Source organism: Bos indicus x Bos taurus, chromosome 19 (genome assembly GCF_003369695.1).
Source record: "Bos indicus x Bos taurus breed Angus x Brahman F1 hybrid chromosome 19, Bos_hybrid_MaternalHap_v2.0, whole genome shotgun sequence".
Lineage (NCBI taxonomy): Eukaryota > Metazoa > Chordata > Mammalia > Artiodactyla > Bovidae > Bos > Bos indicus x Bos taurus.
The window spans coordinates 16,513,522-16,656,121 of NC_040094.1; the positions used below are offsets into that span (position 1 = coordinate 16,513,522).

Below are 142,600 nucleotides of genomic sequence, written 5' to 3' on the forward strand. Positions count from 1 at the left end.
CCTGCCTCGTTCCCTCCAAGCTTCCTGCCTCTTGATTCCTATGTGGGTCAGGACTCGCCATTTCCAGCAATTGCTTCTCTGGGTCCTTGCCTTAGAACAGGGAGGTGAAGGATGAAGAGAAAGGAACCCAAATGACAAGCCAGGGTGGCAGGCAGGGCTCGGGCTCTGCTGCTAGGGTGGCTGTGTGACTGTTGGCCGAGTGCTCCCTGTCTCTGGGTCCCCGTTTCCCTGTTTGTGCAAGCATGGATTCTGATAAACACCATGACATCGCTCCTGCGGTCGTCCCTGGAGCAGCCGGAACTCTGAGGCTCCTTTGGGAAGGAGATCTCGGTGTCAGTAGCATCTCATGGCTCATCCCTGCATCCTCACGTGGGGTGATGCAGCTGGCAAATTCTGCAGTGAATGCCACGGTGTCCACTGGCTCTCTGCTGCCCCTGCCTTTCTGCTGTAGCCTCCTCCTAAATGGTCCCCTTGCCCCTCCAACCCTTCCTTCCTTCACCCAGTGAGAGGGAAATGACCTGAACCTCAAGCCTAAGCCTGATTCCCCAGTCCATTTTGAACCTGTTGGCCTCCGCTCCTTGGCATATATGTTTTGTGTGTTTCTCCATCACCAGAGACCCATGGTCCAGGCACAGGGAAAGCACGTACAGAGACAAGGCAGCAAAAAAAAAAAAAAAAAAACAATGCCCCTGGGGTGTCGAATATGCAGCCTCTGGGCCCCCACACCCACGGTTCTCCCTTCCAGGAATGCCCTTGGCCTTGTTCTCAACAAACTAAGTTTGAGTATGTCTGCCCCTCCCTTCTTTGCATCCCGCCAACCCAGGGCAAAGCTCTATCATCAATCATCCCAGGCGACTGTGGTCAGATGACATGTTCATCGCCCCTGTAGGGCTGAGGCTCCTTGGGGACAAGCCCACGTTTTTGCCTCCTCTCTCCCTGGCAGGGCCCAGCACACAGTAGGAGCTTGATGTGTTAAATAAACGAATTGGACCCTCATTCCAGATTCCACACCAGTACCTCCCATGCAGACACACCCCAGCTGAGATGTTCCTCCTTCCTTGACACACACCTATGTCCTTCTTGTTTCTCCCTGAAACTGTGCGTGGATAAGTGGTGAAGTGGCAGAGTGGATGGGGATTAATGGAAATAAAAATGGGAAGCCATTGAAATGGAAAGCCATTCATAGCTTGCATCTGGACTTTAGTTACCAAATATTTGTTGAGCACTTGCCAATCCTGGGCACCATGGGTGAAAGAAACTGACAGAGAGCCCCCTCCCTGCTCCTCTAGGACCCTCTAGGAGGCCACCGTCAAGGCATATTGGAACAGCAGGTACCTGGTGTCCTGGACATTCCAGGAGCGCCCTCATGCCAAGCCCACCTATGGCTCTGCCCTACATGGCTTTCTGGCAGCTCCCGGCTTCCCTGCCGCTGAGCCACACCTGTTCTTTGTTGCCAGCACATCTGGGGCAGAGCTAGCCTTCTTTCAGGCTCATATATTACCTGAACACGAAGACCTGAATGTTGCAATCTCCGTTTACTGAACATCTCTGCTTGCCAGGATCTGTGCCCGCAGCTTTGTCTGCTGCTGGGCACCGTGCACAGCACTTTACAGACATGATCTCATCCAATCCTCATCCCAACCCCAAGGCTGCCCCTGTCGGTTGAGCAGAGGATCCTGGCTGGCAGTCTTCCTTTGGTCGTGGGCAACAGCCGTTTGGGGCAGTTGCAAACACAGCGCTCGTCCTGCCCCTGATCCCTTCTGGGACAGATGCAACCAGCTGGAGCCACCTGTTCAGGGTGCTGAAGGCTGGCCAGGGCGCCTTGGCTGGGCTCTTGCTCCCCCCAGGCTTCTGGTGGTCCCCAGGGCTGCGGCCTGCACTGGAGAGAGGTCTCACAGGGCCAAGGGAGGCCGTGAGTAGCTGCGGAGGGGCTCACCCAACAGCTGTGGAGGGGCTCACCCAACAGACATTGCTCTCTCCCATGTGGTTTTCTGACCCAGAGACCCCCAGATTGTCCCCATCAATCCCTGGAGAAGAGAGGCTTCCCTGGGAGAAGTTGATGGTGACAAGGTTGGTCACCCTCTGAAAGGTGGACTGAAGGCAGAGGAGGAAGCTGGTGTGAGCTCTGCTGTGCACACAGCCCTCTCACCTCTCTCCTTATTTTTCTGTCCCCCCTACCCCTCTCCTAGAGGAGGCATCTCTTTATAAGGGCACACTTCTGGGTCTAAGAGTCCTCCATCCCCGTGTGGACATCCCTCCAGCATCAGAGGATTTAAAGGGACCCGGATGTTGGAGAAGGAGGCGCAGAACCCCAGGCGGCTCAACCTGTTTCCATCTCACGTCATTTAGTGTGATCTCCGTGTGTGTGTGTGTACACGTGCGCGTGTGCACGCACCTGCACGGCAAGGAAGGGACACAGAGCCAGCCACCGCGTGCTGTCTGTTCTCCGGGAGCTGTTGCCCCACCCCCAGTCTTGTTGCCTCCGTTTATTTAAGAAAAATCTGACACAGTGGTGGGTAGAACCCGAGAGAAGGGCGGCCATGGGATGGGGTCAGGGAGCCGCGGTTCCCTTTGCCTTGCTCATCCCACAGTCCTTCCCAGCAGATGCCTGGTGCCCTCGCCCCCTCTCACGGGACGCTGCCCGGTGGGGGAGGCGGTGGCCACCCCTACAGAGAGGAAGGAGGGGGTGGGCGGAGCGGGAGTGGGGGCTAAGGCGTGGTGTTGATCTTGCTGAGGGGTGGGCGGGAGGCACCCAGGGCTCCTGGGCGCCCAGACCACAGTGCTCTGGGGTGGACCCAGGACTCCTCCCCCTGAGGGCCTGCCCACAGCCCTTGGGGGCAGAGGATGGAGTCCTGAGATCTCAGAGAGGGGTCTGGCTTGACCCCAGACTTCTCTATAGAGTCAGCTCCCAGATCCTAGGAAGGGACTTGATGGGGAGTGGGGGCACCCGGAAGCCAGCAGATGCTACAAACATTCCCTGCCTCCCACCCTCCCCCCCCCAAATGTTTTGTCCACAGCAAGATCCTCGGCAGGGCAGGCAGCCGCTGCCTCCCAACCCTGCAGGACAGAAATCCCTGAATAGTGGTTTGAGAAAAGTCTTTGTGCAGCTTGTAACACAAGGCTCCCCCCAGAACCCCTCCCCCTGAATGGGGGAAGCAGGAGACATGGGGGGAGGCGGGGCCCTCTCGGCCCAAACTTGACTTCCGTGCCCCAACTTGGGGCAGGGGGGTTGTCTAAGATGGGAGGAGGGTTGGAAAGGGGAGAAGGAGGGCTGGGATCGCTTTCCTCTTAGCCAGCTCCAGGAGGAAGGCGCCTCCACCTTTGGGGGCAGAGGAGGGGTAGGGGGAAGCGGGGAAGAAGAACCACCGTGAGGCGGGGGCGGTCTTCCCCACCCCGGAGGAGCAAAGCTGCAGGGGCCGGACTATAAAATCCACTCGCTCGCTCCGGCCCACATCACATGTGAGCAGGGTCCCGGCTGTGAATCACAGAGCCCACCCTGCCCTAGTCGGGCTGGGGGAATCGGGGCGGCACCTCTACGCAATCTCTTTGATTCTGCGCATGTAATTGTGCAGGTCAGGGGGCGGGGCGGGCCGCGTGGTGCCGGTCACATCCGGGCAGCCCCATCCCAGGTCCTCTTCGTCTTCCTCGTCCTCTTCGCCGGCGGGCACCGAGTCATAGGCCAGCTCCTCCGAGGGCAGCGTGGTGAAGGTGGTGAACTTGACCCGCTTGCGCTTGGAGGTGGGCGAGCTGGCGGGGTCCTCGGCCTGGTCCCGGGCCGAGCCGCCGGAGGAGCCGTCGCCCCGCCCGTGCACCTGACTTTGGACGCTGGTCTGCGAGCTGCCGCTGCTGTGGTGGTCACCGTGGCAGCAGGCGGGCACGGTCTCCATCGGGTTGCTGGCGGGCGGCGACAGCTCCCCCTGCACCCGCAGCGGCTGCCCGTTGCCCAGAAACACCCAGTGGTGAGAGTGGTCCATGCTGGTCTGGCCCTCGGGCGGGATGCGCTTGTGCCGGTAGCGCAGCACGAAGACAATGCAGTTGATGAGGAAGACAAGGATGGCCAGGCAGAAGACGCCCAGCAGCGCGTACATGCCGATCTCCAGGTCCGTCAGCCCCCGGGGCATCTGCAGGAAGCCGGTGGGCAGCGGCAGGAAGTCTTCCGTGGGTGGCACAGCCGGGCTGGCAGTGCCAGGGCCCGCGGCCTCGGGTCGGGGTCCCGCCGTGCCCGGCGGGCCAGCTCCCCGGGCCTCGTCCTCGCCCCCGCCGGGCCCTGGCTGGCTGGGGCCCGGGTAGTCGTAGGTGGGGTCCTCCTCGTCCCGCCCAAAGTGCACCCGCAGGCCCACGCGGGTCGTGGCCAGCACACTCTTGCGCTTGGTCTTCTGGCAGCTCTCGGCGATGGTGAGCTCTGCGCGGAGCAGCTCCCCGGCTCCCTCGGCTTCGGCCACCACCAGCGGAAAGGCCCGGTCCTGGGTCACCGTGGCCACGCGCTCGTCCAGACTGCTCACCAGCAGCCCGTAGTCCCGGGGGCTGTAGAGGGAGAGTGGGGCCGTGGTGCCATCGCTGTAGGAGAGCCAGAGGCTCAGGAGGGCTTCCTGGAGGTGGAGGAGCAGGAGAGGACAGGAGTAAGAGAACTCTTAGGGCTGGCTTCCCTGCTGAATCTTGAGCTCCCTGCTATTCCCAATGCTGGAACAGAGCCTGGTGGGTGACCAGTGCTGGGAACCATTATTTGCATGGGAGTTCTCCTTTGGAGGTGGTGGAGAGGGCACACAGAATTGACTCGTACCTCCCCGAGAGTATCCTCGCCCATTTCACCCTTCTCCCCTGGATGAGTTGGTGGTAAATCCCACCTTGGGTCTAACTCGAATCCTCCTTCCTGCTCTAGGAGCCACACCCCACCCCCTGCCTGACTTTGGGATCACCCCCAGCAGACACATGGACATCGAGAACACGACATACTCAGCCTCAGCCTTGTCTTCTGTGTGTGACACCTCCTGAGAACTGACCTCCTGACCTCCTTGTGGATGGAGACGCAGGGCCCAGAGATAAGCCACTGGCCTGGGGTCACAAAGCAAGTTGAAGCCGAGAACTCCTGAGTCCTGACTTCTGGCTTGGTGCTCAATACCCACCTTTGCCCTCCCTGTGTCCCCACATGTAACTTTTCACCTTAGACCATGGCCAGTGTCCTGATATATCTGTGGGGAGGGGCAGCTGTAGTTGATTGGTGGGGGGCCATCCAGAGATGGGTGAGGGTAATTCCTGGGGGTGGAGGAAAAGTTAACGGGCCTTCTGAGAATCCAGGAGGGAACCCTCTGCTGGAATGCCTTGTGGTGGCAGATGCAGGAAGCGAGACCTTGGCCAGACTCCTATGCAGCTGGCAGGGTGATGGGGTGGGACAGGCTTGCTGGGCATGAAGAGTAAACGGATCTTCCATTATCAGAGCCCCAATCTGGGGGGACCTGCAGCCAGAGCCTGCAGGTTCTCCTTCCACACTCCAAGCCCCCAGGCTGGCCAGTTGGGCATCTGGTTACCTGCTTGAGGAAGCTGAGGGTCTGCTGGGCGGCAGCGGTGGCCAGGATGGTGTGGCTGCTCCCAGGGCTGGGTCTCAGGGAGAGGGCGAGGCTGGCCACCACCTGGGCCTGCAGCTGTGTGATGCTGACCTTCTCCTCCGTCACTGTCAGCAGCGTCTCCCCGAGCACGGACTCCGTCAGGGGGGACACCACCTGCAGCAGAGTGGGGTGAGAGTGGGTGAGAGCCAAGAAAGCAGGACGGCCCCCCCAGATCCCCAACCAGGGAGGAATCCACAACCAGGAGGGCCCAGAGGCAAAGTGAGGGTCAAGGGCTCACAGGAGCACAGATGAGAGGGGTAGGTTGAGTTTTAAAGAAAACAACAGTCCTCCCCCCAACCCCCACATTGGTAAATAGCAATTGGTGGTCAGCCTCGATGTCAGGGAGACAAAAGGGAGTGGTGGGGACTGGGGCAAAAGGGAGAATTCCTGCACATGTCAAAAAGGCATCAGTACTGACTCTGGCTGATGAATGCCAGGTCAGAATGCAGACCCAGTGTGGCCAGATTCATACTTTCTAAAATCAGAAATTTACATTAAAAAAAAAAAAAAGGGAAACCTCCCAATTTTTAAATGGTGGATCCATTGGTTTTTAAACCAAATATGTCTACAAGCATATTTCAGCTCATGAGTCACTATTTATAATCCTTTAGGTGGATGATATCTGCCCAGGCACCCAGTTATCAAGGAGGAAGGTCAAAGTTGAGTTCCTAGATCTCCACAATTCCCTTTCCTGGCCTCTGGGTTGGCTGAGCCCTCCCCCCGCCCCCACCCCCTCCTCACCCCCATCTACTCTCAGGGACCACACCGAGCCATGCGAGGTTGATGAGCCTGGGAGAGAGAACCTTTGCCAAGGTGAAGTTGACCTTGACCTTCGATGATGGAATTTCCAGCAAAAGGGCAGGTGGGGAAGCAAGTGTGTTTCGGCGGCTGTCTGGAGTTACTCCCTGAAGCTGAAGCCCCAGAAATCCTGTCTTGGGGATGTCGGTATCATGGTGTACTCCCTACCACATGCATACCTTGAAGGGAGTGGTGCCCGGCTCCAGCCCAGCCAGCGTGCTGCTGTCTACCATGCGTGCCACTCGGGGGTCACCCACCCGCATGAAGTCGCTGACCAGGTCGGTGACCTCCACCAGCCAGTCCGGGCCCAGCATGGTGACCACCTGGTCGGTGCCCTCCGATGACGTCGTGTGGAACTGGGTGAAGACCTGCAGGGTGGCATGCTGGTACTGCAAGGTGCAGCCGCGACTCGCGCTCTGCGGCCGCTCCTCCTCCTCGTCCTCATCCTCGCTCTCCCGGGCTGACCTGGGTGGGAGAAGCCGGAGATCAGGGCTCCCCACCTTGGCTTGGACCTGCACAGGTCCCACTCTCTCCGTTGCCCTGCCGGCCCCTCCCCGGCTCCCGTGGGTAGAAGCCTGGGCTCATCCCTTCTGTCTCTGCCAAGCTTGAAGCCCAGAGTCTCAGGCTTTGCTCTCCCAGATGGGTAGCTTCTTGACCCTCCCCATCCACCCCAGGTCCCTCTCCACCCCTGCTTGGCTGAATCCACACCTGTGACTAGCTGGCATCAAATATCAGCAAATGCTGCCTCTTTCTCAGCACTAAGCACGTGCTGGGGCCTGGGCTCAGCTCTAAATTGGAGCAAAGGCGATCCTTGCTCGAGTGCCAGCGGGCTTAGCTGCCTCCTGTCCTACAGCTGTGTGGCAGGCAGAATTTGGATGTTTAGTTGATGAGATTTCCAAGTGGTGTGTGGGAGGTGTGTCCTGGCTTCCTGTGACTGCTCACAGCGAAATGCAAGAGGAGAGGGATAAATGGAGGGAGGAACTGGCAAGCAAAAGGGAACCCGGACTTGACAATTGGGGAAATTCTCAAACTCTCCAGATTGCCAAAAAATGTGAAAATCAGGAGGTTCACCCAGGAAAGCAGGCTTTGGAGAGAGAGGAGGGTGTGGCTAGTTCTTCACAAGGATCAAACCACTGGAAAATTCGTTCACATAGAGGGTTCTTTATGTTAACTAATTTAATCCTCACAGCAGTCCTCTGAGTTAAGTGTTAATGTGCCCATTTCAGAGATGAGGAAACTGAGGCACAGTAGCCTCAGGTTGCCCAGTTAGCAAATGGCAGAGTCAGGATTTCAATCCAGGCCATCTGGCTTCAGAATTCTGGTTAATTCTGACAACAAATGAGAGTCTGGCATGCTAACTACTTATGAGACCCAGGTGGCCAGTGTTCAAACTTTGTAGGGTTAGGGTCCTCACTACTCAAAGCAGCTTCAGCATCACCCAGGAGCTGGCCTGAAATGCAGGCTTACAAGCCCTGTCCCAGGTTCACAGAATCAGAATCTGCATTTTAACAGCATCCTCAGGTAATTCATGTGCAAGTTTGAGAGGCTCTGGTCTACACCGCCTTGCTTTTCCAAATCTCTGCAGAATTGAGCTGAGCCCAACTCTCACTGTGCCACCTGCTTCTCTCCCCAGCCCCACCCCTCACGCTCAGCTGCCTGCCATTCTGCCTCTCTTCTCTTCTCTGCTGGCTTGTCTCTCCAGCAGCAATGAGTGGGTGAGTGAGCATGCTGAGTACCCATGAGCCTGCCCCACAGATGGGCACACGTCCAGGTGTGTGAGCCTGGATCCCAGTGAGGGGGCCTAGTGTAAGTCACTGTGTACCTGGCTGACATACTCACAAGTGTGTCCCTATTGTGCCCAGGCTGGGGCACGCATGTACAGTTGTGGGTATGCCTGTGGTGGTGTTTCTACTCCATTCTGTCTTCTCCTTGACTGCTACTGGGCCAACTCCTTTTTCACTTATCCTTTAAAACATAGCTCCAGAGTCACCTCTTCCAGGAAGCCTGCTTTGATTTCTCCTGGAGGAAGAGGTGGCTTTCTCCTTTGTGCCATTTGATTCTCTGCACTCGGGGCTTCCCCCATCCACTGCTCAGCAGCATATATATGACGGCTTCCCTGATGGACCCAGAGCTTGGCTGGGTCAGGCTCTGGCCACACTGACCCCATCCCCGCCTCAGAGCCTGGTACACAGTAGCTGCTCCATAAAAGTTTGTTGATTGCATAACCGACCTGCAGACTGTGTACACCTAGGATCATAACACACACATGCAGATGAGTCTCCCCAACATCCGTGGTGTGTGGTGGGGCTGTACCTTCGGTCGGGAAGGATAGGAACCCTCCAGCCCTTAACTTGGCTGAGGCGGGCATCCGAGAGCTCGATGTGCAGGGGCAGCTTGGGCACCCAGACGGTCATTTCCAGGGGGGCGTTGAGGACGTCGTAGCGAAAGGTGACCCTGGCGTTCATGGATCCGCGGGATTCCTTTCCGCTAACAAACACATAGTCACAGCTACTGGATACCTGGGGGGTGGGGGGTGGGGAGAGAGCTTGGTTGGCCTATTTTGCCCTACAGGTCATCCTAGGGGCAGAGCAGGGGAAGGACTTCAGTCTAACCAGGAAAGTCAGCCAGAAGCCCATTGGATAGAGAAAGTGCCAGTCACAAGAGGCTGAAGGGGCGGGACCGGGAGGGAAAAGGCTCCTAATTTAGCTCCTCTGGGAAGAAGTGAAGTGAAGTCGATCAGTCTTGTCCAACTCTTTGCGACCCCATGGACTGTAGCCCACCAGGCTCCTCCATCCATGGAATTTTCCAGGCAAGAGTACTGGAGTGGGTTGCCATTTCCTTCTCCTCTGGGAGGAGGTGTCAGCTTTCCTTGTCTCCAGAGATCATCTCTTAGTGGCTCCTGTGGGAGGTTTTTTGCTCCCTGGCAAGAAGTCAATGTGCCATTCCTTTGAAAGGGGCTGCTTCTGATGTGCCAGGCCACACCGAGGGCAAGTCTGCAGGCTGAGGGTCCCCTGCACTGGCTCCCCTCCCCAGCATGACTGCCTGGGCTCTGGAGTAGGTGTCTGATGGCAGAGGAGTGGCCTGTCCTGAGCAGGACACTGGGGTGTGACTGGGTGGGGAGGAGGTCATGGAGGAGAGGGTGGCGGAGGGGCAGGCCAACGGCTCCTCCAAGGTGCCTCTGGCCCCAAGGCTCCGGGCAGATGGGCCAGCTGGTTAATTTCAGGAGGGGGCTGTTCCAGCCAGAGGTGGAGGTGAGGGAAAGAGAGAGGGAATTTCAGGACCAGAGAACCCTAAGCACAGACAGGTGGATGACTGCCACCAATGGGAGGAGCTTTTTTGCAAATGCATGCCCACCGGGACACCACCTTGCATTCTTAGAGGTTCCCCGGTGAGCATATGCTCACTGAACACATCTTGGCGGAGAGCTGTGCCCACTCACCGAGGTGTCCGTGCTAGTACTTCAGGGTAGATGCAATTGGTGTATGTGGAAGTGCCCATGTATACACCTGGCACGCCTGGAGAGAATCCTGCGTGCAATGCAATTAGGTGCTTCAACCTGTGCACACCCAGGGGTGTCCATCCCTGCATTTGGAGGAGGGTGTATTAGGCAGCCTGTAGGCTGATGACACCCCGAAGGCTCCGGTGGGGGGTGGTGAGGAGGGGGCTGGGATGGCGGCTCATCTGTAGAGAAGAGCCCCTGACGGTCCCAAGCTCCTCCAGGCCCTCTTAGTCATCTGGCAATGGGTGGTGGGTGAAGGGGCGTGGGATGGCGACCCCGCCAGAAATGCTCATTTCCCACTTTGGAAGGCAGAGAATCCCAGCTGAAGGCTGGCAGATCCCATTTAGAATATTGGCAAACTCCAGAAAGAACCTGAGCATATTTCGCTGAGAATGGAAACTAATTCCATTTAGAATCTTTGCTAATTCCCTTTGGTGTCTAAGCCACGGTGACTCTTCTGGTCCACTCTGAGGTGGGGCTGGGGGAGTCTGGGTGGCAAAGGAAGGTGCTGGGTGAGGGCTCTTGGGGGCAGGCCCACTTCTCCCCATCCTAGCCTTCCAGCAGTGGAGAGCCCCACGGGCCTGGGCAAGGCTTCTGGTCCTCAGGAGGCTGTGGGCGTGTGGTACCAAGCCATCTGCTCTGGCTCACTCTGGGGACATTATTCCTGAATGTGGGGGAAGGAGGAGGTGAGTCTCGGGCACCCCCATTCCTGGAGGGATCTAGTGTAGAGCGTGGAGAGAGACAGCACACATTCCCAGGGAGGGAGAAGGAAACTCATATCCCCGGTGCCCCTGCTGAAGGATTTGCAGGAACAGAGACAGATCCTGCTGTCTGATCATTCGATTTTGACACCAGCTGGCAGCTGCATAGCAAGCAGCTCGCCCACTTCCAGGTACCAGAGCTGGATGCCTCTCGCATCACTGCCTGCTCCGCTGCCTTCTCCCCACATCTCACCTCTGGCCACTGTCTAAAGCCAGGGGAAATCTGAAGGCCTTCCGGGGGGAGATGGCAAACTGGGTGGGATGGCCTTCACTGACCATCCATGGCCACCATCCATGGAGGATGTTCGGCCCAGATGGGGTCCCTGGGGAGGAGCTCAGGGAGAGCTCTTCGGGAGTTGGAGGGATTGCAGTGGGTGTTCCCAGAGTGGGTCCTTTCATAACAACCTTCACTCCTGGCCTAACTAATGAGCTGCTGCTTCTTCATTTTAAAAATATTTGTAATATTTATTTTTTAAATAATTTTTAATAATATTAAATATAGTATTTAATATTTACATTTAAATAATATTAAATTTTATTTATTTTTAAGTTTATTTTTATTTATTTTTTTTAATTTTATTTTATTTTTAAACTTTACATAATTGTATTAGTTTTGCCAAATATCAAAATGAATCCACCACAGGTATACATGTGTTCCCCATCCTGAACCCTCCGCCCTCCTCCCTCCCCATACCATCCCTCTGGGTCGTCCCAGTGCACCAGCCCCAAGCATCCAGTATCGTGCATCGAACCTGGACTGGCATCTCGTTTCATACATGATATTTTACATGTTTAAATGCCATTCTCCCAAATCTTCCCACCCTCTCCCTCTCCCACAGAATCCATAAGACTGTTCTATACATCAGTGTCTCTTTTGCTGTCTTGTACACAGGGTTATTGTTACCATCTTTCTAAATTCCATATATATGCGTTACTATACTGTATTGGTGTTTTTCCTTCTGGCTTACTTCACTCTGTATAATAGGCTCCAGTTTCATCCACCTCATTAGAACTGATTCAAATGTATTCTTTTTAATGGCTGAGAAATACTCCATTGTGTATATGTACCACAGCTTTCTTATCCATTAAATAAAATATTTTAAATAAATATTTAACAACATTATTAAATGTTTTAATATTTATTTGTCCGCATCGAGTCTTAGCTGCTGTGTGCAGGCTTCTCTAGTTGCTATTCGTGGGCATAGCTGCCCCACAGCATATGGGATCCTAGTTCCCCACCCAGGGATCAAACCCACGTCCCCTGCGTTGCAAAGCAGATTCTTAACCAATGGACTACCAGGGAAGTCTCCTAACTCATGTTCTTCTGGAGGCTTCCACCCTGGGCTGGATCTCCATCTGTTCACCAGCCCCCAGGTTTAGGGCCTGTCTCTGAGTACCCCCAGGACCCCCTCCCCTATTGCCTTACCCAATGTTTGCCAGACAGCAGGGGTCCATAGCGACTTGGGGATTGAATTCAAGTTGTCAACGCTGCCGTTTCCCATCAGCCTGCCAGAAGGGCTCTTCTAGGGCCTCCCCTTGCTCAGGCTGGACGTGGGATGCTCTTCCTCCCCCATCTTCTACCACTTCCCTCCTCTTGTCTACCAAGGGAGCCTGTCTCAGATGTGAATTGCCCTCTAGATTGGTGTCCTACTCCCCCTGAAGGTCTGAGGCCCTTCTCCCAGGGCCCCCACCTCCAGGAAGCCCACCTTGATGATGTCCTCATTGTCAGATTCGCATTCCACCAGGGCGGAGACGTCTAGGACAAGGCCGGTCACCTCGATGGCGATGACCTTGACGGGGATGGCCACTGTCCGGCCCGTCAGGATGGCGGTGTTGATGATCTCTGTGTCCTGCAGGGAGGAGAGGGTGGGCTCTGTGAGTTGCCTGAGGCCCCCTGCTCTCCCAGGACCACCAGCCAAGGCCCCCAGCTCCTGGCTGCCCCAACCCCACAGATGGATGTCCTTCTTGGAAGGACACCGGTACACATGCACAGACAGATGCATCTACCCAGCCTCATGTGTCTTCTCTGATGCTCTGCTCACGTGGACTCCCATGGGTGCCTTCAGGGTCTACCCCATTCTGCTTCCAGAAAACAACGCTTCCCTAATCCCGCACCATCTTTTCAACATCTTTGATGCTCGTCCAGGCTCAGAAGAACATCCAGCACATTTGCCTGGCTCTTCCACGTTCCCCTAGGCTGGCTCCACTTCCTCCTGGCCATTCCAGATGCCTCTGGGCTGGTCCCAGACAATCATTCCAGTGCACTCTCCCTAAAACCCATTGCTTCTTTGAATAAACTATTCCCTTTCCCATCACTGCACATTTGTGCACAAGATCCCCTGCCTAGAGCACCCTCATAATCTTCGCTGTGTGAGTTCTTCCTCCATGAGTCCTTCAAGGCTCCATTGTATGCTCACCTCCTCCAAGAAGCCCCCCATGGTGACATCTCTCACCTCCGTGCCCCTCAGCAGTCACTGTCCCATTCCAGCACCAGGCACAGAGTTTGCCTGCCTTCTGCGAGGGAAACTCACCATGGCCAGGGGCAGGATGGCCTGCACATCCCGCTGGATGACCGTCAGCTCAGTCACGGCCCTCTCCAGGTCCGGCAGGGCTCCATGGCCCCGGTAGTCAATGTGCCACATGATCCTGCGCTTGACTGACTGGCTGGTGAAATTCTCCATCTCAAAGTCCAGCTGCAGAATCTCCAGGGGCCCCTGGCCCTCCCTGCATGGTGGGGGAAGGGATGAGAGCCCAGGAAGAAGGGCTGGGAGCAGCTCAGGGGCTCCTAAACCTTTGCTGGGGACTCTATCCCTCCTCAACGGCCCGCCCCGGGGCTCTTTGAGCCCTCCCCAGCCTGGGGAGTCCCTAGAAACTAAGCCCCAGCCCTTCTGCCGGCTTGGCCTCCTCCATCAAGACTTCCCCTCACACTCCCCCGTGGTGTCCTGCAAAAAGGTGGACAGAGGAGCCACCCTGGCTCACCAGGGGGGCAGCGGTGTGCCCTGGGCCCAGGACACATCCACGGTGGCTGTTGAATGCTTGGCCCCGGTCAGCAGCTCCGAGGTCACGCGCCATTGGCCACTCCGTGACTTGGTTCCTAGAAGGGTCACACCCTTCTTGGCCTTCACCCTGGGACAAAGCAGGAAGAAGAGGGAGAGGGTCAGCCTGGGGTCCCAAGGCTGCCCACCTGGCTACCATGCTTAGGCTGCAGCTGGGAGAAGGGGGAGCGGCTGAGTAAGTTACCCCAAGTTCTAGACTCAAAGCTTGAAACTAATCTGGGGACTCTGGTATCACATAGCTGCAACCTCTGGCCTCAGTGGAAGCTGTAGTCCCTTCTATTATATCTCTACCAGGTCTTGCCATACGTCCATTTGCATACCTTAGTGACAGGGGACTCACTACTTCGGCACACATCACATTGCATTTTCAGAAAGTCCCTGAAAGGAGAAGCCTCTTCCCTATAATTAGCTGAAATAGAACAGTCATGGGCTCTGTCGGGGCAAGAGAGAGCAATTCTCCACCCGAATAGACACCTGGGGAGGTGAGCAGGTATTCTCCGAATCTTCTTTTCTTCAGGCCTAAAAGCTTCAGGGCCTCCAACTGTCAATTTTGGCCATAGTTTCAAGTCGCCCATAGCCTAGTCACCCTCCTCTGGACACTCGGAGATATATCTAAAGTGTAGTGTCTTCAGCGGTGCTCTAATTAACACTAACTAAAGCAAAACGATTATCACCTCCCTAATTCTACACCAGAGAAGGCAATGGCACCCCACTCCAGTACTCTTGCCTGGAAAATCCCATGGATGGAGGAGCCTGGTAGGCTGCAGTCCACGGGGTCGCGAAGAGTTGGACACGACTGAGCGACTTCACTCTCACTTTTCACTTTCATGCATTGGAGAAGGAAATGGCAACCCACTCCAGTGTTCTTGCCTGGAGAATCCCAGGGACGGTGGAGCCTGGTGGGCTTCCGTCTGTGGGGTCGCACAGAGTCGGGCATGACTGAAGCGACTTAGTAGTAATTCTACACTCTCTACTCCCGTTAATGTAGCCTGAGATCTCTGAGGACTGATTTAACTCACATTCACATTCAGGTATTAATCACTGAATTAGGTATCACCCTGGGCATGGCAACCCACTCCAGTACTCCTGCCTAGAGAATCCCATGGACAGAGGAGCCTGGCTGGCTGCAGTCCATAGGATCGCACAGTGTCGGATGCGACTAAAGTAGCTAAGCAGCAGCTCTCCAGGAATATCTGTACTTCAGGGTAGGACATTCAGGAGAGAAGGCAATACTTGAAGAAGCTGGAGGTTAATGGTGCTGTTTCAGGCCCCATGTATAGTGTGCTTGGGTTGGTGGGCAGCATTTTGGTGGGGCTTTTCTTATATCCTCAGAATCACTCAGTAAGGCTCAAACCATGGATTCTGCTTGTGAGACATCATTATATTTTGTGGGGATGTGATATGATTGAAGGCAATTCTGAATCTGTGAACTGTATCATTCTCAGGGTGTAGAAAAAGCTGGGACTCCCCCCAACTTTTCTCCTAACCCCAGGATTAACCAAATGTCCTGACACATGGACACTCTCCTGTTCCTATTTTGGCTTGCAGTCAAGGGGCTGCTCTCAGATGTCCATGTCTCCTCTTTGGCCTCAGTCTCATTATTTGTAAAATGGGGGAGCTGCACCCATTAACGTCTAAGGGCCCTTCCAGCCCCAGTTCTATCATTTTGGATGTCCTTGCTTGTGAAAATAGATATTTCCTCTCTACCATGACACTAAAGAAAGCTGAGCGCTGAAGAATTGATGCTTTTGAACCATGGTGTTGGGGAAGACTCTTGAGAGTCCCTTGGACTGCAAGGAGATCAAACCAGTCAATCATTCTAAAGGAAATCAGTCCTGAATATTCATTGAAAGGGCTGATGCTAAAGCTGAAGCTCCAATACTTTGGCCACCTGATGTGAAGAACTGACTCATTGGAAAAGATCTTGATGCTGGGGAAGATTGAAGGCAGGAGGAGAAGGGGACGACAGAGGATGAGATGGCTGGATGGCATCACCGACTCAATGGACATGAGTTTGAGCAAGCTCCAGGAGTTGGTGATGGACAGGGAGGCCTGGTGTGCTGAAGTCCATGGGGTCACAAAGAGTCAGACACGACTGAGTGACAGAACTGACCAACCATGACCCTATGTCTGTGAGATAGGGAGGTCAGAGCTGCTATTTTGTGGCCATGAGGCAGAAGAGAACACTGAGGCTCATCAGTGAGTTGTCTTTCTGAAGTTGCTAAGTGATAACAGGAAGAACTGAGACTAGGATATTGGAGGAGCAGGTCTGGGCGCGCCCCCTACAAGGTTTTCAGGTGTACATCAGATCTTGGGAGGAAGCCAGCCAGCTCCCGCCCAACCCTCCCCCCTCTACCACGCCCCACACCCCACCTCCCAGCCATAGCCCCCTACCTGAGAGTGAAGTGCTCCAGGCTGGGGCTGGAGGGAGAGGAGGAGTTGGGGGCCAGGTAGAGCACGATGCTGAGCACCTCCCCCGGCTTGAGGGGCCGGTCTGGCAGGCGGATCATCAGGTTGCTGTCCAGCCTGTGCTCCTGCAGGGTCCTCCTGGGGGGCGGGCGGAACAGGCTGATGCTTCCGATGCGTAGCAGCGGGTGCTGGGTGGGGCTCTCGGCCCGGGCCCCGACTCCGGGTCCGGCGCCCCGTCGGGTCCCCCCACACCCACCCGACGCATCGGGGGCATGAAGTGTGTAGTAGAGCTCGGCTTGCTGACTCTCCCCGGTCGCCTCGGGTTCCAGCCCATCCGGAGACTTGCGGCGGGCGCTGGGCGGCGCGGCCGGAGCCGGGGGCCCGAACCAGGCCAGGGGCAGCTCGGCCCGCACGAGACAAGTGGCCAGACCCCCGCTGAGGCGGCAGGAGCTCTTGACCTCCCGGGCGTCGCGGAAGGCGTGCAGGCGGACGCAGGGCAGTCGCTCCGTGACGCCGAAGTCATCCCAGTCGCGGCCGGCCACGTAGAACAGCACCTGGGCCACGGGCTGCGAGGCGGGCACGCGGGAGTGGACGATGAAGGCGCGCACCTTCCAGCTGACCGTCAGGCGCTCGGGGATGTCCAGAGTGCTGGACGGCTGCAGCAGCTCCCGGGCTACTACCTGGCTGGTGCTGAAGGGCCCCAGGGAGACGTTGAGGACGGGCAGCTCCTTGGTCTGGAACACCACGAAGGGCTCGGAGCGCTGCAGGGAGCCATTGGCCACCGTGGGCGGTGGGGGCCGCGCCTCGCGCAGGAAGAAGGCCAGTCGCGTGTGCGACAGGCGGTAGCTGATCGGCAGCACCGGGCTGGCCTGCGGCCCTGGCGGACTGGGGCTGGCCGGGTGGGAGCGGCCAGAGGCTGGGGACAGACAGAAGAAAGACCCCAGAGTGGTCAGGAGAGGGGGCTCTCGGACCCCAGGGCACCCCAGCCTCTCACCTTGACAGAGGGCTGGCCACTCCCTGCCAGACCATGCTCTCCATCCTTGTGGCTCCAAGCCTGGCCCCACCTTAACTGGTGTGTTAATTGCCCTCTTTGCTGATTCCTTCATCCCGGAGGTAAGGGTAAAGCTAATCCCTGTACAAAGCACTGGGAAGCTTCAAAGAGGCTTTTTCCTCCCGCATCCTCATTTGTAAAATGACTATAAAAATTGTTTCTGCCTCCAAGTGCTCTTGTGAGGACTTACCAAAGTCATGTGTGTAGAGTGCCCAGAGCAGAGTGTGGTGCTGAGGCAGTAAGTTTTCTCTTACTGTTATTAATGGTACAGTGCAATACATATTACCGGCTTTCCCAGTGGCTCAGCGGTAAAGAATCTGCCTGCAGTGCAGGAGCCTAAGGAAATGTGGGTTCGATTCCTGGGTCAGGAAGATCCCCTGGAGGAGGGCATGGCAACCCAATCCAGTATTCTTGCCTGGAGAATCCCATGGACAGAGGAGCCAGGTGGGCCACAGTCCACAGGGTCGAAAAAAGTCAGACATGACTGAAGTCACTTAGCACGCACACGCAGTACATATTTAATGGTTTAAAATTGTTTATTAAAATCAAATGATTATTTGTGTATTATTATGACAGGCAGTGACTTATTTGATCCTCCAATTAAGCCTTTGAACCAAGTATTATTATGATCTCCATTGATTCAACCAGTTTTCTATCAGCAAGTTCTCTTTGTTGAGGGCCTATACTTATCCAATACTTATCTCTTAAAAATGAAGGGGCTGGAAGCTTAAATAACTTACCCAAGTCCACATGAGTGAAAGGGGCCAGCAGTAGGATTCGAACCCGGGGCTACCTGGCTTTCAGACCCAAGCCTTTATGGCTCCAGCTGCCTCAGGTGGTGCAGGGTCTCCAGCGATTCCATATGCTCCCCCCCAACTCCCTTTATGCTTACATGAATGCTCAGTTGCTAAGTCGTGTCTGACTCTTTTGTGACCCCATGTACTATAGTCCACCAGGCTCCTCTGTCCATGGGATTTTTCTAGGCAAGAATCCATGAGTGGATTACCGTTTCTTTCTCCAGGGGATCTTCCCAACCCAGGGATCGAATCCACATCTCCTGCATTGCAGGTGGATTCTTCACCACTGAACCACCTGGGAAGCCCTACCAGCCCACAGATACACACAGGGAAGTGGATCGCCACTCCCCAAACCCACACGTGGGCCTTGGGGTTTTGGGCTTGACTTCCCCCTCCTCTTGGCCCCTCTCCCCATCCTCACAGGATTGCGCCAGGTTCTAGCAACTCCACCCCTTGGTGCTCCGTTTCTGGGTTTGAAAGCCAGGTGGGCACAGGTTCAAATCCTACTGCTGGCCCCCTCCCCAGGTTCCTGCTCCAGCTGTGGCTTCACTCTTGTTGTTATGACAACATAACAGAATCTAACTGGGTCTGTCCTCTCTCCAGCTCTTCTCTCATCCCCTCCCTGCATTGCAGCCAGAGGGATTTGTTTCCCCCAGACACCAATGCTTGGCTCCTCATTCCCAGCTCAGCACCTGTTTGACACTGTCAGGGGGCAAGAAGGACCAATGTGGGGAGGTCTGAGGTTTGAGAATCGGTTCTGGATCTTCCGACGGACCTCTGAGCTGTGTTCTTCACTTTTGATGTTGTGTTGTCATTTGTTTTTGAGAATCAAGAAATTCCCCTATAATTCATGCAACACAATGCAAACGTGTATACTGTTAAAGACTCTCTTCTTTCTTCTAACAGAATAAAATTCAAGCTCACCTTGCGCCTGAGCATGGCATTCAGGGTCCTCTAACAGGGGGCTCTAGGCTTCCCATTCCCCAGCATTCCTCTTCCTAAGCCCCTGCTGCTAGCATAACGAAACAACTTCTGGTTAGTGCTTGCTGATGCTGCCTTCCCTGGAGAAAGGCATGGCAACCCACGCCAGTAGTCTTGCCTGGAGCATCCCTTGGACAGGGGAGTCTGGCAGGCTACAGTCCATAGGGTTGCACAGAGCTGGACACGACTGAAGCGACTTGGCATGATGCTGCCTTATCGCACCTCCTATGCTCATGCTGTGCTCTCTGCATTGGATTCTCTCCTATCTGCCCACATCCAAATCCAAACCTTCCTCCAAGGCCCTGCTCGAATGGCGCCTCCTCCACGAAGCCCTCCAAGAAATGACTTCTACTCCTGGGAATTTCTTCAGAGTTCTGCCCTTCTCTGTGGGGACCTCTCATCCTGCCTGGCGGGACAGTTATCTATGAGGCCTTGCACTCAGCAAGCCTTTGACAAATCACGATTGATTGACACTGAGTGATTCACAGAGACCTCGAGCCCAAGGAGGAGACTCCCAATTGATTACACGGCGGTTACTGCCACATATGCATATTATTATTTTACTACCATCAATGAAACCTTGACAGTTCCACAGACATTCACACCCAATTCCTCATAAACCCAACGAACTAAAAATTCTCTGCTCTTGAAGTTCTGATGTCCGTGTCTGATTTTTTATTTAAACCTGTGGTTTAATTTTCTAATTTAACAAATGAGGCAATGAGCTAGGGGCATGACAAAGACCCTGGGTCAAATGTCCTAAGAGGAGTGGAACCTGGTGTCTGTGACCCTTTAGGGCCCCTCCCAAGCAGCCCTTCCCATTACCTGGGGAAACCTCTGGTCCCTGGTCCTCTGGACAGCCTGTACTTTAATCATCAGACTGCTCCCTCCGTTTCCAAGAGAACTCTGTTCTCAGGCCACCCTTCCCTACTAGACACTCTGCAGTGCTGCAAAGTAAGCCAGTTTTCAGTGATGGGGTGGAGGTGGGGGCCGGGTCCCAGATGAGGATGGGAAGGTGTCTGGAGAGACGACAGAGACTTCCTGGCTGGTGCCTGGAATCCCTGCCCCATGGTTACCACTGGAGTCTCTGAGAAGGTGTGTGTGTGGAGGGGCTGGTCCCAGGCACACAGGTGGGATCTAGGATGGTGACCTGGGTCAGGGCACACAGCCAACCAACTGCTTTGGAAGTAGCAGGAAGCAGGCAAACAGAAGCTTCGAGACTCAAATTCAAGGCTTATCCTTGCCACACTCAAACAGCAACTTGCTTCCCATTTTGAGCCTCAGTTTCCATCTCTAAAATCGAGGTGGTAACATCAGGCCCCTCATGGAGATGTTGAGGGGAGCTGAAAGACCAAAGGTGGGGGCACTGCTACACGTGATGGGATGTCCAGGGCCTGTGGGTACTGAGCCGAGATGGGGAGAGGCCACCGTGCCCGTCCTGCGGGGGTGGAGCAGGGCAGCGGCTGTCAGGACTGTGCTCAGGCTGGGTGGACAGGGCGGGGACATGGATGTCAGAACCACCGGCCCCACCTCGCTTATCATCCCCAGGAGACCCCAAAGGCTGCTAAGTGGCACTTAATCCCCTTTGAGCCGCTCACCGTCCCAACCTGAGGGCTGGCCATCTGGACCCCCCCAGAGGCACAGTTGGGGCGGGACCGTCAGACGGGCAGCAGACGCGGAGGGGCGTGGAGGAAGGGGTTGGAAAAACATGCCTGCCTGCCCTCCTCCACCCTCAACAGATTTTAGCTGGACGAATGCAGTTCTCTGAATGAACCTCTCAGCACCAACTGGGAAAGCACAGGCTAATGAGAGCACCCTCAATGGGGCTTCCAGGGGAGACCTGATGGCCAGTGGGCAGAGGGTTGCTGGCCCTAGGCTTGGGACTCCTGACCCTTCCCAGCAACCTTGCAGATAAGGAGACTGCTTCTGAAACGGGAAGCAACTTATCTTAAGAAACCAACTAGCATTTAGAAAAGGGAGCCAGGAAAGAAGATAGTGTGCGGGTACCACAGTTTTTGTACTGATGGCATCACGACACACAAACACTGCCCCCCCCATCACTACCATGAATCATTCTATCTTCTGGGGCCCTGAGGACCTTCTGTGGGCTGAGCGGGGATGGAGGTGTCCCCGAGACCCCCGCGCTAATCTCTGTTCTCCGGCTCACTAACTCTGGAGCCTAAAGGAAGTGGCTTGATCTCTCTGGGCCTCAGTTTCCCCAGGGAGGTGGAGAAGGCCCTGGAAGCAGTCTGGTGGGGCTGCGGGGAGGAAGGGGAGACTGGTGGAGCTGCCAACAGATCAAGGTTTCAGGGACACGGTGTGTGAATGTGTGTGCACGTGTGCATGTGCAGACGTGCACGCTGGCCTCCACCTCGAGCTAGGTCCTGAGGTGGGGAAGGGGTCCTGCAGGGGTGGATGTGCTGGCCTGGATTCACCCTGCCTTGGAAACAACTCAACTCCCTCCAGTCTAGTGGGAAGCATACACACACACACACACACACACACACATACACACACACACACTCGTGCTCACATAGAGCCGGGCACACACCTGTCTGTCAAGCCCCACAGCAGGCACCCCTTGACAGGTGGTTCTGAGCCCCTGCTGCCCCAGCTCTCATCGGCTCTGCTTGACTTGCCAAACCCCAAACTCCACCTGCTGACTTCTGATTCAGCTCGGCTTGCCCTGTGGACCAGACAGCATTGTCTTCCTGTAAGTGGCCTCCCCTCCCCGAGGAGCATCACTTGGATTGTCCCCTGCCCACCCCACCATCCACATACCCTTGGGCCTGCGGAATCATATGGGTCTGTTCCCGACCCCGTTGCTGTTTCCCTAGGAAGGCGGTTCTCCCTGTCTCATCATATCTCATGATCGGCATTATGGGCTGAGTTGTGCCCCCTCCAAGTCCCAACCCCCGGCACCTCGAAATGTGACGGTGTTTGGAGATGGTGATCTTTGAAAGAGGTGATTAAATTAAAATGAGGTCATACGGATGGGCCCTAATCCAGTAGAACCGGTGCCCTTAAAGGAGGAGATTAAGACACAGACACACATGAGATGAAGACCCACGGAGAAGGCGGACATCTACGGGCCACAGCGCGAGGCCTCAGAAGGAACCCACCCTGCCATCACCTTGATCCCAGACTTCCAGCCTCCCAAACTGCAAGGACATAAGTTCCTGATGCTTTGCCACCCTGTTCTGGCAGCCCAAGCAGGTTAATGATAGGAGGGATGGGCTATTTCCGCCCCTCACATTCTCAGTTTCCCCAGTGAGATGTGGACACACTGTAAGGGGGTGGAGGAGGAAGACAGGCTGGAACCATGCAACTTTTTTTCTTGGCCGCTCGGCGTGTGTTCCCCAACCAGGGATCAAACCTGCAGCCCTTGTGTTGGAACTGTGGAGTCTTAACCACCGGACCACCAGGGAAGTCCCTGGAATCATGCAGCTTTTGTCTTCGGTGATAATGAAGGTACATTCCCAGCCCCCTCCCCTGACTGTGCCTGGCCTGGGACTCTTCCCAGCTAAGCTGAAATCACTCCTTCCTCCCGCAGCCCTGGGAGGGTGCATCCAGGTCTTTACCATTTGGGGACTATGGATGGGGCTTCCCTGGTGGCTCAGACAGTAACTAGGATGGGGTGTCTGTGAATGTAAGAGGTCTGAACTCCCATCCCCAACCTCCATCAATCTCCCACCCCGTCCCCTGGGCTCTGAACCTGCTCAGGCTTGGGGATCCTTGGGAGCACCATCCTTGAGGCCGCTTCCGGACGATGCCCAGCTGGGAGGCAGCAGGCTTCATCCTTCCCCTCTTGTTCCAGAAAGAGACTAAGGCACCACTGGAGTGAGAAAGACACTGGACCCGCCAGCACTGAAGAGAAGATTTGCACAGGGTGTGGGGGGTGGGGTAGTGAGGACCCCCATTCTGCCATGCCTGGCCCAGGCATCACCTCCTCCCTGAAGCCTTCCTGTATATCTCCGCTGGCATCACCTGGGTGGTAAATTGTTCTGTGCAGCTCCAACTCTGGCTAATCTGGAGCTTAGCCCTGGTATGAGCGTGAGATGCAAAATCGATGTTGTGTCTCATTGGTCACCTCTGTGAATGTTCCCTGCGGGGTGGGGTGGGCAGGATGCTGGTCCACGTGCCTCTTCGTCTCTCAAGTCATCTCCAGGACCAGAGGGCAGATACTTATTTATTCTTTCGCCTTTCCAGCTGGCTTGGGATCTGGGCAGACACTGGACTTAACCACTTTCACATAGTGTGCAGAGTGGTACGCACGTAGGTGTGTGTATGTGCTTAACGAATGTCAATTCTATCCTCTTCTAAGGCTTGGGGCACATGCTTAGGGCCACTGGCTGGGACATAGGCCCTTCGTTTTCGCCTCAGCCTGGCCCCAGGTGTCTAGGAGGGCAGCAGGGGCCTTTGCTACCCCCAGATATGAGTCATACCTTCTCCCCAGACACAAAGGCCATCCTTCCAAATCTATAAATGAATCTGCGTGGAGGCTAGGGCCAGGGGAGGGGGCACCTCTGGCCATCTCCCTGCCTCTAATCAAGATCAGATGCCTCCTGCTTCTATCTCTAATTGTCCCCAAATTAAAACTAATCACTTGCAAATCAGAAAGAAAAAAAAAGATTGTTATTAGCTTTATGAATTTGAGGCTGTGGGGTCACAGCAGGGCATGTCAGCAAGGCCAGAGGGTGCAGGTTTGTGCTGGGAGAGCGCCTGCTCACATGTGTGTGTGTGTGTGTGTGTGTGTGTGTAAACACCACACCCAATGTCTGGTGCTTAGGGATCCTTCAGCACTTACTCTTGAACTTGCCTGAATGTAAGACACAGCCACAGAAAATAAAACAGCCACAGCAAACAGATTCTAGAAAGGCTGGACTCAGGCTGACACAGTCACAGTGTTCAGGGAGAGACCTGGCCCCTTGTATGCTTATTAAGCCTCCCAGGTGTTGCCATTATCATCGGAGTTTGGACCACACAGCACTAAGCAGGCGGGATTGGGAGATGCTGAAGGGCTGTGGCCTGCATGCCATCAGGTGGCCATGCTGACGGTGCAGGATGAAGCGTCCGGAGCCTAGAACAGTGCCAGGCACACACTGGTGCCAACTCTAGAAACAGATGGGTGACACAAGAGAGGAAGCAAGAGGCGGGGTTGACGCAGGTGGTGAGGATGCTAGTGAAGCTGAGCAGGACCCTGCAGCACCTTCTGGGTACTAAAGCCTTTCCCTGCCCCCTCGTTTCTTGTCTGTAGGAAAAAGGCTTCAGTCTCCTAGTTGGAACTTGGGGAAATCTTCCCTGGGTTCTAAAGAGCAGGCACAAGCAGTTAACGATTCGGAGAATAGAGTCACAGAGCTCCTGGGTCCTCCTGCAAGGATGAAAACAACAGTCTGATGCATGTCTTTGAGTTGTTCTGCAGAAACTAAGACTCCCCTCCTGACCCAGGTGGAGGATGGTGACTATATGCTGACCACAAGCACGCAAACCCCAGAGTGGCTGGGACTAGAAGGTTGAGATTCCCAAAACATCACCCTATGACCTCACCACCAGCCAATCAGAAGAAGGTCCATGAGCTGATCACCCATCCTCCAAACCTCCCTCTTAACATCATCTTTAAAGACCCTCACCTGAAAGCCATTCAGGAATGTGGGTCTGTTGAGCACAAGCCACCCATTCTCCTTGCTTGGCCCTTGCAGTAAAACTTTCTCTGCTCCAAATGCCAACCTTTTAGTTTGTTTGGCCTCACTGGGTATTGGGCACATGTACTAGGGTTTGACAGCACTGGAGGCCATGTGGTCCAGAATCAAGAGCCCATGGATGGGCTATATCCAGTGACCCCTCCTAACCCTGACCTCCAGGCCCACAGGAGGGGTATGACTTACAGAATACACTCCCCTGGCCCAGGAGTTGGCAGTGGAGGAAACTCTCCACTGAGGCCCTGAACTAGAAGAGAGAGGAGGGATGTCTGGCTGATGGGTGGATCTGATCCAGTGCAAGCGCATCATTTCTGCATTCTGAGGCCCTACTTCCCCATCAGCAAAATGATGATTTAGCAACCAATGTACTAGTTACTGGGCTTGCCTGGTGGCTCAGACAGTAAAGAATCTGCCTGCAATGCAGGAGACGCAGGTTCGATCCCTGGGTCAGGAAGATCCCCTGGTGAAGGGAGAGGCTACCCACCCCAGTGTTCTTGCCTGGAGAATTCCATGGACAGAGGAGCCTGGTGGGCTACAGTCCATGGGGCTGCCAAGAGTTGGACATGACTGAGCGACTAACACACACACACACACACAAGTTACTCCAAAGTGAGTGTTGGAGTAGGAAAAACCTACATCTTGAGAAAGACCTTGTTTTTTAAATTAGTGATATGTGGTGTCAGTAAGGGTTTTAAGATATAAGATGTTCACATGACCTACTATTGGGGGCTGAACTGGGCAAACTTTCTAGAATGCAATTTCAAAATATGTTTTAAAGGCTTTGAAATCATTCATGCTCCTTGCCCCAGTAACTCTGCCTTTGGGAATCTATTAAGCAGAAACTGGTTCAAAGATTTTTGCTGAAAGATATTCACCGCAATGCTATGCCTATTAGTAAAAAATTAGAGACAACCTAAATGTCCAAAAGCAGGGTATTGTTCAATAAAAGCAAATGCCTAAGCATGGATGTTTTCAAAAAATATTTACTCAGGTGGGAAAATGCTCCCCAAATAGTTTGAACTGAACAAAGGAGGATGCAAAACTGGCAATATGGCAGCATATCAATTTTTTATAAAAATATGTAGACACTGGGAGGAAATGCATCAAAATGCTAATGGTGGTTATCTCTGGGGGTGAGGATTATGCATGATTGTTATTTTTTACTTTATGCTTTTATGTATTTCTAGTTGTCTGCAAAGAACATGTATTGCTTGTAAAATTAGAAAGAAAACAATAAATGTCATTAAAAATGAAGGAAAGTGTTTGAAGCTGTTTCAAGAATTAAAAAAAAAATAAATAAGGACATTAAAAAATAAAAGGAAGAAGAATCTATGTGGTTTGGGAGCCACACAAATTCACATACAAATCCCAGATCTGACACTTCTTAGCTGTGTGAACTTGAGTCAGTTATATAACCTCTCTGAGCCTCTATTGCCACATTTGTAAAATGAGGACGTGTTGTGTTGTGCTTAGTCATGTCCGACTCTTTTCGACCCCATGGAATATAGCCCTCCAGGCTTCTCTGTCCATGGGAATTGTCCAGGCAAGAATACTGGAGTGGGTTAATTACCACGCCCTCCTCCAGGGGATCTTCCCAACCCAGGGATTGAACCCAGGTTTCCTGCATTACAGGTGAATTCTCTACAGTCTGAGCCACCAGGGAAGCCCCAGAATACTGGAGCGGGTCGCCATTCCCTTTTCCAGGGGATCTTCCCGACCCAGGAATCAAACCGGGGTCTCCTGCATTGCAGGTGGATACTTTACCAGCTGAGCTATCAGGGAAGCCCAAAATGAGTGTAACAGAATCTATTTCATAGAGTTGTCATGACTAAATAAGCAAATTACTTGGCATAGTTTCTGAAACAGAGTCAGTGATCAGTGCTCATTCATTCATTCATTCATCACTTATTGGTTCTTTGGTTCTGAGAGGAGGGAAGTGCTGACCTGCTTTTCCCCAGAACTTGGTGCATTGTTTAGCTCCTGGCAGGTTCCCTGTCAACATCTGTTAAGTTAAACAGGACAAGTGCTGAGGTGACAGGCACATGGAGCAGAATGTCCCGAGGACCTGAAAAGTGGCATTGAGGCTGGAATGAGGGCTCGCTGTTGGGGTCCCTGGAACCCAGCCCAGGAACCTGACCTCTGCAGTTTCCTCCTCCCTCTGGGCATCAGTGTCCTCACCTGGGAGAAGAGGCTAGTCCCTGCCCTGCCTGCCACATGGGTGACCTTGGGCTGGGCAGGGGCCATGTGTGCAGGGAATCCTGGTGGGTTCTCATCCAGGCAGGGATGGCCGGATAAAGGGGAGGTGACAGCTGGGCCCAGCAGGCCCCAAACACCCCCCGCCCCCACCCCTCCGCTAGGGTAGGGCTTCTATGTACTCTAGAGCAGTCTGGGTCTTATACATAGATGCTGAAACCCAGCCCCACCTCTGCTCATCAAACCCAGCCCCACCTCTGCTCATCAAACCCAGCCCCACCTCTGCTCATCAAACCCAGCCCCACCTCTGCTCATCAAACCCAGCGCCTAGTGCGAGGCTGTTTCTGTCTCTTTTCAAACTGACAAAGATGCTTTATAGGCTGGTCCATACAGGCAAGACCGTACCCGAGGTGGGACGGTGATAATCCACCCCTTGGAGAAGGAGTCCAGCAGAGGAGACGGATGCTCCCTGAGGTCTGGGGCCTGAGACAGATGTCCACCTCCGCTCCGAGCACTCCTGCACCTCCCTCCTCCACTTAGCTCTACCCCTTCCCAAAGCAGCGCCCTTGGGGCAGGGCTGTGTGTCCCCCCACCAACCTGGAGGCTCCCTGTCCTCTAGCCCCTGTGTCCCCAGCACTGAGGGCCCCTGTGTGCCAGCAGCCTGGGCTGGGCTGGGAGCAGCAGGAGCTGGTGGGGAGGACTTCCATTCAGTGAGTATGTTAATAACTCACTGCAGGGACGGGGGCAGGGTCAGGGTGGCCCCTGAAGTCTCCAGTGGCCCCTGTAGCCCCCAGGGGCTCCTGCTGCCTCCTTGGAGGCTGCAAATCCTGGGGCAGCAGCTTCCCAGTACTGTCCCATCCCCAGTGGGGCTGGAGCACAACACCAGAATAGTGAGCTGGGGGAGGGGCAAGTAGGAGGGGCCCCCTTCCCCCACGTTGCCCTAAATTCCGTTGGCCTGCTTAGTCCCAGTAGCACTGGGTGATTGGCCAGGTCATTTCCGGCCATCTGCCTGGGAACTCCCGGAGTCTTAACTGAAGGATGGCAGGGCCCCTTCCCCCATATTTTACAGATAAAGCAACTGAGGGTCAGACAGGCTCTGTCATTTATAAGTTGTGTGACCTTAGGCAAGAGGCCTAACATCCTTCTATTGGATTTCCTGGCTTCCCTGGTGGCTCAGCTAGTAAAGAATCCGCCTGCAATGCAGGAGACCTGGGTTTGATCCCTGGGTTGCGAAGATCCCCTGGAGAAGAGAAGGGAAAGGCTACCCACTCCAGGATTCTGGCCTGGAGAAGTCCATGAACTATACAGTTCATGGGTTTGCAAAGAGGTGGACACGACTGAGCGACTTCTACTTTCATTTTCACTTTCACATTGAAAAACTGCAAAACGAGGTGATAGCAGTCTCCTTTTTAACTATTAAAAATATTTATTAATTTTAGCTGTGCCGGGTCTTTGTTGCTACCCACGGGCTTCCTCAATTTGCGGAGAGCGGGGCTACTCTCTAGCTGCGGTCCTTGGGCTTCTTGTTGAGCTGGTTTCTCTTGTCACAGAGTTTGGGCTCTAGGGTGCATGGGCTTTGTAGTTGTAACCCATGGGCCTAGTTACCCCGTGGCATGTGTAATCTTCCCCGACCAGGGATTGAACCTGGGTCCCCTGCATAGGCAGGTGGATTCTTAACCCCTGGACTACGAGGAAAGTCAGAGATGCCTCTCTGAGAGGCTTACTTTGATAATTAAATGCTACTGTTATAAGAAGCAAAGCATTTCAACGGTGCCTGACACCCAGCTATTGTTTAGTTGCTAAATCGTGTCTGACTCTTTCGCAACTCCGTGGACTGTAGCCTGCCAGCTCCGCTATCCATGGGATTTCCCAGGCAAGAAATACTGGAGTGGGTTGCCATTTCCTTCTCCAGGGGATCTTCCCAACCCAGGGATCGAACCCACATCTTCTGCATTGCAGGAGGTCTCTTTACCACTGCACCACTTGGGAAGCCTAACACCAGTTAGCCCTCCTGAAATGTTAGCTATTGTTTGGGTGTTACTACCTTCGTCATTAAATGGATCCCCACACAGCCTCCTGAGTCCAGGCCCGGAGATCCTTGGAAACCCAGTGACGGGCTCCCCTTCCCCATACGTGAACCCTACCCTAATCGTCTCGTGCTTTGACAGGTGGCTGACTTGGTGCCACTGAGGGTGGGTGCCTGTTGCTTTCTTTCTCCCTGGCACCCTGCACAGAGCCATGAATGAATGAAACAACGGCTGGGGTGGCCGTATCCCAGGCCATCTCTCCTGACCTGGCCATCTCTCCTCTCCTGACCTTCTGCTTTCACGGCCTAAAATCCATCCTTCCGCTGGACCAGATACTGCAGGAAATCAGAAAGACACAGGTGAAAAAGAGCGGAGGGAAGGAATAGATGCTGGTGGATGAAAGAAGGAACCAAACTCAGCTAAGGTGGGAGGTAGGGATGCTTCTTGAGGGTCAAAAGAGGACTAGGACACCAGAAGATCAGGCAGCCATGGGCCCCCAAGGAGGTGCTCCTGGGACAGCCCCTGTGTGCTAGGACCATCTAGTCCTGCTTCTGGGCCCAAGGGAGGGCGCCTGAGGCTCCAGGATGGAAGGAAGACCTGCTGGGTACACAGAAAAGTAGGCCACAGGCCCAAGGGAACAGGGTTCTTATTGCCCTGCTTCTCCCAGGAGCATCTTCTTACCGGCCCCAGAGCCTCGATGCTAGACAGAAGCAATCCCAACGGGAGACTGAGGAAATGTCTCCTGGTCCCAAGAGACTGGTTGGGCTGAGATCACTCCTTCCCCTCCAGCTTCTGCTCTCAAGGAATCCTGTGAGCTGCTTCCCTGATAGCTCAGTTGGTAAAGAATCTGCCTGCAGTGCAGGAGACCCCGGTTTGATCGATCCCTGGGTCGGGAGGATCCCCTGGAGAAGGGAATGGTTACCCACTCCAGTGTTCTGGAGAATTTCATGGACTGCATAGTCCATGGGGTCACAAAGAGTCTGACACGACTGAGTGACTTTTTCACTTTCATACATGACACCAAGGTGCAGAGCCTTGGGACCCACGACATAGAGGGAGGGTGAGAAAGGGTAGCCCGGGAGGTGAGGATGTGGACCTGCTGGGGGGCGAGGACCTTGAGAAATGGACCACTCAGACGGTGAACCTGGGCTGCAGGTGGCCACCTCCCTAGGGCCTGCTCCGTGAGCCTGCCCTTGTGAGCTGTGAGCAGGTGTCTGTCTCTTTGTCTGCATCTGTGACCTCACGATCAGAACCAGAGGCTCAAAACAGGCTCCTGAAGACAAGGAGGCCTGTATTTTCAGGCAAGCATCGCTCACCGCCCCCCTCCCCACCCGGAACAGCTCTTTCATTTACTTCTGAAAATCTGGAGGGGCCCCATCCTCACCGCTGGCCCCGGTGACCACCGGCAAGGCCAGGGCACGACCTCAGCCCCAGACCTCAGTCTGCCCCGCCTAGTGGGCCGGATGTGACGTCTTTTCAGTGACGCAAAGGCTGTGTGGGGACCCAGCCCTCGGGGAGCCCCCGCCTTCACCCCAAACACACTCGCCTCTCCTGCAGCCCGGCTTCCCCCGCTTCAGGAAGCCCCTCCCTGAGTGAGTGAGGGACGGAGCCTCACTGATGTGGGAAGAGCCTTTTCAAGACAAAGGGCTGCCTTTGCCAGTCCAGTCCTTGAGCAAGCATCAGGAGCCTTGGGCAGGGAAGAAGGGCGGACAGCCGCGGGGCGGGGATGGGGTACACTCAAAAGGAGCAAGCCTGAAGGAGGTCACACCACCCAGGAGGACCGACCCCACCCCAAGGGCATGGAAACCCGGCCTTGACCCGCTCACTGACCGACCTAACCAGACCACTGGTCAGGCTGCCAAGGAGGGCTCGGGGAGGGAGAAAGAAAGAGCAGAAATAAGGCAAGGATGGCAGGAGGTGGGGGGGAAGAGCGGTGCGGGGAGAGTGGTGGGGGACAGAGAGGAGGTAACTCCATCTGAGTGGGCGGCCAGTGGGTGGAGGAGGTGAGCAGAGGGCAGGGGATGAGGCGTGGGCATAGGACGGAGGCTGGGGGCTGGGGGCCCAGGCCCAAGACCAGCCCCCCAACCCCGCCTGACCCAGGAACCTGGGCAAACCTGTACAGCCCAGTCCGGGGCTGCAGCAGGAGCGGTGGGGGAGGGGAGCCCAGGGGAGGGGGCTGCTCTCCGAGTTACACTAAATGACTAATGTGCATTATCCTAATTATAGCGGAGCAAGCTGAGCCTTCCCACTGGCGCAGTCGCCTGCATCTCCTAATAAACAATTAGCCGCAAACAACAGAAAAAGAAAGTGTGTGTGTGTGTGTGTGTGTGTGTGAGAGAGAGAGAGAGAGCGTGTTCCTGAGTGTGCCTGCGGTGAGTGGGGGTGGGTTTGGAGCTGGGCCTCCCTCGCCACACACACACACACACACACTCTCCTCCCCGTGCTGCTCCCGCGGGGAAGGCTCTGGGGGAAGCTGGAGAACCACATCACTGTTCTAGCTCATTCCATCAGGTCGGGGGTCAGGGCTGCAGCCAACAGCAGCCCCTGCCCCTCCGGAGGTGGAGGGTGGGCCCGAGGCTCACATTTAGAGGCTGCTTATGGAGAGCAGGCACTTGGACTGGGTCCCAGATTCCTCACTGATAACCCTGGGGACTAGCATCCTTGTTTTTGCCTATGAAAGAACCCAAAGCTCCCAGAGGCTAAGGGGCTTGCCCAGGGACACACAGCTGGGGTGAGGCCCCACCTGCCCCTCTGAGTTCCCTGAGCTCATTGAGAAGGAGCATTGGAGCCTGGAAGTTGGAGACCAGGCGATCAAATAAACTGTGTTCCCAGACTGGCACTGCAGGTGGGCATGACTTTTGCTCAGTTGCTAAGTCGTGTCTGACTCTTTGTGACCTCATGAACCACCGCATGCCAGGCTTCCCTGTCCTTCACTCTCTCCCAGTTTGCTCAAACCCATGTCAACTGAGTCAGTGATGCCATCCAACCATCTCATCCTCTGTCACCCCCTTCTCCTCCTGCCCTCAATCTTTCCCAGCATCAGGGTCTTTTCTAATGAGTTGGCTCTTCTCATCAGGTGGCCAAAGTATTGGAGCTTCAGGCATGATTATGAAGGTAAGATTTTGTTGCTGGGCCACAGAACCATCCCTAATGTCTTGACAGCAGTCCTGAGATGGGAGCCTTTTTCCTCGCACTTACGCGGTTGGGAAGGAGGAAAGTGTGTGTGTGTGTTGGAGATGGAAGAAACTCAAGGACCAGGGAACCGCCACCTGCAAGGAGAGATCTGGGCTCCCACTCACCTTCTGCAGAATGCAGGGGGTACCAGTCCGTCTTGGTTTGCTCAAGACTGTCATGGTATAATGGGCTTCCCTGATGGCTCAGTGGTAAAGAATCCGCCTGCCTACATCGTGCTGCACCTTCCTTCCCCTCTGTACTGTTCGTTTACAGATTTTGCTTTCTCTTATTTTTTCCTAAATAATTTATTTAGGCTGCACTGGGTCTCGGTTGCTGTGTGTGGGCTTTCCCTAGTTGCAGTGAGCAGGGGCTACTCTCGAGTTGCGGTGCATAGGATTCTCACTGAGGTGGTTTCTCTTGTTGAGCAGCATGGGCTCTAGGCACGTGGGCTTCAGTAGCTGTGGCGCGGGGCTCAGTTGCTCCGCAGTGCTAACTCCTGGACCACCAGGCAAGTCCTCTGCTTTCTCTTAGACTGAAGCCTTGCTGAGGGCAGGGAGCGGGACCTTCACTCTGCAGCCTGTCTGCCTAGTACCGTATCATAACCAACACTCAATATAGTCAACAAATAAATATTTATTCAGCCCTTTCTCCGCTCACAACCCTGCTGGGAACTGCCTAGGGAGACAGAGATAAAGAAGCTGGTTTCTGCCCTTAAGGAATTTGCTGGCTACCAGCGAGACCAGACAAGTACATAAATAACCATGCTACAAGGTAGGAAGTACTGTAAGGCTTCCCAGAAGAGCAGAGCTCCCTGGGCATGGGAAGAAGGGTCAGATGTCTACACAAGCAACGCGGGAAGAAGGAGGAGGAGGAGAAGGGATGAGAGCATAGTGTCTTGAAGAATAAGTGGGAATTCAACAGCTGCCTGGATGTGTTGGGGACCTTTCAGGTGGAGAGAAGAGTGTGGCAAAAGGGCCGGGGGTGTTAAAGGCCGCTTTGGATTGAGTGCCATGTCCCAGGGAGAGCTGAGACTGGGTGGGCATCAGGGAGCAGAGGGTTTCGAATGCCAGGCAGAGGCATCTGAGGATTTCATCCTAGGGATTTTCAAACTGAGTTCTGTGGAGCTCTGAGGCTCCGTGGAAGCATCCAGGCCCAGCGCAGGGAGGATTCACAGCCATCGCCATCAGCTTTGGTAGTCATGAATTTCCGCCTAGGAAATAATGGCTCCTGCACCTTTGAACGTCTGCCCACCATGCCATGGGCGAGGGGGAGCCGCCAGGGTTCTTGAGCAGTGGGGAGTGACACCAGGAGGTGGTGCCTGGCCCTGTCTCCCTGTCCCCTCCCCCCCATATACCCCCAAGACAGCGGGGTAAAAGCAGGGGAGATGGATAAAGCTGCTGCTGCGAGGGGCTGATACACAGCGTGAGAAGCGAGCACTATGATTAATTTCCTGAGCTTCTAAACAACCTGGCAGGTTGGCCTGGGCTCCCTGCCCCGGGCTCAGCTCCTGACATCCTTAGGTGAAGGGGCAGAGACTCCCGGCAGGCACCTTCCCCAGCTCACCCTCTTCTCACCTGATGATCATTTCTGCTCACAGTCGCTTTCCCCTTCTTCCTTCTCCCATCCCCATTTCACCCTGCTTTAATCCATCCCCTCCTCTGTCCTTGCCCAGCACCTGTTATGAGAGTGCTGAGACAGCAGAGTAGCCGAGAGGCTTGTCCTCCAGCCCATGTGCAGAACCGAGCACAGGACGCTCCCTAGACATCCCCCCAAACTCCACACCTAGATCACGCTTTCCCCACTTCCGCTCACTGTGATTCACCCACCATTTTAAAAGATGCTGAAATCCCACCTCTTCCAGGAAGCCTGTCTGGGCTGCTATAATGGAATCTGAGCTGAGAGTGGTTCAGAATCTGAGCCCTCACTCAGGGAAAAAGAGCGATAATCAATGAATGATGTCTGCTCTGAGTGCCGGATGGGAACAGCGGTTTCAATGTCACATCTTCACGGTCTTCACCCTCCTGACTCCTGGCATCAGATGGTTGTACCCAACTAGACATTTTTGACGTCCCTACAGCCCTGAGATTCCAGAAGAGGCTGTACAAGGACAGAGGATATCCTCTTCAATGCTGAGTCCATTTGTTCCTTTGTTGTCCCCCTCTCCTCCTGCCCTCAGTTTTTCCTGAGAGGCAGAACCAAACCAGAACCCTGGGTACCCAGCTCTGCCTAGCGTCTGCTGTGTGACATGGGCACATCCCCTGCCCTCCCCGGGCCTCAGCTTCTGTACCTGTGACCTCTCGGGCCCTTTCCACTTCGGACTCTGGACCACTCTCTCCCTGCATGGTAGACAGAATTATTGTCTCTATTCTTCTGGGCTGTGCAATAATATGACACAGCCGTGTCCCTGCCCCAGCCTGTGGGGAGTGGATCTACTTCCCCAAGTCCTGATTCGGGGCTTTGCCATGGGATTTGTCTAAGCCAATGAGATTTTAGCAAATGACACACACAAAGAGGCTTGAAATGTGCTTGCACAATCGGGCCTTTTCATCAGAATAATAAGCCTCAAGTCGCACATGGTCCAAAGACGCAAGAAACATGGACAAAAGGAGTAACCATCAGCTTGGAGTCCTGCCAGCCAATCCCAGTCCAGAACACCCAAACCCCAGACAGCAGAAGTCTTGCAAGAAATAAATGTGTAGTATTTTATGCCACTGAATTTGGGGGGCAGTCTGTTACGTGGCGTTACCATGGTCATAGCTGACTAATACATCTTTCCTAGGTGCATGGAATCCTGGTGCTGAGGAGGGGCTTTGAGGGGCTGGCTCAGCCCTTCTGCCTGTAGACAAGGCCACAGCCTGTTGGTGGCACAGGCGGTTCCATGCAGCCCAAGAGGGGCAGCAGGACAGGGCCAGGCTTCTCTCGGGATGGAGTGTCTCTGGGGAGCCTGGCCCAACGGAGCCTGTTCTGGATAATGCAGAAGGAGCCGCTAACCCCACCACTGAGGCCCCTCTCATTCCAAAAGGAGGCATCTTTGCTGAGCTGAGCTTTGAAGAGCCACGTGGTTCTGGAGCCGTGTGGTCTCATCACACCATGCTCCGAGGGCCTCAATTGCCCGTGTGACAGTCAGGGACGAGGGACCTGAGTCTGCTCACTTAGGGCTTCGCGGCTGATTACATAAGGAAATGCAAGCAGCTCTTTAGACAGCCGGGGACAGGCACAGCTCTCTCAGTGCTGCCTAAGCATTTGCCGGCCCTCCGCCTTGGTATTCTGGGCAGTGGAGTTGCAGGCAGTAGAAGTCTGCAGCTTAGCTGCCAGACTCAGATAAACCTGGCTTTGAATACCAGTCCTGCTTCTTTGCAGCTGTGTGACCCTGAGCAGACAGCTCACCCTCGCTAAGCCTCTGCCATCTCTCCTCTTAGGGCTCATGACAGTAGCAGACACTCCATGGGGTGGCCTTGAGGACGAATGCAGGTCCTGTGCGTGAAGCCGGGCACAGAAGTGCTCGGTGACACATGTGAGCAAGGACTATTAATAATAAGCCAGGAACTTCCCTGGTGGTCCAGTGGTTAAGAATCCGCCTTGCAACGCAGGGGTCACAGGTTCGATCCCTTGTTGAGTAACTAAGATCCCATGTGCCATGGAGCAACTAAGCTCATACCGCAATTATACAGTCCAAGTGCCACAATGAAAGAACTTGAATCACGCAATGACAATCCCCTGTGCTGCAATAAAGTCCTGATGCTGCCAAATAAATAAATAAACATTAAAAGTAGTAAATCATCATTATTAAATAATTTTATAATAATTCAGTTCAGTTCAGTCACTGAGTTGTGTCCAACTCTTTGTGACTCCATGGACTGCAACACGCCAGGCTACCCTGTCCATCACCAACTCCTGAGGCTTGCTCAAACTCGTGTCCATCAAGTCAGTGATGTCATCCAACCATCCCATCCTCTGTCGTCCCCTTCTCCTCCTGCCTTCAATCTTTCCCAGCATCAGGGTCTTTTCAATGAGTCAGTTCTTTGCATCAGGTGGCCAAAGTATTGGAGTTTCAGCTTCAGCATCTATCCTTCCAGTGAATATTCAGGGCTGATTTCCTTTAGGATGGACTGGTTGGATCTCCTTGCAGTCTTATTTATAATAATTAAAAAATAATAAGTCATTGTCATTAGACTCGGGAATTTATCTTCCCCAAGAAGCAGTCATTCCTTTACTTGGTCCTTTAAAGGCTTCCCATGGGCCGGATGGGACACAGAGAGGTCACGGTTAGTCTCTGAGGGGGACGGATCCACAGGCAGCTAAGACGCTGAAGGTGTGCAGAGCAAGGAATGATGGAGTTGGCCTGGAGAGTCAGCAGAGCCCTTAGCTGGGAAGGTGAGCAGGACTCTGCCAGGAGGAGCAGGGGATGAGCGGGGCGGGGTGACAGCTCAGAACTTGGTAAGTTCAGGCACTAGTGTGGGGGTGCACTTTGAGTGTGTGTGTCTGGAGGGGAGAAGGCAGGGATGGGTGACGACACAGGAGAATAGGCAAGGCCAGATCACGGGGCGTCGGGTATCACTATGGCGAGCTCGGAGGAGCCATCCTACACACGCAACGGGAGATGGGAGCTATTAAAGGTGGAAGGGAAGTGGTGACCTAGTCAGCTTTTCAATTTGAAAAGAAGCGCTCTTGAGTTCCCTGATGGCCTAGTGGTTAACATTCTCAGCTTTCACTGCCACATCCTGGATTTCAGTCCCTAAGATCCTGCAAGCTGCATGGCAAGGCAAAAAGAAGAAAAAAAAAAAAAAAAAAGACATTCTCCTGGAGGGTGATCCCAGGAGAGAGCTTGGGACCAGGCAGAGCACTATGGATGTGACTGCAGTGGTCCAGGGGAGAGATGCGGGGGCCTTAGTGGCATGGTGACAGTGAGGAAGGAGAGGACCCTTCCCGTAAAGCCATTCATTCTGAAGACTCCAGGGCCTGTCTGCCTGAGCCGGGTCTTGGCTCCACACTTTACTGCTACTGTGTGACCTTTGGCAGGTTACCATCCTCTCTGGGCCTGCTTCCTTGCCTGCCAAGTGGAGACAGCACTGGGACCCACCTTGGAGGGTTGCTGTGAGGATTAAATGAGCTAATGTGCAAAGCCCTTAAAAAGATGCTTGGAAGTAGGTAAGCACATGAAAGTGACGACTACTTTTACTGTTACTTTAAAACAGCACAGGGCTTTCCTCATAGCTCAGTTGGTAAAGAATCCACCTGCAATGCAGGAGACCTGGTTTGATTCCTGGGTCGGGAAGATCTGCTGGAGAATGGATAGGCTACTCGCTCCAGTATTCTTGGGCTTCCCTTGTGGCTCAGCTGGTAAAGAATCCGCCTGCAATGTGGGAGACCTGGATTTGATCCCTGGGTTGGGAAGGTCCCCTGGAGAAGGGAAAGGCTACCCCACTCTAATATTCTGGCCTGGAGAATTCCATGGACTGTATAGTCCATGGGGTTGCAAAGAGTTGGACATGACTGAGCGACTTTCACTTTCACTAAAGCAGCACAATTGACCAGACCCAAGGCCAGGCGCGGGGAGGGAGGGAGAGGGAGAGGGAGAGAGCGGGGGTGACAGGCGAGTGTCCCACTTTGACCTCTGGATGGAAGGAGGGCAGCTCCACTGGGTGAGACGGGGGAACAGCAGGGGGACCAGGCCTGGGGAAGCCATGGGGACCCAAAGGAGATGGTGGATGGGGCCAGGCCTGGCACTCGGGGCTCTGAGCATGGCTGAGATGCCACAGGGCAGGGCTGCCCACAGAGGCCCATGGCTGAGAGTGGTGGGCATTGAAGAGGAGCCGCACTGGGGCTGAGAAGGCAGGGTCAGAGGGCACCGAGACACTCAGAGGGAAGAGCTGGCCAGAGGAGGAGCATGCTACAGACCACACCAGGGAAGGACTGGCCCCTGAGGGCTCCCTCCAGGGTCCTGGCCAAGGTCCGCTCAGCATCACCACCTGTGTCGTCCACTGCGTGTCCTGTCCACTCTATACCCACGCAGGGGCAGGCGGGGCTGGACGCATCCCCATTTCCCATGGTACCCGGCATGACATGGTTGTTCAGTTGCTCAGTCGTGTCTGACTCTGCGACCCCGTGGACTGCAGCACACCAGGCTTCCCTGTCCTTCATCATCTCCCAGAGCTTGCTCAAATTCATGTCTTGAGTTGGTGATGCCATCCAACCATCTCATCCTCTGTTGTCCCCTTCTCTTCCTGGAGGAAGGAAAACAGCCTCAGGGTGTTTTCTAATGAGTCAGCTCTTCGCATCGGGTGGCCAAAGTATTGGAGCTTCAGCTTCAGCATCAGTCCTTCCAGTGAATATTCAGGACTGATTTCCTTTAGGATTGACTGGTTTGATCTTCTTGCAGTCCAAGGGACTCTCGAGAGTCTTCTCTAACACCACAGTTCAAAAGCATCAGTTCTTCAGCACTCAGCTTTCTTTATAGTCCAACTCTCACATCCAGACATGACTACTGGAAAAACCATAGCCTTGACTAGATGGACCTTTGTTGACAAAGTAATGTTTCTGTTTTTTAATCTGCTGTCTATGTTGGTCATAGCTTTTCTTCCAAGGAGCAAGTGTTTTTTAACTTCATGATTACAGTCACCATATGCAGTGATTTTGGAGCCCCCCAAAATAAAGTCTGTCACTGTTTTCATTGTTTCTCCATCTATTTGCCATGAAGTGATGGGACCAGATGCCATGATCTTAGTTTTCTGAATGTTGAGTTTTAAGCCAGCTTTTTCACTCTCCTCTTTCACTTTTATTAAGAGGCTCTTTAGTTCCTCTTCACTTTCTGCCATAAGGGTGGGGTCATCTGCATGTCTGAGATTATCGATATTTCTCCCGACAATCTGGATTCCAGTTTGTGTTTCATCCAGCCCAACGTTTCACATGATGTACTTACTCTGCATTTAAGTTAAATAAGCAGGGTGACAATATACAGCCTTGACATACTCCTTTCTCAATTTGAAACCAGTCCATTGTGGCATGGCGTGGAGGCTTATGAAATATGATCAAGAGAGCAACACTTGGCTGAGCCTTGGGGTCATCAGCTGGCCTCCAGGGAGCACCTCTGTATGGTGTGACCTCAGACAGGCTGTGTACCACTGGGCCTCAGTCTCCCCACCAGTAATAATAGGAGGGGGTTCCCTGAAAACCCATCCAGCCCTGATGACCTCTGCCCTCAGGCTCTGAGTGGTCTGTCACCCTGCAGCCTCTTTCCGTGGTGGCCCCTGTACCCATCGGCTGGGGACTCTGAGTTCACACACGTTTGAGATGCAGCACTGGCTTATCCTCAAAGGGAATAAACCAGGAGACAATAAACAGGAGGGAACGGTCTCCTCCATTCGTCACCATCCTGCACCCTGACCCTCCCCCATCCCACTATCAGCCAAGATGCAGCCACAGAGATGAACTAATCTAAGAAATTAACCCTCGGAAACTATTTCTGGGCCCTGCACAGACCATCCGGTCCATCTCCATCACATGCAAGCCAGGCCTCGGCCAGGGGGACATATCTTGCAGAAGGACCCCCCTCCCTGGGAGACAGTTCTCCCACTCTGCCTCCTGTAGCTGCTGCTGGTGTTTTGCACCAGCATTTCCAGGAACATCTCCTGAGAGGTGGTTCTTTTCTCTCTGCGGACAGTCGGATTACTTCCATCCTGCTTAGACCTGCTTCCCCACCTTCTGCCCTTGATGTACATGATTCTGGTCGCAAGATGGGTTAAAGGCAGCCAACTGGCAGGGTCTGAAAGGGCAGCTTAGCTAATTCCATAGTGGACGCTGGCCCTGCTGGTGCATGGTTCCCAGACTCTCTTCCCCAGATGACCTCCTCAGGAACCACTTCCTGGGTCACGCTGTCCCTCTGCAATGAGAGTTAGGTTCTAACTGGTTCCATGGGGCTGAAACTTGAACTCAGCCTCCTGAAGAGGACACTGGAAAGCTCTGGATCTTCTTCATCCCTGCCGGTCTCCCGAGGTGACACGTGTCCCCCCTGCTCACACCTGTTGGGAATGGACATAGAGAGGGAACACTTCACTTCCCAGCCAGTGGTTCCCAAACTGCGTTCCTGGGAACCCCTCTGGGGGCCCACAGACAGAGCACCTGGAGGTGATCACGGGGCCCAAATGACGCAGGGAGAGGAGGACTGGCCCAGGGCACAGAGTGCTGGGTTCAGATCCTTTCTCGTCCCCTAACCTAGAGACACTTCCTCCCCGGAGGACCCTCAATTGCTCATCTGCCTGAGGAGGATTAACCCTGCCTGACCTGCCTTATAGGGCGGTTGCAGGGAGGAGAGCTGTGGAGTCTCCTGGGCAGTGTCATGGGAGGGGTCACAGGTTCAGAAATGTCCCTGAACCTAGGGCTTTGGGACAGGAAGGGGGAGAGAGGCAGCCCTGTAGCCAGGGCACTGCCCCCTCGTTCCCTCCTTTCCTCCTCGGAGGCCCCAGAGGGGACAGAGCCATTACAGAGGAGGGACTTCAAGTCGACAAAGACAAATTGGCTTAATTGACCCAAATTAGCAGCAGGGACGCCCCCGATGGCCCAGCTGCCGGTACATTTAATCACTGTCACCCTGTGTGGTCAGGGCCGGCCCCCTCCCCCAAGGCCATTAGGGTCATCTCCCCTAATGAAAGCCGCCTCTCTGGAGTGTCCTCTGTCAGCAGGAAGTAGGGCTGCGACTTTGAGGACAAAGACAGCCTTAGTGGCCAGGGGTCGGCGCGCCCTGCAGTGCGGAGCCTGGCTTCAGGAGAGACAGCCTGATCTGAGACGGGGCAGCCCCGGGAGCTGGGGCTTCTTCCGAAGCCCCTCATTCTGAGCTCCACGGCCACCCCTTGGAGCAACAGGGCTCCACTGGGGCTGGCTGACCAGCACGCCTTCTCTGAGATGCTGCCCAATGCATGCTCCCTACGGAGGCTCACTGACAGGCAGGTGGCCCAGGCCTCTTGACCGGCTTTGCTTCTCTCTTTCCACTTTCCACCATGACGGCTGGGGTGATGCTGGGGCGATGATCAAACCGGAGTCTCCTGCAAACCCTTAGAAGGTTTCTAGCTGGAGCCCTCCTTGGCCTCTGGTGACACTGTCACCAGAATCACTTTTGGCTGTTACTGCCGAAGTCCCACACCAAGACAAGGCTGGCAGGACACTCTTCCCCCCTCCCCCAACCCTCTCCTGGTGTCTACCTGCTGCTTGGTGGGGACTGTCCCTCCTCCCTTCCCTTCCCTTCCCGCAGCACCCACTGGGAACTGGGCCTGGGCTCAGCTGGTCCTGTGACCGGGTCACTGGTCTTGAGACCTCAGGGCCTCCAGCTCATAGCCGCCCCTCTCCAGCTGCACCTGTCTTTCTCTTGCTGGGAATCTCTGATCTGCCAGGACTGTCCTTGCATCGCTGACAGAGGCTGTGTGGCAAGTACCCCGACACTCTGTGCACTCCACAGATCCTTCCTGGGCCCCTACTCTAGCCCCTGCCCCTCCCTTCCACAGGTCTGCCTTCCCTTAAGGACCAACCCTTCCCTGGCTCTTCCCTCATGCTTCTCTCCCCAGCCATCATTCAGGCCCACCTCCCTCCGACCATATTCCTCTCTTCATCTCCATAAACACTGTTGGGTTCCATCTGGGTGCCGGTATTACAAAGCACAGACCCCCAAGGGTGGAGTCCATGCTTGGCTCAATGAGGCCAGAACATTCTCTTTCTCCCCCTCTCTCCAACTTGTCCATGGGCCACTTGAAAATTGGCTGTTAGAACTTGGAAACACAATTCCACCCTTTTCTCTATAGAGATAATATTATCAATAGCAGCTACCTCCCAGGGCAGCCCACCAAAAAGCTGTTACTTATCATCCATCCCATAAATATTTATGGAGCATCTACTATGGGTTATCATGAGACTGAACAGTGGTTCTACGTTGGGACAGAGGACTAAGTGAGGGAGAGAAAGAGAAGGAGAGAGAAAGAAGCTTCCCTGCAAATCATTTAAAAATAGGACAAGTCCAATCATCAACACCTTTTCCACATGCCTCCTCCTTCCCAGGGCCCCTCTCCTCTGGGGCTTCCTAGTCTCCCCTCCCCAATGGAACCCCCAGCACTGGGATGGCCCCTCTAGGATCATCCCAGTTTCAGGGAGCTTTATGAAATGCAGGTTCCCAAGCTCCTCCCCAGCCAAATTAATCCAGAATTTCTGGTGGGTCCTGAGAGGGGACTCCTACTATTTCCACCCCTCTACCACATTTAGAGAGTCTTGCTCTCGTTGTTGCTGTTGTTCAGTCACCAAGTCATGCCTGGCAATTTGCGACCCCATGAACTGCAGCATGCCAGGCTTCCCTGTTCTTTACCAGCTCCCGGAGTTTGCCCAAGTTCATGTCCTTTGGAACAGTTCTCAAAGTCTCATATTTAGGGAGAAAAAAAACCCTGAATAACTTGCTAATACAGAGCTTTTTTTTGAAACAGACTTTAGGATTTTTTTAAAATTAATTAATTAGGCTATGCTGGGTCTTAGTTTTGGCACTCAGGTTCTTTGATCTTCGTTGCGGCATGGGATCTTTAGTTGAGACATGTGGGATCTAGTTCCCTGACTAGGGAACAAACCCGGGCCCCCTGCATTGGGAGTGCAGAGTCTTAGCCACTGGACCACCTGGGAAGTCCCTAGGCTTTAGTTTTTAGACCAGTTTTAAGTTCACAGCAAAACCAAGTGGAAGGGAAGTCCGTATACCCTCTGCCCCTACACTTGTTCAGCTCTAGTAGTGAGCCTCAATCATGGCTTCCCTTTAGAATCACCTGGGAGACCAGACTGCACCCCAGACTAGTGAATCCAGAATCTCTGGGGCTGGGATCCAAGGCACATGCATTTATTAGAAAGAGAAAACCAAATATTGTATATTGACACATGTGTGTGGAATCTAGAACAGCAGTATACGGAGGAACCTAGTTCCAGGGCAGGACCAGAGTGTGGACACGTTGGGGGAAGGAGAGTGGGGGATAAACTGGGAGATTAGGCTTGACATATATACGCTACCGTGTGTAAAATGGATAGCTAGTGGGAAGCCACTGTGGAGCACAGGGAGCTCAGCTCAGTGCTCTGTGATGACACAGAGTGGGGACGGGGGTGTGTGAGGGAGGCCCAGAGGGAGGGGAATGTGTATACACGTAGCTGATTCACTTTGTTGTACAGCGGAAACTAACACAACTTTATAAAGCAACTATGAAAAAGTGAAAGTGTTAGTTGCTTAGTTGTGTCTGACTCTTTGCGACGCTTTTTGACTGTAGCCCGCCAGGCTCCTTGGCTCCTCCGTCCATGGAATTCTCCAAGCAAGAATATTGGAGTGGGTTGCCATTCCCTTCTCCAGGAGGTCTTCCTGACCCAGGGATCAAATCCGGTCTCCTGCATTGCAGGAGGATTCTTTGCCCTCTGAGCCACCAGAGTAAGCCCAAAGCAACTATACTCCAGTAAAAAGCAACACCTGACTGTGTAGGCAACCCTGAGAATCACTGCTTGGGTTGTTCTATTTTTCACAGAAGCTTTCCCTTCCCTACCCCTGCATCCACAGATGACCAAAACTCATCCCTGCCCTCTCTCCCTACTCCCCTCCACCTCTCTGTTTCTCCTTGGGACTCAGGTCCGTGCCTCCACGATGACACTATTTCCATCTGCTGGGACCTGGGATGGCAGGTCCACACTTCGGTCAATGCCGTGTGTTTCAGTGTGGTTACCAGAGGCTGGGGGCCCAAGGCTGTGCTCCAGCAGCAGGGGCTGGACTGGATTGCTCTGAAGCTCTTCCACAGGGTGGGGTGGTCAGGAGTTCTGTAGGTCACCCCGTGGAAACCCTCAATTGCTGGGCCAGGGCCGGGTCCCAGCCTGGGTCCCACAGGCTCACGCTGAGCATGGGCTTCCATCCTCAGGTGGCTGGAAGGTGATTTCACATTTGTAACAATTACTCACTTAATTGGGTTCCAATTAAATCAGAGAGGGAGTGGAGGGCTGTGTCTGTTCCCCCACCTTCCTCCTTCTGCACATCAAAGAGAGTGCAGGGAGGATGACAATGGGGCTTCGTGAATCTGGAACAGTCCTGCCTTCTTTTGGGGTGGGCAGGGCTGTCCTGGGCTGGGGCCCCCTGCCCCTTGCTGAGCGACTCTCACGCCTGCATTTCTAACTGGTTGCTGGACTCATTCAATGGTCCTAGTGGGTGCTGGGTGCCCAGGCAAGAGCGGATTCTTCTTACAGGCTCCCTGCCCCTCAAACTGAGTAGGGTCCTAAAGAATCGGCGGCCAAAGTGAAGGGACCTCCCCCCATCAAGCAGCACCATCCAGATTTCTTCAATGGCAGAGCATCAGGGCCCCAGGGACAGGTTACAGATAGGCTCACCGCGGGTCTCCAGGGCTGCCACCGGGTGACAGCGTGGGACAGATAACAGGGAGACACTGCTGCTCTCCATCCAACCAGCGGCTCTGCTCTGATCTACATTATATACCACCTGTACTCTACATAATAGGTGCATGCTGTGCTAAGTCGCTTCAGTCGTGTCCAACGACCCTTTGTGATCCTGTGGACTGCAGCCCTCCAGGCTTCTCTGTCCATGGGATTTTCCAGGCAAGAATACTGAAGTGGGTTGCTATGCCCTCCTCCAGGGGATCTTCCCGATCCAGGGATCGAACCTGAGTCTCCTGCGTTGCAGGTGGATTCTTTACTGCTGAGCCACCTGGGAAGCCCAATATGTTGTATAGTATAATGTATTATATGTTGTATGTACTATGCATTTTTCTGGTTAAAAAAAAAAGAAAATCAATGATTGAGTGCCATCCTATCACATCTCAGAAAAGGAAACAGACCCAGAAAGTGGAAAGGACTTGCTCATGTCCACACACCACCACCATTTTAGAGGTTAGGCTGCTTGGATCAAGGCCTGCTGGCCCTGATCTCACTCTCTAGTGGCCAGGAGATGGTGGCACTCCAGGGGCAGGAAGTGAGATGGGGATCGGATGGAAGGGTGAGCCAGGCTGGGGTCTTGTAGGAAGCACCTACCTCCCACCTCTGGCCTCTGCCCTCTGCCCTCTGCCCTCCAAGAGGGACCCCTCTCTGGTCCACCCTGGAAAGAGGCCAGGAGGTCATGGGTGGTGACCAGGGGCTGAGGCTGGACTCATGTCCACGGGGCCCTTTGGCTGGATGCCCTACTCCATGGAGAACCAGGTCATGTCTGGGGGCTTTGGTCACAGGAGCACCTCAAAGGGGCCACATCTACAGAAGGACATATGTCTGATCAGCATTTGGAACACAGCAAGTATTAAAGAAAGCTTTGTAGAATGAAGGAAGGAAGGAAGGAATAAACAAAGCAGATCTCAGTCTAGGAAGCAAGACCTAGATTTCTAATCCAGAATGAAAGAAATGAGGCCCTGTTAGGGAGCAGGTTGCAGAACCAGGAAAGTTAGACTCAGAGGAGCTGCTGAATGCCCCCCGCAGCCCTGTCCAGAGAGAATCCCCTGGCACGCACAGTCTCTCCTGGGGAAGCCCCTAGTCTGATGAGAGAGGCACAGCATTCTCTGGAGGTGCCCCAGAGTGATGATGGAACCCAGCTGTCTCCTGGGAGAGTCTGCAGTCTGGTGGGGGTGAGGGAAAGGAAGAGAAAGATGCTGCTGCCTGGGGGGAGCTCCCCGTCTAATGAGAGACACACGTGGGCAGCCTCCTGCCTGAGGGAGGAGGCGAGGCTGGGGCTCAGAGGCCATGCACCCCTTCCTGGGTTTGGAGCGGAGGAGCATGCATCTGGGTGCCTGGCAGCAAGGTGCTGGGAGCTGCGGCCAGGCAGGAGGGGAGCCATCAACATTCCGGTCAGGCAGCCAGTGGCTGAGTTATTATTATTTCTTTTTTTTTTTTTTGAGCTACTTAGAGCAATTTACAGAAATCATTTAGGGGCCGTTTAGGGAGAAGAGAAAAGATGAAGACTTTTAAAGGCAGGGCCTGGGGATGGCTTTATGCAGATGGGCTTTGCAGGGATATGGAGAAGGAAGGAGAGTCTGGATTCTTAAAGGTGTGGGAAGGAGGGGAGGACTCCGGTCTGATAAATTTGGCTGGGAGCACCCCCCTGCCCCCGCCCCAGGCAGCAGCCAGGGACTGAGAAAAAGGGATGGGTGGGGAGGGTGCCCTGAGCAGAAATGGCTGAAATGCAGGAGGAGGTGGGAAGGAGGGTCATGGGTGGGTGAGCCAGCCGCTCTGCCTCAGCTTCCTCTTCTGTAATCAGGACACCCGCAGGTGTGAACGAACCACACGGGGACCAAGCTGAATGGGTGTGTCACTTCTAGGATATTGGGGCCCAGAGGAGGGGCCCTGGGACCTAGAGCTGCAGACTCAGGAGATTAGGGCCCTGGGGGAGTGGGAGTCACAGTCTCTCCACCTCCTCTCTTCTGAGACCCGAGCCCATCACTTCACCTCTCGAAGCCTCAGTTTCCTCATCCATCCACATGACTGGCATGTCAACCTCACAGGTGAGGCTTACCTGTGATAAGGTCGTAAAGTGTAGCCATTTTTTCAACTGCCAGTGGCTCCAGGAGCCTTGGTCATGGTGGAAAACAGGGGGAAACTTCAGAGTTGAGGACCTGACTTTCAAATACCCGCTCCTTGAGCCCACTCCCAAGATGGAGAACTCACACTTCTAGGGCTAGACTAGGACAAAATTGGCCTTTCCCGAGCCGGGATCAGAGGCCTGATGGGGATGCCTGGGGAATTCAGGGGTGTGGGTACGTGTGTGTGTCCACACGCACGTGATGTGGAAGACGAGTGGGGATCCTAGGGAGGGAAACAGAGGGAAAATGAGAAAACCGGCCATACATTTATCAAAGTCTTCCCCGCAGTTTATATTCAGGCTGTTTGTGACGTGATCATTGGAGACGGAATCTGGTTACGCCATGTAAACAGCATGCCGGCTGGCTCATCCCTTGGAAATGCTCCTGGGGAAGCTGAAGGTAGGGGGAGTGGTGGGGCGCTCTGATCTGTGACCAATCAGTTTCCTCTAACTGTGGCTGGCCGTGCTGACTCCCCCTCAACCTCAAACACCCTCATGTAAAACCTCTGAAGACACAACAGCAAGCCCACTGGCCTGGGAAAAGAGACCTGGGCCTCAGGTCTGGCTCTGCCACTCCTGACTGCTGTGTGTGCTGGGCTAAGATCGGTCCCCTCTCTGGACCTTAGTCTCCCCACCTTCCAAATAGGAGTGTTTCCAGGACAAGAGATGCCGGGAGCGCCCATCTATCTCCCCTGACTTTTAGTATCTCCCCCTCACTGAGCGGCCCCTCTGTGCCACAGTCTAGAGAGGATTTCAGGGTGCAAACCAGCTTCCAGTGCATACAACAGGCGCTGATGAAGGGCCAGCTGCACTCAGGCACTGCCCACGGAGTTTCACACGCTCTCTTCCCTTTGGCCAGTACTTCAGCAGGGAGGGGACTGATAGCAACTCCTGTCTATCCAGCCTCTAGGCAGTGCTGGGCACTCTACACACATCGGCTCACTGAATCCCCATGATCTGAGATGCAGGTGGTATTTGCTATTCTCCCACTTTACAGATAAGAAACCTGAGGCTTAGGGAACAGAAGTAACTCCCTCCGGGTTGGTGGCAGAGTAGGGGTTCCTGGCTGCCATGCTGCGGACTTTTCACTGCTGTAGCAGGTGGGCAAAGGTCACCCCATGTGGCTGCTGGAACTCATCACACCAGATCACAGAGATTTTGGCACTGGTTGCATTCTCTGAAGTCCAGGTTAGCCAGTCTCTGGTTGCCTTCACCTCTGCCCCCCCGCACTGAAGTTATGTGCATCCTCTACCCACATCAGCCGGTAACCATATCTTCCTGCCACATGACTGGTATTTGTCACAGTGTTTGGCCTGGAGCAGATATTCAAAAACCCACACTGAAGCAACCTGTACCTACTTTTTATTGAGCATGTACTACAAGCCAGGCTCCGCTCCAAGCACACTCCATGAATTAATTATTTGTTCATTACTACAACCCTATGAGGAAGGAACTCTTATTATCCCACTTTATAGGTGTGGAAACTAAGCCACGGCATTGTGAAGTCATTTTCCCAAGACCTCAAAGCCAGGACATGGCAGCTGAATGTTTGAATGAAGGCAGGCAGGTTGGGGGGCTTCCCAGGTGGCGCTAGTGATAAAGAATTTGTCTGCAATGCAGGAGACACAAGAGATGTGGGTTTGATCCCTGGGTCCGGAAGATATCCTGTAGTAGGGAATGGCAACCCACTCCAGTATTCTTGCCTGGAAAATTTCATGGATAGAGAGGAGCCTGGCGGGCTTCAGTCCGTGGGATCCCAAAGCGTTGGACATGACTGAGTGACTGAGCACAAGAAGGCGGGAAGAAATAAACATCACCCCTCTGGTCCCTGTCATCCACTCGGTACCCAGATGTTTCTTCCTGGTGGTGCCCTGGGAAGAAACACTGAGAGGAGGGGAAGGAGCAACCTTTCTGTTCATTCATTCCACACAATAGATGCTGAGTATCTCCTCTGGGTGAGGCACCAGTCCAGGTGTTGGGAGTACAGCTGTGAACAGATGTTGCCCTGTTCTTGGGGGCTTCCATTCCAAGGGGAGTGGGTGTCAGTTATGAACAAACAGAGACATAACTGTATAGTTTGTCAGAAGGAGGAAGATAGAGCAGGGTCAGGGCAGAGGAAGGGGTGGGCAGGGCTGTTTTAAGTAGAGGGTGGCCGGGGAGAGCCATTCTGGTAAGATGCACTCGAGCACACACGTGAAAGAGGGAGGGGGTGGTGAGTCATGCTTCTGTGGGGCAAAAGGTCAGGCGGAGGGGTAGCAAGGACCTGAGGCTTGGTGCCTGGCATGGGTATGGACTGCAGAAGGGACAGTGCAGCTGGAGCTGAGTGGGGGAGAGGAAGATACGGTCAGAGAGGCATTGTTGGGAAAAGGGACAATCAAGTGGCCTTGTCCGCCCCGAAAGACTCAAGCTCTCACTCTCAGTGAGCTCAAGGGTTCTGAGCAGGAGGTGACTTGATCAGACCTATACAGGTCTACAGAGTCTCCCAGTAGAAGGGGAAGGAGCTGAGAGCTGCTGCCTGCCTGAATCGGAGCCCCCAAGGCCAGCAGGCACCATGCCAGGGCTGGGGAGGAGCTGAGTGAGCTCCAGGCTGGACAGGGAATCTCTGAGAAGGACCGCAGAGAGTCCCCAGGGCTCACAGGTCCCCAGAGCACTGAATCCTCGCCCCAGAAATTACTTCTCAAGGGAGAGAAGGTGGTAGGGCCCTTGGGGATCACCCAGGCCTGCACCTTCCAGGATGGCGGCCACTTGCCATGTGTGGCTACTGAGCAGCTGAAACAGGGCCAGTTTGGAATTGCGATGAGCTGCTGATAGTGTAAAAGGCATGGGGCATTTCAAAGATGTAACACAAAGGGAAAAAAAAAATGAATGTAAAAATCTTTGCATATTGAAATGATCGCCTTTTGAATATTTTGGTTGGAATATACTGTTAAAATTCATTTCACCTGTTTCTTTTTACTTTTTTATGTGATAACTAGAAAAACTGAAATTATATATGAGGCTCATGGTACATTTCTGTTGAACAGCACCGGCCCAGCATGGCAACCCTGGTCTCATGGGTAGGGAAGCTGAACTGTGAAAGGAGGAAAGGATTTGTCCAAAGGTAAGTAACTGGCTGAGAGAACACCCGAGGAAAGGGAGAACCTGGCAGGGCGCTGGGGAGACGAGGGCCCGCTGGGTGGATTGGGACATTTGAGGACTCCTAAGGGTTCCAAACAGGAAAAGGAGTACATCAAGGCTGTATATTGTCACCCTACTTATTTAACTTCTATGCAGAGTACATCATGAGAAACGCTGGGCTGGAAGAAACACAAGCTGGAATCAAGATTGCTGGGAGAAATATCAATAACCTCAGATATGCAGATGACACCACCCTTATGGCAGGAAGAGTAGAGGAACTAAAAAGCCTCTTGATGAAAGAGAAAGAGGAAAGTGAAAAAGTTGGCTTAAAGCTCAACATTCAGAAAACGAAGATCATGGCATCTGGTCCCATCACTTCATGGGAAACAGATGGGGAAACAGTGGAAACAGTGTCAGACTTTTTTTTTTTGGGCTCCAAAATCACTGCAGATAATGACTGCAGCCATGAAATTAAAAGACACTTACTCCTTGGAAGAAAAGTTATGACCAGCCTAGATAGCATATTGAAAAGCAGAGACATTACTTTGCCAACAAAGGTCCGTCTAGTCAAGGCTATGGTTTTTCCAGTGGTCATGTACGGATGTGAAAGTTGGACTGTGAAGAAAGCTGAGCGCCAAAGAATTGATGCTTTTGAACTGTGGTGCTGGAGAAGACCCTCAAGAGTCCCTTGGACTGCAAGGAGATCCAACCAGTCCATTCTAAAGGAGATCAGCCCTGGGATTTCTTTGGAAGGAATGATGCTAAAGCTGAAACTCCAGTACTTTGGCCACCTCATGCTAAGAGTTGACTCATTGGAAAAGACTCTGATGCTGGGAGGGACTGGGGGCAAGAGAAAAAGAGGACGACAGAGGATGAGATGGCTGGATGGCATCACCGACTTGATGCATGTGAGTTTGAGTGAACTCCAGGAGTTGGTGATGGACAGGGAGGCCTGGCGTGCTGCGATTCATGGGGTCGCAGAGAGTTGGACACAACTGAGTGACTGAACTGAACTTAACTGAAGGGTTCATGATGAATTATAAATGGTTATAGAGACTGAGTTCTGACTATTTTCCATTGTTATTGAATAATCAAGTTGTGTCCAACTCTTTGCAACCCCATGGACTGCAGCTTGCCAGGCTTCTCTGTCCTTCACTGTCTCCCAGAATTCTCTCAAATCCATGTCCATTGAGTCAGTGTTGCTATCTAACTGTCTCAGCCTTGGTCACTCGCTTCTCCTTTCGCCTTCAATCTTCCCCAGCATCAGGGTCTTTTCCAATGAGCTGGCTCTTCGCATCAGCTGTCCAAAGTACTGGAGCTTCAGGTTCAGCATTAATCCTTCTAATGAATATTCAGAGTTGATTTCCTTTAAGATTGACTGGTTGGCTCTCCTTGCAGTCCAAGGGACTCTCAAGAATCTGCTCTAGCACCACAATTTGAACGCATCAATTCTTTGGTGCTCAGCTTTCTTTATGTTCCTACACTCACATCTGTACATGACTACTGGAAAACCATAGCTTTGACTATACGGAGCTTTGTCGGCAAGGTGACGTCTCTGCTTCCAGGCCCCAACAACCATACAGGATGCTTTTGCTTTTCTTCCCGTTTGCAGATGAGGAATCCGAGACTGAAAAGCAGGAGGAGTCAGCTCTGGGATCGGGGTCTCCACAAGCTTTCAGGCTGCAGGAGGCACCAGAGGAAGAAGTTCAGGGGCCCCTGGGCTCTGTCAGAAACTTCTTACACCCCTAGATCTTATTTCTGGCAATGGCACCGGCTGCCTGCTGTGATGGTATACAGGCAGCTTTTACGCCCAGCTTGGGGCTGCTGTGGAGGAGATGCAAATATTGAGATGCCATAGCCTTGATGGCCAGGTACCACCTTGGCATTGCATGGGCTGGGGCTAGCTGCGTTCCCAGGAAGGCCTCCTCCACTCAGGGAGGCAGAGGTCCCGAGAAGGCGGGGCGAGGCTTGAGACTGCTTTCCTAGGAAGGGAAGCCCTTCTGCTCTCTGGACTTCAGCTGCTAAAATAATAATAATAAACAAAAAAGCTCCAACTACTAAGCCACATGCTATGGACTCCCCATTTGCCATCTAATGTTGTGCTAAGTCACTTCAGTTGTGTCTGACTCTTTGTGATCCCATGGATTGTAGCCTACCAGGCTCTTCTGTCCGTGGGATTCTCCAGGCAAGGATACTGGAGTGGGTTGCCGTTTCCTTCTCCAGGGGATTGTCCCAATCCAGAGATCAGTATCTCTTACTTTTCCTGCATTGGCAGGTGGATTCTTTACCACTCACAGTACCTGGGAAGCCCGCCATCTGGTCTTACAGAGGCAGAAACCAAGGAGTAGAAAAGAGAGGTCAAAGCTAAGAGGTAGAGCCAGCTCTCAGATCCACCTCCCTGCTTCTCAGAGTGGGCCTTCTGCCATGCGGTGGCACCTCTGATGACTTCCAGTGGTCATCCCCCATCCCAAGAGCCCTTACTCTCAGCCCCCGAGATCGGCTCCTCGAATACCTTTCTTAGCATTGCTACCATCTGCAAACTGCCCCCAGTCAAGTCACTGTTGTTTGATTTCTGCTTTGATCAAGCCACTCCCTCGCTCCACAGTGCTCCACAGCTCCCTCGTGCTCCATGGAACACAGGGTCAAAGTTCTGAGAAATCTTAAGAGATCATCCAGGTTACCCTACACTTAGCCCCCTGGCCTGCTATTCCCTCACAGGCAGCTGTGGCTCTTTCCATGCTGGGCTCAGAGCTGGTAAGCCGGGGACCACTTTTGTCCTGTGTTTCTGTCTCCCTCAGGGTCTTGAACACACAATGGATGCTGATCGATTAGTCTTGAGAGGCAGGATTCCTGAACTTGTTAAAGCCATCTGCAGTGGCATCTCCTCCCCGAAGCCTCCTCCGATTTCTCCAGCAGATTCACGATTTCTCCCTTCACGGACTCTGTATCCCTTCCAGCACATCCGAGGCAGAATTTCATCCCAGTCTGTGCAGAAGCGGCTCATCTCCTCGGGACACCACCTTAGAAGTTCCTCGTGGGACAGGACTTGTATTGTCTTCATTTTCACATTTTTAACACGGTGTCTGGCAGGCGCTGATAATATCAGTAACAATAATACTGAGAACTATCATTTTCGGACACTCTGTGCCAGGCGCTATTCTAAATATTTGACTTGGAATAATGACTCAGTCATCACAACAGCCCTCTAAGCTGGATGTTTTTATAATCATTTTCAGATGAGGAAACAGGCATAGTGGTTAAGCAACTGGCCCAGAAATCACAAGGGGATGGACAAAGCCAGGCAGTTTGGTGTTAGAGCTCAGTACAGGGAGAGGGTGGGGGTGGAAAAAGAGAATTTTGAGCTTCAGGAGAAACTGGACAGCCAACTGCTGGCTCCAAGGGTGTCCAGCACAGGCCATGACACATATCAGGTGCTCTGTTAGTAGTAAGTGACTGTGAAGGTAACTAGATAGTCCAATTGCTGCTCAGACCCATGTGCATGGTCAGCGGGGCTGGGTGGGGAAGGGCTTCCCAGACAGGAAGGCTGCAGCGAAGTGGTGAGCCCAGTCCTTTGTGCCAAGCCAGCCTGGCCCCCACCCCTGCTTCTCATCTGACCACCCCCTCCAGTTCCAGCCCCCTTTGCCCAGCATCAGGCTTCATGGAAGGGCCTGGTGGCTGGCAGTTTTTCTCCCGCAGAGAATAGCCACAGAAAATTTGAGATCATTTCTCTGCTGTGTTGGCAGCTGAGAAAATGGCAAAATTTCCTATTCCCTATCCAAGAGTTCCTTCCTATTGGACAAAGGCCCCACATGTCTCTCTGTTCCCAGGGGAGGCAGGGCAGGGGAGAGTGTGGGTCAGCCTGGGGGCAGTTCACCGTGTTGGCTAAGAGGCGTGGGCTCCTGCAATCTCGTGACAGCAGGGGGCTGGACGTGGGAGGAGGAGGTGACCAACCGAACCCCGGCAGACATGCTATGGACAAGCAGAGGGGGTCAAAGCAACAGGTGATCTGGAGTTGCCCCTGGGACTTCTCAGAGATCTGGACAGACTGGGTTTGGTTGCAGCCGCATTTTATAGACAGGAGGCCTGAGCCCACAGAATAGGCCTATGGCCGTTGCCAATTTGGCCGGATGTGTCTGGAAGCCAGCCTTGCCAATCGTTGGGTGGTCTCTGCAGCAGCCTGCCCCCTGCACACCGTGGTCCTGCCTCTGACAGGATGGCCGCAGGATGGCAGGAAAGACAGTCACAGCCAGGATGGTGAGGGGCAATGGGTTATAAAGAGAGCAGAGGAAGGTCCCTCTCTGTGGCGCCGGGGGTGGGTTCTCCACCCCACAGGTCTGGAGCTCTGCAAGCTTGCAGCTCCCAGCAGCTCAGGTCACTCCCACTCCAAAGCCTGCTACGGCTCCCCATTTCACTCACCAGTTCATTTTCTCCCAAGGGCCTCCCTACTCCCCTAACCTCCCTGCACCCTCCCCAGCCCACAATACCTCCCCCGTGCTCAGCCCCTCTGGCTCCTTGCTGTCTGGAATGGTACTCAGCCCTGCCCTAGGACTGGTCCAAGTGTGATATTCATGCATTCGCTTAGTTTGTTCTCTTGACTCATTCATGTCTGCTTAATGACACTTAATCAAGTAACCATTCATTTATAAATACTGCACAACCCCTTCCCACAGACTCACACACACTGGAAGCCCCAATTCCCAGGCCCTACCTTTTTCTTATTTTCCTTGGTTCTTGTTGCCTTCTAATACATCATATAATTTATTTATCATATGTATTTATTACTTGGGTTTCCCTTGTGGCTCAGCTGGTAAAGAATCGGCCTGCAATGCGGGAGACCTGGGTTCAACTCCTGGGTTGGGAAGATCCCCTGGAGAAGGGAAAGGCTACCCACTACTCCAGTATCTTGGCCTGGAGAGTGCCATGGACTGTACAGTCCATGGGGTCACAAGGAGTTGGACACGACTGAGCGACTTGCACTTTCACATTTATTTCTTACTATCTGCCTCCCTTCCACCTGCACAGGAATAAGGCTCCAGGAGTATAGGACTTTTTGCTACATTGCTATATTCATGGATTAAGACCAAGTAACTAGAACAGTAGCCACTAGCTGAATACTTGCTGAGAGACAAGGAAGAGGTCTCTGCCACATGTATTTGAGTGACTGTATGTCCATTGACTCATCTGACAAACCATTAAATGCCTACTTTATTCCTAACATCTTGATAGGCCCCAGGGGATACAGCAGCAGGCAAGTGATCCATACCTTCAAGGTCCATCCAAGTTTACAGCCAGCAGGGAGGCCGGGCAGTGCAGTTTACAAAAAAGGCAAAATGAAAGGGTGGCAGGGGATGGTGGGTCTGTGTTCAACTCAGAATCTGGTGGGCTTCCGGGAGGAAGTGTGGATACACTCGGGCCTGGAGGCTGAGTAGGAGATGGGGTGGGAGAGTGTTCTGGTCAGAGGGAACAGGATGTACAGAGGCTCTGACATAAAAAAGAATGTGACTCATTTAAAGGACTGGCAAGCTGAGTGGGGTGGGATAGGTGGGCCTCACTCAGGTACGTGGGCATGTGGCTGTCGGTGCCTGTCTGGGCTGATTCCCTATATGCATGAAACAGAGGGGTAGGGCAAGAAGACCTCCATATTCAGGGTCAGAAAACCTGACGGCAAGAGCTGGTGTGGCCAGGACTCCGTTGGGCCTCAGCTTTGCCCTCTGTAAAATGGGATCATAGTTGCTGCCTTTACCTGGCGGCTGCTGGGAGAATCAAATATCGCGAAGCTAAACTCCAAAGAACTGTTGGGAGCCTCAAGCATCCAGGTGAGTGGCCGTGACCGTGTGGGCGTGCATTTGAGCGCACTGCACTGCCAGCTCCCACCGACACCGTTCTCCTGCCGTGACAAGTCTGCAGCATCATCTGTCCCAAGATGCCAAAAATACACTTGCTTCTGGCCCCGAGCCAGGCTCCTCAACAGCCTTGGAGGCTGGGGGGAAGGAGAAGGGAGGCCTGAAAAGTGGGGTCCTACAACTGCTGGGCCAACAAGGTCATCTTGTTTCTCACCATCGGACCCTCAATGTGCAGGAGGACAAAGGCCACCCTTGAGGCCTGGGGCAGTGCCCCTCCCATCAGATGGGGGCCTCTCTTGTCAGACTGGGGCCTCCCTCATCAGACTGGGGTCTCTCTGAAGATGAGAGTGTCTCCCTTGCCATAGGAGGCACTCCCTGTGGGCAGGAATCATTTCCCCTCTTCCCCCAGAATAGCAGTGAGGCTGTCACTCAATGTGACTCTGGCTGATTCTGTTTAAGGGCTGACCACCTCCAGGGTGGTGTCCCTGGGAAGGGGGTCAGGCTTAAGGGTGCCCTGGCTGCCTGTTCCCTCCCAGAGTGAGGGGCCCGTCCTATAGGGTCTGATGATGTTCAGACCTGGATCCTTGGATGAGATGCCTCTGAGAACCTGGACCATTTTGAGCATCATCCTCTATCCAGGTGACTCTCCTAGCCCCAAGGATCCTAAATGGTGGGCTCAGGAAACAGACACAAACTGAGAAATTCCTCCAGCAAGCACACAGCCTGCCCACTGCCCTACAGCTTGAACGGACCAGGAAATCACACAAGAGAAGACAGTAACCAGTTGTCCACCCTCATGGGCCAAAAAAAGTGTGGGCGAGAATGAAGCAGAAAGGACTCAAGTTTGAGTAAAAGCAGAACTTTGCAAAAGCAGATAATTATCTAGATAATTTGGACAAAAAATTTTTTCTTCAATTACCTTTTTTTTTTTTGCACTGAATTATTCATTCTTACATTCATTCATTTGTGTAACAAGCATTGAATAATCCAGGTAATTGCTTCCATTTTCCACTTCATCCTGCTGGGTTGTCTGCCAGCCAGCAGGGCCTGGGGTGGAGGTGTGGGAAGGCGGAGCTGGGGAGGTGGTGGTGGATCAGAAAAGGGTGAACACAGCAGAGGAAAGGAGATAATGACTTCTGGACACTCGGCCTGTCTCCCACGAGGCCACGCCTATCTTAGGGCATCCTTTCCCACCCTGGCAGCCCTGTGATCCTCCGGAGATGGATGCGGTAGCTGACAGAGCGTTGGTGCTCCCTGATACACTGCCCCATCCTTGGGGACTGCTGGAGTATGGCATCGCCAGGTGAATTGATGATAAGGAGGCCCACTTTTCATTTAAAAAGACAGAGCAGGAAAATAGAAAAAAAAAATTTTCCAAAAAACAAAAACACAACAAACCCACAACTGGTTCATTAATCTCTTATTAAAATTCTGTGCTGAGCACTGGCAAAGAAGAAGTAAAGACCTGGGGAAGGGCCAGAGAGGAAGAATCGTATCCAGTCCTTAGCATCCGTGGCTGGTCTCCAAGAATGGGAAGACCAGGGAGGTGACCAGAGGCTTCTCCGTGGTACAGCCAGTAAACTGGAAGGGGGGCAGGCTGGGCATCACCCGCTCTCACTCGGCAGAGGAGAAAAACAAGACTTGGAGGGAGAATGACTGTCCTGTGGCTACACAGCAGGTGAGGACCAAGTCCGGATTTGAAGCCCTATCTGTTGGATGCTGGGGACTCTGATTCCAGACTGCCTCGAATGTCAGAATCAGAGTCTTTTTTCTCCTCTCCCCAACTGGACTTCAAGCTCATGAAAAGGAGTTGACGACTAGGTTTTGAGCCCATTCACGTGCCCTCTGGAGTACTTGGCAAGGTTTGTTAACACTACTGGTGATTGATTATCTTGACTGTGTGGGACCTGAGGCTAGCTTGAGGCCAGAAGTGTATCTTTGCATGAAGCCGAAGCCGCAGACAGAGGGTATGACAGAGGAGGTGGAACCTCTGCCACGGGGCCAGGAGCAGACTGCCAGTCTCGAAAGCTGGACTCCGGCACTAGTTCTGCTTCCAGAATGAACTGGCAGGATGACCTTGGCTGGTCCTTGCCCGAGTGTCCATTTCCACCTCTACACGAGGGCTGGATTGAAGCTTCTGCAATCTCTTTTAGTTTCAGGGTTGTGAATGGACATCATTGTGGGCAGGGCAACAAATAGAGACCCCCTCCACCGGCCACTCCATCCCTCTGCCCTGGTGCCTCTCTGGGTCTCAGTCTGCAGCATCACAAGTACTTACGGCTGATCTCAGGCTTGAGGGGTCTATCGGTTTCAGACAGGCCCCCACTGAGGACCTAGGAGATACCCAGGTCCCGCCCTGGTACTCCAAAGTGGCCTTACCTCCCGCAGCCAAGCATTGAGCTATCTTCAGAATGGATTCCAATAAAGCTCATTTTCTGCCACCAAGTTTATAACACATCCCCACCTACTGGTCTTAAATGTTAACAAGGCTGTGTTGTGTAGGGCTCCATGTGGCCTGGAAGATGGGTGTGTGTGTTGGGGGGTGCAGGGGAGCATCATTTCTCACTTCCAGCAGCGAGGGGGCCTCCCAAGACCAGCAGTGACCCTGTCCTCCTGCCATGTCCTTCCTGCATCTCCAAAGGAGCCCAGAGCCTGGGTGATCAGTGTGGTGGCGAGAGCACAGATACAGCCTGGAAGAGAAGCCAGGCTGGTGACCACAAAGGTGAGGACAGAGGCACTTGGGATCACATACTCGGAGCATCACGAGACATTACCTTCACATCTGTGTTATATAACATGTCATCCCAGACATGTGTATCCTGTATATGCCACTTAAGGGGTGTGGTACAGCCCTGCCCCACCCCCTTGCTCTCTTCCTGGTGTCTCTGTTTCTTCCCTCTGCCCTCTTATGCTCCACACCCCAGAGCTCCCTTTGCATACTGTGAGAACCCCACAATAGAGTTGTCTTCCCACATCATTCATCTCTTCTGAGTGCCTACTATGTGTCAAGAACTGGAGAGTTGGGCAAAAACAAGACATGGCTCCTGCCCTAAATGCAAGTATGTGGGGATCAGGAGGGGTACACATATAAATATTACCACAAATATGCCCACACATACCCTTCACACACACACACACACTGCTGTTCCTGAGGAGTGCTGGGAAGGCAGCATGAGGGGCCAAAGCAGCACCAGAAAGAGACCAATTATTTCTGTTGGGGGTTTGATGCTGCTGATGAGAAGCCAAGGAGTAATCTAGGCAAACTCCCTGGAGGAGGTGACATTTCAGTTGGGCTTTGAAGGCAAGGTAAGGATTTCTGGAAGCAAGGTATTCCAGATAGAGAGGGGCTGGTGGGTGCAAAAGCAGAAAGGCAGAAAGGTGAGAAGAATGATATCTCAAAAGAGGCACAGAGGATGAAGAGAGGACAGTACCAGAGAAGTGACGATGTAAATTGAGACATGAACAGAAAAGGCTTTGTATGTTAAGAAGGCAAAGGGTATATCCTTGATTGTACAGGCAGTGGGGAACCAGTGAGGGGTACTGAGTGGGAAGCTGACATAATCAGTCCTTGAATAGGTTAAACCACCACCATGCCTCACTAAACTCCTATCCAAACTAAAAATGGAGCAGAAGGCCTCCCCAGAGAAGTGGCCTTCTCAGACGCCTTCTGGCAGAAGCCTTGACGGTGACAGCAGCGTAGGGACTGCCACCCCCGGGGCTGAGCTGGGCCCTGAAAGGTAGCAGGACGCTGTTCCCAGACGCCATTGGCCCGGAGTCTTGACAGACAGTGAGGATGGGAGGGATGGGCCAGAGGCCACACTGCTTGGGAAAGATGGGGAACATGAGGGAGGCAGCCCAAGGTCACCCCACTCGATGGCGCCAGAGTCAGAAACCCAGGCTATTTGGCTCCCAGTCTGGCTGTGTGGTCAGAGCCCTGCGGCCTCAGGAGCCTGCCAGGCATGAAAAACTGCAATTACACCCCCACCTCCACCCCAGCATCTTCGAAGAGCCCAGAACCCAACCAGCTTGAAATGAGACTAAATCCATGTATCCTTTTCCTGATAGAGGCATGCTTCCGGTGGGCGGGTTTTAGGTATTCCTGAAGGAGGAAGGCCCAGGGGAGATGATATTTTGGGGGGAGGAACTTCTTTGGCCTTATCCATCTGGGGGTGGTTCCCAAGCTTTGAGCATCTGCTGGTACCCTCCCCTAAGGAAGCGGAGACTGAGGCATGGGATGGGGATTCAGGGAAGAAACTTGGAAAGGGAGACAGAAAACCAGGAGGGGGAACTGCCTGCTCCGTGGGGGGGACCCTGCTCCATCTCCTCAAATTGCTTCCTTCTGACCACCTGTCTAGGGTTTCCCTGTGGCAGTGGGAAAGAACCCGCCTGCCAAGGCAGGATGCTAGGGTTTGATCCTCGGGTTGGGAAGATGCCCTGGAGAAGGAAGTGGCAACCCACTGCAGTATTCTTTTCTTTTTTCAGCAAAATGTGTCCACGTTACATTTTTCTCTTTTTTAAAATCTATTTTTAATTGAAGGATAATTATAATATTGTGATAGTTTCTGCCATACATCAACATGGATCAGCCACAGGTATACATATATCCCCTGCCTCTTGAGCCTCGTGCCCCATCTCCCACTCCCTCCCACCCCTCTAGGTTGTCACGGAGCCCCAGTTTGAGTTCCCTGAGTCGCACAGCAAGTTTCCCCTGGCTATCTATTTTACATATGTTAGTGTGCATGTTTCCACTCCAGTATTCTTGCCTGGAGAATCCCAAGGGCAGAGGAGCCTGGCAGGCTACAGTCCATGGGGTTGCGAAGAGTCGGACATAACTTAGCGACTGGACAACAACAAATCACCTGTCCACCCAGGGCCCTGAGTGTCCTGGGCACTGTGCTAAGCCCTGGCGGTGTGGGGGACAGAGCAGAAAAAGCCCACCGCCTGCCTGCACTACTCCAGAACTAACTGAGCACAGAGAAGACACCGATATCTAAGGAGAAGGCAAGGTAGATAGATTTACTCCAAGAGAAGCAAAGCCAGGACACGGAGGCCCTACTGGAGCTGGGGTTTAGTAAGCAGGTGAGATTCTAGCAGGTGAGGGAGGCCAAAGGATCCTTAATAGGAGGCTCAGGGGTGAGGAGGGTGCACCGTGGGAACTATTGAGAGTGTCTGAGCTGCCTGGAGGTGGGACCCTCACTGGGCTTTTGGAAGGGAATTCTGGTAGCAAGACACAGGGGGTGGGGGCAGAACCGTGCCTAGACCCAGCCTTGAGCTGTGTTTCCTTCCTACTGCACCCCCAAATGCCCTGGGAACAGGCCACAAGCACAGCCCCTGCGGTTCCAGTGCTCAGACATCCAGAGGCCCCCCTCCCCATCTGCGCCCCCCCCCCGCAGTCTTGCACGCAGAGCCCCAGATTTCTTGTTCCCAGCTGCGTTCCCCCAGCCCATTCTTCTGATAAAGCACTGAGATTGGCTGTTCTTGGTGAAATGAACGCAAAACAGCCCCCCTACCCTGAGCCACCCCCTTCCCCTGAAGCCGGGGAGAATCAATCTACTAGTAGAGGGAAGTCAGACCGTTCCCCACCCACTCTTAGCCTCAGGACCCTAGATTCCCAGAGCCTGTTCCTGTTATTCTTTCAGGGTAAGAGAGGCCGCTGGTTAGAGACCTTGGCCGCGCTCACGGCCCGCTTGGTCATGTTCCTAGGAACCGGGTCGACGTGGGCAAAAGCTGAGCGCGGCACATGGATGGTCCTCCGCCCATGCGGAGAGCCCTCCGCCCCCTCTATCCTAGCCCCTCTCCAGGCTGGCCAGGCTCACCCCTCGGCGTGGGGCAACCAGGTCCCCCACCCCCTTGCGGGTTGGCTAAGGGTGTCCCAGCTCCGCTCGTCTCCCGTTGGGAGGGGTCGGAGCATCTCTTTCTTCATTCTTCCTCCCCACCTCCAGCTCTCTCCCTCCCTGCTTGGTCAGCGCCCCTGACCTCCTGGAGCGCCTCCAGCTTGCGTAAGGCCCGCTGCAGCCTCCTTCCGTCGGATCTGAGTTCCCACTCCGGGGTGGGGGGGTGGGTGCTGTTCCGCGACCCTCGGGCCCCCATCCGTATCCCTGCCGTCCCACTGCCAAAGCGCGCCAACCCCGGCTCCTCCCTCTCCCACCCCCTTTACCGCGGAGCCCGAGGCGAGCCTGGGGAGCAGACGCAACAGATTGCAGAACCCGAGCGAGAGAGAGAGCACGGAGCCCGCTCCCTCCGCCCGCCGCCCCGGCCTGCACCCGCGGCCCAGACCCCCGCCCTCCGGCTGGGCTCAGCCGGCCATTTAGATGCAGCTCACAGGACGGCGGGCGGGCGAGTCGCGCGGCTCCCCGGGCCCCTGTCAGTCCACTCCCCTTCTCCAACACCGCCGCAGGGAGCGAGGCAGTGGGCGGCGCGGCCCCGCACCCGGCTGCGCGCCAGTGGCGGGGTAGACACAATCCCCGCGGACCCGAGCAGCTCCCCGGGGCCCCGCCGGTTGCCAGGTTGGGAGCGACCGGAGGGGTGGCCCGGACGCGATCCGCCGGATCCCTCGGGTCCCTTTAGATTTCCGTGGGTGGACACGCCCCCAAGACTCCCGGGTTTGGACCTTTCTTTCTAATCCGGAGAGGGTTGAAGGGATACCCCTGCACCCTCCCGTCCTTTTCCAGGGCCGGATTCGGCCCCCAGGGCGGGGCTCGCAGCCTCCGCTCCCGCCAAAGGGTTTGCGGGGGCTAGAGGTAACTCGATCTGCAGCCCGAGATGCTAAGCTGGGAGCGGCGGCTGCGAGTCCAGGGGGTGGGGGTTCGTCTTCTCCGGGCTCCTGTCTGCCGGCTCCAGCGGTACCCGCCGCATCTTCACTCCCGAGTCCGCGCCGCGACACTTACCGTGGGCGAGCAGCGCCGAGAGGCAGAGCAGGGCGGCGCCGCCGCGGCCCGGCATCCCTGGGGCCATGGCCGGCCGAGGAAGGGGCGGCAGGGGGCAGCGGTCGACGACGACTTGGTCCTAGGCTGGGCTTGGTCACATCCAACTTCAGGTGGCCGTGGGCGCCCGGCTGTCTCTGCTGAGGCTCCGGGGGCCAGGGAGTGCAATTGGGGGTACTTTGAGGGGAGGGGGCGTCCCAGGCGCCGCCGGCTACACCCTCAGAACTGGTGGGGGCGCCGCTCGGGGCGGGAGGAGCCTCTAACTCCCCCCGTCTGGTGCCCCCTGCAGGATCAGTGCGGCTAGTAGCGGGGGAGTCGCACGTGCGGGCCCCGGGCCGGGTGGCCACTAGCGTCTCGCAGCCTTGCCTAAAGCCCAGTGTCCGTTTCCCCAGCCCCGCGGCCCAGCTCGAATCCGAACTCGCTGGAGGGTGCAGATTTCCAAAGCAAGCCCCAGTTTCTTCGGCTTCGGTAGTAACCCCACATGGATAGCGCGGCTTTCTTCCTCCCCAACAGCCTGCAACAGCAGCAGCAGCTCCAGCATAAAAATCCCAGGTTAGGCGCAAATGAATAATTTCTTTCGCAAATGAAAGGGAAAATCCAAGCAACTTTAATCCATCTAGAGAAGGAAAAGTTTCCGTGCAGTGCTGAGACCGGCGGCGCGGGTCGCCACGACCCTAGACAACGCCCGCACTGAGGGCCCCGGGGTGGGCGGCCAGCGGCTGGTCCCTTCGCCGAGCTCCCTTGCTTGGCTCTCTCTCCAGTCTCGACCAGGGCCCGGGCTCCACACGGGCAGGCTCAGCGCCGCCTGCCCGGGCAGCGGCACCGCGGCTGGGGCGAGGGTGGGGCGGCCGGAACGAGCTGCCCCATGAAGATGGGGTTTGGAGAAGCTACGGAGCGGGAAGGCGGGCTACATCGCCCGAGCCCAGCCTTTCCTGCCCCGAGCGCCGACTCCAGCCTCCTGGCCGCGAGCGTAGTGGGATGGAGAGGGGTTCGGCCAGCTCGCGGCAACCCCTGGTCGCCTCCCTGTCCTCCCGGGTCTCGCTGTCTCAGCCGAGGGGCGCGCTGCTCCGCCGCGCTCCTCGCCTTCCCCGGGGGAACCTGCACAAACCTTGAACTTTTCCGGGGTTCAGAGTCTCCGACGCCTCCTTCTCCCCGCCGCCCCCGCCCTGCCCCCGGACGCCCGAGGTCTCGGTGCAGCCGGGCATCCGCTTGTGCTCTCTCTTCCTCTCGCGGAGTCAGTTTGGGTGAGCGGAGCGCCGCGCCAGCCTGGGCTGCGGGCGGCGAGACCCGGGCGCCACGCCAGGGGCCGGGGCACCGGGCGCCGGCGCAGCCCGCGGCCGGGGAGGCGGCAGCTGGTGCCTACCGGGCCAAGCGGAGAGGAGGTGCCGGCAGGAGGGCCGGCTCCCCATGGACGAATGTGGGGAAGGGGGTGGGGGGAGAGAAGAAAAATCAAGGAGCAAAAAGGAAGAGGAGGTGGGGGGGGGGGCACAGTTGCACGAAGCAGCCGCCGCCGCCGCCGCCGCCGCCTCCTCGGCGATCGCGCCGGCTGCTCCGCCGTAAATGACTCGAGAGACACACACACACTAGCGCTCGCCCGCCCTCCTCCCCCGTCCGGGATCGAGCGCCCACCCCGGCGGCGGCAGCGGGCGCCGAGCCGGGCGCGCTAGCTCCTCTGCCCTCCCCTCTCAGATTCCCCGTGGTCACGTGGCCTCGGAGCGCGCGGCCCACGACTCGCGCGCCACGGAGACCCCCCCACCCCCGCTCGAACTCCCCCTCCCCGGTCCACGTGTCCATTCCGCATTCCCAGCCTGGGGGCGCGCGCGGTTCCTTAATGAGACTTGGGCGAGGGCCGACCTCGCGATTCCGCGGTTTTATTTTTTTCCTCCCCAGTGTAGGCTAGCGCTGGGGCCCGAGTGGGGCCCGCCGGCCGGCTGCGGCGGTCGCGTTTCGCCCCGGGTAGACGCCAACCGCAGCCTCCCGCTGTCCCTTTTCAAAGGATGCTCGCTCTTCGCTGGCCGTCAGAGCCGTTTTGCAGCCTCTCGGCCAGATGCGCGGGGCGAGGGTACCCTATCCACACCCCCAGAGTCTGGGCGTGGGGTCTCTCCAGAGCTCCGGGTAGCAATCAGCCTGGGCGCCGCGCCCAGCTTCGTTTGGGGATGGGGTCCGGGGCGCCGGTCCCCGGAAAACCTCTGCGTTGCTGGGGATGGAGGGGGCGCGGAGAGGAGGAAACGTGCCTTCCCACAAGTTGTTTTGCAAATCTTTAAAGGGACGTGGCGTGGGGGTGGGGAGCTGCCCTCCTGCACACTCACCCAGGCACCTGCTAATGGGGGGTGGGGAGCGGGGCTGGGGTGGCGTTCTCTCCCACCGTCAGGCCCGTTCCATTAGAGCGCAACCCAGATCAGACCAGACAAGTCAACCGTCAGCTGTCAGCCAGGCATCAGATCAATAGAAATGATTTTACAGCCTCGTTGGGTATCAAGCCCCAACACTCCAAGGGCTGGGTCTCAATCCCACTCTACTTTGGAGGAAGTGGGTCTTCAGTCCTATGGACATAGCTCTTTTGGGGGTGGGGGCGGTGGTGTATGGACCTTTAGGGTCACCCTCCCACCAAAGTTCTTCACCCATCCTGACTGAGAATGTGGGTAGAGGCAGGTCAGAGCAAGGCCCCCTGGGGCGCTTCCTCTCTGTCTCTCAATCTGCTTGACTGGTCCTAGATCTCCGACACAGTGAGTTTCCTTTTCATCTAGAAAAGTGACATCTCCTGTTTGGAAAATGGGCTTGGACGGGTCTCAGAAGCCTTCCTCCTCCCGGCCTGCTGGCTGTGGCTCCTCAGCTTGGTACTGGGGCCTGTGGAGAGCGGCTCCCCAACCCCACATCTGTGTGGAGCTCTGAGGTGCAGCCTGGGGCCAGCTGGCCTGGCCCTCGGAGGCCCTGGGGATGGAAGGTGCTGGAGTCGTCAAGGCAGGCGATTCTCATTAGGCCCCTAATGCCTGCTGGCAATTAATGTCACCCAAGGGCTTATTAACCATCCCACTGAGAGGCGAGCCAGCAATCAGGCTCTGTACGGGAGAAAGGGGGAAACAAACTGCCTCCTGAGACCCTGCTGGGGTAGAGGGATGGGGGCGGTGCAGGGAGGTCTCCCACTTCTGCCCACCTCCCCCCAAGGAAGGGGCCCAGTCCAGAGGACAGACATGTTTGCTTTTCTGAGCCGAGGACCCACTTTCCCCAGGATGTGGATCAGCAATCTCAGCCCACTCTCCTGGCCTCCTCTGGAGACTGGGCACTGAGCTCGGTATTCTGGTTCTTCTCTCCACTCCCTGCCACCTACAGCCCTTAGGTAACAAGAAGCTAGTCTCTCTTGGCCCACTCAGTTTCCCCTGCTCCCTCCTTCCCTCCCTCTGTCCCTACAAGAGATGGTGCATATTTCTGATGTCAAGCCCCTGCTCAAAACAGTGAGCAAGACAGACCTAGCCTGTCCTTATGGAACTTCCATTCTGGGGGTGGGGGGAAGGCAGACACTAAGCATGGAATTGATTACAACTGTGATAAGATATGCTGCATAAAAACATATGCATTTTTTGCTCATCTTACAGAGAAGACTGAGGCCCAGAGTCAGGGAGGGTTGTGGGGAGGCAACTCGCTGTCATCAGAGAATGTAACTTCAGCCTCAGATTCTTCCAGTTACCTTCTATGTGGGTCCACCTTCATGGGCCCTGGAATAGTCCTAGCCTCCTGCCAGGCAGCTGGGCTGAGGTTGGGCCCAGTGCCCTGCATGAATGCCCACCAGGGACCCACACAGAATCTGGCCCCCACTTCCTCTTCTGCCTGACTTGCCACCATGGTGGACCTAGTGACATCTGCCCCTGTTTTTCAGGACCCCTGCTCATAGAAGAGGACTTCTCAGGTGGCACTAGTGGTAAAGAACCCGGCTACCAATGCAGGTAGACGTAACAGACGTGGGTCCCATCCCTGGGTTGGCATGATCCCCTGGAGGAGGGCACAACAACCCACTCCAGTATTCTTGCCTGGAGAATCCCATGGACAGAGGAGCCAGGCGGGCTAAGGTCCATAGGGTCACAAAGAGTCAGAAGCGACTTAGCATGCATGCATGCCCATAGAGGAAGATAGGACAGGCCAATGTGGGCCTGAGGGAGCTCACCATTTGCGCGGGGCTCCTGGGATCCTCCTGGAATCCTAGTCTGGCTCAGCTGGGGAGGACCTCAGGGATTTTCTAAGCTAGCTCTCTCATTTTACAGCTGCAAATACCTTCATTTTCTTAAATACCTTGACTTTTTTTTTTTATTGAGCTCTAAATTGTGTGTGCAGCATTGTGCTAGGTAGCAGAATACATAAGTTGAATAGACAGACAAGACCCCCGTGGGGAAGTTCAAGGGCTTAGTTCCACAAACCCATATTGAGCGCTGAGTCCTATTAATAGCTAACATTTACTGAGTGCTTTTTACGTGTCTGGTGGCTCAGATAGTAAAGAATCTGCTTGCAATGCAGGAGACCTGGGTTCAGTCCCTGGGTTGGGAAGATCCCCTGGAGAAGGAAATGGCAACCCACTCCAGTATTCTTGCCTGAAGAATTCTATGGACAGAGGAGCTTGGTGGGCTACAGTCCATAGGGTCCCAAAGAGTTGGACATGAAAAAGGACTAACACTTTCACTTTCACTTTTTACTTGCCAGGCACTGTGCTGGGAATTTTGCATGCGTTATCTGGACCCTGTTAAGTAGATACTACTATTATTACTATTCTTACTGCTGTTTTTCAGATGAGAAAGGTAAGGTTCAGAACAGGTAAGTTTCTTGCCTAAGGTCACACATCTGGAAAGTAGCTGAGCCACAGCTCAAGTATGTAACCCACTGAATCACTTTACTATGAGGTGTAAGATCCCAGGATTACATAGATGACAAAGCTACCACTCCTGGCTGGAGGGGGTACAGTGAGTAGCCCTCCTTTGTGACTTCAGCATCCACAGGTCGTTCAGTGTGGGGAGGGGGCAGTGCTGTGGAGGCCAGCACGGGGATCTGGGGGTACAGGAGCCTGCGATGAAAGGGTTGCGCTCTCTCCACAGCCTCTCTGTCCTCAGCACCCACACTCAAACCTTCATGCTCTTAGATATGTACCCAGTTGGGACTTCCCTGGAGTCCAGTGGTTAAACTCCACACTTCCAATGCAGGAGGTTCGGGTTTGATCCCTGGTCAGAAAGCTAAGATCCCACATGCCACACGGTGTGGCTAACAATTAATTTTAAAAAAGATATACACCCGGTTAATACACAGTCTTGCATGTGCGTAGCTATTACAATAATCTCTTGCCTCAACCCTGCAGGCTGATCTCCCAGCTCAGATTCCAGGACCCGTACCAATCCTCAAGGGCTTCCCAGGTGGCGCTAGGGGTAAAGAACCACCTGCCAGTGCAAGAGATGAGACATGGGTTCAGTCCTTGCATCGGGAAGATCCCCTGGAGGAGGGCATGGCAACCCACTCCAGTACTCTTGCCTGGAGAATCCCATGGACGGAGGAGCCTGGCGGGCTACAGTCCATGGGGTCGCAGAGAGTTGGACATGACTGAAGCAACTTTGCACACACGCGTGCACGCACTGATGTGTGCATCAAGCCGGGAGACTGGGAACCTGTCAGCAGCTAAGAGCAAATGCTCAGGGCCTCACATCTCCAAGCCTTAGTTTGTTTCTTCATTGGTTAAATGTGGATAATCATAGCAAGCCCTCGTCACTTACCAGCTAATGCATACTGATTGCCCAGTAGTACTGGGCAAAACGCATGCTCTGCAATGTTGGCTGGTACTGTTATTGAAATCACACAACTCGCTATGGTCTACGAAGCCCGAGATAATTTGACCCCTAGCTGCTTTCCCAAACTCATTTTACCACTCTCCTTCTGTTTTATTACACTGGAGCCGCAAAGGCCTCCCTGCAGTAATAGGAAACATATCCCAGCCTCAGGGCCTTTCCGCTTCCCGTTACCTCCACCTGGCACGCCCTTCCCCTGGAACTTGTGTCTTGCTCTTTTACTTCGTTCGGGTACTGCTCAACTATCACCTCCTCTGAGACACCTCCCCGGGCCACTTGATTTAAAATAACATGACTCTCACCCTGCCCCATCGCGCTATCTTCATGCCCTGCTCTATTTTGTGGGAATCCAAGGATCGAACCCACATCATCTGCGTTGGAATCGCAGAGTCTTGACCACTGGACCGCCCGGGAAGTCCCACCCTGTTATAGTTTGATCCAAAGCAGTTGACATTTAATTTTAGAATTTGTTTAATCTGTCTCCTGTAATAGAATGTAAGCTCTTATGAACTGTTCACCAGTGTACCCCAGTGCCCAGAATGCCTGGCATATGCATTCAAAAAAAATAAGTGGGATTATTTATCCATATTCATTGATTTCTGTACTCAGATCATTGATCATACCCAGTCTTTATAGTCAGGTTTGGGGCTGAGTTCACTTAAGGGCTCTGCCTGAAACCTCATTCCCCAGACTTTCCAGAGCCTAGGAGGCCACTGACCCGGTCACCTTTGTCCCTGATGCTCCTTGTGGTTGTGCCAGCTCCTACTGTGTCCCAGCTCCAGTCTCTGCTGAGGCTGGAGTCCCTTCAGCTGTCATGCCAACCTCACCCTGACTAGTCAGGGCTTGGGCTATGACACAAGAACTATCTGCGTCTCCTACTATTCCCCAGCCTGAATCCTCTGTCCCAGCCAGGCCAGGCCGGCCACCAGCACCACCAGGCATGTCCCTCTTCCTGCCAGACCCATTCCTGCCTCCACGCTTCTGCTGTGCTATACTCCCTGCTGCAGCGATGTTCTTCTCCGCCAAATGAAATCCCACCCATCTTAACTTTCTATCTCAAGAGTCTTCCCAGACTCAGCGTGATAGTGTTACATGGCTTCTTGGAGAAAAAGAAGTGAACAGAGTCTGGGGAATCAGTCAGGGTTCAAGTCTCTATGTCGTTGCCCTCTGCTCCAGTTTTCTCTGCATCTTGAGCACCCAGTCATCAGTTCAATTCAGTTCAGTTGCTCAGTCGTGTCTGACTCTGTGACCCCATGGACTGCAGCACGCCAGGCCTCCCTGTCCATCACCAACTCCCCGAGCTTGCTCAAATGCATGTCCATCGAGTCGGTGATGCCATCCAACCATCTCATCCTCTGTCGTCCCCTTCTCCTTTTACTTTCAGTCTTTCCCAGCATTAGGGTCTTTTCAAATGGGTCAGTTCTTCGCATCAGGTAGCCAAAGTATTGAAGCTTTGGCTTCAGCATCAGTCCTTCGAATGAATATTCAGGACTGATTTCCTTTAGGATTGACCCAGTCATCACTACCCAGTAAATCTCCTCTGGGATGAGGTCATGTTCTCCATTAGGACTGTAGGTCAGAATTTACCCTCCTCCTATTTGATACATTGAAAAAACACAGGGCCCAGAGAGAGCTAGTGGCTGGCCCAAGGACACAGACAGGAGTATACCCCCAGGCAAGGATGGGCCTGGCTCCCTCCCCACAGTGTTCCCATCCCCAAAGTTTCAATACCTGGCTCAGTTCCACCATGGACTTGGGAACCAATCTTCCATTTGATGGAGGGGGTGAGGCTCCCCAGGTCATTATTTTGAGAGTTCAATCCTGATTCAGTGTGGCTGCTGCTTTAGCTCAAATCTTGGACTCCAGTTTTAGGAATTGCCTTTACATCCTCATTCACTCATTCCATTTCACTTCGGACATGTCTTCTTCTCTGGAGCCTTCCTCGACACTGCCCACATCCCATCCCTGTTCTGTGCACCTCTCAGGCCCCGATTCCTGCATCTAAGCACGCATCAGAGTGTGTTGCTTTGTCTGTCTCCTCTTTTAAAGAGTGTCCCTATGGTGTGCCCCTCACCTGACCTCCGTTTGTTGTTGTTCAGTCGCTAAGTCATGTCCGACTCTTTGCAACCCCGTGGATGCAGCACGCCAGGGTCCTCTGTCCTTCACTATTTCCCAGAGTTGGCTCAGATTCATGTCCATTGAGTCGGTGATGCTATCTGACCATCTCATCCTCTTTTGCCTTCAAGCTTTCCCAGGATCAGTCTTTTCCAGTGAGTTGGCTCTTCGCGTCAGCCGTCCAAAGTACTGGCACTTCAGCTTTAGCATCAGTCCTTCCAATGAATATCAGGGTTGATTTCCTTTAGGGTGGACTAGTTTGATCTCCAAAGGACTCTCAAGACATCAGTTAATGGTTATTGAATAAATAAATTATTAACCAGCTACTATGTATCTGGAGCTATGGTAGCTAAATAAAATGGTCTCTGTCTTCAAGGAGCTCAGCACTGTGTAAAAGAGGTAAGTGGGCAGACACATGGGATTATGACACAAAGGTGGCTGTAAGGGATGCGGTAGAGGGAAGCATAGGCGCTGCGGGGCCCGGAAAGAGGCCATCTGGCCTAGGTCATGGGTGTTGCAGGAAAAGGAAGGACTTCCTGGAGGAGGTGAGCTTTGAGCTGCATTAAAGGAAGGACAAGTCGGTGTGGGCCAGGGAGATGGGGAGGAGAGGGAAGGGAAGAGGCTGTTGAAGGAAGAAGGAGCAGATTATTTATAAAGGCTAAAGTGGAGGGGGGAATACAGTGTGATCAGGAAACAGAAGTCCGGAGCATGGAGAGCTGGGGGTCAGGTGCTGGGGAGGGAGCTGGCGAGATGAGCAGGCGCACAGCCTCTGCACACAAAGCTATGTGCCTGTGATGACACTTGCCCCTGGGTTATGATGCTCAGTTGCACCAAACTTCACATGTACACTGGTCAAAGACTCAGAGATGCTTGTAAAGCATCTTAGCGCCTACGTGTGCAGACACACACACACACACTCACACACACACACCCCAACTCTTTACAAAATGCGTTGCCCCCTGAACTGTCTGTTTACAGCTTTTCTACTCTCATTTCCCTGGAGCACCCCACCTTGAGTTCTTCAGCAGGCAGCGCACTCTGTGCCACCCCACCCCCTACCAAACCCTGATCTAGCCATCCATCCCCCATCCCTCCTCCCTCTGGCTCATGGAGACAGTGAGCTAGCACCACCCCCCAGGCACCCAGCCAAGGGAGGATTTGGACTCAGGCCATGCGGGCTGGGCTGTGCTCTCCCGTCTTTTCCTCCCCGCCCCCACGCAGCTCTGCTTAATTCCAGGGCAGAGCTCTGATCAAATGTGAAGCGGAGAAGTACAGAGCCAGAGCCAGAGGGAGAGAGAGAGAAAGATACAGATTGAGCAAGCACGCTCTCTTTGCCACAGCCCAGCAGCTAAATGGCAGTCAACTTGTGATGTTCCTACAACTTACTCAGCTTCTCTTTCATTCACCAACTTGGCTGCCAGACGCAGGGGAAGAGGAAGGACCCAGGGACCCAACTTCTCCCCAGAGCCTCCCCAGCCGTCGTCTGCACCCCCACAGAATTGTCGAACCAGCTCTGCCCGGCTCCTGGGGTTGGCAGTGCCCAGGAGTCTTGCTTTGGGTAGAGATCACCTGGCTGGGCTGCCGGGGAAGATGAGAGGGGAGCCACGACTGGAGAGAAAGTCCTTGCACCGTTGATGTGTGTGATTGTTAGAGGCCATCCAGGAAATCAATGAGTGTTATAGGAGGGAAGGAGAGAAAAGCAGTGAGTGATCCCTCTGGGGGACAGAGGGAACTCATTTCAGGGTTTGGATCAAAATCCAGGTTCTGCTTCCTGTTCCCTTAAGATGGGAATCTTCGCTTTAGCTTCCCACCCCACCTCTCAAATCTGATTCTCAGTTTCCTCCTGTCTCACTCTTGTTACCAAAACATTTATGGCGGGCGACCTCCCTGATGGTCCAGTGGTTAAGCATCTGTCTGCCAATGCAGGGGGGCACCGGTTTGATCCCTGGTCTGGGAAGACCCCACATGCCTCGGAGCAACTTAGCTCATCTATTGAGCCCGAGGAACGAGAGCCTGTGCTCCACAACGAGAGAAGTCACTGTAATGAGAAGCCCTCGCACCGCAATGAAGAGGAGCCCTTGCTTGCCACAATTAGAGAAAGCCTGTGCACAACACCGAAGACCCAGGGCAGCCAAATATAAAGAAACATTAAATTACAAATTATCTATGGCACCCCACTGCTTAGAGGATTAATTCCCAATTCTTCAGATTTGCATTCAGTGCTTGATTCATACCTTCTCCCTCTTTGAGCATACTCATGCTATATTGCTCAGTCGTGTCTGACTCTTTGTGACCCCATGGGCTGTAGCCCTCCAGGCTTCTCTGTCCATGGAATTCTCCAGGCAAAAATACTGCAGCGGGTTGCTGTGGCCTTCTCCAGGGGGATCTTCCCGACCCAGGGACTGAACCCTTGTCTCCCACATCTCCTGTACTGCAGGTGGATTCTTTACAGCTCAGCCATTGGAGAAGCTCCCCACTCCCCGCCCGCCTTTGACCACTTTTCCCTAAACAGGCTGTATGCTTCTTTGCCTTGGTGCCTTTCGCCTGCCATAATCTCTGCTCGGAATACCTGTTCCTCCTTTCCAACCTCCTTGTGGAGCCTTTTCTGCAAAGCCTTATTCATCACTCCAGACGGAATCAATCACTGTCTGCCTTGTAGTTGGAATTCACCTGCTCTCTTAGCTTCTGCGTATAAAATCCTTAAGGACAAAGCTTATATCTTATTCATCCTTCAATCTCCCACAACACTGAATGCAGTCCCATACAAGCCTGTAAGTGTTTAATAAATCTCTTCTGAATGAACGAATGAACGAAGGGCAAAAAAGGCCATAGTCTGGACACCAGTGTCCTTCAGTATCTCGGGTACCTCCTGTCTCTTACCTTTTTGAATCTTCAGTATAATTCTGACCAGGATATGAATATTATCTCCCTTGAGGGATGAGGAAGCTGAGGATCAGAGAGACAAAGCAACTTGCTCAGAGTCACACAGCTTGAAAGTGAGAGAGCTGGGATTCGATTCTGTCTGCCCCAAAGCCTGTGTTCTTTACACTTGTTCAGAGCACATAGGATTATATATATACCCTCTCAAATGGTCTCCCCAGGACTCCTCAAGCCCACCTCAGAATCAGGCAGCAGGGGAATCCCAGAAAGACTCTGAAGTGACTATAACGTTTTCCTCGGAGATTGGCCCCATCCTCAGGCTAATTGGAAGGCGTCTTGGTTTCCACCTCACTGCCTGTCTCTCAGAAACTCATGGGCAGTTACCAGGGGCTGTCTAGTGGGGAAAGTGAAAGTGTTAGTCGTTCAGTCATGTCCAACTGTTTGCAGTTCCTGGCTCCTCTGTCCATGGAATTCTCCAGGGAAGAACACTGGAGTGTGGAGCCATCCTCTTCTCCAAGGGGATCTTCCCGACCCGGGGATCGAACCCGGGTCTCCTGCATTGCAAGCGGATCATTGACTGTCTGAGCAAGTCTAGAGGGTGATTTGGGTCTAGTTCCTGGAGTCAGATTGCCTGGGGTCAAATCCCAAGCTCTGATGTCCACTATCTGTGTGACCTTGATTTAACCTCTGTGTGTCCAGTTCCCCACCTGTAAAATGAGAACAGGGATAGTATGCTCCTGGTAGCATGGCCAAGCACCTGGGAGCAGTAACTGGTAAACTCTCTGTGTGTTTTATATCATTGGTATCAGTTTCATGTTCCTCCCTGAGAGGCAAACCCTCTGGGGTTTCTGTGAAGAGTGGTCTTCGTTTTTTAATTTTTATTCCCCTGTGTGTTCTTAACGGACCCCCAAACTCCCTAGTGTCCTGTGTAAGATAAGCAAGCAAAATTGGGCAGGGAGGGCAGCTCCAAAGAAAACCAAATCAAAGTGACTTTTGTGGTGACAAACGCTTAATAATAACTTTACAAATCCAGTTGAATTACTATGAATAAAAAAATCCCTCTCTCTTTTTTTTTGTATGGATACTGCTCTTGTCTCCCGGAAAGCACGCAGCCACAACCCTGAAATCCACCCGAAAGGATCATTACTGGGAAAACAAGCTAAAAATAACCCCAAGGGAAGCAGTGCCAGCCCCAAAGCTGTTCCTTGGAGGTGGGGGCGTCCAAGAAGCCTCTGCTGTTGCTTCTGGGGTGATAGATTCTAATTTACAATCTGGAGTTGCTTTGGGTGGTGGGTCCTGGCTCCCTGCCCCCAGACTCTAAGCTGCTGGGTCATCTTCAGTATGCTTGTGGGCCTCTGGCCTTATGACATCTTCTGATGCCCAAGGAGGGCTGTTGGGGCTCCGTTGCTTATCTCACTGCTGGCTCAGTTACTACCTTGTGGGACATGGGCTCCTTTCCCCTCTCTTGAGGGCCGGGTTTCCTGAGCTAGCCAGGCTGCCTCTCTGCCCAGTCCTGTGAGTTGACCTGTCCTGGAGGCCACAGCCCTCCACTGAGGGTCCCTCTGTGCCAGACACTCCATTGGGTGCTTCACATACACAGCCTTCCCACCTCCTCCTCAAGGCAGGTTCCCTGTTCTGGGTTAAAGATCGGAGGCTCAGAGAGGCTGAGTCACCGGTTAAAGGACACACAGGAAGGAAGGCAGATAGTTGGCATTTAAATTCAGGTCAAGCCTGCCTGATGCCAAGGATCTTTCGGGAAGCCCTGCATTACGGGCTCTCCATCCCCAGGGCCCACGAGGTGGGCGTGCAGGACACGTGTTCATGAGCAGAGACCAGGTTTAGCCATTAAATATGTTTCCCAAGGTGGGTGTTGTGTCTGCCTTTTTACGCCTGGGGTGGCAGGTCCCCTGGGCAGGGACTGTCTCTCAGATTGGGTTTTCTACAAGGCAGGGTTATGTCTCCCCCTTCAGAAAGGGGTGTCCCCAGGGCAAACCTTCCTCCTAATCTGGGACTCCCCTAAAACAAGGCTGTCATCAGTCTGGAAGAGGCTCTGGGGTAGTATCACACCCTCAGATTGGGGGCTCCCTTATGGAAAGACTGAAGCTGCCTCATTAGGGAAGAGCACCCCACCCAGGAGCCCTGCCCTCCCCCAAAGAGGTCCCATCAGACCCTGTCCTAGGTCTCCCTTCCCCCTGCTGGCCCCTTCCTGGGATTTCAGAGTTCACGGCTGGCCCGGCTGGCTGGTGACAGCCCGACTAATGGGAAGGGCAGAGGCATAAACTCGGGGCTCCCCTTGGCAGGGACCAAGGCTGTTTTTCTCCCCCTGTGGAGATGAATGCTTGTCCCTGGGAAGGCTGACGGCTTTTCTTCCTGAAAGTGCTGCCATTCCCCCTGATTGAAATGTGTCCCTGTCGCACTGAGGCCAGCTCTGGTGGGGAGAGGGTGGGAGACTTCTGGTCCCCCGTGCCTGGCCTGTAGGCTCCTTCCGTCTGCGGAAGATAGATGACGTTATTCCAAGCCGAGATGATGCAACCAAGGTCAGAGTGAAGTGTTTAATTGGAATGTCAGGGGCCGGGGCCTGGCTCTGCTGGGGTGATTGATTTCCCAGTGGTTCTTGTCAAAGGTGCAGCCATGGCGGGGTGGAGGGAGGAGTCTGTGAGTGACCCTGGGGAGGCCAGGGTGGTGGGAGGCTGCCAGTCCCTGACTGCTTCTTCAGGGAGGGTACCCAATGGGCTTCTGTCTCCTGCAGAGGGTAAACTGAGGCACAAGAAGAGAGGGTGACATAAGGGAAGATGTTATTGGGATGCGGATGCCAGAGCTTCAAACCTCTGCCTTCATTTCTTTTCTTAAAAACGTTTTATTTATTTATTTATGGCTGTGCTGGGTCTTCATTGCTGCCCAGGGTTTTCTCTAGTTGAGGCGAGCGGGGGCTCCTCTCTAGTTAGGGTGCGCGGGTCTCTCATTGCAGTGGCTTCTCTTGCTGATGAGCAAGGGCTCTGGGGTGCACGGCCTTCAGAAGTTGTGACTCCTGGGCTCTAGAGCACAGGCTCAGTAGTTGTGGCACACAGGCTAAGTTGCTCCAAGGCATGCGGGAATCTTCCCAGATCAGGGATCGAACCTGTGTCTCCTGCAATGGCAGAAAGATTCTTTTCCACTGAGCCTCCAGAGAAACCCTCTGCTTTCGTTTCTGGCCAATAGCTCTGTTTCCCTCCTTCTCTCCATCCCCTCTGGTCCCCGGCCAGTCCCGACTCTTTCCTGTGCTGAGAGGAGGGCCGTAGAAGAGGGCATGGATATCCCAGGACACAGATAAGACCCAACCCATCCTTCAGCCTCCTGTCACTCTGCTGGCTCCAGTCTGCTGAGGACTGGCCAGGGTGATAACAGAGTTTGGAAGCCACTGACCCTCACCTGTGCCGGGCAGGAAACTCTTCTCACTGTCTCTGGAGACTAAGAGGTCACTTCTTTGTGGGGAAACTGAGGCAGGGGGCTGGACCTGGTGGTGTCACCACGTGAGCATCCCTCTTCACCCAGAAGTGGTCCCAGGGGGTGAAGGAAGAGCAGGGTGGTGGGGGGCAGGTGGGGGGCAGCAGGCAGGGCCCTGTCCACCTTACCTCCCATCTTAGAAAGCTGGCTGCAGGCCGGTGGGGAATGGAGGAGGCCAAGGCAGGAGAAATGTGAGGTGTTCCTGGGTATAAATAGCTACGGTGAGCGTGCTCCTTCTCCTTGCCTGGGCGTAGGAGTGAGTCGAGGGAAAGAACAGGCTGGGAAGGTGGCTGGGGAAGGGGAAGCTGAGGCTGCGGAGAGAGAGGTGACACACAGGCTCGGGCTAGTGTGGCATCTGCAGGGGAGGAGCTGGAGGAGACGGGAAAGCTGGAGACCTGGATCTACAGCTTGGGGTGATTTAAAGGGGAAGTGGGAATTGGAGGGGGTGCTCTCCAGCCAAAGAATACATCTCAGCCCCAGAAGGCTGAATCCAAGATGATCACCGTCAACACCCCTGTGACCACCAGAGTCACTCTCATCACAGCCCTCATCATCATCACCACCGTCACCATCGTTACTACCATCAGCATCATCTCCAGCGTCATTCTCATGACGTCACCACTCTCATTATCACCAGCATCACAGCTGTCGTCAGCGCCATCACCATCATCCCAGTGCTCGGCACCATCTCCATCACCACCACCACCATTGCGCTCTTTACCATCATCGCGGTCACCACTCTCAGCACCACCAATACCAGCACCACCATCATCATCACCGCCACCATTGAGGTCATCACCACCATCATCATCATCACCATCCACGTCAAGGGTTGTCATTATCACCATCATCAGTCCTTTCCCTTGTCCCGCCCTCCAGGCCTGCCTGAGGCTTTACAGTTTGTTTCAAAGCACTTCTGTATCCTTTGTCTAATAAAAAATTAACCAGAGGCTGGTGAAACAGGCAGCCTTGCTCTGATCATCTCCATTGCACAGCAGAGAAAACTGAGGCTTGATGATGGTGTGCTGAACCATGACCAAGGTTCAACAGCAATCTCACCGACAAGCTATTACTAGAACTGAGCTCTGGCCAGTGGCTCAAAACTCTTCCTGCGACCACCTCGCTGCTGGAGAACCACCATTTTCCTCTCTCCTGTGCTTCCTCCTCCTGCTTGGCATCAGCATGAACTGGTGAGGAAGGTTCTAGCTTTGATACAACAAGAGAGCTTTGGCTGTCATAGTACAAGCCCAGGTGTCTGCCCAGGGGCACTTGCCTTCCCCTTGGTGGGCTCCAGTTTTCTCATCTCCACAAGTACCTTTGGGACCTGATGAAGTCTGAGGGCTCTTTCTACCCTTCTAGACTGTGATGGTGCTGCAGAAAAAAGTCATCAGAACAGAGGAAGCGATAGAAAAAGACAGTGAAATGGAGATGTAGACACGCATAGACCAAGACAGAGATCCAGACAGACCAGAGAAGACATAGCTGAAAGCCTCATTAAGATCCAGGAAGATACAGAAATAGAGACAGAGACAGAAAGCAAGAGAGCGACCAAGAACATGTCAGAGGAGATTTCAGAGGCCGAAGCCCAGGAGGAAAAGCAGGACGGGTCGCCTGCCGCTCTGTGTGGTGGTCTCTTCACGTGGCCCCTGTCCTGTTTCAGGGTGAAGACTACCTGGAGCAGGGACAGGTGGCCTCCCAGGCGGCTCAGTGATAAATAATCTGCCTGCCAAGCGGGAGGTACGGGTTCGATCCCTCAGTCAGAAAGATCCCCTGGAGAAGGAAATGGCAACCCACTCCAGTATTCTTGTCTGAGGAATCCCATGGACAGAGGAGCCTGACTTGTGCTACAGTCCGTGGACTTGCAAAAGTGTCAGACACGACTTAGCAATGAAATAACAAACAACGAAGAGGGGACAGCCTGTGCTGCCTTGAGGTGCTTCTGAAGGGCTATGACTGTGAGCCCGGCTTCAGGGTGTTTTGTGTTCATGCATGTACGTCCCCATGTGTTGAGTTACAGGTTGTGGGAATCTTCTGTTTGGACAACAGGAAGGATGCTGGGACTCCCACCCTGGCTTTCTAACTCTCCCTAGCGCTGCCCTCTCGGCAGCCAGCGAATGGTGCTGATCCGGCTCCCTTTGCCTTTGTCACATTAAATCCAGGAAAATGGGGAAGTGGAAGCAATCGGGTGGCAGGTTCAGGCTGTGTTCATAAGGGAGCTGGGGTGGGGCCTGTGGGGCTCCCTGTGCTCTTGCAGGGGGTCACGAATGGCTTCTTCTCTCCCTTGAGGCCCCCGGGTCAGTTCTCAGCCACAGAGGCTCCGCTACCCTGGCCTGGAGACTGGGCGCCTGCTTAGTTCACGTACCAGCTCATACAGTGACCTTGAGCTTCTGATGGACGTGAAGAGGTGGGAATGAGTGAGCCTTGCCTCCTGCAGAGAAGGAAACTGACTTCTTTCAAGTCTGGCTCTCATCAGTGCACTCTGTGCCTTGTGGGCAGACGGGTCAGGGCTGCCCCCCTACTGAGCGGCCCAGCAGGCTCTTCTCGCCCAAGTACTCCGTGGGGCCATCACTTACATCTTCCCATCATCTGTTTAATTCACAGATCCATCACTGTCGCATCCCTCTCTAGAACCTCTCTATGGCTTTGCATCACCCTCGAATTGGGGTCCAAGTTCTTCCTTGGATTTTCCCCAGCACTAGACCTGGAGGTGGCTGGGCTGCTCACTCCCACCCCCACCCATATGGGGCAGCCACAGGCCCCCTCCCTAGATCTCAGCCAGCTGGACCTGGGGTGGACTGAACTCACGGACAGGGAACCCAAGGCAGTAGGGGACTAGAAAAAGGTAGAGGCCACATGCATGCTCAGTCATGTCCGACTCTTTGGGATCCCACAGACTGTAGCCCACCAGGCTCCTCTGTCTGTGGGATTCTCCAGGCAAGAATACTGGAGTGGGTTGCCATACCCTCCTCCAGGGGATCTTCCCTACCCAGGGATCAAACTTACATCTTTTGGGTCTCCTGCATCAGGTGGGTTATTTACCACCATATTACCCGGGAAGCCAGAGGATTAGAGAGTGTGAAAGAGGCCAGGAAAATGAGGCAGAATCAGAGTCTGAAGAGGTCACTCGAGCACAGGCAAGGAGGAAGTGGGGTGCAGGTCGGAGGCTCCGGTGGCCCCAGGGCTCTGCTAGGGGATCCCCAGAGAGCTCCAACTCCCTGGCGAGACCACCTGTCTCCTGAGTTTCTTACCAACGATGCCCCCATCGGTGGAGGGAGAGACCCAACAAGGCAACACTGAATATGTGACCCCACTTATTTGCACCCCTTTCCCCCACTCACTGCTTTCGTGCAGGCATGCATCTGAAGTCGCTTCAGTTGTGTCCGACTCTCTGTGACCCTATGAACTGTAGCCCGCTGGGTTCCTGTGTTCATGGGATTTTCTGGTCAAGAATACTGGAGTGGGTTGCCATGCCCTCCTCCAGGGGATCTTCCTGACCCAGGGATGGAGCTGCGTCTCTTTAGTCTCCCTCATGGGCAGGCAGGTTCTATACCACTAGTGCCACCTGGGAAGCCATCCTTTCATCCAGTTTGGCCCTAATGCTTTTGCCATGGAGGACTGTGTTCTTTGAACACACCATGCTGTTTAGCATTGTGCTATTCCCTTTGCCTGGAACGCCCCCTCCCAGCTGTTCCCGGGACACGCATCCCTCAGATGGCTTCTGCTGGGAGTTTCCTGACCACCCCCTGCCTCATCTGCAAAGTCGGCCCCTCCTTTGCCTGCCCCACGAGCCCCTGCAATTGCCCTGGAGTTCTTGCTCCCGGTCTGTCTTCCCCTTTAGACAGAGACCTTGCTGGGGGCCGAGACCATGTCTTTCATCTCAGCATCCCCAGCTCCTGGCAGGCAGACAGTATTACAACCATGTTGAACAAATGAATAGCTTCAAAAGTTCGTGCACAGACATAGGGATTGTGAGGGGAAGACCAGGTTTGGGGCAGGCTGGGGACAGACAATGAGTGGGGTTGGCAGGTTGAATTGGGGTTGTCTGTGGACTCAGACACAGGGGTGCCCAGGACAAAAAGGGCATCTGGGCCTGGAGCTTGGGAGAAGGAATAAAGAGAGAAGATAAGGAAGCTGGGCAGGGATGGACTTGTAGAGGACAAACTCCCCCTTCACCGGGCACCTGAGCTGGGAGTTTCCCACTGGCCCTTCTGTGGAGGTTAGGATGCTCAAGATCAGGGTATCTGTGCTGTTTGGAACATCTTTCTCCCTCTCCAGTCCCTAGGTTTCAGAGATGACTGTTTTCCTCATTAATGAACATGCACACCAGCCACTGAGGTTTCCTTTGGATCACCCTCTGCCAGGTAGCCAGCATCCCTGTCTCTCCTTCCATGGGGGTGGGTACCACCAGCAGAATATGGGTCAGCCTCACTGCAAAGCGTGATGGAGCTGTGGAAAGCCATGCCAGCAGGGGGCTCATAGGGTAGGGGAGACCCAGGGGGCAAGGCTGGAGCCGGGTTAGAGGATGGGTCTCTTTGGTACCTGAGCCCTTGGGAGGAGAAGCCACCATTAATCCAGCACCTTCTATGGATCAAGTGCAGCAGGCACGAGACAGGCGCAATCTTTGTGACATGTTTCTGGCAGGGAGTTTACTCTGTTTTAAAGAAGGAAACATGCTCAGAGAGTACAGAACTTCCTGTGATAGCATAGCATGGAGTCACAGAGCCAGCGTACAAACCCAGGCCTCTGGGTCGCCACAGTCCATGGCCTGCTGGAAAGTCACTGGGAGGGGATGATTCACAGGACTGGGCGTGCTTGCCACGCAGGTTGGGTCTCCCTGGGAGCTGCGGCTGCGGGGTGCCGGGCACCCTGTGTCGTCACAGCTGCTCTGCCTTCCTCCTGTGGTCACCATCGGGACTGCGATCCAGTTATTTCCAGCTGTCTCCACCTACACGGTAGGATCGCATTGCACAGTCTCCTCGCATGGGGCTCTACATTCATTCTGACTCCCGACTTGTGAGCGGAATTGACATCTGTCACTTCCAGGCCAAGCACTTAATTGCCAAAGTGAAACCCAGAGCTCTCTTGTCCTTTAAGTAGTGAGTGGCGACAGGAGAGATGGTAGCTACTCCATTAGCCTGGATCCAGTGATGACCAGCAGCAGAACTCCCTGCTACCTACTGATGGATATTAGTGTGAGCAAGAAATACTCTGGTTTCAACCGCTGAGATTTTGGGCTATTTGTTGCTCCAGTGTAAGTGACCCATCCTGCCTGAGACATATCTTTCCCTCATTGCTGTAAAAAAGCATGTAGGCCAGTTTGCTTCTAAGGCACCTGTTGGACCCAGGACATTGGTCCATAAACACTTCTTAAGAAGAACCCCAGCGTATGTGGACATTCCCACCAGAGTTAACTTGAGACCCTGAACCTGAAAGCCAAGGTTTCTGGGAGCTAGCTAGCTCCCTGATGCTGCCATCAATATCTATAGATGGTTCTATGGTTTACAAAGGCCATTTGTGCTCATGAATGTGCTCGTTCTATCCGAGGGAGACACAGTCATTCGCATTTCACAGATGGCCAACTGGGTGCCAGAGAGGTGTGGGAACTTGGCCAGGCCTTGGGTTTTTTGAGTCACAGACCTGGGAGTGGAATCTAGGCTCTTGGTTCCAGTCCTGTTGGGTTTCTCATGTCTTGGACCAGGGCAAGGCTGAGACTCCTAGAAAAGAATGCAAACCAGAAAAGAGGTCTTAACAGCCAGTGAGCAAGGCCTCTGCAGATGGAGAGAGTAGGAGTCACAGAGAGAAAGCACAGGGTCACTTAAGGGGCCTGCAGTGCATGTGGAGGGTGGCTGGGGAGCAAGTGGACCAAGACGGCAGGCAGGGTCTACTCAGCTCTGCAATGACTCTGAAGCGGCCTCCTGCTTAACCCTTACTGTGTAGCTTGGGGCAAGTTACTCAACAATTTTATGCCTCAGCTTCCACAACTGCAAAGTGGAGATAATAACAGGGCCTCTCTCCTATGCTTGTTATGAGGATTGAATGCGATAGTATATAATGAAAGTACTTAGAATAATACCTGGCTTTCATAAACGCAGAATAAGTATCTACTGTTACATTACCATCAGCAGCAACATCCCTACCACCGTCTTTGTCATCATTCTTATGACTTGAGACAAGTCATTTCCACTCTCTGGGCCTTAACTTCCTTATTTATGACATAGGGGCAGTAATTATATATGCAGACTCTGTGATAATTATAGATAGAGTTTTCTGAGTGTTCACCACATGTTGGGTACCATTCTAGGTTCATGAATTTGTTGAATTATTACATGCCCCCACCTCCCGAAGACCAGCTCATAAATGGCACAGGTGGGATTCTAACCCTTGCTGACTGATTCCAGAGTGAGTCTTTTAACCATTATCCTATAAACATTATGGGACTTCCCTGGTGGCTCAAATGGTAAAGAAACCACCTCCAATGCAGGAGATACAGGTTCAATCCCTGGGTTGGGAATATCCCCTGGAGAAGGGAATGACTACCCAGTCATTGCCTGGGGAATTTCATGTTCAGAGGAGCCTGGCAGGCTACAGTCCATGGGATCACAAAAAGTGAAAGCTAACACTTTCACTCTCACCAAATAAACACACTTGCAGTATAAAGCCTTCCAGAGAGCGGTGAGTCACCTGGCAAGACAGCATGTGATGCTGCAGGACATATCTAGGGCCTTTGATAAACAAACTGTGCTTGTGGTTATGTCAAAGGTGTGTGAGCCCTTAAGTGTTCAATGCCTCTGTGTGTGTGCTTGCACTTATATGTATAAGTGACATGCTATGTAAAGTCTGCTTTGATCCCTGGGAGGGATCATGTATACGTTCTGTGTACATGGTTGTCCTCCTGTGATATTGTTTCATCTATGATGACTAAGGGGCTTCCCAGCTGGCGCTAGTGGTAAAGAACCTCCCTGCCAGTGCAAGAGATGTAAGAGACCTGGGTTTGATTGCTGGCTTTGGAAGATCCCCTGGAGAAGGGGATGGTAACCCACTCCAGTATTTTGCCTGGAGAATCCTATGGACAGAGGGGCCTGGAGGTCTACAGTCCATGGGGTTGCAAAGAGCAGAACATGATTGAAGTAACTTATCATGCACGCATGATGACTGATCTCTGTGTGTTTAAGTCACAGGTACATTTGTGGGCATGATGCCTCATGAACCGAGTGTGTGTATGTATTATTGTATGAACTGTGTGGGCCACCATGGGTGTGTTTGTAATGATATGGAAACTATGCAGTTTGGTTGTGTGTGATATAGTGGGGCTGGTTGTGTGTGTGTGTGTGTGTGTATATAATCACATCCCCGTGTGCAGGGTGCTGGTGAGTGCAGGTATGTGTGTCAGTGGGCTGAGTGCCCTGTGTGTGTCTCTGAGAGCCAGAAGGCCGGTGCAGCGTGGGCTGGGGGAGCTGTGTGTTCCAGGGTTTAAACAGGCTTCCCGGCTGGCCTAGATCCAGCTCTCCCCTCCCAGCCTCTGCAAACATAGCCTAGCAGACGGGCTGAGTTTTTATACTCATGGAAACAGCCCTCTAAATATTTACCCACCAGCCTGGTGGAATGGCCTGCTTCCCTTTGCTGCCTCCCCTCCACAAGCGGAACCCAGTGTGTGAGCTCAGCTCTCCCGCCTCTCGCCCCTGCCCTGGGGCTGAGCCCTGTGAGTGGCCCCCACTACCCCCCAGGAGGTAAGGAGGAGGGAATAGAAAGACTGAGAGCAGCCCAGTTTTAAGTCTGAGTTGACTCTAACCCATCTGTGCATCCCTCATATCTGCCTTCACATCCACTCAAATAAATAGACGTGCTCTTGCACACACTCACAGGTGTACACAGTTCTGCTCGCCTGACTCTTGCTCCAGGACCCCTAACTCATAGCCTCTATACTCACTGTATAGAGTGAGGCTCTCCACCCTCACTCTACTTTTATCCTCACTATGTCCCCAACCCACCCTATTCCCATCACTTCAGGCCCCTCCTATTCTGCCTTCATCAGTTCCAGGAGCTACTTTGCATCATCTTTCCCAGCCTCTCTATACCCAACCCACCCTGACCCAGAACCTCTTCCTCTGGGCCTGTGTGGACAACATGAAACTCTGTCCATGGTCCTGAACCACCCCCCCCACCCCGCCCCCAACAGAAGGCAATTCTCCTTTATCAATCTTGGGTCATTGGTGGGAACTCTTATCCAGAAGTTTCCAGAAATTCTGAACTTAGTGAAGAGTCAGTCGTAGGAGAAATAAGACTGAATATACATTCATGTGTACACACAGACATTCTCAGAGATAAAGGAGAGACAAAATAGAGACACATAGGGAAAGAGAGACAGAAAAGAACACAGAGAAGACACACATACACACACATAGAAAGAGAAAGAGAGAGAGGTAGATGGGAGAGGCCACTGGAAATTCAGAAATGCTGAGAGATTTCCAGAGAGGGGAAAAAAAATGGCATTTGTTTTGACATCACTTTCAAATAATCCTACTTACTAAGAAGGCATATTATTTTCCTCTGGGAAGTTGGGGGAGTACATGCCCCTTGATTCTATCTGCTGAAACGATAACTAATTAAGGGTAACCCTTAGATGTTGCCACATCCTGCCGGGGCTGATTCATTTCAAAGGAGAGGCTGGTGAAATCTCCTGCCTGCATTTAGATCGGTGATGGGACCCCCAGTGCCCTCCTTAATCCAGGGCTGGCATTCTGGCTGGTCATTGTCGTCCCGTGCCATCCAGGTCGGCTAATACCCCACCTGCCCTGGCCGGGTCAGGTCTTTAAGGTCAGGCATCATCTGGAAGAAACAGCCGGGGAAACAGGCAGACTTCCTGCTGGCTGCCTGACCGGGTTGACATCAAGGGATGTCACTTGGCTCCTGTTCCCTTCCCCTTTCCAACTGTGCTGGCTTTCCCAGCCTTGCAGGCGGTTTCTGGGGTCACTTTCCTCCTTCCTTAATTATCAGGCAGCTGTTTTGTTTGGGCACTCTGCCAGGCATAGGGATCATACTCAAGTCTCCCAATCACCTTGGGAGATCATGGTTATCCCCATTTTACAGATGAGGCAACTGAGGTACAGAAAAGTAATTTGTTCAAAGTCTTAGAGCTGGTAAATGGCTCAGCCAAGAGTCAGACAGCCTCTTTGAAAATGCGCCCCCTTGAGGTCTGGTGTGTAACATCTTCCCCTGGCAACTCCCCAACGGTGGCACTGCTGGTTGTGAATTCCAAAGTCAGCAATCTTAGAGGTGGCCCTCGGGGTTCCCACGTGTTCTGGGGTTCCCGCATGTTCTGGCACCACCCAGCTGGGGCCTCCTCAGCCTGGCAGCTCCTTCTTGGGTCCTGAGCAGGGGTCTCCAGGGGGATTCAAGTCAGGAGAGGGAGATGGCAGCAGCAACGCAAGCTGGGCAGGCTGAGTGGGTTCAACCAACCTCAAAATGCCATGGCCGCCGGCGGCAGGCGCGGGTGCCCCTGCCCACCGCAGCAGAGCCCGCTTGGCAGGGCGGAAGCCCGGCTAATGGCCATGTTTATAGCTCAAAGCATTATTAGCTCTTAGGAGCACGCGGCCCTCGCTTGTTGTCAACAGCTGAGCTTATTGATTGAGTGACTTGATGTTTTTGCTTATTAAGTGCCCAGAGTGTCGGCAGATTGGGGCCAGCCTTGGCTGGGGGGAGGAGTATGTGAGTGGAGGGAGGCTATTTGTGCACACACTTCTGCCCTGCTCATTTGTGCAGACACATGTCTTGGGGTGATGGGTGCATGCGTGTGTGCCTGCAAGCTCATGTTTCTGAGGATGGTTTATAGGTGAAGGAGCCTTGGTTTCTGCACCCAGCAGTCACAATGCTGCCCTGGGGGTGCTGGCATTTGGATTTGGGAGGCCTGAAACTTTGAATCCAGGCCTTATCTTTCCAATAGCTGTGAGCCTGGGCAAATCCCTTACCGGCTCTGAGCCTTGGCTTCCTTATCTGGAAAATGGGGATTAAAATAATACCAGCTCTGCCTACCTTTGAGACAGAGAGTTAATGAGATAGAGTGGTTTGTAAACTGTAAAGTGCTGCACACAGGCCTGCGAGTGTAGCTATTATAACTATTGGGAGCTGAGCTGTGATGCCATAATCAGATTTAGGTTTGAGAGACAGGTTGGTGCAGTAGAAAATGAACTAGAAGGGGGACCCTAGGGAACTGTTAGGAACCCCAGTTCTGAGGGAGCTGGACCAGTCTTTGTAGCTGATATTTTAGGAGGTCAGAGCAGCTGGACACTGGAAGACCTGGCTTCCAGATCTGGTTCTGGCATCAAGGTGCTGTGCAGCCTCAAGAAAGTTATTTTCCTTCTCTGGGCTTTTCCCTTTATTTATCACAAGGCTGTAAGCTCAGTTGTCCCTAAGGCCCTTTTCAGCTCTGCCTTTTTATATAAATAGGAGTCACTAAGTCTTTTCCACACATGCGCGCAGACATTTGTGAAATTCACAACTCTTTGTGTTCAACATACCCTGTGTAAGTTTCACTGTGCATATCCACAGGGGGCAAATGCACCTGAGCTAGTGTGTGTATTGCCAAGTAAACAGCTCCCCCTGACCCTGGGTGCTGGACACACAGGTGCCAGCCCATTTGCTCTTTGTTGAGGCAGAGGTGCTGGAAAACCAGCTGCCTCCCTGGACTCCAATTGCTAATGGGGAAAACCCATTTTAATAGCTGATAACAAGATGGGTCCATTAAAAGAACAAATTAACTGCAAATCCAAAGATTACTTTTGTTCTGCTGGTGAAGGGCTGTGGAATGCCAGCTCCATTTGTTAAATGAGCACTCTAGCCCCTGGTTTCCCCAGGCGTGGCTGCTGTCAGGACAAGCGTGCCTGGCTGTCCTCAACCCCCCTTTCTCTTCCTAGGAAAGGGCTTCCTGTCCCCATCCAAAGCCCTGTGCAAAGCTTCTCCTCCATGAACACCTTCCTCATCCTCCGCCCCTGGCTGGAGGAAGTCCAGAAACCCTCTCTCCTTGCTCGGAGTGTTCCAGGGCTTGACTGAACAGAGGAAGGTGAGGCTGGCTTTCTCTGACACATATTTCAGCTCTGTTTGGTTTTCCCTTTTGATTCTGGTCTCCATTAGGGCAGCACCTTTTTGTGGATCACTTGGTTGTCACAAGTGGTCAGTGTGTTCTGAAGAACCTACTGAGTGCCAGGGACTTTCCAGGTGGTTCACTGGGTAAAGAATCCACCTGCAATGCAGAAGATGAAGGAGACATGGGTTAGATATCTGGGTTGGGAAGATCCCCTGGAGGAGGACATGGTAACCCACTCCAGTATTCTTGCCTGGAGAATCACATGGACAGAGGAGCCTGGTGGGGCTACAGTCCATGGGGTCGCAAAGAGTCGGACATGACTGAAGCAACTGAGCGTGTATGCATGCATGCCAGATGGTGTGTGGGGCCCAGTGTCTGCCCTAAAAGAAGGGGAAGCAGAAGTGAACCCCTTCGTGCTGTGCAGAGGGCCCTGTGAAGTAGTAGGAAAGCTGAGTAGAAGTGACAGGTCCTGCTTGGGGAGGCCACAGACAAAATGGTATCTGAGCAGCATCTTCAAGTATCGAGGTGTTTTTTAGGTGGTAAAGGCCTCTATGCAGAGGGACCAGAATGAGCATGAGAGGTACAGAGTTTACTTAGAAGTAGAAGCTGCCAGAGCGCCTGTACACAATAGATGCTCAGTTAATAAAGTGCTTATTAAGTGTCTATTATGGACTAGGCATTTGGTGCTTCAGCAGCAAAGAATCAGCCTGCAATGCAGGAGACCCAAGAAACACAAATTCGATCCCTGGATGGGGGAGATTCCCTGCAGGAGGAAATGGCAACCCACTCCACTGTTCTTGCCAGGGAAAATCCTATGGACAGAGGAGCAGGGTGGGCTACAGTCCATGGGGTCGCAAAGAGTTGGACACGACTGAGTGATACACACATACACCCATGGACCAGGCATGGGCAGGTGCTGAGATAGTAGCCTCAGTTTTCTCATCTGTGAAATGGGAATCATAATGTTATTCACCTCCCAAGAAGAGAAGGTAACACCTGTGCCCTTGTGTCTGCTGTTTCTCCTGACTGGAATGCCCTTTCCACGACCTCATTACAGAAAATGCTCACTCATCCCTCGCTCTGCTAAATGTGCTCTGCCTGGGGAAGTTTCCAGCAAGTCTCCCTGGGGAGGAGGAGTCCCTGCCTCTCTGGGTTCCTGTGCATTTCCTCAACTGGAAGAGGCCATTGATTGTGAGATGCACCATTGATTTCATAATAGCTTATGGGGGTGGGGGGAAGAAACCCTGCTTTAAGTACGCATATCTACATTTCAGAATTGGGCAGTTGTTTTTAAGACTTGCCTTTTAGAAACAGGGCCATGCGGTAGGTGCTTGTCTCATGGCCTGAGGACCACAAGGATTGACTTTATTCATTTACTCATTCAATCCATCCATCAAGATTTATGGAATCTGTTCTAGCCACTGAGATGAAGCAATGAACAAAAACAAAATCTCATGTGGCTTGTATTCCATTGGGAGAAACAAAATGTAAACAAACAACCTAATAAAAACCTAATCTAAGTCACTGGAGATGAAGGTCATAGTCAGAGTTTTGATGACATGTAAGGCAGGGTGGGGCTTCCTCAACAACAACAACAACAAAAATTGTGAAGTCGCTCCATCGTGTCCAACTCTTTGCAACCCCATGAACTGTAGACTGCCAGGTTCCTCTGTCCATGGGATTTTCTAGGCAAGAATCCTCACTAGCTCAGTGGTAAAGAATCTGTCTGAGATTCAGGAGACGCATGAGACTTGGGTTCGATCCCTGAGTTGGGAAGATCCCCTGGCAGAGGAAATGGCAATCTGCTCCAGTGTTCTTGCCTGGGAAATCCCACGGACAGAGGAGTCTGGCGGGCTACAGTCCAGAGTGTCTCAAAGAGTCGGACACGGCTGAGCACACACGTATACACAAGGCAGGATGGAGTGGACACGACTGAGCACACACGCACACACAAGGCAGGATGGGGGAGGGAAAGGGATAGGGGGTGGCTTTTAGCTAGGGTGATCAGGGAAGCCCTGTCGAGGTAGGGGACATTTATGTAAGGACTTGAATGGAGGGAGGGAGGGAACCGTGTGGGTATTTGTGGGGGAGCACTTCAGACAGAGGGTATAGCGAATGCTAAGCCCTTGTGGTTTTACTGTTCTTGGGCTGTTTGAAGGAAAGTGTGTGTGTGGGGGGGCGGGGTACATGTGGCAGGAGTGACTGGAAGGAGAGACAGTCCTGGCTCATGAGGTCAGTGTGGTAGACCACCCCCAACCCCTGAGACCCCCGGGAAGGCTTCGGCTTTTGATGTGTTTCCAAGTAAGACCGCTCTGCACCTCAGGGCAATCAGATTGTCTGTTCTCTGGGGGCAGAGAGCTCAGCATACAATAAAGGGTTGTTGAATGAATACTGGATGGCTTGCCAATAGTCCCCTCCCTGGGCTGATGGGTCTGGGTGGGGTCTCGGGGGCTGGAGGGAGGTCAGAGGCAGCGAGGGGGACCCTGGCAGGAAGGAACCACCTGCTGAAATGCACTAGTCTCCAGGGTGCAGAGCCAGGGGAGGAGGGGCCGTTCCCACTGGCAGCCCCAGAGCCAGTCACCTCTGCACCCTCCATGGCGTTCAGAGGCACCTCTGGACTGGACGAGGCCAAGTCTTTGTTTCAAAAATAACGATGGAAGCAGAAAGCCGATACCTAACTGTGGTGCTTTCAATCCCCAAAGGCCTTTCAGGTCCATCTTCTTATTCAACTCTTATCTCCAGCCCATCTGGTTCTCTTTTCACAGCTGAGGAAACTGAGGCTCAGAGAGTGCCAGCCAGATGCTCAGCACCCGGAACGATCTCTGTAGCCCATCTCTGCCTGGAGTCAGGACGCCTGGACTCTGTTCCCAGCCCTGCCACCAACTCCCTGGGTGACCTCAGGCAAATCCCTGCCCTCCCAGGCTTGGTTTCCGAGGCTGTCAAATGAAAGGGTTGATGGAGATGTTTCTCAGAGGCCCGCTCCAGCTTAGACACTGTAGCATTCACAGCCTGAACTTCCAGGGGAGGCCCTGGGCCTGTCACTGCAGCAAACTGGATTGAAGGCAGATTATGGAAGGACAGACATCTTTAGAAATGGCAGGCTCGGTGGCAAGTGGCCCCTAGGGTTCTGGACTTGGCCTCTGTTTCAGTCACGAAGGTCAGTGTAAGTCTTTCCCGCCCGGGTGGTGGCCTTGGGTGGCGGGCTTTCTCGGTCTGGGTGGCTCTGGAATGTTCTGCCCATCTTCCCTGTAGAGTTGTGGACGCTGGGACGAGTGGCTATTTTCTCCCCACAAGGTGTTTGCAACAGACCTAGTGCCTCTGCTAGGCATGTCCTGCTTCCATCCCCAGCAGTGTGTCCATCCGCCCAGCCACCCAAGACGCATGTCCCCCTGCATGTCCTGCATGTCCCCCTGCCTCCACGCCTTCCTCCCACATTCAGTTGCTGTGGCTCTTCGGCCCCTGTCTTTGACCCTTCCCAGTGTACATGTCCCGGTCCCTCCATCTCCTCACGGCTGTCTGGTCCAGGCCATTGCGTTCCCTGCCAGGATCTCAGTGCTGCAGCCTCCTCTAACTGCTCTGCCTGGCCCCAGGCTCCCTCACCTCGAATCCATTTTCCACGCTGCAGCCAGAGTGAGCTTTCCAAACTGCAATTCTGGTCATGTCCTTGCCGGGCTTAAAACCCTTCAATAACTTCCCTTTGCCCTCAGGATAAAGTCCAAACTCTTTAGCATGCTCATGTATCGCCTTGCTATCTGGCCCCTGCCCACGTCCACCCACCTGCCTCCCTCCCTGCTCATGTTTCAGCCCTAATTCTGTTCTCCAGCTCACAGAACTTTCCTCAGTTCTCTAAACTTGACATCCTCTCTCGCTCCCCTGCCCCTGCACACGCTTGTTTCTTTTGTCTGGAATCCCAGGCTCAGGTCAGTGTCACCTTCCAACCCTGCCCTCTCCCCCTCAAACTTAGCACTGATTTGCTCTCAGGACTCAGCTTTCTCCTGGTGCGTGGTGTGCACACGCTCAGTCGCTCAGTCGTGTCCGGTTCTTTGTGACCCCATGGACTGTATCCCACCAGGCTCCTCTGTCAGTGGGATTTTCTAGGCAAGAGTACTGGAGAAGGTTGTCATTTCCTCCTCCAGGGGATCTTCCAGACCCCAGGATCAAACCCACACCTCTTGCGACTCCTGCATTGGCAGGCAGATTCTTTACCACCAGTGCCACCTGGGAAGCCCCTTCCTCCTGGAAGCCCTTTTTGATCCTGCCCTTTATCCTTTTGGGCGCTCTCTCTAGTGCACATCAAACAGACAAAAATAATCTATCAGTTTTCCATTCCCCTTGGCAGTGAGCTCCTAGACAGCAGAGATCTTGCTTCTCTGCATCCCAATGGTGCTGTAGACGCAATAGATATTTGCAGGGGGAAAACCCAAGGCAATTAATAAAAGGATGGGAAGCTTTCGCTCGCCTTCACCCATCCATTTGTTTATTCTGCAAATATTTGCTGATTGCCTGTTAGAAGCCAGGGGCCTGGGGAAGCAGAACTGTGTATGACAAGCAAGGTCCTGCCGTAGGGAGCTGGTGTGCCTGCAGGCAGGGAGATGAATATTGTCTCTTTTACAGCTCTGAGGTTTGGGAACTTAGCTATTATCTCTGCCTGGACCATTGAAGAAATGCTTTCGGGTAAGCAAGCCACACACAGGTTAGGTCTGGGGTTGATGCTGCAGCCAGACCTGGATCTGCCGCTTTTCTTGCTGTACCTTCCTTTCCCCGCTGAGAGCATCCTGTCCATGAGGGGAGGCTGCACCCCTTCTCCTGGCCCCACCCTTCTTTTTCCAACCCCTCTTCTCCCTCCTTCTTCCAACCAGGCAGCTTAACTTAGGCCTCCCAGTTGGGCTTTTAATTTGGATTTATTGCTGGCCGAGACTGTATGTTAAACAAACTGCAGGCAATTATTAAAAACATGATTATCATGGTTTATTGTCTCGCTAGGTCCGAGGTGGGTGTTCGGGGCTGAGAGCCGGCCAAGACTCTCTGATAGGAATGAAGACCCCCAGAGAGGGTCTGCTCTGATTTCTGGGCTTGTCACACCTCCTAGGGGAGGAGGGGGCCGTGGGGACGGAGGAGTACTTCTGAAGGAGGACAGAGACCTGGGGAGGGGCGGTGATGTGGTGGAAAGAGCACTAACCTGGCGCCTGGGAGGCCTTGGGCCAGTTTGACCCGCGGCTTCTTTGGGCTTCAGCATCTTCTGTAAACTGGAGAATTGAACCAGGTGACCCAGTGCTCCGAGGGCTGAAGTCCAAGTATCCACTGCGGCTGGAGGAACTTCACTTTGTTCCGCAGAAAGACTCAAACCAGGGCACTGACAAGGCACACCCAATCCAGAATATTCCATCATGGGAAATGGATGAAGATCCACCCAACCTAGTTAGGCAGACCCAGGAAATGGTCCTCCCATGTCAGGCAGGCTGTCTGCTCGCTGCAAGGTCACCTCTGGTTTGGGAGGGGCACAGCCTTGTGAAAGTGTCATCAAGGTGAGGCCAGTGGAGAAGGAGAAGGCTCCCAGCCTGAGCCAGAACCCTGGGCTCATCTAGTCTCAACTCTGCCCCTGACTGATCAGCGGCCTTGGGCAACTCATTTGTCCACTTAGTCTCAGTTCCATCATCTGTAAAATGAAGGGATAGATTGTTTAAGGATTTGCGACATTTGCAATGATTTGCAAGCTTTAAAATACTAAAGGTGGTCTTGTTTTCTAAAGAGAATCTTCTGTAGCAACTAAAGATTGAAGGGAGAGGAAAGAGGGAGCTTGGAAACCAGTGGTAGAGAGCCTGACTCACGGCTTCTCTCTTACCCGGACATCTGCTCTTTGCCAATGACTCTCAAATGCCTTTCTTTATAGTCCACTAGGAGGGCTTCCCTGGTGGCTCAGACAGTAAAAATTCTGCCTGCCAATGCAGGAGAAAGGGGTTCGATCCCTGTGTTGGGAAGATCCCCTGGAGAGGAAAAATGGCAACCCACTCCAGTATTCTTGCCTGGAGAATCCCGTGGACAGAGGAGCCTGGCCGGCTACAGTCCCTGGGGTTGCAAAGAGTTGAACACGACTGAGCGACTAAACACATACATGCAGAGTCAACTGGGACGCTACCCACTTGTCATCTGCAGAGTTGGGTCTTGCTCCTGGCCTGTGGATCCTCACCACCTGCTGTAAACCAGAGGGCAGACACAGGGGCTTCCACTCTAAGGACAGGAGTGTCCACATGCTGGAGGGAGGGCGCCCAGAGCCCGGGTGGAATACCCTTGGGGGGCCAGGGCGCCTCCCCTGTCTCAGTCCCGCTCCACCGAGTCAGTGAGCCAGGGCCGGCCGAGCCCCAGAGCAGCTCCGAGGACCCAGGCGCCCGCCCAGCCTGCCGGCCCCTGCCCTCCTTTCACATTTCACTTCGACTTGGCTCCGCAGGCAAATGCTTGGGCCAATCCCAAGCCTGATGAATCTTTGATGAATTCTGAGTAAAGGCATTTTTAAAAATTTAGAAAGGTAGGGAGGTGTTGGGACGCGGGAAGGCGAGATGAATCTGCTCCCCTCCTGTCCTTCTCCCCTTGTTGATCGGCTAACGAGCCCCAAGCCTGGGAGTGTGTGGCCCGGGGGAGGGCAGGACACAGCCAAGCCACCCAGACCAAGAGAGCCGGCAAAACAAGGCCAGCACCCTGGAGAAGGCTTCCCTCAGCCTTTCTGGTTGAAGCAGAGGTAAATTTTAGAACCAAAGGATGTTAGAGATGAGAAAAAGCTCACAAATAACCAACTGAGTCCAGCTGCCTGCACTGAATGGAGGTAGGAAATGGAGTCTCAGAGAAGAGTGGTACAAGCCTAAAGTGGTCAAAGCAGGCCTGGAACTCAGAACCCTGTCTCCCAGTGCTGAGCCCACGGGACACCTCTGGACCCAAGTGCCTGAGACAGGCTTTCGTGATCCCCATTCAGAGTTTTGCATTTCAATCCTTCCTGTCCCAGCACAGCCATCTTCAGGATGTGTGAGATCCAGGAGACAGCTTGGTCGTTCATCAGTGAGAGCTGGAAGGCAGAGACTTAGAGAAGAGGGAATATCACCCCTGCTGCTGATAACCGATCAAACCAACTCTTGTCCCTTCAGTCCTTAAGGCTTGGAGGAACTGAGTCTCTGTCCCCCTGCTCTGTTCATCCCTGAATCCTTCAGGTCACCTTTCTGTGGCATAATTTCCTCTTTGCATCTCTTTCTGGTGGCTCAGTGGCCCGTTCTTGCCTAGATGGATCCACATCCAGACAGGTTCAGTCTTTCCAGTTAGCAGCTAGATAGGTGCTGGCATGGAGTCACTGCTCTGGGTTCCAGTTCTGGCTCTACCACTCCCTAGCTGTGTGACTGTAGATAGGTTACTGAAACTGAGCAATTCTCCCTGAGGATTAAATGAGACAAAACAGCTGAAATCCTAGCATGGTAGAGGCACCCCCTGGGTTCTACACATATTGGTGATCTTCCTTTCACCTTCTAAAATCTGATCTCCAAGCCCTAAGGAAGTCAGGACATTTCCCACATCTTTCTTCCCCATCCTCCTTGGATGCCCACCCTGCTTGATGTCCTTAGGAATCTCCCTAACCTGAAGGCAGAGAAGGTTGCCATGCTGCACAGCTTTGGGGAGAGGGGTTGCCATTTGTATTATTGAACATGAAAATGGCACCCCCTGGAGGTGTGCACAATCTCTGTGACTCTGTGAGACGGTGCCCTTGGCAGTGAGGCAAGGATGGAAAATCTATATCCTTGAGTTCTCAGATGGAGAACTCTATGGGTTTATTTTTCTCCTGCTGAAGTTCCATTCCCTTCTCTTGGCAGTGATACCTGTTATCTTGTCTGGCTCGCTGTGAATTTTGAACTTTACTCCCAGAACTGAGATTTCAACTTGATTCCCATAATTTAGACTTCAGCTTTCAGAACAGCTTCTCCCTTCACCGATGTGTCCTGATTTGATTTCCAAGCACGTAAGATTCTAGAGACACATTTTTGGGGGGTCTATTTCAATTGCACATTCGCAGGACTTGTAAATATAAAGAGGCCTGTAATCCGAGAGATGCTGGGTATTGGCTTCAAAAACAATATGTTTTGTATCAGAACCTGAAGAATAAACCCCTAAATTGAGCACCTGGGTTTGCATCCTGCAAGTCTTCAAACCCAAAACAAGATTCTACATGTGCATCAAGGGGGCAGCAGGGGGATCACAGTGCATGAAACCCAGATGCATGCATGCATGCTAAGTTGCTTCCGTCATGTCCGACTCTTTGCAACCCTATGGACCATAGCCCGCCAGGCTCCTCTGTCCATGGGACTCTCCAGGCAAGAATAATGGAGTGGGCTGCCATTTTCTCCTCCAGGGGATCGTCCCGACCCAGGGATTGAACCTGTCTCTCTTGTGTCTCCTGAACTGGCAGGCTGGTTATTTACCTCTAGTACCACCTGGGAAGCCCCATGAAACACAGAGCCTGGTTTTATACTCTTATTTATATTTGGAAGCCTACCTCTTCTACCCCAGCTGTGTGACCGTAGACGTGTCACAAACCTCTCTGAGTCTCAACTTCCTCTTCAGCAGAGCGAGGTTAATAATACCCATCCATCTCACAGTGCTGGGGAACAGCGACTTGAGATGATGTGTGTGGAATGACTGCTGTTTTCAGCACCCTGAGATGTTAATTCCTGTCCTGGCCTCCATTCCTGCCTGTATCACAGAAGAGAAAGTAGACGCTCAGAGAGGTCAAGACGTATTTGCCCAAAATCACTCAGACAGTTGGGCTTCATGCTCACACTTCCCTGACTCTGAAGTTCATGGTTCACCTCGCAGCCTAGCTTTATCGTAAGCACTTTGTGTGCGCAAAACTGTACATAACATAAAATTTACCATTTTAACTATTTTAAGTGGTGTCAAGTACATTCACATTGCTGTGCAACCGTCACCATCAGACTGAAAATTCACACCCATCGAACAATCACTTTCTGCTCCCATCTTCGTTCAGCCCCTGGCAACCACCGTTCTTACCTTCTGTCTCTATGAATTTGACTACTCGCAGAATCTCAACTAAATGGAAACACACAGTATTTATCCTTTTGGGGCTGGCTTGTTGCACTTAGTATAGTGTCCTCAGGGTTTATCCATGTTGTATCCAACTACTGAGGCTGAATACTATTCCACGGTCTGCATATGCCATATTTTGTTTATATAAGGGTGCATTTTTACCGTGTGTAATGCACCTAGTACATGTGAGGTACAAGACCTGGGATATTGCCACTGTCATTATTCTGAGTGCTGCTGCTGCTGCTGCTAAGTCGCTTCAGTCGTGTCCGACTCTGTGCAACCCCAGAGACAGCAGCCCACCAGGCTCCTCCGTCCCTGGGATTCTCCAGGCAAGAACACTGGATTGGGTTGCCATTTCCTTCTCCAATGCATGAAAGTGAAAAGCGAAAGTGAAGTCGCTCAGTCATGTCCGACTCCTAGCAATCCCATGGACTGCAGCCCACCAGGCTCCTCTATCCATGGGATTTTCCAGGTTAAGAGTACTGGAGTGAGGTGCCATTGCCTTCTCCGTTCTGAATGCTAAGTTGCTTCAATCATGTCTGACTCTTGTGTCCCCACGGACTGTAGCCCGCCAGGCTCCTCTGTCCATAGGATTCTCTAGGCAAGAATACTGGAGTGGGTTTCCATGCCTTCCTCCAGGGGCTCTTCCCGACCCAGGGATCAAATTTGTGTCTCTTATGTCTCCTGCATTGGCAGGTGAATTCTTTACCACTAAAGTCACCTGGGACGCCTTTGTCATTATTCTACTTGACTGTGATAAACACTTGCTATAAAATTCAGTTCTTCAGTGATTTAGTAATAGTCATGACAATAAGAAATACTCACCAAATAGAGAAGACTTTTTAAAAAATTCATGCCAGGATTTCTCTGGTTCATTGGGCTCAAATTCTGGTGTGCCTCAAAGCCACCAGCGCAGCTTGGTAACCATCTCAGTGTCTGTATTCTCAACAAGCTAACAAGCTCCCCAAGTTCTGATGTGCACTAAATCCTGAGTGCTATTATTCTGATCTTTGAATCTTTCCCTAGTGATATCTGGAAAGATGCCATAAAACCAAGGTCAAGAGGATGCGAGGGCAGAGGAATGCGAGCCCTAGAGTTTCTGAGCAGCTTCTCTGAGACCACAGGCTCTGGCTTTGTGACTGACCCTGTCCTGACCTTCCTGTGTTGGACAAGCATTCCAGTCCTTTCTGGGGAAATGCCTGAAATGACCTATTTGGACCTGTGATTGGAACTCAGGCAGACAGCTGTGTCCCTCTCACCTCTGCTTTTCCGGTGGGTCAGGATGGGGTTTTTGGCTCAAGGCTGGAATAATTAAGAGCTCTGATGAGCAGGCTGGATGGGGCTCTTTGTTTATAACCTGCTGCTATAGGCTGAATGTTTGTGTCCCCATCAACCCCACATTCACACATTGAAGCCCTAATCCCCAATGTAATGATATTAGGAGGTGGGGCCTTGGAGAGATAATCAGGTCATGGGAGTGGGGCCCTAAAGATGGGGTTAGTGCCCTTAAAAAAGAGACACATGGCAGATGACCTCTCTCTTTCTCTCCCTTTCTCTCTCTGTCGGCCATATAAGGATTCCACATAAGTTCAGGCAGAAGGTCAATCCTAGCTGACGTGGGTAACACATTGGCATCTTCAGCATCCCCTTGGCTAAACTCAGTCCAGCCAGGGGACCCAGAGCAGAGCAAAAAGAGTGTTTCTAAGGGGCAAATAGAAGGCATCTGGTGCACTGGGTTCTGTCTTTCCATCTGCCTGGAAGTCCTGTCACTCTCTCTCCCTTGGTGGGCTTCCAATCTCCTATTGACCCTTCGGGACTCAGTCCAAAGTCACCTCCTCTGGGAAGGCTTCCCTGATCTCTGCAGGCAGAGCTGGATACTCCTGCCCTGGGAAGCTGGCTGTTTTATTATTGTATCAACCACAAGGCTGTGATTGAGACCTTTGCTTTTCATTCCATCACCCAGGGTCTTTTTTGAGGGGGGAGGAGGCTGGAAACCTCAGATAGATTTATTCATATTATAAAAACATAGCTAAACAGTACACTGCAGCATTTTTATAAAATGATTGCATTTTTTCAATCTAAGAATCATGTTCTGATTAAGAATCTTGTGATTTATTGCAAGGCACATCCAAGATTTATGCTGTAGTTTGTCGCACTGGTCTAGAGATCCCCTAGAAATTTCAAATGGAATAAGATCTTGAGTGACTAAGATAAGGCAGATGTTACAAAATGCAGAATTCAGCATAATGCCTTCCATAATTTCCTTCCCACTGTCTTGTTTTCCTTGTAGCCTTAAGGTCAGATGTCCTGAATAATGTTCTGGCCATGAGCAGCTATATTCTTACTGAAAAAAATTTATTGTGTCACTTTCAAGTTAATAGTTGTGAAAAAGAAAAAAGAGGAGTCAAAGTCCACTTGCTTATTCAAAATGGTGATTCTCCTAAATCTTGTGATGTTCTGTAAATCCCACTCCAAATTCTCTTCTATGACTTTGTCACTGCCCAGGGACATGACATTGGCGGAAACTAGTAGAGACAAAAAAAAAAAAATCAAAAGATTGATTCCTGTTGATGTTGCTTAAAATGCCGCTAAAGAATGTAAACTGATACAGCCGCAGAGGAAAACAGGATGGAGGTTCCTCAAAAACCTAGAAACAGAGCTTCCCTATGATCTAGCAATCCCACTCCTGGGCATATATCAGAGCAAAACAATCATTCAAAAAGTCACACACACCCCTATGTTCATAACAGCACTCTGCGATAGCCAAGACGCGGAAGTAACCTAAATGTCCACTGACAGATGAATGGATAAAGAAGATGTGGTACATGTATACAGTGGAATATTATCCAGCCATAAAGAAGAATGAAATAATGCCATTTTCAGCAACTTGGACGAGCCTAGAGATTATCACACTAAGTGAAGTCAGAGAAAGACAAATGCCATATGATATCATTTATATGTAGAACTGAAAATAGGACTCAGATGAACTTACTCACAAACCACAAAAAGACTCACAGACAGACAGAACAGACCTGTGGTTGCCATGGGGGAGGGGCGGGGAGGGAGAGAGAGAGTGGGAGTTTCCAAAGAGCAGATGCAAACTATTATATACAGAATGGATACATCACAAGGTCCTCCTGTATAGGACAGGAAGCTATGTTCAATATCCTGTGATAAACCATAATGGAAAAGAATATGAAAAAGAATACATATATGTAAATTAACTATACTTCAATATGATACATTAACAACCCCCTCCAGCTTCCCACCAAAATACCCCTAAAGCACTTGGGGCTTCAGAGTCCATATCCTTTCTATATTATGTACAGTCACTTCTAAATGTCCCTTGAATGTCCATTTTGACCACTCAAGAATTATTTCAGCAGTATTTATTAAAAAGCCTATTCAGTAGGATCTTGTGGGTTACCCCTTTTAAACACAGCAGCCTGGGAACTCTTCTGGATATTATGTGGTAAAGGGTGGGCGGGAAGTTTGGGGGACCATGGATACATGTATATGTATGGCTGAGTCCCTTCATTGCCCTCCTGAAACCATCACAACATTGTTAATCAAGTTTAAAAACAAAGAGAACCACAAAACACCTGATAGGTGTCAGGGACTCTGTGGATGTGACTGGCGCCCCTTGAGGTTGCAAGTAGGAATGCAGCCAACTTGTGTCTCTCATGCAACGTGGAGGCAATTCTTGGAGCAAGGGTGGGGCTCTACCTGTGGATGACTTTTTTTTTTTTTTTTAATAAATAAACCTTTGATTATAAACCTTTGGTTTTGGAATACTTTTAGATTTATAGGAAGCTTTCAAATATAACCCAGAGAGTTCCCCAAAACTAGGTAGTTCCTTACCTAGTTTTAAGGTCTCTTCTTGAGAACCACTAGGAGAGGCATTTCTCTCAGGTCCTGGCACTGGGATTGCTGATGCATCTCTGGAGTTAGTCCCCTCCTTTATTCTAAGGAACACTGTGAACTGTACAAATTTGAGGGTTTCCGCCTTTGCATTGACTACTAGGAAGCTCACGGGCAAATTCATGCCTCGATTCTAGCCAGAGTGTAGACCTCTCGGCAGATAGTTTGGATGTTAACTTTACCCTTGTTTTCACCTCCACCTTCCTACATGATTTTTCTTTCCTCGTTTACTTCATTTTCACTTGGTTTTCTGCACTGAGCTTTGCTGGCCTCTTCAAGTCATTTTTGGAATGAGGTGGAGGCATATATAACTCCATAAACAGAGAGACCGTTTCCTCTGTGTTCCTAAGATGCTTGACGCAGGCTTCTATTCTCACATTTATCACTTTTTTATTATAATTGTTTGTTTATGTGTTTGACTCCCCTACTGGGCTGCGACTGCCACCGGGTTTCCCTGCAGCTGGAGTCCTGTGCATGACGGAGCACCCCAGGATGGGCTGTAGCCTGAATTCCATTTTTCAGACCCTGAGCTGACCTCTGCCATCCCATCCCTTGCACATACACAGATATCCCACCCTTGCACATGCTCAGAAGCGGTGTTAGTGTTTCTGGTGTCTGTCCTGCCTTGGTGGATATCCTGTATGTGCCAATGAGAGGTGCGGGCAGACACAGCTGGTCAATATCCAGAGCAGGAGAGAATCAAGAACCAGCATGAACCCACAGTTAGAAGACGGTGGCCTCAGAAGATGGAAGGGAAAGCAGGGTGCAGACTGTTTCCTCCTGCTCTACCACCCCTGGGAGGCACCTCTCCTGTCCCTGCCAACCATCCCCAGAGATGGGATGGAGAGGCCATGCATGACCAATAGCCTCACAGGATCACAGGTTGTTGGCTCAGAACTGCTCATGTCTCACCCAGAAACCCAAATGAGATTGTTCTCTAACCTAACTTCACTCCCACAAACCCCCTCATTGTATGGAAGGTACACCTGCAGCTCAGAAAAGGAGAATGATTCCTTCAAGGGCACACAGTGAACTCAAGGCAGACCTGTTATCTACTTGGGAGAGGGGCTGGTGGGAGCTCTGTTCTTTTTCAGCATCAGGTAGAAGCTGAGCCGGCTGGGAGCATTTTAAGAGGCAGGGGAGCTTTCCCAGTGCCCTGGAGGCAGCCACCCACGAAGCCAGAGGGCTGGTCAGTCTTTCTGGGTAAACCCCTCCTCTCTGCCCCACCCCCAATTTCAGGAGGAATCCTGTAGACTCTAATGGAGGAAAAATAATGATAAAGGGGCAGTTTGGGATTGAGTGGAGGAAAAAGTGGGCTGGAGATGGCCCAGGAACTTCCTGTGTGCGATGAGAGAGAGAGACTAGAAAACGCAGAGTAGGCACGGAAAACTCTAATGCCTGCAGGGACCCTGGGGGGTGTGGGGTGGGGGTGGGCAAGGAATGCAAGTCCTCACCCCTGTGTGCTGCCTGCTCCGTGCTGCTGCCGTCACAAGGATGAAGCTGCCAAGTTGCAAATATTTCAACTTTTCTTCTCCCAGGAAAAGTTGAAAATTTGATGTTTATGTGAAATCCACATTTTCACATGTTGACAACCAAATTAAAAATTTTAAAGCTCTGTGTGAATACAATGAGTAGAACTTATTTGGATCTGAACAAAACACCTGTATAAAGACATTTTCAAGATAATTAGGGAAATTGAAATATGTAAGAGGTACTGAATGCTAATAAGGAAATTATTCTTCATTTTGTTAAGATGGCAATGGTTGTGTGTTTTTTTTTAAGAACTTATCTTGCTAGAAAGAGGTACTGAAGTATTTATGGTGAAATAATGTGATGTCTGGATTTGCTTTAAAATATATCCCCTCAAAAAACATATCAGGGGAGGGGGGCAGAAACAGATGACATGGATTGGTAAAGGGTGATAGTTGCTGAAACTGGATGATGGGTTCATGTGAGTTCATTGTACTAGTTGCTGCTTCTGGGTGTGTTTTGCTGCTACTGCTGCTAAGTCACTTCAGTCATGTTCGACTCTGTGCGACCGCATAGATGGCAGCCCACCAGGCTCCCCCGTCCTTGGGATTCTCCAGGCAAGAACACTGGAGTGGGTTGCCATTTCCTTCTCCAATGCAGGAAAGTGAAAAGTGAAAGTGAAGTCACTCAGTCGTGTCGGACTCTTAGCAACCCCATGGACTGCAGCCCACCAGGCTCCTCAGTCTGTGAGATTTTCCAGGCAAGAGTACTGGAATGGGGTGCCATTGCTTTGGGTTACATGTGCTTTAAATGTCCTTAAAATAGAAACACTCTGTTTGGGTTGGGCACAACCTGTGTTGGGGTGGGCTGTATGTGGCTTAGACCACCACGTTCAACTTCTCATCTAGGACTTTCTCTTCTTTGTAAGCCACAGAATACTAGGGTGTGAAGAAACACTAGAGATTGCATAGGTTAGGAGTTAGCAAACTGTATCCTAGGGCCAAATCTGGCTTGCCACCTGAGTTTTTTATCAGTAAAGTTTTATTGGAATGTAGTCACATCCATTTGTTTTCATATTGTTTATGGGTGTCCCGGTGCCGTGAGAGCAGAGTTGAGGAAATGCGAAGGAAACTATATCTCAAAGAGCCTAAGCTATTGAATATCTTTTCCTTTTACGGAAGAAATCTGCTGACCATCAATGCAGGTCAATAGCCACCCATCATTAGTGCTAAGGCCCTTGTGAGGTGTGCGGTCCCTTCCAAGCCCGAGGCTAACCTGGGCTTGGAGGGAAAGTGGGCCTATTGATGGAGGGAAGCAGGAGACGTGGGCAAACAAGGTCTCAGAGATTGAATGAGGGCAGTTGGCTAGAACGAAAATGTTGAGTTGAAAGCCTGTGCTGTATTTGGCTGACATTCCAGGGTGATCCAAGGACTACACTGACCAAGAGGCTGGATGGAGCAGGCAAAGAACTTGAGCTTTGGAGCCAGGCAGGTCTCATGTCTGAATCTAAACCCATCCCTTAGTGCCATGGCCCAGTCTATCCTTCATTTCTTCCTCTGAAAGTTGGGAATAAGCTTATGTGGCCGATTAGAGGTACTGACATAAAGCTTGTGTATCACACAGAGTTGGTGTTTAATAAATGGCAGAGATACTGTTATTATACTCTTGTGCTGCAATCACTGAGCTTTTGGACAAAAAAGACTCAGTGTCACTAAGTTTTAATGTTAATCTTAGGTGTATCCTTTTAATGGAAGGAAATAATGCAGATTTTGAGAATTCACACAAGTTTGTTGAAGGCAAAACAAAATATGTATTGATCTTTCAAGTGAAAACCAAGGAGGAAACTGAATTCTTTGCATGTATAAAAATGTAGTGCCTCCTGTTGGTGGGAATGTACATTGATACAGCTACTGTGGAAGACGGTATGGAGATTCCTTTAAAAACTAGGAATAAAATCGTCATATGACCCAGCAATCCCACTGCTAGGCCTATACCCTGAGGAAACCAAAATTGAAAAAGATACATGTACCCTAATGTTCATTGCAGCACTATTTACAATAGCTAGAACTTGGAAGCAATCTAGATGTCCACTGACAGATGAATGGATAAAGAAGTTGTGGTACATATACACAATGGAGTATTACTCAGCCATAAAAAGGAACACATTTGAGTCGGTTCTAATGAGGTGCATGAACCTAGAGCCTATTATACAGAGTGAAGTAAGTCAGAAAGAGAAAGATAAATATCGTATACTAACGCATATATATGGAATCTAGAAAGGTGGTACTGAAGAATTTATTTGTAGGGCAGCAATGGAGAAACAGATATAGAGAACAGACTTATGGACATGGGGAGAGGGAAGGAGAGGGTGAGATGTATGGAGAGAGTAACATGGAAACTTACAATATGTAAAATAGATAGCCAATGGGAACTGTAGTATTGGAGAAGACTCTTGAGAGTTCCTTGAACTGCAAGGAGATCAAACCAGTCAATCCTAAAGGAAATCAGTCCTGAATATTCATTGGAAGGACTGATGCTGAAGCTGAAACTCCAATACTTTGGCCACCTGCTGTGATGAACTGACTCCTTAGAAAAGACCCTGATGCTTAGAAAGATTGAAGGCAGGAGGAGAAGGGGACGCCAGAGGATGAGATGGTTGGATGGCATCACTGACTCAATGGACGTGAGTTTGAGCAAGCTCCAGGATTTGGTGATGGACAGGGAAGCCTGGTGTGCTGCAATCCATGGGATCACAAAGAGTCAGACACAACTGAACGACTGAACTGAATGGGAGCTTGCTGTGTATCTCAGGGAACTCAAACAGGGGCTCTGTATCAACCTAGAAAGGTGGGCTAGAGAAGGAGATGGAAGAGAGGTTCAAGAGGGAGGGGACATATGTATACGTATGGCTGATTCATCTTAAGGTTTGACAGAAAACAACAAAATTCTGTAAAGCGATTATCCTTCAGTTAAGAAATAAATAAATTTTAAAAGTGGCGTGCCTCTATTTGAGTAAGAAACTAGAAATTAACATTTAGATGTTGACTGTAAATAAGATTTTATATGTAAGTATATGTGTGAAACCACATTCTTTATATAATTCAGTTTTGATGGGAGTAGGAAGATGTTGAAAAACTTCAAGATATGTGATAGGGAGGCCATGGTATGGTGTGGTCTCTCCAGGCTTTGCCCATAGAGGCATCGGTAACCTACCACATTGTTTGGGAGATAAATGACGTAACCCATGTAAAGTATCTAACGTGAAGCTTGGAGAATGTTAGGTGCTCAGCAAATCTTAATTCCACCAATCTATCCATCCTTCCATCAACCACTGTTTGTCTTCTGTTCTCCCCAACCCCAAATGCCCTAAATTTGGTCTATATGGTTAGTAGTTTGGTTTTGTTGTTCAGTCACTCAGTCATGTCTGACTCTCTGTGACCCCATGGACTGCAGCACGCCAGGCCTCCCTGTCCTTCACCATCTCCTGGAGCTTGCTCAAACGCATGCCCACTGACATGGAAACTCATGTCTAGTTTCTCACTCAAGTAGTTTGATTTGCTGGCTATATATTCTCTCTGCATGATTTTTTTAGACCGTGTACTCCAAACTTTAATATGTAGACAGATTTTTATTCAGTAGGCCTGAGAAACAAGCTCCCAGGTGATCTTAGTCACACTCTTAATTATCAAGGGTATAGATATTGAGCAGGGTTGCAACCTTGGTACTACTGACATTTTGAGCCAGCTCATTCTGTTATGGCCCGTCCTGTGCATTGTAAGATGTTTAACAGCATCCCTCACCTTTTACTCACTCTTTGTGACAAGTCAAGGTATCTCTAGACCTTGTAAAATGGTGCTGGGTAGGTAGGGGGAGCCAGTCCAGTTGAGAACCACTGAGGTAGAGACTGATCCACGGGCAACTGCAGAGTCCACATAATAATCTAGAAACAGTTCCATCAATTGCCATATGCAACCAGGCATCTAGTATCAATGCTCTGATGATGGTGATGATGGTGACAGTAATGGTGATGAAGATGGTGGTGATGGTGATGAAAGCACCTACAGATTCTTATGGCCAGAGCCTGGTTTATTGCCTTTCCACCTCCTTAGGGGCCCAAAGCTCCTGCTTACCTTCCTCATGCTCCTACTCTCCTGATATTCCTACCAAGGCATCTTTGTGAAGGCTAACCATCACTCAGAGTACGCACGATGCTGTCAGTACTGCTGCTGCTAAGTCGCTTCAGTCGTGTCCAACTCTGTGAGACCCCACAGACGGCAGCCCACCAGGCTCCCCCGTCCCTGGGATTTTCCATGCAAGAACACTGGAGTGGGTTGCCATTTCCTTCTCCAATGCATGAAAGTGAAAAGTGAAGTGAAGTTGCTCAGTCTTGTCTGACTCTCCACGACCCCAAGGACTGCAGCCTACCAGGCTCCTCCATCTATGGGATTTTCCAGGCAAGAGTACTGGAGTGGGGTGCCATTGCCTTCTCTGATATAGAAGGGCAGGTGTTGCTAACTTTGCTCTGCAGATAAGAAAGCTGAAGCTCTGTGCAGTGAAGAGAACTGTCCAGGGTCATAGGACATCATGGATCCAGAGCTGGGAGGCTAGCTGAGATGTCATAGCTGCCCCAGGGAGGGCATAGATCTAGTCATTCTCCCCTGGAGGTTGAGTTTGCCATCTCTTCCCTTTCCTCCTGTTCCCTGGGTCAGGAGTCAATGGAGTAGTAGTGTCTGGCATTGAAGAGAACCATTCAAAGCATTTTACAAATATTATTCTACTATTTCCTCATGATGACACCTTGAGGATAACATAGATGAAGAAACTGAGGCACAGAGAGTAAAATAGCATCATCTAGAGCTCATAAATGGTAGAGTTAGTGTTCAACCTGGGGCTTCCCTTGTGGCTGAGCTGGTAAAGAATCTGCCTGCAGTGCAGGAGACCTGGGTTAAATCCCTGGGCCGAGAAGATCCCCTGGAAAAGGGAATGGCGACCCACTCCAGTATTCTTGCCTGGAGAATTCCACGGACAGAGGAGCCTGATGGGCTATAGACCATGGGGTCACACAGTCGGACAGGACTGAGTGACTACCACTATAGGGTTCAAACCAGGCAGTCTGGCTCCAAACCCCATATGCTTTATTGCCTGTTATGACTTGGAAATAGAACCTGAGGTCCCTGTCTCCCAGGTTATCATGGGTCCGCATGGAGTCTGAGGAGACCATCACCAGTCGCCAGAGACACCCGTGATGAGGCCCCTCTGCCGATGTGGCTGCAGCTATGCCCAACAAGGCTTAACCCCATTGGTGCACCTCCTGCCATGCCAGCCTGGTGGGAGACAGCCCCTCTGTGCCAGTCTGCAAGGCTTACCCAGGTACTGTGACTGCATGACAGGTGTACAAGCTTGTTAGCCTTATAATGAATGTCCCAGCCTCCTCTGGTGGGACCCAGCCTGCGCAAGGGTGATGCACAATGGAGAGAGGCAAGGGAGCCTCCTTTAAAAGCCTTCAGTCGTTGTCAGAAAGCAAGCAGAGCACACCTGTGCCAGCCGAGAGAGCACGGATGCCAGCTGGCTGCAGGGCTTCTGCTAGGGAGAGGGGACAGGCGAAAGAGGGCTTGATTTTCATGTAGGGCTTGAATCCCAGCTCAGCCACTGTCTAGCTGTAAGCCTTTGGGCAACTGACTTGACCTCTCTGAGCCCTGGGTTCTTTATCTGTAAAATAGGGGATCCTAACACCCAACTGAAACACTGTTGTGATGATTAGAGAAAACCCGTGGGAAGTGCTGGAGAGGTCCTGGGCATTGAATAAGAGGAACCTGTTATTATAAGGGAACAGAAACTATAGAGGTCCCATGAGCTGGGCACTGGGAGGTTTGCGGTCTTCTTGAGAAGGTTGAAAAGTCATGTCATGGAGCCCTCTTGTGTTTGTCCATTCGCGATCCCTTCTTGGGGAAAGAGCACCCCAGCTTTCCTTCAGGGGATCTCCCTTCTCCCATTCCACGTAATGTTGGTGGGACTGCCAATTCCAGCGTGTGCTTGGCTACAGACAGTGGCCAAGAGGTGGGCATAGGCCCAAGCCAGGCCTATCAGTGTCCACGCCTGGGATTTTACACACAGACCTCAGGGGAGGAGACTCTGTCCCCGACTGTGTGGGATCTTAATTGTGGCACGTGGGATCTTCCGTTGTGGCAAGAGGGCTTCTCTGGATGTGGCACAGGGGCTCCAGAGGTCACGGGCTCAGTAGCTGGTGGCACACGAGCTTAGTTGCTCCGTAGGGCATGTGGGATCTTAGTTTACAGACCGGGAATTGAGCTCTCATCCCCTGCATTGCGAGGCAGATTCTTAACCACTGGGCCACCATGGAAGTCCTCCTTCTGAGATTATTAAACTGGATTTATTGAAACCTAGGAATATTTGAAGCATGGCACCTCCTTCTCTGTCCCACTGACCCAGCCCCAAGAAGAAACCCATCCCCAGCAGGAAAACGTCACACAGAGCTGCACAGATTTATGTAAGAGAGAGAATGCTGACCAGATGGCCTCATTTTCCTTGCTTCTCATCACCTGGTCCAGACTTCTTTCAGTGAGCCTGTAGAAGTGTCCTTTTGGCTTCAGGTCTCAGGAGTTGAGTCTTTATAACTTTTAGCCCTAAGAAGCCCGGCCACTATACATGAGGTACTCTCAGGGACTTGGGATGACCTGAAGTGGACGTCCAGCGAAAGCTGTGGGAGTCCAAAGTCAGAAAATGTGGGGGATAAATTTCCCATTCTATGGTTCCTTTGCTTGCATTGATTTCTTGCATCCTGCATGTCTCCTTATCTTACAGCATGTTGCAGCCTCCTACCATGTTTGAGATAGCCGTAGGTAAGTCAGGGCTGGCACGCTGCCCTGAGACGGGCCTTGTTTAGTGGCCTTATCTACAGATCCTGGGTGTCCAGCAGGATACACACAGTCTGAGTTGTAACTGCGGTGCTGAGAAATCAGAGGAGTTGTGATTTGGATGTGGGTTTCCGAGCACTCCTGGGCAGTGTGCCTGCACTAGATGATGGAGTGTAAGCCAAAAATGGTCTCGAAGTGCGGTAAAGCCAGGAGCTGCCCCTAGTCATGTCCCAAGGATGAGCAAAGTGCTATGTGGGACTCCTAGAAAACCCCATGGCTGCCTGGGGTGACCTTGGGTGGAGAAACCACGATTATGTAAATGAGGTGTAAATTGAAGCAGGGACCCTGGCTTTGAATTCAGGTTGAGATCCATAGTGGGGATTGAGGCAAAGTGTTAGGAGAAGTTAGAGGTGTTCAGGACCCTGACATATTACTAAAAGGGAGAAGAGAGCTACCAGACACCACACTAGATACTTTATAAACATCATCTCAGTTCAACCTGCGAGGACAACCCTGGGCCTCATACAGTGCGGGTGAGATCATAAAACCTTGCCACGCTTTGGAGAGCTGTCTCTGACTCCACAAATGGTTAAAAAGAGAGTTACCATAGGACCCAGCAATCCTGCTCCTAAGTATACACCCAAGGGAAATGAAAACATATGTCCACGCGAAGACGTGTATACCAGTGTTCATACTGCATTATTCATGATAGCCCAGAAGTGGAGACAGCCCAAATGTTCACCAGCCCTGATGAATGGATAAGGAAAATGTATTGTGTACAATAGTGTATACACATATGTGTGTGTGTTCTCACTTACTTAGTTGTGTTCAACTCTGTGACCCCATGGACTATAACCTGCTAGGCACCCCTGTCCATGAAAATTTCCAGGCAAGAATACTAGAGTGGGTTGCCATTTTTTCTCCAGGGGATCTTCCCCCACCCAGGGATCGAGCCCATGTCTCTTGCATCTCCTGCCTTGACAGGTGAATTCTTTACCAGCTGTATCACCTTGGAAGCCCCATATATACATACAGTGAATATTATCAGGCAAAAAATGAAATGAAGTATTGACAGATGCTACGACATGGATGAACCTTGAAAACATCTGCTACATGAAAGAGGACAGTCACAAAAGACCATATATTGTATGATTACATTTATATGAACTGTCTAGAACAGGCAAATCAATAGAGACAGAAAGTAAATTAGCGGTTGCCTAGGATTATGGGTGGCTTCCTCGGTAGCTCAGCAGTAAAGAATCTGCCTGCAATGCAGGAGACTCGGGTTCAATCCCTGGGTCGGGAACATACCCTGGAGAAGGAAATGGCAATCCCCTCCAGTATTCTTGCCTGGGAAATCCCATGGACAGAGGAGCCTGGCAAGCCACAGTCCATGGGGTTGCAAAAGAGCTGGACACGACTTAATGACAACAGCAGCAATGAAAACTGGGGATGGGGAGACAGAGTTGATGACTAAGGGATGTGGAGGTTGGGGAGAGAGGTGGTGATCAGAATGTTCTACAATCTGTGATAGGTGAGCACTTCCCTAGTGGTCCAGGTGTTAAGAATCTGCCTTTTGATGCAGGGAACGTGGGTTCAATCCTTGGTCAAGGAACTAAGAACTCACAGGCCAGGGGGAAGCTCAGCCTGCATGCCTCTAGAAAGAAGCCAGCATACTGAAATGAAAGATCTTGCATGTCTCAATTAAGACCTGATGCAGCCAAAAATAAATGAAAATAAAATCAAATCAGTGGTGGGGACAGCTGTACAACTCTGTGAATGTACTAAAAGCTATTCATTGTACACTTTAAAAGGGTAAAATTTATGGGATGTGGATTACCTCTCAATAGAACTGTTAAAAAATTGAAAGTGTTTTTCTTAGGAAAATAGGCAACCAGAGGTAGAAATGGGCAGGAGCTGCTGTTTTTCATAACAGTCACGTAATGGTTTGATGCTTAGCCTATGAGCACATATAACTTAGAATAAAGGAAAAATTAAACAAAAAATTATGCACTAACCCTAACAAAGGAAAAACCCTGTAGTGTATTCCTGCTTCTGTTTTACAGAGGGAGAAGCTGAGATGCAGAGGGGGATAAATTTTTTACTCATGATCCAATTGCTAGTGAGCGGAGGGCAAGTTTGGAATGCATTGTCAGTTTGATTCCTACTGTATACCGTTGGGCTTCCGTGGTGGCTCAGACGGTAAAGAATATGCCTGCAATGCGGGAGACCAGGGGCTGTAGTAAAGAAGACCAGCTCGCTGCTGTTGGAAAGCATCCTCTTTGGGGGATTCTGCGTGGACCATGGGTGGATGAGGTTGGCCTCGCCCCAACTCGCCAATCCATGTAATAGAAGAAGTGGCACCTGTATGGATGAAAGGCTCCATGCTTTGCTTCCAGGGTTGACGTAGGAAAGATGGGCTAACAGGGAAGCAGGCCTGGAGTGACCTTCGTTTCAAAGGCTTCCTTTCTGATTCCTCTCACTGCCACCCTCCTGGCCTCAGGGGAGGATGCTGAGACTTTGGTGACACTCTGGCCCCACCCTGAACACATGGCCCTTCCCTTTGCACCCCATAGCAGAACCAAGGAGAGACAGATGATTTTTTAAAATTATTTAATTATTTACTTATTTTTGGTTGCACTGGGTCCTTGTTGCTGCACGCGGGCTTCCTCTAGTTGTGAGTCAGGGTTACTCTCTGGTTGCGGTTCACGGGCTTCTCACTGCAGTGACTTCTCTTGTTGCAGAGCGCAGGCTCTAGGGCACGCGGGCTCAGTAGTTGCGGTGCGTTAGGCTTAGTGGTTCTAAAGGACGTGGAATCTTCCTGGACTAGGGGTCGAACCACTGGACCACCAGAGGAGTCCTGGATGGTCTTTAGTCAAGGCTGTGGAAGGCCTGGACTCCAGAGGGTGGAAAGCAGTAGTGAAGAGGCAGTAGACTTAGCTTTGAACTTGAGCTTATCCCTTCACGGTTCTGAGCCTCAGTTTTCTCATCTAAACGAGGGGAGTAAGAAGGCTCAGATTACAGGATCATAAGGACTTAATAAAGAACTCAGGTAAAGTGTGGCTGTGGGCACCTGATGTCCCTGTGTCCTTAAGCCTGCAGGGCTGGACCCAGGGGGTGGTCAAGGCATTTCCACATTTTGGCTCCTAAGCTTCTCCTTGTTACACATTTAGCCTCACTTTTGGAAGAGTCGTTCCGGTGTATCACCTCCCAGGTTTGGATACCATCTTGCCTGGGTCATGTGACGGCCATCAGGACTGCTGCTTTTCACAGGGCTGCCATGCAGGCTGCACTTTCCCACCCTGAGACTGGAGTCCTCAGGTACAAAGTGGGCTTGCTCACCTGTCCATCCTTATTGGCCAATATTGCGCCTACCTTGCAGGAGATCCTTAAGAAACAGATCAAGGACGGGAAGTAGAATGTCAAAACTGAAAGAAACCTCAGGGGATGTCCAATCTGGTAGTTCTCAGTTTATTTCTAACCTCAAAACCCTTTCTTCAAAGGGAAGGCTTATGCAGAGGTCTAGTCTATCTATAGATGAAAGCTGAGCTGTTCTGACCGCAGTGAGGGTAGAGCTGGCCTTCTCCCTGCTTCAGTCTTTCTGGAGGAACCCTTACAACTGCAGGAAGCAGAGTTTGAAACTCACTGAACATGTCTCAGCCTTTCACAGATGGTAAAACTAAGGCTCAGAAAGGAAGAGTGGGTTGTGACTTGCTCAGAGTCATGGAGGGCACAATGTTGAGTTTGCAACTGGGTTTCCAGAGCCCAGGGCCGGCCCCCTTGCTATAAAAATCTCCCAGCATCCCAAACTCTGAGCACAGTTTGAGATCTGCCGGTTTCTAAATGTCTTTTTGTCTCTAGCAGTGCTGGCTGCCCTGGACTCTCACAGCACAGCTTTGCTATCATGATCATGTTAATCATTAACCGGGGGAGGCATTGGGGTGGAGGAGAAAGGCAGAGGTTTGGGAACTTGCCAGAATAAGTCAGGCTTTATTATCATCATAATAAACTGACACAACTCCCACCTCTTCCAAGGAGCAGTTCCTTCCAGGTGGAAGGGATCTATTTCTCTTGCATTCTTTTTAACCCCTTCTCCTCACCTGCCCACTTTCTTACCTGTCTCCTTTAAGTCAGTCATTCACATTGCAAGATGCAAGGCACTTTTGATTATTTAATTGTTTCTCAATTAAAAAGCAACCACTGTATCTCAGTCCCTAAAAAACTCAGGCTCCGCCTTCCAGGAGTCAAGACCAGGAAGAGACTGGTAAGCAGTTGGTTTTACAACACTGCGCTAAGCGCTCCAAACCGAGGTGGCTGGGGAGCTGGTCTACGCATTGCATGTATGTGTGCTAAGTCATTTCAGTCGTGTCCGACTCATTGTGACGCTATGGACTGTAGCCCCCCCAGGCTCCTCTCCCTGGGATTCTCCAGGCAAGAATATTGGAGTGGGTTACTGTGCCCTCCTCCATGGGATCTTCCCAATCCAGGGGTTGAACCCGTGTCTCATGTCTCCTGCACTGGCAGGTAGGTTCTTTACCATTAGCGCCACCCGGGAAACCCTTGACTATGCATTATTGTTAACACACCATATTTTCCCAACTCCAAATCAGGATACCTGGCAAGAAGTCATGTATCTAAAAGAGACAACAGAATATGGAATATTTGAAACTAAAATGGTCACCTAAAATCTGGGTAATTTGGGTGACTTGACTACGGCATCTATCTCAATTTTACCTGACATCTAAGTTATTCATACATATGTGATGAGTAAATGCGCATGTATCTTTAAATGCTCTGTCTTTTAATCAGATACCGCTCAGAATCTTTGCTTTTGCTTTCTTCCTTAATAAAAATGGGAGAAAACGTAACTGTTTTCTAAAGCAAATAGAATTGAGTTTTAGGCTTCACAAGACCCACAGCCGATTCCTTGCACTCATGACAGTTGTGTGTGTGTGTGTGTGTCTGTGTGTGTGTGTGTGTTTCTGATGGCTGGTATCGTCCCCCTGGGAGTAGGGCTCTGTGTGGGTGTCTGGCGTCCTCACTGCCAAGACAGGAAGTTCCTTGAGAGCAGGAACAGAGTCTTATTTATATTTATTTTTCTATCCCCTCCGGTCCAGTACAGCCCTTGGAATGAGGGAAGGCTTAACCAGGGCTTGTTGAATTGAATTATTGAGCAGACAAGCTTGCGATGGGAAATAAACAAACAAAAGGACCAAGCCCTTATGATTCAATGCCGTTCAACCTGTCACTTGCAGACTAAATCCCCAGCCCCCTCAAATGGATGGGGTTGGGGATGCACAGACATGGGGAGACAAGGACATCCTGTGCTGGGCACCGCTGGTCTCTCTCACCTTTCCCCACATTCCCGGGAGGGAGGGAAGTACTCTTACGATCATGTCACAGATGAGGAAATGGGCTCTGGGAGGTCCAGGCTCACCGATTGGGGAACTGGGTTGGAGCCCTTGGCCTGCCTGTCCCCAGTGTGTGCTTAGCCCCCAGACAGTACTGTCTGGGTCAGTGTCGTCATGACTCTTCTCTTCCCCGGCCTGTCACAGTTCCTGGAAACAGGCTGCAACCCCCTGACCTGCTGATCAGGTGAACACAGTGGCTATGGAAACAACAATCGCTATGACCTCGGCAGTGGTTTTTACCTCTTTATTGGTCCCAAGTTTCTGAAAGATGGCAACGTAAAGACATGACCCAGAGCCTTTCAGCCATCAAGACCCCTTTCAGTGGAAAAATGCTCGGGGTTAGAGGACAGGTTTTTGTTTCTTTGGCCTTCTCTCTGTGTACAGCATTTGGCACTGGGCATGTCCTCAGTTCTTGTTGAAGACGAAGGAAGGAGGCCTGGACAGAGTGACCGATTGCCCTGGCTCGGGCATTTCTCATGTCTCGGGTCTTTGAACCACAGAGGCCCAGCCTGTGAAGGCCTGATCTCAAAGCAACCCTAATGGGCAAAAAGAAAGAGAGAGAGTATACAGGAAGGGAGAAAGAAGAGAGAAAATACCAGCTACCTCTCATTCCTCTGTTCTCTTCTCCATGTACATTTTCTGCAAATAAATGGTTACCCTGTGGACTACCCTTTGCTATTTAAAGCATGGTCCATGGACCAGCAGCATCAGCATTGCCTGGGAGCCTGTTAGAAAAGCAGAATCTCAGGCCCTAGCCCATATCTACTGAAAATGAGAATTTGCATTTAGCAAGATCTTCAGGAGACTGGTGTGCATATTAACTGTTGAGAAGCACTGGGCCAGAGGACAGAGCTGTAGGAGGCTTGTCTATTCCTTTAAGAAGATAGTCAGATTCCTTTTGTATTATGGGAAAGGCCTTGGAGGGGTTTTAATGCAAGACCTTCTGGAATGGAGAGAGGATGCCTTGGGAGGAGACTAAAAGTGATGATTGTCATCATGTCATCATCTTCACCAGTTTATTGAGCCTTGACTACATGCAGAACACTACACTTGACATTCGTGATCTCGTTATGTCTCTACATTGATCCAACCAAGGATCTGTCATCCTTATTCCCATCTAAGAGATGAGAAAACCCAGGCTGGAGGGACAACACAACTGACCCAGATGACACAGGAAGATCTGAGTTCTGACTCTACTTCGACTTTGGCCAAAATACTTGGGTCTCCTGGCTAGGCTGCTCTCTGCCTTCAAACCAGAGAGAACAAAGCCCAGAGCCTCCTAGGAAGCAGGTGAGAGAAGAATAGCAAATATGCAAGACCGCAAGCTCCTTCGAAGCCGAGATGTCCTATTTCTAACGCAACAGAATCATTTAACTGATAAACATGGATGCTGTGTCAAGTTGGCAATAAATTGCCTTGCTATCAAGCTAGGCCTTTGTGTTGTGTTCAAAAGAAACTAATTAAAGGAATTTTTCTTTAAAGTATATTTGACCCAGACATTTCCACATCGGCCTAGGAAGCCAATTCAGTTTGAAAACTTGGTGTGAAGCTTGAATTATTAACGCACACATGAAAAATGATACTGCATATTTGCTTTAGAACATTTTGGGGATGGAAGAGGATTAAATGTATCTCTGGAGGGTTTGGCCAGGGCTGGGGGTGGGGGAGGGGAAAAGCAGAGAAGGATGTGAGTGTGGGCAAATGCTTGTAAAACATACATCATAAAACTTGGCGTTTTATCGGAACTCCCGCATTCAGATGACTGAGACAAATTTTAAAGAAAATTTTTCACAGCTAATACATAAAACATGATCCTTGCAGTCTCCCTCTTTAAACAGCTTTGTTAAATAGTCAGTTGAATGACATCTCCCTTGCAGCTGTGAATGCATTAGGGAATTGTATTTATTTAGGGAATTTCACCTGATCGCCTTGAACTGTTTGGAAAACATTAGTCCGTTCACCCTCTTGGCACCTAGTGGGAGCTGTGTAAATGCTTCTGGCTTATTTCTCCTCCCTTGGTGCTGGAGCGGCTCTGTGAAAAGTGGACTTGGCAGAACCAGAGTCCCAGCTAGGACCTTCCAGGATAGTTGGCACTGGGCTGACTCCTGCCGGCCAGGTTGCTGGGATCCAAGATGATGGGTGTGCCATCAGGGCTGCTGTAGCTCCTGCCATCACACACACTCTCCTGCTCACGTGTACACCGAGCTGATGTGGAAAGTCCAACCAGGAGAGAAGCTGGAATCTAAATGATAATGATATGAGTTGCTAAGATGTGTTGCTTAAGGTGTGACAGGCACCCTATAAAGCATGTGGCACAGGCAGCCTTCAAGGGCTTCCAGTTATAGCATCCACACTGAGGTCAAGAGAGGTTAACTGACTGGATCAAACCCACATTTGTCTTGTTCAGTCCACACATGCATCCATCACTACGATAGACCAAAGGACACTCCAAGAGGGAGTTTGCTGGAGGGAGAAGATAGAGTGTGATGTGTTTAATAGGCACAGATATTAATACATATATGTGGTCAACATGTGCATTCACGAATGCCTCCTGCCTTGCTCCCTCTCATTCAATCTTCAACACTGAAGCAGAAATCGTGTTCTTTCTTCCCTTAAAAGAACCTGTGTCTGATTATGTGAAGCAGATAGCATGGTGACTGGCACGCAATGGATAATCAATGGTGTTGCTCCTCTTCTCCACTTAGAGTCCACACACACATGCTGATACTCCCTGATTTCAAGAATCAATATATTTCTTGAAATCACGCTTGGAGGAGAATCCTGAAAACAGGGATTGGGCAGAACTATCGCAGTCATCAGTTTAAACATAGTTAGCCATACCAGCACAAACTGCTGGAAGCTGAGGTAAGGTAAAAAGGAAGGAAGTAGAGGAGCCCGTTGGGTAGTGTGGAATGAACAGAGAGGTGGGCGGGCAACAGAGTGGCAAAAATGAGGGCTCATCTGATATTCTGCTGTGGAGAGGATGGTGGAGTTGATGCTGAGAAGAAAAATCACTCACAGCGCAGGGCTCCCATGTCCTGTTGTGCAGGCTGTGCACTGCACAACTCCTGGGGGTGCTATTTTCACCTACCTTTCTGGGAATGGCAGCCCTGAGCAGTGTGATGCACAGTGAGTATGGCTATAGGCAAGGGCCTTGCAAGCATCCTCTCCTGAGCTCTAAAAAGAGTAGAAGCATGTGTTGTGAAGGAGTGGGGAACATACGGGTCAAACTGGGACTGGTTTGGGTTAAAGGGATCAGAGAGGGATTCTGAAGCTGGGCTTTGCTGGTTAAGTAGAATTTCAACAAGTGGAAAATAGGGAGGGTGAAATTCAAGTGACTCATTTTTATCCATCCTTTGAGACTGAGCTCGTAGCTCCCTGCTCAGGCACACCTTCTGACACCTCCCTAGGCCACTGGGCTGACTGTGTCCTAAACTTCCCATCTGTTTGAAATGGTTCAGTCACAAGTCTGCTGACTCCCACAGTGTGCCCACTACACTGTGAGCCCATCAAAAACAGAAACTATATCTTTCACACTCGTATGCATCGTCTAGGATGGGCGCTGGCACACAGTAGATCCTAGCACACAGTAGGTGTTGAGTGAGCCAAGGAACAAATATATGTGTGAATGAAGCTCCATGGTGATGGAGGCAGGTGGCAGGTTTGCATCTCAGAGATACCAGCATCCCTAGAAGGGGTAGGGGACCAGGCTGAGAATGGGCAGATCTCTGGGACCGCTGAGCCACGGGGCAGTGGGGGACGTCAAGAGACAAGTGAGTGATGTCAGCTACCTGATACTGATCTGGGCCCTCTGCTCGTGAAGGCTGGGGCTGCTGACACACAGCCTGGAGCTCAGAGCCAGGTGACAAGCTCCTGCCCTGGACCCTGGGCCTCATTTGAAGGCTGATGAGTTTTTAAACAGCATTTGTTCCCCCAAGGGTCAGGATTCAGGATATGCCTCTTTCCAGCAGGGCAGAGAAGCAGAGAGACAAACAGCTTTTATCAGATTGAAAAATTAATATGTGAAGCAAAGCCAGTGTTGCCAGGCGCTCCTGGGCAGAGCGAAGCCAGAGACCCAGTGATGCTTGATGGTTAACTGGCAGGCCAGGCAGACAGTCCTCCAGGGCCAGAGGCCAGCCCCTTGTTGGGAGAGCCCTTCCTAAGGTGCAAGAAGGGTTTGTTCCTTGAGACCAGAGAGGTGCTGACTCCTGCTCTCTTCCTCTGGTTCTGGAGATCAGTTCCTCAGGGCAATACTCCTCCTGTGGTCTCCCCCTGCCCTGGATCTAAACCTCATCCACTCTAGATCTGGGCAGGATCCTGCCTAAGTGCTGAAGACCACGCTGTCTACAGGCAGTGCAGGCCAAGGGAAAGCAGGTGCGGGGAGGTAGACACACTTTGTTCAAACTCTGACTTGCCAGTTCCTAGCTGGGTGACCAGAGGCAACTTACTTAACCTCACTGAGTGCCTGCCCCAAGGGATAATGAGTCCTTTTCATAGAGTTGTGTGGGCTCAATGAGCTACCTCTCATCAGTCAAAGGCCTGGCACCCAGTGGGTTCCTCATAGATTACTCCTGTTATAAATGGGTGAGAGCCTCTTATGTACTCTTAGCATCCCTCCATTTGACATCTATGATGCCCTCTGCACCCCCACAATGGCTGCGTACTCCAAGAGCCCTGATCTGCCTGTGAGGAGGGACCCCCCTCCTCATGTCTCGACCATCCAGTTTTGCTCTTCCAACCCCAGTGATCCACTCTGGACCCCGGAATAACTAGCAGCTGGGAGCAGTAACACGAGCTCTGGAGTCAGATGGTCTTTCTGATTTCTCAATGCCTTGGTTTCCTCCTCTGTACCCTGGTGGGGTTGCACACGGCCTCTGATCTCTGCTCTCATCTGTAGGAGGCACAGAGCCACGCTGGCCGGGAATAGATGGGTGCCAGCATGTCCCGAACACCCCCATTGCGGGGGGGGCTTCTTTTCTCTGAGCTTCAGAGGGGACGAGGGGCTGAGCGGGGTCATGAAGTAAGTAAGAGGGGGGTGAGGCTGGGTCTGTCTGATACCCAACTGCGGCTCTCACCTGCCCCACACCCCTGCTTCCGAAGTCTTCAGAGGGCGGGAACCAGTTAGAGATGCCCAACTTGTCAGTTATCGCCTTGTCTCAGCTTCTTCGCTCTGCTTTTCACATCCCTATAGGCCTCTCCCTGAGGAAGGCCTGATTTCGAGCTCAAAGGCCCTACCGAGGCTTCAGGAGCAGCTCTGCTCCACCGCCCCCACCCATATTAGCAGGCTTTTCTCCCTTCCTATCTCCATAAAGCCCTCCAGACGCTCTCTAGCCTCCTTTGCCAGCGTTATCACTCTCGCCCGTTATCTCTCTCCCTGGAAGGCTGGATGCCTCACCAAGACCCGCTTCCCTTGCAGTTCCACTGACTCCGTATGTATATGAGCATGAATCCAGTGCTCCTCTCCGAGGGCCTGGGGCACATGGTGGGCTTTATCTCAGTCCTCCTCGTTGGGTCCCACAGGGGAGAAAGCAAGGACGGGAGGAGCATCTTCCCATTTCACAATCAGGGAAACTGAGGCAAGAGGCACCTGAGTTCTCCTCCTCTGACAAGCACCCAGCACTCTCCTTGGGACCCCCATGTCCTCTGCCCTCCCTGGGCCTGCATCAGCCTTACTGGCCCCTCTTCCCTTCTCCCGAAGCTTGAATCCCCAGGAATCCTTAACTCCTCCCACCAGGCTTCTGCTCTGCCTTCAGGCAAGCTCTGAAAAAGCTCCCCTGCCCCACGCACCTGCAGACCTTTCTTCGGGTGCCTCTTCCTCCGCCCTACCTGACTTAGTGGCCCTGGATTCTGGATATCGCACACATTGCCTAAGAGGCTGCTTAGTACTTTAGTACTTAACTGGGGTATGATTCTGGGATCTTTGGACAGGTCAGTGTGTCAAGGCGTATGCACAGGGACATTTCAGAGGGAGGGTCCACAGCTCTATCAACACCTCAAAGGAATGGGAGCCATAGCACCAGCCTGGGAGCCACGGAGGTCACCCGGCCCACTAGAAACCCAGCTACGATGGGCCTTTGCAGACGGAGGGTAGCTCTGCCTTGTCTGGGGCGCTGTGGCCTCTGGGAAGGCCTCTCTGTCTGGTTATTCTGTCTCTTAGACTCTAGCTCCAGCCCGCATGCATCTCTTCATTCTCTGCTCCCAACAGCCGCCCTCTGCACTTTCTCAGGGACTTGATGCTGGCATACAGGTTGGCTTCTCCCCTGTGAAGTCAACTTTTCCTCATCTAGATGTCCTGGTGCTGAGTCATTTCCCGGTCCCAGTCTTGCCTCTGAAATTGGTGCTACTCAGCGTGTGGTCCCTGCACCAGCCTGTTGGGCAGTTGCCTTAGACTTTACTTAGACAGTTCCTTTTGTCTCCCTAACTGCCCCCTTTCCCTCTCCATCATCAGGACCCAGCTACAGTACCACTTCCTCCAGGAAGTCTCCCTGGGTGGCAGCTGTCCTGATTTTCCTCCTATGGGCTTCTTCCATTCTTTGCAGCCCTCTCCAGACTTAGCGTGTCCTAGAAGCCGATGGGTGTTCTCTGCACCCAGATGGGCACATAGGAGGGGCTCAGGAAATGCCTGGTGGGTACTTGGTCAGGCCCAGGGAGGATGAACTCACTCTCATACTCAGTGGTGCATTTCTTTAATGAATATGAACCAGGCGTTATGCTCGGGATACACCACTGAAAGAGACAAAGCTGTCGCCTCCCACAGCCCCTGGTTGAGGGAGGGAACGTGGGCAGGTACTGACCGAGCAGTGAGTGATATCGCCCGGCCGGGGGTGGAGGGTATCCCAGGGATTTCCGGCATCAAGAAGGACTTCCGCAGGAAGTGGGGTCCAGGTGGGACTTGGAGGTGGAGTTAGCCTACGTACTTGAGGAGGAACGTGGGCACTGGTCAGAGGGAGAGCCCGTGTGAGATGGGGAGGGGGTCAGGGAGCGGAGCGCAGGGTGCCCTGTTCCAGAACTCAAGGTGTTTCAGACGCAAAGGAGTAGAAGGGGGGACCTGAGCCTGGAAGTAGGTGGGGCCAGTCCTGGAGATCTCGGCAAGTGCCGTCAAGAACTTGGGCCCCGTAACAAGGGCAGACAGTGGGGAGCTGTTCCAGTTACTCTTGCCTGTATAACGAATTATGCCCAAGTGTAGTAGAGTAAAACACCCATTTATTATGTCATGGATTCTGCGGATCAGGAGTTGGGTCACGACCCAGCGGGGATGACTTTTCTCTGCTCCGAGACATCTGGGGCCTCAGCTGGAAACTCCAAGGCTGGAGACTGGAATCTGCCTGTTGGGTGAAGCTGGTTGTCACCAGAGAAACCTCAGTTCTTCTCCACATGGGCCTCTCCGCGTGGGCTGATGCTTGAAAGTGCCTGGCAGAGTGGACTCCAGTCCAGGCCTCGGGTCTAACTGTCTGGGGTTTCCCTACTGTGAGTTCTTACCCTCCCCCGCACCCCACCCCCGCCCCCCCTAAATGCTGGCAGACCGCCACCTCTCCTGGGAAGCCCTCCCTGATTTCTCTGGGTAGGGCTGCCCAGAGGCTTCTTTGCCTGAAATAATTTGTCCCTAAATAACATCTTATTCTTGTCTGATTCCTCACTGCCTGGTACAGAGAAGGTGCTCAACAAATGTTTGTTTAATTGTAAACAGACCATGAAAAGGTTGGTCTAGCCACTCCCTGGTGGGAGTGGCGGTGGTTCTTGGCTCATCTTTGCTGAGTCTGCCTTTTCAAAGCTACATTCTCTCTGCTTCCTCGCTAAACTCATTTGGATCAAGTCTTCCTACCTATTATGGGGCCTCCTTCCACACCAAGCTCTTCCACTCCTGTTCCCCTCAGCAGATCTGTACCAGAGGTAATCAGATCATGGCCCTCCCCAACTCAGACTCTCCCCATGGCTCCTATGACAGGTAAAACCCACACTCCTAACCCCGCCATCTATAGCCTGCAAAGCCCTGTGTGGACCGTCCTCTGCTTCCTTCTCTGCATTTCACACCACACCACCCCCACATCCCAGACACAGCAGACTGCCTTCCTTTTTGCCCGACATGCTAAGCTCCTTCCCGTCTCAGGACCTCCATTGCTGTTCCCTCTGCCTGCCATGCTTTCCCTTTATGTCCTGTCTGGGCTTCTCCTCCTGTCACTGAGACCTCAGCCCCAAGACTGTCACTGAGACCTCAGCCCCAAGACTTCCCTGAAACCTTTCCCTGAAGTGGTGTTCTCATCCCAGTCCCACCCTTTCCATGTGCTTCAGAGCCATTGTTATCTGAAATAATCTAGCTTTTCCACATGTTTACCTCAACGTTTCTGGTGAGCAACGTTTACCAGGAACGTTCACCAGAAGGCAAGCTTGCTCAGCACACAGTCTTGTCTTCGTGATGGCTAGGCAGAGCATTCAGAGCAAGGCCTTACATGTAAATACCTGTTGAAAAAAAATGAATGGAGAGGGGCTTGTCTTGTGGTCCAATGGTTAAGAATCTGCCTTTCAATGCAGGGGACATGGGTTCCATCCCTGGTACAGGAGGATCCCACATGCCTCGGAGCAACTAAGCCTCTGCACCACAACCACTGAGCCCGTGCTCCCAGAGCCGGTGCTCCATAACAAGAGAAGCTGTGACAATGAGAAGACTGCACACCACAACCAGAGAAGACCTGCATATGGGAACAAAGACCCAACACAGCCAAAATAAATAAATCAAAATGCAAACAATGGAGACCCATTGTACAGATAGGAAAATCTAGGCAGAAGGAGTCTGTAACTCTGGGCTTCCAGCCCTGCTCCCCTCTCCCTTGGGATTCTCCTTCTTCCCACCCCCGCCTTCCCCCACCCCTGCCTCCCTCCTCTCCAGGGCTGGGAAGGGTTGACGAGCTGGAGAAGGCAGGCAGGCAACCACAGAACCATTCCAAGAAGCGAGAGAGATCCTGGTGCAGGGGGAGAATTAAACGCCCTGCTTCAGGGGCAGGTGAGAAAGAGGCAGTTGTCTGAGTCAGCGGGAGAGGGAGAGCGGCCCCTGTCCTGGGGTTCCTGTTGGGTCAGATGTAGTACTGCAGATTATGCTCCATGCCGGTCCCTGGGCCCGCCACGTGCAGAGCAGCCAGGCCCCGGGAGGAGGGATGCTCTCCGAGGAGGGGTAGGCCCGCTTGTTTGCTGGCTCCCGCCCCAGGATTTATGGTGCTGCCCTTGAGTGGGAGTCTCTGACAGAGATATATGGGCCTGCTTATCTGCCGGGAGTGGGCCCCACGCATGAAACTGAGCGGCTACTGTTGCAGCCACCATGTGCAGCAGGAGATCTATGGCTCTTTCTCCTGGCTGGAATTCCTCCACTCTGTAGCCGATGGGCCAACAGCCATGTAGCCAGGAGAGAAAGGCCCTGACCAGCTTGGTCCCTGTGCAGTCGTAACGCTTGGTGGCTGAGAAGGATGGCGCTACCCAGTTCCCCCATGCCCGCTGCTCTCCGCAGTGGCCCTGAGTGGCTGGACACCACCAACAGTAAATTCTATGATGGCCCAGATGTCGAAGTCCAGGAAGGAGGGACGTGGGGGAGGGTGGGACAGGAGGCTCGTGTGTATTGAGGGCGCTTCCTAAGTGCCAGGCATTTGCCATATATACTACCTGCCACCTCTGCCCTTGGCTGTCTGGGGCATCAGAGTCATCAGCTCTTTCTCAGATGCAACAGCTGAGACTCAGGGACTTCCGTGGTGGTCCAGTGGTTGGGAATCCACCTGCCAGTGCAGGGGACACTGATTTGATCCCTGGCCGAGGGAGATTCCACATGCCCGAGGGGCAACAAAGCCCATGAGCCACAACTACTGAGCCCGCAACGAAGGGTAGTACCTGTTCGCTGCAACTAGAGAAAGCCCCTGCACAGCAGTGAAGACCCAGAGTAGCCAAAAGTAAATAAAAATGAAAAAAAAAAAGAAACCAAGACTGGGAGGGGCAGGGGGGCGCTACACTTATGAAGCACCATGCGCATTACCCTTGCTATTTAACATTTTTTTTCCATCTTAACAGGTGGACCTTTTTACCCTTTTTTAGACATTAGGCGGACAAGGCAATGGCACCCCACTCCAGTACTCTTGCCTGGAAAATCCCATGGATGGAGGAGCCTGGTAGGCTGCAGTCCATGGGGTCGCTAAGAGTCGGACACGACTGAGCGACTTCACTTTCACTTTTCACTTTCATGCATTGGAGAAGGAAATGGCAACCCACTCCAGTGTTCTTGCCTGGAGAATCCCAGGGATGGGGGAGCCTGGTGGGCTGCCATCTATGGGGTGGCACAGAGTCAGACACGACTGAAGCGACTTAGCAGCAGCAGCAGCAGACATTAGGAGCTTAAACCTCGACAAGGGGACAGTAAGGATGGGGATGGCTACTGGTTACACCCTTGCTCTGCCCACACCTTAAATTCTTTGCGTGTGCTTTGTCGTCATCACAGCCAGTCAAGGAAGTAGCTAGGTTCTACTGTCCCAATTGGATTAATGAAAAACGGGGGTCAGGGAGGTTGGTAATAGTAGGAGCGGGATAAGAGCCGAGGTCCTTCCTCTTTCTGCATCACTTGGCCAGGCTGAGATGCTTCTTTGGGACCACACCAGAATCACTTTCTGGTTGAACATCGGAGATCAGCTGGCGGGGCATGGTCTTCATTTTAAAGGGACCCTGAACCCCTAGTCCTCACCTGTTGTTGTTCCCACCTACTGGCAGCTCCTTCTTGAGGGTCCCCGGTCTCCCCAGCCTTCCCCAGTCAGCCTGAGCAGTGGGCAGAGTCTGGGAAATCTCTCTGGGTTCTCTCTCCACAGCTGGAGACTGTCAGACTGTCTCTCTCCTCCTTCCAGGCAGTGCCAGCCCTGGGAGACTTATGGTAAAGGCACTTTGATCATAAAAACTCTGGGGAGCAGAAGTGAGTGGGAAAGAGAGCGCGAGCGTGTGTGAGACATTTACATCCAAAGCCAGATCAGAGTCCCGTCCCGCCGCAGTTATGCGGGGACTGGTTTCTGTCACAGGGCCATGGCCAAGCAGCTAAGGACCAGAGCGGCGAGGCGCCAGCCTGTACTTGGAAGAGGTAATGAGGCTGCCGGGCGGGTGTCCCCTGGCCTGGCTGTCATTTCTCTGACAGAGTCATCACCTTTGGGGTGGAGAACCAAACCTCCCCTTTACTCCCCAACTCATTAGAGTCAAAGAACATCAGAGCCAGACAGCCCTTAAAGATCTCTCCCCACCTTGTTAGGGATCCAAAAACTGTGGCTTGGGAGGAGAGTGACTGCCCAAGTCATAGGTTTGCTAGGGGCAGGGCTGAAGCTAGGATCTGGAACTCTGGGCCATATTCTTTCTACGACAGCAGAGGAAGTGGAGGGAAGCAGTTAAGAGCCCAGACTTTGGATCAGGCAGGCCTCGGTCCATGGGTGAGCCCAGCTCCAGCCTCGCTGCTGTGTGATCTGAGGCAGGTGTCTCAACATCTCTGCTTCTTCACCGAATACACCTGGGCGAGGATGGCTGTGAGGCTCAAATGAGACACGTGCCTAAGGAAAGGCCAGCCCTGCCTACCGTAATCATCGCTGTCCTTGTTGTTGGGCTTCGTGATCAAGCCGAGCAGACAGAGGAGGAGGAATGGAGCAGGTGGAGGGCAGGGTGTGGAGGCAGTGTGGAAGGGCACACAGCTTCCTCCCTGAGTGAGGGGACTGAGTTAGTGACCTGGGCTTCTTGGTGAGCAGACCCTTGACATAGATGATCTCGTTTAATTCCCCCACTACCCTATGAGCTGAGTGGAACTATCCCCATTTTACAGATGAAATGAGAACACTAAGGTTCAGAAAGTGAAAGAGTTAGTTGCTCAGTCGTGTTCAACGCTTTGCAACCCCACGGACTGTAGCCCGCCAGGCTCCTCTGTCCATGGGATTCTCCAGGCAAGAATATTGGAGTTGGGTAGCCATTTCCTTCTCCAGGGGGTCTTCCCGACCCAGGGATTGAACCCAGGTCTCCTGCATTGCAGGCAGATTTTTTACCATCTGAGCCACCAGGGAAGCCCAAGCAATTCAAGCAACTTGACCCCATTACCTAGTTGGTGGGATAGGGCAGGACTAGAACCCTGGTCTCTGTTTTTTTTTTTTTTTCCAGTTTGCCAGCGGCCCCTGAGACCAGCCTCACTCTCCAGGGGTGCCTGTGTTTTCAGGGCATGAGATGCACAGCCTACTCTGTTTAGCTCCTCCTAAGAGGCTGGACCCACTCTAGCCTGGCCTGGATGAGGCCCCCATCTTTCAGGCTCCCTCCTGGGCTCAGCCGAATCCAGCCTCCCTCGCCAGAGGCAGGCAGTGCCCTGGGTCTCTGGCCACCATGTGGCCCCCCTGGTCCTGCCTGTTTCCCTGGAGACAGGTGGGGTTGACTTGCCCCGTGTTGGTGCTGAGGGAGGGACACAATCTCCTTTGTTCCCCGGCTCCTGCCCATGCTGTTGACTTAGGCTGATTCTGTGGCTCTGGTGGGAGAAAAACACAAAATACACCAGAATGTTGCTTCATAGTAAATTACTCTGATTTTTATGGTGCTGTGTATCCTGTCTCTATCTAGTTTACCGTGGGAGTTTTTCTCGTTGAGTTTTAGTTCCCCTGCCCCCTGTCTCCTCCGTCAGCACTTGATTACAACACAGAAAAGGACATGGAAACCATTGAGTGCCCTCAGGTTGTCACTTCGAGGAAACTAGGGCCCCGAGAGGTGCGATGCCAGCACCCAGGTCCCATGGCAGGGCTAGATTCCAGGATCCCTCTTACACGGACCACAGGGCTGCCTATGGGATGCACAGATGGGCAAGTTTGGGGACAGTGTTCCCAGAGCTGCCCCCAACTCCTCTTCCTTAACACCAAAGTGGGGGTGCTCCCCCACCCTGCCTCTCAGTCTGCCCTTTCAGGACCCATCATCTTGTCTCCTTTATCCCCGAAGCTAGTATTTATTGGGGAGGAGGTCCCTTGAAGGCCATTACTGAGGTTCTTGTAACTTGATTTGTATAAAAAGGCTGAGCATGTGGAACTGCTCTCTTAATAAAGTACCAGTATGTTTGAAATTGGGTACAGATTGGGAAAGGGGTGTGTCAAGGCTGTATATTGTCACCCTGCTTATTTAACTTATATGCAGTGTGTGTGTGTGTGTGTGTGTGTGTGTTAGTCACTCAGTAGTGTCCAACTCTCTGTGACCTCATGGACTGCAGCCTGCCAGGCTCCTCTGTCCATGGAATTCTCCAGGCAAGAATACTGGAGTGGGTTGACATTTCCTTCTTCAAATATGCAGAGTACATCGTGCAAAATGCCGGGCTGGATGAAGCACAAACTGGAATCAAGATTGCCAGGAGAAATATCAATAACCTCAGATATGCAGAGGACACCACTCTTATGGCAGAAAGTGAAGAGGAACTAAAGAGCCTCTTGATGAAAGTGAAAGAGGAGAGTGAAAAAGTTGGCTTAAAACTCAACATTCAAAAAACTAAGATCACGGCATCCAGTCCCATCACTTCATGGGAAATAGATGGGGAAACAAAGGAAACAGTGACAGATTTTATTTTCTTGGGCTCCAAAATCACTGCAGATGGTGACTGCAGCCATGAAATTAAAAGATGCTTGCTCCTTGGAAGAAAAGGTATGACCAACCTAGCCAGCATATTAAAAAGCAGAGACATTACTTTGCTGACAAAAGTCCATCTAGTCAAAGCTATGGTTTTTCCAGTAGTCACGTATGGATGTGAGAGTTGAACCATAAAGAAAGCTGAGTGCCAAAGAATTGATGCTTTTGACTTGTGGTGTTGGAGAAGACTCTTGAGAGTCCCTTGGATTGCAAGGAGATTAAACCAGTCAATCCTAAAGGAAATCAGTCCTGAATATTCACTGGAAGGACTGATGATGAGCTGAAGCTCCAATACTTTGGCCACCTAATGCAAAGAACTGAATCATTGGAAAAGGCCCTTATGCTGAGAAAGACTGAAGGCGGGAGGAGAAGGGGACGACAGAGGATGAGATGGTTGGATGGCATTACCAACTCAATGGACATGATTTTGAGTTAGCTCCAGGAGTTGGTGATGGACAGGATGGCTGGTGTGCTGCAGTCAATGGGGTTGAAAAGAGTCGGACACAACTGACTGACTTAACTGAAATGGTGTTTAAAAACTGCCAGGGTTGGTGGAACTGAGGTGACACCTTGAAACCCCCAGAAATTTCCTGGGTCCTCCATCCATCTGACTGTGCTCCTCCATACCCCATCGCCAGGGAGCCAATGCTATTTGCTAGGCTTTAGGTGAGGCGTTCAAATCCAAGTCACTCGAAGTATGCCAGTGGTGCCAGCATCACGAAGAACTTGCTAGAAATGCAAATGGGTAACCTGATCCCCTGCTGAGTGCACACACATCAGAGTTTGAGCAGGGCTACTTTATTTTGGTTTAGCTTTTATTATTTAATTTTGGCTGCTCCGGGTCTTTTAGTTTGCAGATCTTCCTGTGGCATGAGGGATCTTAGTTCCCTGACCAGGGATCAAACCTGCGTCCCCTGCATTGGAAGGTGGATTCCTAACCACTGGACTGCCAGAGAAGTCCTGAGAAGTGCTATTTTAAACCATACTTTTAACCTTCACTCATCCCCACTTCACAGATGCAGACCCTGAAGTCTGGGAAGGGTGCATGGCTAGTTCGGGTGATGCTGTTATTAAGATATAGGGCTGGGATTCAGACTCTGGTCCTTCTAATACCAAAGGATGTTGGAGGATGGGTAGGGTTTCAACAGGAGAAGATGGAGAGAAGGGGCATTGAGGAGAAGCGACTGGAAGGTGGAGATGTAAGATGGTGAGGGTGAGTTTAGGAAGAATATTAGAGTTATTTGGAAAGAGGCTTTGACTCTTTTCAGCAGGTGATGGAGAACTACTAAACACCTAGGAGTAGAGCATGGTCACTCCATCTGTCCATCTTCCCAATAGGCCCTGCATTGCAAGATGCTCCCAGGTCTGTCTAAAGGCATTGGGGGTCCTTGTGGCTGAGATGTGTTCTTGACCCTTCCTTGAGGACTCTGGCTACACATCTGACCTCATAACTGGCTGCTGGTCTGAATTATCCAGCCCAGTGTGGAGCTGAGGGTCAGATGGGCAGGCTGCTGGGGGCTTGGACCACAGGGAGTCGGGGGTGGGAGCAGTGGGAGGAGCCCTGGATGGAGAGGAGGATTCATGTGCCCCATGTCGTCTCCTCTCCAGCAGAAACACCTGCACTTCCTTCATCTGGGTCTTGAGGGCTTCTGCTCCTGTGCCAGCTTGAGCCACCTCCTGCTCCTGTGTGTCACTGCTCTGCTCACAGCCCGGGCTCCGAATGGACAAGGACCAGGGATTCTGCCTCCCTGTGTCCCGGAGCTCTCTATCTCACACAACCCATTATAGCATTTTTGACAGTGAGCTCAGGGCAGGGAGCAGGGCTGTGAGTGCAGTGGAAGCAGTAGCTGGTTTCCAAGTCTAAGGTGCTTGTCCCTTGGGTCAGCTCAGACACACGACCACTCCCCACACCTCCCCTTTTCCTAACTGTCCCATCCCTGCTTCCCTCGCTATGCTAGTCAGTGCTGATGGCACTTCCTACATTGCCAAACTTACAGAACCAGAAACTCATGTGCTCCTAGGAAAACCTGATGAGACAGGTAAGATTTATCATCCCTATTTTACAGATAGGAAGATGGTGGCCAATAAAAGTCAAGTGACTTGCCCAGTATCACAGGCTCAGAACCAACGCCACAACCCAAGACTGTTGACTTTGAGTCCGTAGTGAAGTGAAGTCGCTCAGTCGTATCCGACTCTTTGCGACCCCATGGACTGTAGTCCACCAGGCTCCTCTGTCCATGGGATGCTCCAGGCAAAAGTACTGGAGTGGGTTGCCATTGCCTTCTGCAGGGGATCTTCCCAACCCAGGGATCGAACCCGGGTCTCCTGCATTGCAGGCAGACGCTTTACGGTCTGAGCCACCAGGGAAGCCCCTTGAGTCCACAGACCCTCCCTCTTTAAAACCCTGAACACTATTTTTAATCTGCTTTGGGGAACTTTCTAGAATATGAATGCCCAAGGTGTCACCAGTCACATATCCTGGCCTCAGCATCTCATATTCTGGAAAGTTCCCAAAAGAGACCAGAAATAGCTTTAAGGGTTTTAAAGTGGAAGGAAAGTGAAAGTTGCTCAATTGTGTCCAGCTCTTTGCAACTCCATGGACTATACAGTCCATGGAATTCTCGAGGCCAGAAAACTGAAGTGGGTAAGCCTTTCCCTTCTCCAGGAGATCTTCCCAACCTGGATTGAACCTGGATTGAACCCAGGTCTCCAGCACTGCAGGCAGATTCTTTACCAGCTGAGCCACAAGAAACTATGGACTAGAAGTCAAGAGCCTTGGGTTGTGGCCTTGGCTCTGAGCCTATGATACTGGGCAAGACACTTGACTTTTATTGGCCACCATCTTCTCATCTGTAAAATGGGGATGATATTGAATAAACGCTACGTATCTTCATACCTGTCCTTGTCACCCACCTGCCAACATCCTTGTGGGTGCCCCTCTTCTGCCTCCATCTTCTGGGGAGACTGTTTTTTGCTCTCTTGCTTCTCGGTTTTTAGAAGCCCCTTATCCTCTTGGCAAGCCTCTCCTTTCTGACTCAGAGCCGTAAATCCTAGATACCTAGAAAGTCAAGGTAATGATGGGTATCGTGGGATGAGGCTAGCCTAAGCTGCCTCCGGCCCCATCTACATTCTGTGGCCAATCCCAGTTCGATGGGGACAGCCTGGAATGCAAACACCTTGGCCTGCAGCCTCTGCTCCCAACACACCAGCTGACCCTGCATGGTGCTGAAGGGCACGTGTCCTGGAGCAAGCCGGTCCAGACCAGAACTCTCATTTTGCTCTCCTTAGCTACGTGACCTGGGACAAGTTATGCCACTTCTCTGTGCCTCTGTTTACCCATCTTTTAAAATGGAGTCATGATAGTACCTACTTCATAGGATTTTGGAGGACTGAATAACTGAATGCCCACAAGTGCTTAGAAGCAATTTGCCACACATCAAGTATTTATACTAGAGAAGCCTCAGTTTCCCCATCTGTAAAATACAGAGGGTGTGTTCTCTGCTCCCTAAGAGATCCCTCTCTGGCTCTGACATTGCAGGGTTCAAGCTCTGTCTGGGCAGTCTTCAGCTCTGCTTATTTCTCTCCCTTTGTGGAATGCTCAGCACAGGGTCATGTGCAAGACTAATAAATAAATGGATAAATAAATATATAATGCCTTTCATTTTCACAGTGTTGAATAGTTCACAAAGTACTTTCTCATCCATTAATGATCTCAATGGAGTCATCATGCAGGCTCTGGGAAGTAAGCCACCCAGCGATTATTATTGCCATTTTCAGATGGGGAATGAGAGCTTCAGAGAGGCAAAGTGACTTGCCCAAGGTCATATAAGTATTTGATGTTGGGATGAGAAGAGGTGAAAAAGAAGCTGAAAAGGAAAGGAAGAGGGGGAAGGGTGGTGGTGAAGAGCTCTAGGTGTCAGAAAGTAGAAAGATGAAGTAGAAATTTTGCAGTAAGGGATGGGGAGGGGAGGATGAGTTGAGAGAACAGCATGACATATGCATACCACCATATGTGAAACAGACAGCTCCTGGGAAGCTGCTGAATAGCACAGGGAGCTCAGCTGGGTGCTCTGCAGTGACCTAGAGGGTGGGAAGAGGATGGGATGGGAAGGAGGCTCAAGAGGGAGGGGATATGTATGCATAGAGCTGATTCTCTGTGTTCTATAGCAGAAACAAGTACACCATTGTAAAGCAATTATACTCCAATTAAAAAAATAATGACAAATAAGTGCAAAAATAAAAAGAATACTTGTCAAACTCAGAGCTTTGAAGTTTCTCCTCCTGTTTGTGTTTCCTCAAATATATGACTCCTGGGGGGAGTTTTCTTCCCACACTGTGACTGAGTTAGTGTCTGGGACTCAGTCTAAGCTTTAGCTAAAACTTAGTAAAATCTTGGGCTGCATTAATAGAGGTATGGTGCTCAGAGTCAAGGAGGTGAAAAATCCCTTCTGTGTGGGAACCCCACATCTAGTCCTAGGTACAGCACTTTGAGATGGACTCTGACAAACTGGAGGTGGGTGAACCCTGAGCTCTCTGGGACAAAGTTGAAGGAAACAGACTTAAGGAAGAAAAGACTCAGAAGTCTCAGCAGAGTCTTCACCTATGAGCAAGAATCTGGACTTGCTCTAGGAGGCCCCAGGGGGCAGAAACAGGACTGATGGATCAAGGTACCAGGGAAAAATTTAAGCGCAACAGGGAGAGAACTTGTTAATTTCTGCTGCCAGTTCTCCGAAATAGTTTCTGGCCCCTACCATCCCCCAATACCGCTTACACACTGAAGCTCAAGTTCCCTTGATTCCCCCCTTTCCTGGCTCTCCATGATGTCCTTTCCAGGCTGTAGGAGTAGGGTGGGCCATGCCCCTTGTCATTCTTCCCTCAGGTTATGAGCATGCCAGGGATCCCTGCCTTGGGTGCAGGCTCATGGTTGAGGACCCTCCCAGCCCTTAACAGTCATGCAAGGCTCTGTGCAGGGAAGGCCCCTGGGAAACCCGAAGGGGCTTGTTTGAGAAGACAGCGCCTGGATGGGGCTGGATTAAACAGCTCCCCGCCAGGCCTGGGGAACTGGTTGCTGAGGAGGGCGAGGTCAGTGAGGATTGGGCCTGTGTGGGGAATGGCAGGGGCTAGGGCAGGAGTGTGGCTGAGGGTGCAGGGATCCTGAAAGGAGACAGAATGAGCTCTGCGGGCGGGGGAGGGGGAGCGGGAGGCGCATCTGCCCAGCACCATCTCTCCGGGTCCAGGGCTCAGTCTGGCGTCTGCTGCCCTCTCAGCCGTGGCACTCATTCTCAGACGGAATAAAAACAAGGCGATTATCATGGGTGTTCCGGCATCCTGAGCACCCCCTCGGAGGCCGCACCGACTGACAGCAGGGATGGGTCTTTAAGAGAGTGAGAACTAGAAGGGCTTAAAAAAAAAAACCCCAGCTTGTCAGCAGTAATCGGCTTTTGTTCTGCTCTGTCTCTGCTGGGGTTCGCGCTGCTTCGCAGGGAGATAATTTACCTCTAAGAAGCTTTGCCATCTCAGGGGCCAGCACACAGGGCCCACGGTCTGAACTTGGGGCTCAGTGGCCCCTCCATCCACCCCTGCCGGCCCACTCCTGCAGCGGCAGGCAGCCTCCAGGCAGGCCCTGTCTCTCTGCCTTATTTTCCAACACTTTCTCACCCCTGCTGTTGCTCTTGGCGGTGATGGGGGGAGGCAGGGATTCCCCACGTCTCCTTCCCTGCTCCCTTCTCCCAGCACCGTGGCAGGGAGAACCACACAGGGGCAGGACAAGGGCTGGGAGGGGAGGGGTGGGAATGCAGTCGGGTGCTTTTTTTTCCCTTATTTTTTTGGTTTTGTGACCTGGCATGTGGGATCTTAGTGCTCGGACCAGGGATTGAACCCGCATACCCTGCAGCAGAAGTGCAGAGTCTTAATCACTGGGCCGCCAGGGAAGACCCCTAAAGCTAGTGTCCTGCAACCCCTCCTCCAACACCTGGGCCTGGTTCTGACTGAGCAGATAAAAACACAGGATGGTCAGCTAATTAGTTAATTTTTACATTTTTATTGGGGTATAGCTGGTTACCTTTGAGGAGGGCATGGCAACCCACTCCAGTATTCTTGCCTGCAGAATCCCCATGGACAGAGGAGCCTGGTGGGGCTACAGTCCGTGAGGTTGCAAAGAGTCAGACACGACTGAGCTACTAAGCACAGCACACGTAGCCGATTAACAATGTTGTGGTAGCGTCAGGTGAGCAGCGAAGGAACTCAGCCACCCATGTACGTGTATCCATCCTCCCCCAAATCTCCCATCCAGACGGCCTCGTAACATTGAGCGGAGGTCCATGTAGTATATATACATGTATATGTATACAGTTGGCCTTTGTAGGTTATCCATTTAAAATACAGCACAGGATGGTCAGTTAATTTAAATTTCAGATCAATAGTAAATAACTGTTTTTGGTATAAGAATGCCCCATGGAAGATTTGAGATGTACTTACTCTAAAAAATGTATTTATTGTTTTTCCAAAATCTAAATTAACAGGGGGGTCTGTGTTTGATCTGGCCAAGCTAGTCTTGATGGCTCCTTCCTACTGCTTCTGGGATGGTCTGGGAGCATCTCCCTGGCTGGGAGGGCACAGTCCCAACTCTTAACCAAAACCATTTTTAATTAAAGACAAGGGCCCCGTTTCATAATTGCACAGAGACCGTGATGACTGATGGCCTTTGGGAAGCTTCGGGGTGGCCTCCAGCAATCAGTGATTGTTGTCAGCAGTGCCTAAGAGAAAGGCACCTATGTAAACATGTAAGCACACTTTTAGAGATGATGGAAGGGAGGCCTGGAGAGGCAGACCAAGTGGCCCAAGGCAGAACAAGGCAAAAAGGCCTCCAGGCTTTTGGCAAAGTGCTCTGCTCACCCCACGTATCACTCGAAGCAGCCACTTCAGGAAGAGCAGAGGTGGGCACGATGGTCAGGGCTGAGAGAGAGGGAAGGACCCAGGCTCACGTTTCTGGCCGTGGCAGCTTCCCGCCTCCAGCTAGCCCACTCTTAAGTCCCCTGCCCGGTGCAAACCCCGTGCAGTCCACAAACAACCTTCCTGGAGGGCTTCTTGGAAGAATCTTCAGTTGCTGAAAATGACCCTGGAGGAGCTGAGTTCAACTCCTGCTTCTCTGAACAGCACCCTGGCGGAGAGGTTAGTTTGCTCGGAGTAAAGGAGGCAATGATTCTCTCTGTGGGAAGCTGGGGTCCAGCCCCCAGCACTGCACTGTGAGGCTGACCGACCAACTCGAGGTGGGGTCGGGGGGAGAGTCTGACCCTGCGACACTGGAGTCAAGCTGGAGGAACTGGACTTGGGGAAGTAAAAGCTGAGGAGTCTCCACCTCTTCTTCACATGTTAACAACCTGGACTTGCACCAGGAGTCCTGAGGGTAGAAACAGGACCCCAGGGTGGAGGGTCCCAGGGGTAAAGCCCTCATTTGCCCAGAAGCTGGGGGAGTGGCTGATTCTGGTCTCTGTTCTGTGTGACCTTGTTCGAGGTGCCTGCCCTCTCTGAACCTCAGTGCCCCAGTTAGAAAATTGCAAGGTGCCCTAGATTGTATTCAAGCCTTTTTCCAGTGCAGAGCCAAGGTGAGTCTCACTCACGGTCCATTAGCGGACTCCACAAGCCAGCAAGCTGAGGTCAGAGGTCGTGCTTCACTCTGTTTGGTGAGTCTCCTCGCCCTCTATCTGGCTTCATCAAGATGTGTTAGTTGTTGGGGGATAAAAAGGAGAGCGACTCATTCATTCAAACGAGAGGGGGGCGGTTAAAAAAGCAATCAAGGCCTTGTTAAACCCCCTAGCCGGGGAGCCCAGCCTCTCCCTTGTTGTAACCCCAGGTGTCCACTAGGCTGAGCTTCACTCTTGCTCAGACGTGAGGAAGATCCCTTTGCCTGTAATTCTCTCATTCATGACCTACCTGGTATCTACTCTTCTTTGAAGACTTAGTTTAAATGACTGTGCGGGGACTTCCCTGGCTGCCCAGTGGTTAAGACTCCATCCTTCCACTGCAGTTGGTGCAGGTTCAGTCTCTGGTCGGGGAACTAGGATGCCCCATGCCTTACGGGGAGGCCAAAAAAAAAAAAAGGATTGTTGTTGTTTTGTTCAGTTGCTAAATCGTGTCCAGCTCTAAATAACAACAGCAACAGAAGAGTTTGTGCAAAGCCTTCTGACCCCGCCCTGTGCTTGCCCTCCCTCAGCCCCTCCAGAGGACTTCATTGCTTCCTCCCTGATGTCCCAAGGGAGGGATCCTGTCCATTTTACAGAACACTTGCTGTCCTGCTGGGCAGGGTGTCTGTCTACCCACCTGCTACGCACATGGGATGCTCAAGGCTCCTTTCGGCCTCCCCGTCTCAGCTTGCACAAGCCGTCGCAGTGAGCTTTCCCCACCAGCCCATCTTCTGAAGGGTCCCCAGTGTTATTTGCTTCATGGGACACCATGATCTGCAACTTAAATACAAACATGTTGCTGATATCTTTGTTTTCTGTCCTTACTTCTGGAATACGATCCCAGTGCCTTTGTCTTGTTGGTATCTCCAGCACCTAGAATAGAGTCTGAAACACAACACACACTCAGTGAAAATTTACTGAGTGAAAGCAGAGGATGAATGAATGACTCTGAGGCCCTGGGAGAGTGTTGATTGCTTTGCTCAGCCAATCTCCCTCGTCTCTCCCTCCAGAGACCGTGCTGTGAGTATCCTTTGGGGAACCTTCTCCTCTCTCTGTGCTGAGGTTGAGTAGGTCCAGCCTCTTCCCCAGTCACAAAGCCAGGCCCGCCATCTAGGCTTGGCCCATCCGAGCATTTCTTCTCCCTGACCAGGAACGGGCACTGGGCCACGCTGTTCCAGGGAGCCCCAATCCCGGGACATTTGCTGCCAACATGGTAGGATGTAAACTTGTTGCTGCCAGTGGGAAAGTCTGTCTGGGAATGATGCCCACACAGAAGGAAGCTGATCCAAGAGATGGAGAGAGACAGGTTCCTGGCAACGTCACCGGAGCACCTGGATCCAGATGCGCCTGAAGCCACCCCTAGACTTTCCAGTTAGACGAGCCAGTGAGCTCTCGTTTCTGCTTAAAGCTGATTTGAATTGTAATGTATTATTACAACTGGAACAGCCCTCATTAATGCCAATTGGAAACGTGTGTTAAATCATCTTTTCATTATCATCTAGTCACTAACAGGGCCTGGCATGCAGTAGGCACTCCGATACATGTTTTGAGTGAATAAATGGCAGTAGGCACTTAAAGAGGACGAATAACGTCCCGTTTACTTTAACATTTTCCCCTTTTCTATCCAGACAAATGTTCAATACATATTATGCATGCGGTGAATGTTGATTGACCCCAGTTGGATGTGATTCATCTCCTTTACTCTTCCTCCTTCTCTATTAACTTCCTGTTCATGGAGGCCCCTGCCTCCTTCCCCCACCCTCTTTACAGCTCCCGAGTCCCCATTTTCTCATTCTTCTTTATGTTAATAATTACAATAGTTTGCAATTTATCATCCAGAAGAGGTCCGTGTCCCAAGTTTCAAAATAACCTGGGAAGACAAGTGAACGCTAATAAATAAAATCATAGGTATGGGGTATGCCCGGGCTGACCGAGTTACTCACCCGCCACGTGGCTTATGCAAGCTGTTCAGTCTCACGTGACTCTCCAGAGAGGGGAAGGAAGCAGAGGGTGTGGAAAAGCTCCCCTGATGTTGCCTCAGTCCTTCTTACCTTCGGAAGCAGGACACGATATTTAGAAGCAGCTACAATGATGAGGGTGCCCTTGTTTCCCTTGGGTCCTGTCATTGGACCCAGTGGAATTTGGAAGTTAACCAGTCATTAAAAAGAGAACTTGATATCATTAAGAACTTCAGCCACATGCAAAAGTAGAGACAATCATATAATCACCCATCATACACTCATCCATCAGTCTCAATAAACTCACAATCTTCTTTCATCTCCATGCCCACCCACTCTCGATTACTTTGAAGCATATCATTTGTATCCAACATTATAATATGCCATATTAAAGATATATTTATACACATATAAATATATTGAATATTTATTGCTAGATGATAAATGCTCTTTTTTTAACAGAGTAATTTTTTTTATTCATTAAAAAACTGATAAAGTAAAGGTCCACTTCAAGAAGTTCCTCTTGTATGTTTTATTTGTTTTATTAGTAAATAAAGCATCTCATTAGCATCCCTATATAGGGTGGCTTCATATAGTCCTCAGACTCGGAACCGTCTTTATCTTTACTAATTTGTAAGTAATGAAGTTTGGAAGTCTCCTTGTCAGATGCAGCCACACCAAACCGATCACAAAGATTGTCCTTTTCATGGAATTTATTTCTTGGTAAAGTATTTCAAATGCCTTTTAGACAACTGTTTATCAGAAACAGCTGTGATTTTACTCTTGAAGTGTTGAAATGGGGACAGCCTTGCCAGGATTCCCAGTTTTTCCATTCATTGTAAGTTTCTCCTGTAGAAACTGTTCAAAATTTCCAGAATCAAAAATTCCATCTTCTACTGGATGAGTAAGGTCTAAATTGAACTTCCAGGTTGACGTCTTAAGCTTCTTGTCTTTCTTTGGCGCCATCTTGAAGGCCAGTTGTGCGATTAGAGAACGGCCTTACCTTACTTGTTGTTGCTGCAAATTCTTCTGCCAGCATATGAAGACACCTAAAGCCCAGGCTGACCCTCTTGAAAGTGACGGGCCTCCTGGGAGAGAGGCAGAGGCATAGTTGAGTGCATGCCTATGAGTGATCTGATTACACTGGGCAGGATAGGTCTGAGCCATTGCAGATGATACCTGCCCAAACTGGTGACTCACAAAATCATGAGCATACAAAACAGCTGTTGATTCAAGTCGCTGCATTTTGGAGTGCTTTGTTACTCAGCAATAGCTAATTGGTGCATACCCCAAAGTGAGTATTAAGCCCTTAATTTCATTAAACAACTAATTAGTATCAAAATTTTGTTGATTATCTCATAAATGTTTTTTCTACACTTTGCTTGTTTTTATCGGGTTCCACTAAGGTGTGGGTATTTTGATTGATGGATAAGTCTTTTATGTATCCTTTAATCTAGAGTTTACACTTCCAATTTTTTTTCCCTGGAATTTATTTTTCAAAGATCCTGTGTCCTTTATCCTGTAGACTTTTCCATAATCTGATTTTGCTGAATGTTATGGTGCCTTTTGGGGCTTTCCTGGTGGCTCAGATGGTAAAGAATCTGCCTGCAATGCAGGAGACCTGGGTTCAATCTCTCAGTTGGGAAGATCCAGAAACGGGAATAGCTACCCACTCTAGTATTCTTGCCTGGATAATTTCATGGACAGAGGAGCCTGGTGGGCTACATACAGTCCATGGGGTCGCAGAGCATCAGACACAACTGAGTGACCAACACTTCATGGTGCCATTTGGTGTGTTTCTTTGTCCCCAGGTTACCTGTAAACTGGCAGTCAGTTAGGTCTGGAGGCTTGTTGGGGTCAAGGTTTGGTTTATTTTGGTGCTGTGTTCTTCCAACAGGAGGTATCAATATCCAGTTACTTTTCAGTCACGTGGCTGCCCTTTCTTAGATTGACTAATCCATTAGTTTTAACAAAATGATATGGCAGTTATTCACTCTTCATTTGTCCACCATAACAGTTCTATTAATATAAATTTCTTTTTATAAAGTATTTGGTTACCAATGCCACCACATGTATAGCAAAGGCAGGATAAGAGTTTGATTCTTTATTTGCCAATTTTCAAAAGAATAAGCTTGTTCCTTAGCATCCTCTGGAGGTGACCGACAAAGTTTATTTTTGGAGTATCATTATAAACTCATGAATTTAAACATTTTGATGTGTTTTTAATACAAGGAATTGTCCTTATTGATGCTGAAATTGTACCAGCTTTGACCAGTGGGAGCCTATTCAAATTGGCTCCTGAGTCATTTTGACACAAATCCCATAATCGTTGATAATGTTTGATAGATCACTTGTTTCTGGTATGAAGATGTTCTGGCTTATCTTGCACTTTTTCCTGTCTTGGGCTGAGCATTAGCCTTTCCTCAAAGGATACTTAATTTTTTTGACATAGTTATACATGATGTTTCACAGGGAGAAAAAGCTTTGATGAGCTTCCCCCCACCCACTTTTTTTTTTTTTGGTGAGAACAGAAAGGCCAGAAATCTTCAAGGAGGTCAGATTGATTGGCACAGATAGCTGACTTTCCCTGAGATAAGTTTGGAAAAGTCTACCAGGTAAGAGCATATCATTCTTAGGTTTGCAAAAGCAACAGTCTCAAGACGGATGACACTTCTTGGTGATCTACTGGTTTCCCTCAATGAAGAAGAAGAAATCTTAGCTTTGTAAACAAAGATGCAAAAGGAAGAGTCATCTCAGAGCTGGTTGATTCCATGGATTTGAGTCTGAAGATGGAGAAGCACATGGAAATATGACCTGTGGTCTGAGTCTTGAACAGGGCTCTTAGACCTACATCAGAGCGCGGACGCAACCAACCTGCGGAGGCTGAGCTGTACCCGGAGGAGCAGGGGTGCCCAGGAGACCAACCACCTGTATGTCAGATGCCTCTTCTATTACTGATCCTGGGCAGTTAGCTTTTCTAAGGCCTGTTTTTCTCATCTGAGAACTGAAGATAAACTCACCCCTCCTGGACACACTTTGAGGATGAAATGAGATGATCAGATGGAGATAGGACCAACTTGCCCTTCTTGACTTGAGCTCATCTCATTTTCTTTCCCCTTCTTCCAGAGATCCACGTCCCTAGGCTTTCTCCATTTGGTTCATTCTCCAAACTAATGCAGTGTCAAAAAGCTCTGTCATGTCTCTTAGGGGACAGATTGAGAGGGAACCACAGAGGCAGCGGAAGACCATTGCCCAGAGGCTCTGGGCCCACCAGGTTCACACAGCCCCATGTGGGGTCCAGAGGGGCCTGGTGTTGATTCTCTCTGAGGCCACGGGCTGTTTCAGGGTCTCCCTGATTCCCTACTTTTTAAGTAATTATTTTATTTATTTGATTGTGCCAAGTCTATGTGCCAATACTCCAATGCTTTGACCATCTGACGTGAAGAGTCAGTCAACTGTTGGAAAAGACCCTGATGCTGGGAAAGATCGAGGGCAGGAGGAGAAGGGGTGAAAGAGAAGAGATGGTTGGATGGTATCATCAACTCAATGGACGTGAGTTTACGCAAACTCCGGGAGATAGTGAAGGACAGGGAACCATGCAGTCCATGGGTTTGCAAAGAGTTGGACTTGGCTGAGTGAGAAGAGCAACAACGGCAGCCAAGTCTTAGTTGCAGCACGTGGGGTCTTCGGTATTCATTGCGGCATGTGAGGTCTTTGCTGTAGCATGTGAACTCAGTTGCAGCCTGCAGGACCTAGCTCTCTGACCAGGGCTTGAACCTAGCCCCCCTGCATTGAGAGTGGGAACATTAACCACGGGACCACTGGAGTCCCTACTGACTCCCTACCCATGATGATGATGGTGAAATTGATGGTACCAGAAGTAATATTAATAATTTTAGGTAACACTGACCGAGCACTTTCTTTGTTCTGGGTTCTGTTTGAGGTATTATAGGTGTGTTTCCATTTGTTCAAGCTACCATCGTCTCTCCTCTAGGTTATGCAATAACTTCCCAACTGACCTTCACCCCTGCTGCCCTCCATCTATTTTTCACAGGCTGTCCAGAGAGATCCTTTTAAAACACAGGTCAGATCATGTTACTCCTCAAAGGCTGTCAATGTCCTTTCATCTTACTATGAATAAAAGATAAAGCATGCACGGTGGTCATCAAGCCCCTCATTCCCTGGTCTCTCACTGCCTCTCAGATCTCATTACCCTTCTCCCCTCGCTGTAGCCACCCTGGCTTTTGATAAGCACAGCCCTGCCCCAGAGTCTTCGCCCATGCTGTTCCTTCTGCATGGAAGGTTCCCCTTCCCACCCCTCCACCCTTTCGCTTCTTCCAGATTTCTGCACAAATAGGATCTCCTCAGCAGGTCCTCCCTTCCCTGATGGTTCTGCATAAACCAGCCCTCTCTTCTTGTCAGTTTCTAGCCTCATTTCTTCATAGCACTTCTACCACCTACTGTATTACACATTCACTCTTTGTGACTGTCTCTGCTCCCTACAGTGCAAAGCCCATGAAAACAGGAATTTTTCATCTCTATCCTAAGCACCTAAGACAGTGACAGGTACATAATAGATGAGCAATAAATATCCATTGAGTGAATGATCGCATATTAACTCAATAATCTTCTGTGCTAGGTACAATTATTTTTCCATCTTTATAGGTGAAGAAGCTGAGGCAAAACTATTAAGTTGCCACTTTAA

At 51.9% G+C, this 142,600-nt stretch overlaps 1 protein-coding gene and 1 pseudogene across 1 annotated transcript; both read right to left on the reverse strand.

Moving 5' to 3' along the window:
• Window positions 1-2,433: 2,433 nt before the first annotated feature.
• On the reverse strand, window positions 2,434-63,977 carry TMEM132E (transmembrane protein 132E). The gene is made up of 9 exons (XM_027518293.1): window positions 62,453-63,977; window positions 16,112-17,042; window positions 13,641-13,787; window positions 13,193-13,385; window positions 12,368-12,511; window positions 8,715-8,920; window positions 6,581-6,866; window positions 5,526-5,717; window positions 2,434-4,589 (listed from the first exon to the last, which is right to left on the reverse strand). The coding sequence occupies exons 1-9, from the start codon at window positions 62,517-62,519 to the stop codon at window positions 3,534-3,536; spliced, it is 3,222 nt and encodes a 1,073-aa protein (XP_027374094.1). The 5' UTR covers window positions 62,520-63,977; the 3' UTR covers window positions 2,434-3,533.
• A 74,462-nt stretch (window positions 63,978-138,439) lies between these two features.
• Window positions 138,440-138,861, reverse strand: LOC113877521 (annotated as a pseudogene).
• Between the last annotated feature and the right edge of the window lie 3,739 nt (window positions 138,862-142,600).

Excerpts from the sequence above, each read along its gene's own strand:
- TMEM132E (XM_027518293.1), bottom strand. The coding sequence starts at position 62,519 with ATGGCCCCAGGGATGCCGGGCCGCGGCGGCGCCGCCCTGCTCTGCCTC. Across the intron at positions 12,512-13,192 it reads CCATCCTGCCCCTGGCCATG|GACACAGAGATCATCAACAC; the intron begins GTGAGTTTCCCT and ends TCCTCCCTGCAG. Across the intron at positions 4,590-5,525 it reads CCCTCAGCTTCCTCAAGCAG|GAAGCCCTCCTGAGCCTCTG; the intron begins GTAACCAGATGC and ends CTCCACCTCCAG.